This window comes from Mustela nivalis (genome assembly GCF_964662115.1).
Source record: "Mustela nivalis genome assembly, chromosome: 9".
NCBI lineage: Eukaryota > Metazoa > Chordata > Mammalia > Carnivora > Mustelidae > Mustela > Mustela nivalis.
In genome coordinates this window covers 22030220-22162581 of record NC_139028.1, presented here as the reverse complement: position 1 = coordinate 22162581, position 132362 = coordinate 22030220, and the positions used below count along the sequence as shown (strand labels likewise).

The 132362-nt window shown below is 44.2% G+C and overlaps 5 protein-coding genes, 1 long non-coding RNA gene and 1 pseudogene across 20 annotated transcripts; 2 read left to right on the top strand and 5 right to left on the bottom strand.

The window, feature by feature from the left end:
- Positions 1-617: 617 nt before the first annotated feature.
- Positions 618-14727, bottom strand: ARCN1 (archain 1; the record flags this gene model as incomplete). The annotated part of the gene is given in 7 exon segments (XM_082684201.1): positions 618-1607; positions 2464-2669; positions 2800-2979; positions 3483-3746; positions 13981-14038; positions 14040-14248; positions 14719-14727. Coding segments are annotated over 7 exon segments (1095 nt in total). The 3' UTR covers positions 618-1438.
- LOC309840971 lies at positions 8978-10880 on the bottom strand. Its single transcript, XR_014298876.1, has 2 exons — positions 10138-10880; positions 8978-9919 (listed from the first exon to the last, which is right to left on the bottom strand). It is a non-coding gene; the product is annotated as an uncharacterized lncRNA (long non-coding RNA).
- A 2296-nt stretch (positions 14728-17023) lies between the features above and the next one.
- Positions 17024-17729, top strand: LOC309841323 (large ribosomal subunit protein eL8 pseudogene; annotated as a pseudogene). The gene has a single exon. The product of its transcript is annotated as a large ribosomal subunit protein eL8 pseudogene (transcript).
- Positions 17730-19806: 2077 nt separating this feature from the next.
- Positions 19807-36853, top strand: IFT46 (intraflagellar transport 46). Of its 2 annotated transcripts, none has more exons than XM_082683650.1 (12): positions 19807-20099; positions 20778-20874; positions 24109-24188; positions 27270-27397; positions 30135-30209; positions 30355-30448; positions 31324-31452; positions 33237-33358; positions 33692-33758; positions 35505-35565; positions 35828-35913; positions 36386-36853. In XM_082683650.1, the coding sequence occupies exons 3-12, from the start codon at positions 24144-24146 to the stop codon at positions 36479-36481; spliced, it is 903 nt and encodes a 300-aa protein (XP_082539776.1). In that variant the 5' UTR covers positions 19807-20099; positions 20778-20874; positions 24109-24143; the 3' UTR covers positions 36482-36853. The 2 variants fall into 2 exon arrangements, with proteins under 2 accessions (XP_082539776.1, XP_082539777.1); XM_082683651.1 differs by having other exon boundaries at positions 19868-20099; positions 30116-30209.
- An 8838-nt stretch (positions 36854-45691) lies between these two features.
- Positions 45692-50318, bottom strand: TMEM25 (transmembrane protein 25). Of its 4 annotated transcripts, none has more exons than XM_082683646.1 (9): positions 50220-50318; positions 49618-49711; positions 49038-49349; positions 48297-48587; positions 47963-48094; positions 47623-47653; positions 47369-47469; positions 47148-47237; positions 45692-47020 (listed from the first exon to the last, which is right to left on the bottom strand). In XM_082683646.1, the coding sequence occupies exons 2-9, from the start codon at positions 49685-49687 to the stop codon at positions 46947-46949; spliced, it is 1101 nt and encodes a 366-aa protein (XP_082539772.1). In that variant the 5' UTR covers positions 49688-49711; positions 50220-50318; the 3' UTR covers positions 45692-46946. The 4 variants fall into 4 exon arrangements, with proteins under 4 accessions (XP_082539772.1, XP_082539773.1, XP_082539771.1 ...); XM_082683647.1 differs by having other exon boundaries at positions 50082-50226; XM_082683645.1 differs by lacking the exon at positions 50220-50318 and adding an exon at positions 49838-50075.
- Positions 50319-50458: 140 nt separating this feature from the next.
- Positions 50459-53598, bottom strand: TTC36 (tetratricopeptide repeat domain 36). Its single transcript, XM_082683658.1, has 3 exons — positions 53391-53598; positions 52075-52263; positions 50459-50753 (listed from the first exon to the last, which is right to left on the bottom strand). Exons 1-3 carry the CDS (start codon positions 53503-53505, stop codon positions 50491-50493), a joined length of 567 nt encoding a protein of 188 aa, XP_082539784.1. The 5' UTR covers positions 53506-53598; the 3' UTR covers positions 50459-50490.
- A 620-nt stretch (positions 53599-54218) lies between these two features.
- KMT2A (lysine methyltransferase 2A) lies at positions 54219-131844 on the bottom strand. 10 transcript variants are annotated; one of them, XM_082683495.1, is made up of 38 exons: positions 131252-131844; positions 129041-129139; positions 104666-104735; positions 99422-102075; positions 97029-97206; positions 95902-96136; positions 94289-94353; positions 93500-93877; positions 93074-93147; positions 91772-91903; positions 91096-91209; positions 86741-86887; positions 86023-86118; positions 85669-85789; positions 84459-84581; positions 83654-83838; positions 82222-82395; positions 81191-81301; positions 80814-80887; positions 80009-80202; positions 79576-79682; positions 78345-78482; positions 77165-77323; positions 76799-76916; positions 76599-76677; positions 75414-75574; positions 75032-75214; positions 72222-74821; positions 70579-71423; positions 69408-69488; positions 68517-68575; positions 67097-67267; positions 65218-65292; positions 61089-61263; positions 60815-60922; positions 60295-60378; positions 59752-59881; positions 54219-59243 (listed from the first exon to the last, which is right to left on the bottom strand). In XM_082683495.1, the coding sequence occupies exons 1-38, from the start codon at positions 131681-131683 to the stop codon at positions 58968-58970; spliced, it is 11205 nt and encodes a 3734-aa protein (XP_082539621.1). In that variant the 5' UTR covers positions 131684-131844; the 3' UTR covers positions 54219-58967. The 10 variants fall into 10 exon arrangements, with proteins under 10 accessions (XP_082539621.1, XP_082539629.1, XP_082539620.1 ...); XM_082683503.1 differs by having other exon boundaries at positions 60815-60918; positions 61085-61263; positions 131252-131843; XM_082683494.1 differs by having other exon boundaries at positions 60815-60918; positions 61085-61263; positions 70579-74821; positions 131252-131843.
- Between the last annotated feature and the right edge of the window lie 518 nt (positions 131845-132362).

Here is a 132362-nt window from a genome sequence, read left to right as displayed (position 1 = left end):
CACATAGGGCTCTCTGCTCAGTGAGGAGCCCGCTTCCCCCACACCTCCCTACTTGTGATCTCTCTGTCCAATAAATAAATCTTTTTAAAAAAAATATTTTATTTGGGGCACCTGGGTGGCTCAGTGGGTTAAGCTGCTGCCTTTGGCTCAGGTCATGATCTCAGGGTCCTGGGATCAAGTCCTGCATCGGGCTCTCTGCTCGGCAGGGAGCCTGCTTCCCTCTCTCTCTCTATCTCTGCCTGCCTATCCATCTACTTGTGATTTCTCTCTGTCAAATAAATAAATAAAATCTTTAAAAAATATATATATTTTATTTATTTATTTGACAGACAGAGATCACAAATAGGGAGAGAGGCAGGCAGAGAGAGAGGAGGAAGCAAGCTCCCCACCAAGCAGAAAGCCTGACGCAGGGCTCGTTCCCAGGACCCTGGGATCATGACCTAAGCCGAAGGCAGAGGCTTCAACCCACTGAGCCACCCAGGCGCCCCCCAATAAATAAATCTTAAAAAAAAAAAAATTCTTTACTGCATTTAAGTACTGAAAAGGCAAAAGATAATGTTAATTTGCTGTTAGAGATATTTATAAATTTTGTATTAAAGACTTGGTCCCCTTAAAGTTTAATTAAAAGAAGACTTGGCAAAATGCAGCACAGAGGACACCACAGCTCTAGCGCTCTAATTCAAGTACACTTTAAGAGAACAGGCATACACCTGGCATAAAGACAAATTACTTTTTTTTTTTTAAGTTTTATTTTATTTTTTTTTAACTCAAGTTTTTATTTAAATAAAGTTTTATTTATTTAAGTAATGTCTACACCTAACACGGGGCTCAAACTTACAACCCCGAGATTAAGAGTTGCGTGCTCCACCAACTAAGCTAGCCAGGCACCCCACAACAAGTTACTATTAAATTTACCCAGCACACTTGGGGGCCTGGGGTGCTCAGTTGGCTAAGGGTCTGACTCATGATGTCAACTCAGGTCATGATATTAGGGTCCTGAGATCGAGCCCCCCGTGGCCCCCCATGGGGCTCTGCACTAAGCGCTAAGCCTGCCTGAGAGTCTCTCCTTCTTCCTCTGCCCTTCCCCATGCTTGTGCCCATGAACTCTCTCACCCATAAAATCTTAAAAAACAATTTCCCTTTCCCTTTGCATTCCTCCATACACATGCCAAAAAAACAAAAACAAAAACTTAGCCAGCAGAGACTTAATGAAAGGTAAATTCTAAATTCCACAGAAAATAAATAGCTGAGAGCCCCCCAGTCATGGTAATGGGAGTAAAAAAAAAAAAAAAAAAAAAAAAGACGCCATGTTAAATCTACGATATATTCTAAGTCTTTTAAAACAGTAAAAACTAAAAGATACACAAAAAATTTATAATGCACTGAAATAAATATTTTTATACATTATGTGATATGTTCTTATTGATAAAGTTCCTGCTTACCTTTCCATATTAATGGGTGGAGCATGCACTTTGGTGGCTTCAGAAGTACGCTTGCCCATATTGGAGGACATGATAGTTTCACCTTCAGATTTCAATTTGTCCACAAAATTATCTACTTCCTTCCCTTTGGCTCCAAGTTTCAAAGCCTTGCTGGGGCCTGAGGGCCTGGGTGAAATAAGAAGAAATAACAAAATAAGAAAAACATCCAACTAACAAACATTAATTAATAACCCCATAGCATTCAAGGTTTCCCTGACACTGTTCTTTAAGACAAAAGTGAAGATATCAAAGGAAAAACTCAAGCATCCTAGAGTTTAGTGGAACTTTAGACTATTCCCTGCCCAAACTGGCAGCTGAGTCACTATTAATACGTGATTAATTCAGGTGCCTCAGTGGCTCAGTCAGTTAAGCGTCTGCTTTCAGCTCAGGTCATGATCCCAGGGGCCTGGAACTGAGTCCCACACTGGGCTCCCTGCTCAGTGGGAAGACTGCATCTCCCTCTCCCCTCTGCTCATTCTCCCTCTTTTTCTCTCTCTCCTTCTCTAATAAATAAAATAATACATAAGCTTCAAAGACCTAAAGAACAAAGGTACATTTATAAAAAGCATGCATGATTGGATGAAAACTTTGTACCTTCCATCCTGATAAATATACCCGTGCATTAAAAAACTCTTGCATATACTTCCAGGTAGTTGACAGATTCTCCCAGAAATCTATTCATATTCACACCAAGATTAAAAAATCCATTTTCTATAAACAGTTAAATATCCCCTCTTCTCCCAAAATACATAAGCCAACTCTCATGGTATAATCTATAAAAGAAACCTCTTTTACACAAAAAATCCATCACCACATTCAGATTTCTCCCTTATCCTGTTATTATGTAGCCAAATTTAATATTACATCTTACATTAAGTCACTCATTATTTTCAACTTGCCCAGAAATCAGATATCACTCCAAAATAGACACATACAGCCTTCATCTGCCTGTCTAGGTTGTCAGTGATACACTGAATTCTACCTGGCTGGTGCAGGTGCCACTTTTGGTTTATCGGTTTCAATGATGGTCTCTGTGATCATGGCAGCTGTGCTGCCTCCAGATACTGCAGAGCTTCCAAATCCTCCAAATCCTGGTGCTTTTTTGCCCTGTCTCTCTGCATCTCTTCGGGCCTGTTGTAATTCTTTTGCTTTACGCCGCATCTCAGCCTTGGCTTCACGTTCTTGGGTCTACAAAAAGAGACATCCGTGGATGTGGCTTTGAGTACAGTCTAGACCAGCAAATGAGAACAGGAAAACAGTAAAGCCTAAAAGAAAGACACACAAACAAGAAGTCCCAAAGAAGACTCTATGTATTTACCTCTCTAACCGCTCTGAACACCTTTTCCTCATGAGAATCCATTTCCGTGAAGGTTCTGATCTGTGCCAGGTTAACATTCTCCCGGTATCCCAGGGCAACAATTTCATCAAAAGCAAAAATTAAATCAAAACAGTGCTCTGATATCTCATTCTCTTCTAAGGCTCGGCAGTACTCCGGGATCTAATCGTGGGCAGTGATGGAAAAGAAACATTTAAGACTTAGTAGTCTTTATGTTTCCTAAGTCTTATCCTTTAAAATTCAGAAATTTCGAATAAAATAAAATACACAAATTTCAAAGAATCCAAATAGCAAGTTAGCATGACTTTGGCATAAAGAGAGAGAGAGAGAGAGAGAGAGAGAGAGTGTTGTGTCTGTATCAATAAGGCTTACCTAATGAATATTATCTAAAAATACAGACAAACAGGTGTCAGAACCACAAAAACAGACTGAAGCAACAGCTTAAGAAATGAAAGGTCAGTTCACACATTCTCTTTTGGGGTACCCTAGCCTAGGAGAACACACAGTGTCTGCTGAATGAATAAACAGCTGTAATAATAAACTGCTGGGATGGGAAGCATACAGCACGCAAACTGGTACGCATCAGCTGCTTGGGGAAAAAAAGAGTTTCACAGTGAAAATTTAAAGCAGAAAACTAAGACCCACGATTACAGAAAGACTCTTACCACTCTTGAGAAAAGCCTTAGGGTCTCCAGATCTTCCAAGATGTTACTGTTTTTGGTAGTGATCAGCACCATGTACAGCTTTTCCATAGGCTGGTAGACGTATCTTACACTCTCTGTTTCAACAAATGTATGTTGTTTTCCAGTGTTCATGAGCTTTGGAAAAGCTGCTAACAAGCCCTCAATCCGAGTTCGGGTCATCTCCACAAACTGTCGAGAAACAATAGCCTTTCCTGCTTTCGTGCAGACCGCAGCTGCCAACAGCACCTGCCAGGAACATACGTCTAAGTAAGTACTAATTATTTCTTCACATCTGTTCTCTTTTAGCACCCTCAGATCTTCCAAAGAATGACACACGCAGTTACTTAGTGATATGACTACTAGAATGCTGATTTTCAAACTCTCCTTCATTGCTCTTTTAATTCTAGTACATAATTCAAAAAATAAAACTACAGTGAAGCAAAATGGAACTATCAGTCCTATTTTTCAATAACTTACTTTAAGGAAAACTTAGTTTAAAAACAAAAAAAACTTTTGCCAAGTCTACAAATACATTTGTTAACAGATTTCCTATGACTCAGAAATGGGTTGCTTTCTGCTTTGGCAGACCCATGAAGAATAGTTCAAACTTTTTCTTAGAACAGAAATGTCCACAGCAAAAAAAGATGTCTGACCAGACAGATTAAAAGTTCATATATAAGCCTCTGATCTTTCCTTTTTTTTCCCCCTAGAACATGGAACTAATCTAGCATGTCCAAATTTATCTTTTGTTCTTTAATAAACCCCATCCCACTATCTTACTTCTACATATGTAAACAATCTATAAAATGAAAAACTAAGTGACTCAATGTTTCACACAGGTTTTGACACCGGTCAAGGATAAAGACGAACTGCCTTTTTTCTGGCATTCATTAAACAAAACCAAGCACCAGGGGAGCCTGGGCAGCCCAGTCAGTTAAGTGTCTGTCATTGGCTCAGATCATGATCCCAGGGTTCTGCAACTGAGCCCTGCATCAGGATCCCTGCTCGACAGGAAGCCTGCCTCTCCCTCTGCCACTCACTCCCCCTGCTTGTGGGCTCCTGCTCTCTCCTCTCAAATAAAGAAATAAAATCTTTTTCAAAAAGAAAAAAAAAAGAAGCACCAAAGGAAGAACAAGAGACCTCAAATGTCATTAGCAAGTGAGTAAGGAAATTAAGTACAGTGTTATCGTCTCTGCAGTATAGGATCCCAAGAATTCACAAATATAAGTAATATTTTGGAAGTCTCAATGCTACAATACAACCTCTGACATATCAATATCCCACTGGTCAGGCTTCTCAGCTATACAGAAACCTGTCCTCTACAGGTAAACTGGAAGAAAAAACAAGTTAGTTAATTCAAATATTCTTATAGTCTAAGTACATCAAAATAGTTCTGTAATAATAATAGGAGAACACAATGTCCTTATCCATCAAGAATAGGTAACTAGGTATTTGGGAGATAACTACCATCATGTTTCTTTCCAAGCAGCTATGTAAAAACAATTTATACCAGGGCGCCTGGGTGGCTCAATGGGTTAAGCCTCTACCTTCAGCTCGGGTTATGACCCCCAGGGTCCTGGGATGGAGCTCCACATCTGGCTCTCTGCTCAGCAGGGAGTCTGCTCCCCCTCTACCGCCCCACCTCTCTCTCTGCCTGCCTCTCTGCCTACTTGTGATCTCTGTCAAATAAATCTTTTTTTTTAAAAGATTTTATTTATTTATTTGACAGAGATCACAAGTAGGCAGAGAGGCAGGCAGAGGAGGAAGCAGGCTCCCCGCTGAGCAGAGAGCCTGATGCGGGGCTTGATCCCAGGACCCTGGGACCACGACCTGAGCTGAAGGCAGAGGCTTTAACCCACTGAGCCACACAGGCGCCCCTGTCAAATAAATCTTTAAAAAAAAAAAATTTATACTGGAAAAGTGATCTGTATCTTGTACAAATAATTTCCCTCTATCAAATGGATTTTTATTGTTGCTACTATCAACTCTACACAGAAATTTAATTATCCCAGCTTAAAGTTACTTCTATGCTGCATAGAATTAAAAAGTTTTTAGCTATTCCCATAAGCAGCCTGAGGTGATCTCTGAAAATGGTTCACTACTCACTTGACCCAGACAACCCTACAAAATCATGGAAATCAAGAGGTTCATATCTTTGTGTACACTTTAAGAACACATGTGAAACCTTCCAAGCCATCAAGGGTATGTGTATCTGAAAGCCACCAAGTACCTGAAGGAAGTCACTTTACAGAAGCAATGTGTGCCATCCCGTCACTATATTGGAGGAATTGGTAGATGTGCCCAAGCCAAACAGTGGGGCTGAACTCAAGGTTGGTGGCCCAAAGAGTTCTGAATTTTTAGTGCAAATGCTAAAAATTGCAGAGTAATACTGAACTTAAGGGTTTAGACACAGATTTTCTGGTCACTGAGCACATCCAATGGAACAAAGCCTCCAAGATACTGCAAGAACTTAGAGCCCATGGTCGGATTTACCCAGACATGAACTCACTCTGCCCCACTGAGATGATCCTTACTGAAAAACAGGAGGCTGGGGTGCCTGGGTGGCTCAGTGGGTTAAAGCCTCTGCCTTTGGCTCGGGTCATGATCCTGGGATCCTGGGATGGAGCCCCGTATCGGGCTCCCAGCTCAGAGGGGAACCTGCTTCCCCCTCTCTCTCTGCCTGCTGCTCTGCCTACTTGTGCTCTCTCTGTCAAATTTTAACTAAAATTAAAATAAAATAAATTAAAAGAGCAGAAAATGTTTTAGACCTTTAGAGAGGTACAGAGTATAAAAATTACCAGTTGATTACTTTAAGAATGTCAAATAAGCTAGTTTAAAAGTCCAAAACCAATCACTTTCCCCCAGATATTTATATTTATTTAAAATAAATAGTTTTGTACTCAAGAAATGTAGTTTTCCCATCACTAACCAGTTGGGGGGTTTTTGCCATCACCTTTGTATGAGGAAAGAGGATATACTGAGTATAGTAAAGGATACCAGAGAAAGAATAAAAATGCAAAATGGTTATAACACATATTTCTCAAAAGAAACCCTCCATTCTATGTCTTTAACTTTATTTTTATTTGGGGTATAGATTTTTATTTTTTAATTTGGTTTTATTAAGATATAAATGACATATGAAATCATAAGATATCTAAAGTTTACATTGTGGCAATTCCCTGTCTTTAACTTTATATATACATATTTTTTAGAAGATTTTATTTATTTATTTGACAGACAGAGGTCACAAGTAGGCAGAGAGGCAGGCAGAGAGAGAGAGAGGGGAAGCAGGCTCCCAGCCGAGCGGAGAGCCCGACACGGGGCTTGATCCCAGGACCCTGGGATCATGACCTGAGCCAAAGGCAGAGGCTTTAACCCACTGAGCCACCCAGGCGCCCCAAACTTTGTATTTTTTTTTAAAGATTTTATTTATTTGTTTGACAGACACAACAAGAGAGGGAAAGCAAGCAGAGGGAGTGGGAAAGGGAGAAGCAGGCTTCCCGATGACCAGGGACCCCAACCCCCCCGAAATGTGGGGCTTGATCCCAGGACCCTGGGATCATAATCTGAGCCAAAGGCAGACGCTCAATTGAATCAACCAGGCACCCCGTCTTTAACTTTAAATTAGCAATACAAAATAAATATTTCTTCAGATAAGGGGAGGGGTAATTTTTGGTACACAAATAATGGTAATATTTTAATCACTAAGGAGACGAAACTGACCTAAAATTATTACCAAGCCAAGTTATTTGTTCAGAAGGCTAAAACCAAATGTACTCAAGAAATTCAATTTCACATTAATTTTTATAGGAGGTTCATGTTTCTACATATTTCTGGCAAAACAAAAAATTCTTTTAAATAAAAAACTGTTTCATGTTTACACATGACAAGCAGGTAAGTCTCTGTGCTGGTCAATGAAGGCTTACATGCCACATATGTCCAAAGAAGGAGGACTTTTGCTCCAAAATTATCCCTGAGAAAACAGCTGTACTGCATAAAGACTTGTTCATAGCAGCATTATTCATAATAATGAAAATAAGCTAAAAATAAGCTAAAAAGTGAAAACCCAAGTCTACCGAACGATGAATGAATAAGCAAAATGTGGTTTATCCATACAATGGCATATTATTCAATCATAAAAATAAATGAACATGGATGAACTTTGAAAATACTGTGCTAAATGAAAGAAAGTAGACCACATCTTACATGGTTCCATTTATATGAAATATCCAGAATAGCAAATCCGGAGAAGAAAGGAGATTGATTAGTGGTTGCCAGAGGCTGGGAAAGGGAAATGAGTGGCTGCTAATAAGTATGGAGTTTCTCTTTGGGGTTATGAAAATGTTCTAAGCTTAGATAGTGGTGATGGTCGTACAACTTTGTGAATATACTAACACATCTATTGAATCATAGAATTTAAAAGGCTAAATTTTATGGTATGTAAATTATAGCCAATTAAAAACAAAAAGGAGGGCAGGGGCACCTGGCTGGCTCAGTCAGTACAGCTTGTGACTCCTGGTCACAAGACGGGCGCGCAGGTGGCTCAAGTAGTAAAGTGTCGGTCTTTGGCTCAGGTAATGATCTCAGGGATCCTGGGATCCAGTCCCATGTTGGGCTTCCCGCCCAGTGGGGAGTCTACTTCTCCCTTTCCCTCTGCCCCTCCCATAATAAAAGAATTATACTTTGATTAACTGGGGGATCTGAGTGTGTAAAGATGAAGAAACACCGGGGTTTTAGTAGGACCTAAGCTGGAAAACTCTGAGACTTTGAGTCATTCCATTACACAGGTACAAGCAAAACAAGGCTCCCAAAGTAGGATCAAAGTGCCCACTTTAAGTATGGCTCTAAGCCTCCAAATACCCAAGATACCACAATCAGAGAGACCACAAAGCTGATACAGGTTTCTATTCACTATGTTATTCATGTCACCTCTGGAACATAAGGTCACCTCTAAACAAGATAAATTTAACCTATTCTAAGTTAATATTCATTTCCTTAAATGCCTTGATATAATAAAGCTTCCCTTCATATCAGGGTTTACCAATGTTTAACAATTATTAAAATCCAGTATACACTAAAAGGTAAGTTAATTTTTCCAACTGTAATTTGATCTGATTTTCTCTGGGGAAGAGTAAGTATGATTCTCTATAAAATTGTTTTAATTTATTTTCATTTTTGGAACAGAACATTTAGACCTAACAGGACCCTTCAAGAGCCCTTGATTGTTTTTATAGATCTAAATACTGAAGGCCCAAAAGTTAGATGATCTCTCCAGGACTGTTTAATTAACACACACACACACACACACACACACACACACACACACACATTAAGTTGAGCTTTGTCAGACAAATTTTCTTTTAATAATACTTAAACAGCTTGAATATATCATAATTTATGTTTGGATTAAATAACAACTCTCTTCTACCCAGATTTAACTACACAAATCATAAAGTTCTTTGAGTAAAGAAACCTAAGGGGCGACTGGGTGGCTCAGTGGGTTAAAGCCTCTGCGTTCCACTCAAGTCATGATCCCAGGGTTCTCGGATCAAGCCCCGTGTCAGGCTCTATGCTCCGCTAGGAGCCTGCTTCCCCCCCCCCCCTGCCTGCCTCTCTGCCTACTTGTGATCTCTGTCTGTCAAATAAATAAATATAAAAGCTTTAAAAAAAAAAGAAAGAAAAGAAAAGAAACCTAAAGCATTAGGTTTCTGTTCTGCCTCTATCACTGTGTATTGCATAAGTCACTTAACTGCTTCCCCAAAATAGAGATTAGTTCATATGAAATCTAAAGTGATTTCCCATCTTTATGATTTTACAAGTTAAGCATCTGAAAACTTTACAGCAACTAAAAATGTACAATACCTCCACTTTACACCCACTGCTCCAGTGGCAACTACTTCGGAACAGTATTTTACATGAACACTAAGCTGCTAAAAAGGCAAGTACCTCATCCAAACAAATCATGAGTGTGCACAGTAGGTATGTGAGACAAGCTGCTGTACCATTCCTTCATCCTCACTAGTGACAGATATCCGAAAATAAAAGGTAGTAATTCAGCATAAACATGCATAATTCTCTGAAGAAAAAAAGCCAAAGAGTTCCTCAAAGCTCTAAATACTTTCATATTTCTCACTTTCAGATTTAAGCACTTTCTCCTTTGTAATTCACTGTAATGAGGATATATATATAAATATTGTCATATATATGTATATTCATATATATATGATTCATAATCATATTAAGGGTAGTTTCTACAAGTGTCATAAAGGACCATTTTGTCTTTCCTGTTTGCATGAGAGAAGCAGAGGGAAAATTACAATAAAATCTAGATCACATACAAAACCTAAAACTTGGAAAGTTACTCAGTGAGAGTTTTAAGCTCATCACAAGTTTCTTGTAAAGAATAAAAATAGGGGCGCCTGGGTGGCTCAGTGGGTTAAGCCGCTGCCTTCGGCTCAGGTCATGATCTCAGGGTCCTGGGATCGGGTCCCGCATCAGGCTCTCTGCTCAGCAGGGAGCCTGCTTCCCTATCTCTCTCTCTCTCTCTCTGGCTGCCTCTCCATCTACTTGTGATTTCTCTCTGTCAAATTAATAAATAAAAGCTTTAAAAAAAAAAAAAGAATAAAAATAAAAGGACACTGTTCTCGGTTTTTGCAGTAAACTTTCTATTTGGAGAATAAGTAGATGGCAAATCAACGGAAACTCAAGAAAATCATGTTCATTCTTTTCCTGTTCTCAGAAACAACAATCAAAAAGATACATAAAGAAGGGCGCCTGGGTGGCTCAGTGGATTAAGCCGCTGCCTTTGGCTCAGGTCATGATCTCAGGGTCCTGGGATCGAGTCCCGCATCGGGCTCTCTGCTCAGCAGGGAGCCTGCTTCCCTCTCTCTCTCTGCCCGCCTCTCCGTCTACTTGTGATTTCTCTCTATCAAATAAATAAATAAAATCTTTAAAAAAAAAAAAGATACATAAAGAAAACAAAAAGCTGTGCAGCTGCTGTATTATATAAAAAGAAAATAAAAGCATAATAACCCCCAATTGGGGACTGATATTACCATGTGGGATTTCAGTTTCTCCCTCAGTATGTACAGATCACCCACACAAACCCAAATCTAGCTTTCTAATAACTAATGACTTTTGGGACTGAATACTATTATTTATATTGAATGTGTCCACTCTAGTTCATTCACTGCTCTACTGAGTGAATAAGAACAGCATTCTGTAGGTAAGCAAAGATCTTACAGACTGTTGCTACCATGAGACTTCATGTCATTTATTCAAATTTAAATTTATTGGGGCGCCTGGGTGGCTCAGTCGGGTAAGCATCCAACTCTTAATTTCAGCTAAGGTAAGATCTTAGGCTAAAGCCAAAGCTAAATTTTTTTTTTTAAAGATTTATGTATTTGAGGGACACCTGGGTGGCTCTGTGGGTTAAAGCCTCCACCTTAAGCTCAGATCGTGATCCCAGGGTCCTGATCCCAGGGTCCTAGGATGGAGCCCTACATCCGGCTCTCTGCTCCATGGGGAGCCTGCTTCCTCCTCTCTCTCTGCCTACTTGTGATCTCTGTCTGTCAGATAAATAAATAAAATCTTAAAAAAAAAAAAAAAGATTTATGTATTTGCGAAAGAGAGAGCACAAGCAGTAGGGAGCAAGAGGAAGAGGGAGAGAGAGTCCCAAGCTGACTCCACAATGAGCACAGAGCCTGAACAGGGCTCAATCTCAGGACACCAAGATCATGACCCAAGCAGAAACCAAGGGCTGGACACAACCAACCGCACCACCTAGGCTCCTCCACTTAAAACGTATGCTACCACTGTGTATCAACTTTACAAATCTGAAATAAGGACATGATATAGCTACAAAACAAAAACCCACACACAACATTTATGTACTGATATGTGCAATTTACTCTGAAATGCATTTTAAAAAAAAAGAGAGAGAGGCTTGGCTGGCTAGATGATTAAATGAGTGATGGAACAATCATAGTGAAATGTTACAGAATCTAACTACTCCTCATACAGGTGTTCACTGTGAAGCTGTTTCAGCTTTTCTGGATGTTTGAAAAATTTGGGGTGCCTGGGTAGCTCAGTCTAAGCGTCTGCCTTCAGTTCAGATCATGATCCTAGGGTCCTGGGATCAAGCCCCACATCGGGCTCCCTGCTCAGCAGGAAGCCCGCTTTTCTCTCTCCCACTCCCCCAGCTTGTGTTCCTGCACTTGCTATCTCTCTGTCAAATAAATTTTAAAAATATTTTTTTAAAAAAATTAAAATTTATAATACAATGTTGAGGAAAAATCAACTTTCAGAAGTTTTATTTTATTATTATTTTTCTTTTTCTAGGTAGGTTCCACATCCCAATGTGGGGCTTGAATTCACCACGCAAGACTGAGTCGTATGCTCTACCGACTGAGTCAGCCAGGTATCCCAACTTTCAGAAGTTTTCACGCAACTTTCAGATCCAAGAAATCTTACAAAATGTCACCCTATTTGGACAATTCCACTGTCCAGGGATCTCTCTGTAAAGGAATAAGACCCAAAAACATTACACAGAAATAATACTTAGTAACTTTTAAGACTCAACAGAGCAGAATGTACCTAGTTTTTCTCCAGAATACACCAATCTGGGTATCTGGGTCAAGTCCCATATAATCTTTCAAAAATGCATATTTATACATGACACAACTGTATGTATATGCACAGATATCCAAATGACATGCAAAACATATTTTATGTTTATCACTTAACACCTAGGGCTTTACCATCTCTCAGTTATCAATGAACTAAAAATATTAAGTTTAAGAACTTTTCAACAAACAAGATTTTTGTAAAGATTATATCCACTTTATATAATACAAGGGTTTAATTTTGCTATTAAAATTATAATATCCTCCAAAATTTACTACAAATACAACCAGGATGTAAACAGAAAAGGAATTAAAAAATCACCATCCAAATACTGAGACTCCTAGTGGAAATGAACAAAGGAGTTTTTGGAAAGTTTATGTCCAACAGTAAAGTTTTATGAGACAAACAGTCTAGATGCAATTTGCCTGAAGCTGAAAACAAAAACCTTTCAGTGGTTGAAAGACCACCATTACATCTAGAAAGGTTGTCAGCTGGGGCGCTTGGGTGGCTCAGTGGGTTAAAGCCTCTGCCTTCGGCTCAGGTCATGATCTCAGGGTCCTGGGATTGAGCCCTGCACCGGGCTCTCTGCTTGGTGGGGAGCCTGCTTCCACCTCTCTCTGCCTGCCTCTTTGCCTACTTGTGATCTCTGTCAAATAAATAAAATCTTTAAAAAGAAAAAAAAAGGGGGGGGGTGTCAGCAGAACTTAGTAAGACCGGCACCAAATTACACGTCATCTCAAGTATGTAGGAAGATGCTTTAAATCAACTATTAATCTATTAACTAGAAAATAAGAAAATCCTTCAAAAGATTGAAAGGCATAAAGTACACTAAAAAAATAAATTACTGGCTCATTTGAAACCAAAGGATTTCTCCTACTTCGTAGATACCCGCAAATTGTGATGAAGCAAGATTTCGTGGAGTCACCACTGTGTTTTGTCGGCCCCATCCTCACACACATTAATTTTTCCCCCTCTACCACAGATGAGAACACAAAGATCCCGAATGTGAAGGCAAGTAACAGGTCCCCCGGTATAATCCCTTCTTACTACTCCTCCTCCTCCTCTCTGAGACTTCTGAGAACGATATGCCAACAACACATCTGACTTCACCAGAACCCTAAGTTCCCTGAAAACAGAAAGCCCATGTTCTCTAGGACTCGCTCACCTTTTCCCAACGCTCCATACACCGCAGATACTAACACTGACAAACGGACACACCTAAATTCTGTAGTAGTGGAAGGTTTCAGGGACACCTGGGTCCTACAGATTCGTGTCAGAAGTTACTCCTTCCTGTTCTACGCCTCCTTTCGAACTTTCCTCTATTTCCCCCTTCCGAGCAAACAAAAGAAGCCCCGAACACCAATGGATCTGGATTTCGAGTATCCCGGGCCTACCAAACACCGGGGATGAGCGGAGAGCTGATTCCCTAAGACAGGGAGCCCCCCCACCCCCACAAGAGAAGCCCAATCGGCCGAGCCCGGCGCCCATAAAACCCGCTGGACACTAGCGCCGAGGTGCGAGGTCTGCAGCGCGAGGGTCCAAGCCACACCACCAAGAGGTTCTCGAACAGCAAACACCCCGGGCCCAGCAGAGGAGGGTGCCCAGTTGGGTGGGGGGGTGGGGGGTGGGGAAGGGGTGTGGGAGCAACGGGAGAGGGACTGCAGACAGGTCCCTCGGATCTCCCGGGAGGTCGGACACAGGGCGGGGAAGGCCAAACTGCTTGCCGATCCCTGAGGGAAGCGCCCGGCTCCAGGCCCTCGGGGCGGGACTCCTCGTCTCCAGCACCAGGCCGTCCGGCAGGCAGAGCGGACGACCGAAGCCAGATCCTCGGAATTCAGCCTGGCTCGGGTCTTACCATGGTGAGGACGGTGGGGGGTTCACCCGCGCTTCCCGCTCCACTGGGGCTGGAGTCAGGGGAAGGGGAGCACCGGCCGCTCCAGACCTGCTGCCCCCCTGTCAAGAGCCGCTACCGCTTTGCCTTTTGCCAAGATGGCGGCCTCGAGCCACGTCTCCAACCGGAAATGACGCGGGTCAAAGGGCGGAAGGCGGGACTCCGTGGGGTGGGGAATGTGTCGGTACCCGGCTGCTGGGCAGGTTTTGCCGACGAGGTACGGGGGCTCGCCCTATAGCGGTGGGACCACATGTTGCTGTCCTTTCACCGTCTGTAATCACCTTCGTTTAATTAGTGACGGTTTACAGTTTATAAAGCTCTCATAGCCACTATATTACTTAATCTACAAACAAACTGCTGTGCCTAAGGGACTAGTATCCAGAATATATAAAGAACTCTTAGAACTCAACAATAAAAAGGTAATTTTAGGATGACTGGGTGGCTCAGTGGGTTAAGCGGTTAAGCCTCTGACTCTGGCTAAGGCCATAATGAAAGCCCACTGTGGGGCTTCCCACTGAGCAGGGTGTCTGCTTGTCTCTCTCTGCCCTTTCCCTACTCTTTCTCTCTCTCAAATAAATAAGTAAAATCTTAAAAAAAAAAAAAAAAAAAAAAAGCTAATTTGAAATTGGGCAAAATAGGAATGTCTGGCTGGCTGGCTGAGTCTGTAGAGTATGTGACTCTTGATTTTATGGTCCTAAGTACAAGCCCCATGCTGGTTGTAGACATTGCATACATACATACACACATATTAAATAAATAAATGAATAAATGGGCAAAATAACGTGTCTCCAAAGAAAGTATATAAATAACCAAAAAGCACATGAAAAGATAGATGCTCAACATCCTTAGTTCTTTGGGAAATGCAAATCAAAACCACAATGAGATACCACTTCAAACCCAATAGGATGGCTATAATAATAAGTGTTGGTGAGAATTTGGAGAAATTAAAACCCTCTCACAATGCTGGTGGAAATGTAAAATAGTGCAGATGTTTGGAAAAACAGTGGGCAGTTTTTCAAAAATTAAACATAGTTTCCATATGACCTATCAATTTCACTCCTTGGTATATATCCAAGAGAATTAAAAACATATGTTTATACAGGGGCACCTGGCTGACTCAGTCAGAAGAGTATGTGACTCAGGTGGTGAGTTTGAGCCCATGCTGCATGTAGAGATGACTTATAAATAATCTTTTAAAAAACATATGTTCATACAAAATTTTTACAATGATGTTCCTAGAAACATTATTCATAATAGCCAAAAAAGTGAAAACAATGCAAATGTCCATCAATAGATGAATGGAAGACAAAATGTGGTATATCTGTACAGTGGAGTATCAGTCATAAAAAGATACTGATACATGATAAACATGGATTGTCCTTGAAAATATTATGTTAAGTGAAGGAAGGCAGTCATGAAAGACCATATCTTATATGGGAGGACTTGCTCTGAAACTGTTCATTTCATTTATGTGAACTGTCCACAGTAGGCAAATCCATAAAATAGGAAATAAAGCTTCAAGTCACTAGGAGAGGGAAGGAATGGGGAGTAAGATTTGTTTTTTGAAGTGAAGAAAATGTTCTGCAATTAGAGGTGAGGGTTGCACAACTTTGTTACTATACTAAAAAACCACAGATTATACACTTTAAAAGAGTGAATTTTTATGGTTTATATCTTTTTTTTTTTTTTTAAGATTTTTAGGGTGTCTGGGTGGCTCAGTCGTTAAGTGTCTGCCTTCGACTCGGGTCATGATCCCAGAGTCCCAGAATTGAGCCCCACATTGGGCTCCCTGCTCTGTGGGAAGCCTGCTGCTCTTTCTCCCACTCCCCCTGCTTGTGTTCCCTCTCTTGCTGTGTCTCTCTCTATCAAATAAATAAAATCTTTAAAATAAAATTAAATTAAAAATAAAGATTTTATTTTTAAATAAACGTAGGGTTTGAACTCACAACCTGGAGATCAAAAGTCATATGCTCTACCAACAGAGCCAGGTAGGTGCTCCTAGACTGAGCCAGGAAGGTGCTCCTAAATTCTATACCTTTAAAAAAAAAATGGATATTTTATAGATGAAGAAGATGATGACAAGTTTAAGAAATTTACACAGGGTGCCTGAGTGGCTCAGTCAGTTAAGTGTCCACCTTCAGCTCAGGTCATGATCCCAGGGTCCTGGATTTGACCCTGCATTGGGCTCCCTGATCACTGGGGAATCTGCTTCTCCCTCTCCCTCTGTCCAGCTCACACACCCTCTTTCTTGCTCTCTCTCAAATAAATAAATAAAATCTTTATTTTTTTTAAGTTGTTATTTATTTTTTTGACAGAGATCACAAGTAGGCAGAGAGGCAATTGGTGGGGGGAAGCAGGCTCCCTGCCCAGCATAGAGTGGGGATGGGGGCTCGAGCCCAGGACCCTGGGATCATGACCTGAGCCAAAGGCAGAGGCTTTAACCCACTGAGCCACCCAGGCTCCCCATTAATAAAATCTTTAAAGAAAAGAAATTTACTCAAAGTTCTAAGCCAGTTTATAATAGAAATAAAACTCAGATCCAGTTTTCTGATTCTGTTGGCAATTCTCCAAAGCCAAAAGTCAGACTTTGAATAGACCTGATTAAGCAGTTCTTTCTGACATCCTATATCATTTCATCCCTCACCATTGGCTCAACTCTATAGCACTCACCCACTGCTGAAATGGATAAACAGCATTCTTTTACTGAGTGTTTATTTTGTGTCAGGTACTTTATACGTTATCTCTAACCCTTTACAACAATCCAGATAAGGACACTGAGGATCAAAGAAGTTAAACACCTCTCCAAACTCAAACAGTCTGTGAATGGTAGGGCCAGGATTCAAAGCCAGCTTTTCTCCTGATGACACTGTCTCTTTTTATCTTTTGTATATTCCTTAACGCTTACTGAACACTTAAAATGAGCCAGGCATTACTCTAAAGTAATGCATTATCTCATTCATGGATTATCTCATTAGTTCCCCTACAAAACTCGCTCCTGCCATTCACGATGACAAAAGAAAGGGTGGTTAAGGGGAACAAGGTGGTCCCAGCCCCTGCTGTAGTGAAGAAGCAGGAGGCCAAGAAGGTGATCAATCCCGTTTGAGAAAAGGCCCAATAATTTTGGCATTGGACAGGACATCCCATCCAAAAGGGACCTCACCTGCTTTGTCAAATGGGACCCCTACCTCCGGCTGCAGCAGCAAAGGGTTGCTCTGTAAAGGTCTACAAGCGCCTCCTGTGATTAACAGGTTCACCCAGGTGTTAGGCCACCAAACAGCCACTCAATTGCTTAAGCGGGCCCACAAATACAGATTGTGCTTTGAGCTGGGGTTAACACTGTCACCACCTTGGTGGAAAACAGGAAGTCTCAGCTGTTAGTGATTGCATATGGTGTGGATCCCGTTGAGCTGGCTGTCTTCCTGCCTGCCCTGTGTCATAGGATGGGGGTTCCCGGCTAGCATTATCAAGGGGAAGGCCAGGCTGGGGCGTCTGGTGCACAGGAAGACCTGCACCACTATTGCCTTCACACAGGTTAACTCAGAAGACAAAGGATTCTGGCTAAGCTGGTGGAAGCCGTCAGGACAAATGACATTGACAGATACGAGGAGATCTGCCGACACTTGGGAGGCACCGTCCAGGGTGCAAAGTCGGTGGCTTACATTGCCAACTTAGAAAAGGCAAAGGCTAAAGAACTAGCCACCAAACTAGGCTAAGTGGATGCTTTTGAATTTTCTGTACATAAAAGTAACAAAAAGTTGTCTTTCAGTGAGCATCCAAAAAAAAAAAAAAATCGTCACTAGAATTCTCGGAAATAGGTACCACCAATATCTCTATTTTACAGGTGGGGAAACCAAGACATAAAGAGGAAACCTAGGGGCATCTGGCTGCCTCAGCTGGGTAAGCATCCGACTCTTGATCTCAGCTCAGGGCTTGACCCAGGGTGGTGAGTGCAAGCCCCAGTTGGGCTCCACAGTAGGCACAGAGTCTACTTAAAACAAAATGAAAACAAAAACAGAAAGAGGAAAACTTCTATCACCGATGTCAGGGGTTACAGAGTAGCAAAGCCAGGATTCAAACAAAGGCTATTCAACTTCAGAACCGGTGCTCTTAAGCACTGCATTATAGAAAGCTCATATATTTTATTTTATTTTTTATTTTTTTTTTTTTAAGATTTTATTTATTTATCAGAGAGAGAGAGAGGGCGAGAGAGCAAGCACAGGCAGACAGAATGGCAGGCAGAGGCAGAGGGAGAAGCAGGCTCCCTGCCAAGCAAGGAGCCTGATGCGGGACTCGATCCCAGGACGCTGGGATCATGACCCGAGCCGAAGGCAGCTGCTTAACCAACTGAGCCACCCAGGCGTCCCTAAAGCTCATATATTTTAAAACTTGGCATGTCTGGGAGGACATATGTCAAACTGTGTTTTATATTTTTGTTATAAAAACATCTTCTAGGGCGTCTGGGTGGCTCAGTCTGTTAAGTGTCTGCCTTCAGCTCTGGTCATGATCCTAGGGTCCTGAGATGGGAGTCCCACATTCTGCCCCCTGATCAGTAGGGTGTCTGCTTCTTCCTCTACGCCTCCTCCCTGCTCTTATGCTGATCTGTCATGCTCCCTCTCTCTAATAAATAAATTTTTAAAAATAAAAATATTGTAAATAAAATACTGTAAAAAAGACAAATTCTTAATTTAAAAAAGTAAAAATCTTGCCTGGAATTACCGTTTTATTGTGGCAGCTTCCAGGGGCCTTCGATATGGACCACCGAAGCTCAGCTGAGACCAACTGATGCTGATTCTTTGGAAATAAGACATTAGCTAAATTACACTGCATAAGAATAGCATCCCGTAAGTGCTTCCTGACGAGAGCCTTAGAGGTGATATGTCATAATGGTTAGAAGCCAAGACTTGGGAATTAGACCTGTGTTGGACTTCCATTTTGCCCACTTACTAGCTGAGTGACTCCAGGCAGGTAACTCTTATCTAATCTCTCAATTGTCAGGAACATCTATCCCATAAGGATGTAAAGTTAGATAATATATTAATAAATAAGATTACATCATCTAAGTCCTCCTGCATAGTAAGTGCTCAACAAGACGTATGCATTATTATTAGCAATAACAGGTGACACAAAAATTTGAAAGTTTTACAGTTCCATTTTTAACAGAAAATATCTCAGAAGAGGTGTCTCTCATTTTCCTTTTTAAAGCGACATCCCATTTTCCTCTGGCAGGTTTTCAGGGTCAAATTTCAATACTTTCTTTGTTTTTGTTTCTCTCTCTCTCTCTCTCTGACTCCCCAAATTAACTATGCCTCTAGTTTTGAAATATTTGTTCCTTACATCTTCATTCACTTATTCCCTCATTCCCCCATCCAACAAACATGAAGTGCCTAACGTATGCAAGGCACTGCTGCTACAAAGAACTTAAAAATTAGACACAGACCCTGTCTAAAGAAGCTCTGTCTTCCTCAGCAAATAAAAATATAGGAAACTAAAATTTAAATCTCAAATAACGAATAATTTCTTGGTATAACATGTATGACATGTCCCAGACAATGAGACAGCGTGAAAGGGGCGTACTGTAATGTAATAGAAATGCTGTAAAGGGACATACGAAGGGCTGTGGGACTGCTCCCTCGAGAGTCGAGTCGACCTAAATTCTGATTGAGGAAAAACTCCCTTATCCTGGGGGAGAAACGTGCACCGCATTTCCCGATCCGAGGGCTTCATCAGCCGGCTTCGCCAAGACGTGGTCGCTAGATGCCGCCGCAATCGCATTTCCTGAAACCATAGAAAAACAGGGGACTAGACTGCCCAGAGAGGCTTTATGCAAACGCCGCCAGATCCTCCTCGGATCCCTTTGCCGCTGGAAGAGACGCAAAGCGCGAGTGGAGAAGTCTCACGAGACTGAAAGCAAGTCTCGCGATTTTTTCTTTCTTGCTTGCTTGCTTTTTGTTTTGCCTAGCGACTGACAACAAGGCGGGTAGCTCCACGTCGAAGCCCCTCAAGTGGCTTAACACTGGAGTGAGACCCCGGCCCTAGGCTGGGGTTCTTCCCATATAGAGGAGACGGATTCAGAGGGGCTACAGGTAATTCGTACTCTCCCTAGCAGAAACAGCACTGCCTTTCTCCCTCCCAAGAGGAATCTTAAGGGACTCCCCTTCCCTCCAGCACTCCCCATCTCTTCCCATCTCCTTGACAACCGTTCCTTCTCCTCGTCCCTCACGCCACCAGCAACCATTCTGCTTCCTTCGCTCCCCAAGAAACTTAAGTGGGATCCGACCCCCAAGACAGAGGGTGGAGATGGGGGTGATGCTCTTGGAGTTAATGGATGGGACCGAGAGACTGTGGAGTTCACCCTCTCCTCTGGTAAACAAGGTGACTCCGGAGACAAACTCTTTCTAGAGCCTCTGCAGCCCCCTGTCACCCCACTGCCAATCCCGAGAAACCCCAGCATCCTTGGGAAAACTGACAGAACCTAAGGAGAGAGCTGCCCTCTGAGACGAATACTGTACCGCCCTTGCGCGTGTATCTACAGCTTTGGGGAGCTGCTGCCTAAGTTAGCTGTCGTTTCCCTCCACGATTCCCTCCTTCCTCAGCCAGCCTGCGGGCAGTTGCTAAATAAGAGTGTCAGCAGAATAGTTTGAATGGGGGTGAAGGTTACATGTAAAACCAGTGACTTGAGTAAGGAGGAGGAACCAAGGCTGGTCAGGAATCAGCTCATATCCTGTGATACGATCTATGCAGTCATGTCTCCTTTCATTTAGACCAAGATTGTTGAAAACCAGACGTATGATGAGCGTCTAGAGATTAACGACTCTGAAGAGGTTGCAAGTATTCATACTCCAACCCCAAGACACACAGGTAAGAGAGGAATAAAGAGGAAAGAAGAGAAATCGTTCTCAGAACAAGGAACAGGATGGATAGTGATAGTTTCAAAGAAGTCCCCATTTTTTAATAGCAAATGTTGGCTTTCAGAGTCCAGTTTGGCAAACGCTTGCCATTATTTGTGTTTTCTAACTAGTTAAGGGGGGAGAAAACACAGCCCCCCAGATTCAGGATTTTCCTCCAACCTGACCAGTGTTCCCTGTTACCATTTGCTTCATGATATGCTCTGCTCACAATCTGCCACGGATTCATGGTTGGTTGGCTGGTTGATTGGTTAGTTTGAACGTATCAAAACTGTCTTGCTCGGTTTTGAAGATGCTTCAGTAACCTGCCTTTGCAATCCCAATGCAAATCTCAGTAGAATCTTTTAACAGGACTTGACATGGTCATTTATTCAGCAGACATTTCTTGAATACCTACCATGTGTCAGCTTTATGTGTGGCACTAGGTATACAGTATTAAAAGAGACTTTGACCTTGCCTTCCTGATATTTGTAAGAGACAAGCATCGATGACAAAGGAGTAAACAGACATAATTACAAATGTGGTAAGTGCACTGATGGAGGCAAAGGGTTTGATATGATGAATAATGGTGAGGCGGGGGATCTATTTTTAATGGGATGGTCAGGGAAGATCTGAGGAGGTGACACTTGAGACCGAAAGATAGGAAGGATCCAGACGGACTTTGAGGAGAAGTAGGCCAGGAAAAGGGAGCAGCAGTGAAATGTGAAAAGGACCTCAGGCCAGAAAGAACTTGGGTTCGTTTGAGGACTTTAAAGAGATCAGCGTATGGTAGGAAGGAGTGGTATCAAAGGCAGGCAGACAAGAGGTAGGCAGAGGTAGGCAGGAGGCCTAACAAGAAGAGCTTTTGAGGTCATGTTCCTGGTATGTGCGTCTTGGATTGAAAGGCGCAATGATGAAAGTCAGGAGGCAGTTGGAAGCATTGTTGCAATGGCTGGGCTGAGGTGACAGTGACTTGGATATGGTGAGGAAGGTAAGAATAGAGAGTGGAGGCAAATACAAGAAATGTATTTGGGTTGTAAATGGCTGATGGGTTGGGTTTGGCTCTTGAGTTAGGAATCAAGGATGACACGTGGGGTTGCTTGTTTATTGCAGCAAGTATACCCAGCATAAAACTTGCCATTTTAATTATTTCTCAGTGTACAATGCAGTGGCATTAGATGCGTTCATATTGTTGTGTAACTATCTCTACTGTCTATTTCCAGAGCTTTTTCATCATCTTGAACAGAGTACTCGTTCAACAATAACTCCCCATTCCCCAGTCCCTGGCAGGCCCTGATAGCCTCTGTTCTCCTTGGTGTCTATGACTTCATCCACTCTGTGCTCCACAAAAGTGGAATCATACAACATTTGTCCTTTTGCCTGGCTTATTTTGCCTGGCTTCTCTCACTTAGCATAATGTTTTCATGGTTCATCTATGCTGTAGCCTGTGTTTGTTTCCTTCCTTTTTGTGGCTGAATAATACTCCATTGTACGTATAACCACATTTTATTTATCTCTTTGTCTGTTGATGGATACTTGGGTTTTTCCACCTTCTGGCTACTGTGACTCTGCTGCTACGAACATGGGCATACAGTCTATTTGAGTTCCTGCTTTCAGTCTTTTGGGGGAGATACACACACACACACACACACACACAGACAAGGTTTTTGATTTGAGCATGCATATAATCTTGCCAGCCATGGACATTATCATTTGTTTTCGGTTTGGGTAATGTAGTAGGCTGAAAAGTGGTGTTTAATTTGCATTAATTTGATTTAGAATTCATTGGACATGCGGCGCCTGGGTGGCACAGTTGGTTGAGTGTCTGACTCTTGGTTTTGGCTCAGGTCATGATCTCGGGGTCATGAGATCAAGCCCCAGGTTGGGCTCCACGCTCAGCTTGGAGTCTACTTGGGACTGTCTCTTCCTCTCCCTCTGCCCACACCTAAAATAAATAAATAAGTCTTTTTAAAAAAGTGATCATTGAACATGGTTTTCTTGCAGGTTACTATCTTACATCTGATTATACTTTTTTTTTTTAATTTTTATTTATTTATTTGACAGACAGAGATTACAAGTAGGCAGAGAAGCAGGCAGAGAGAGGAAGAAGCAGGCTCCCTGCTGAGCAGAGAGCCCGATGCGGGGCTCGATCCCAGGACCCTGGGATCATGACCTGAGCCGAAGGCAGAGGCTTTAACCCACTGAGCCACCCAGGCGCCCCCATCTGATTATACTTTTAATTGTTCAGAATATTTTTATTCCTCTTATCATATGGATTCAGATTTATACCTGTGACTATTATTTGCCATTTGTTGGGTCAGTTCTTTTCACTTGAGTTTTGTCGTTTGATCCTCATAGCAGTTCTGAGTGATAAATATTACTGCCTCTCTTCAGATGTGGGAACACTGAGACTCAGGTTAAGTCATTTTGTACATGTCAGAGAATTGTTCTTTTTTTTAAGAATTTATTTATTTATTTGACAGACAGGGAGAGTGCAAGCAGGCAGAGTGGAAGAGGGAGAAGCAGGCTCCCCGCTGAGCAGGGAGCGCGATGTGGGGCTTGATCCTAGGACCCTGAGATCACGACCCGAGCTGAAGGCAATCGCCTCACCTACTTGAGCCACGTAGGCACCCCTAGAGTTATTCTTTAATCCCAGTCTTCTGACCATCAGTCTAGCCCTCTTGTCATTTTATTAATTACTAACCTCATTTTACCAATGTGTAAACTAAGGGAAGATTTTATATGATTTATGTAATGGCAGATAATCGACTAGTATAATGTCTAATCTAATGCCTTATGCACAGTAATACTTAGTAAATGTATCCTGAATTGAGTTGACAGAACCATGGCTAGAATTCAGTCTCCTTTCCTTTAACTAGATGTTCTTAATAGACACTGTTCCATAAAAAGAACATAAAATATTATAAACTTAAAAATATTTATCTTTTAGGGACGCCTGGGTGGCTCAGTTGGTTAAGCAGCTGCCTTCGGCTCAGGTCATGATCCCAGCGTCCTGGGATTGAGTCCCACATCGGGCTCCTTGCTCAGCAGGGAGCCTGCTTCTCCCTCTGCCTCTGCCTGCCATTCTGTCTGCCTGTGCTCACTCTCTCCCCCTCTCTCTCTCTGATAAAAAAAAAAAAAAAAAAATTAAAATATTTATCTTTTAAAAATCATCTTAATAATCTAATGGGAAAACTTGTCTTCTTAGGACTTCTTCATCCCACCGATCTTCCTAACAAGACTATGGCTGACAACAGCAGTGATGAGTATGAAGAGGAAAACAACAAGGTATAGTACAAGCCACAGCTTCTCACACTTTCTTGCTTTGAGCTGTTGGTAGTGAGTTTGAGATGACAGTCGTTCAGTAGTAAACATTTCTTGGATCCTCATGTCCAGGGGCAGGGTTGGGTACCTTTGAGCTCGCGTAGGAAAATCAGGAGCAAAGAGTCTTAAGATTGTGATTCCTTCAGGAGTAAAGCCTACTCTTACAGCTGAGTTTTCGGTGAGGAATTTCATATAATACAGGCCAGTGTTTTGCAAACTTTACTGGGCATAAGAATCAAGTAGGATACTTATCTTTAACAATACATTCTCCAGTAGTTCCCACTTGGAACTACTGAATCAGAATCTTGAAGGTAAAAGCCTGAGAATTTGTATTTTTAGCAAGCACTCCAAGTAAGTCTTATGGCAAAGCAAGTTTGGAATTATTGGTCTAGCATCTGGTCATTGTCAGCATTTGGGATACTGCCAATATTTTGTGAAAGAGACTTTAATTTTGAAGTTGTTGCTTCATTGTTGTTCTGTGAACCTGGAGGATTACTGAATGAAAGATGGAAAGATGTCTACAGCTCTAGGCAGGCCCTTGAAGCTGTGCACATGCTCTGCTTAACTGCCACTGAGTTCGGTCTTAGCACATAACCTGGGAATTACTTTTTTTTTTTTAATTTATTTATTTGAGGGGGAACTTGGGTGGCTCAGTCTGCCTTTGGCCCAGGTCATCGTCCCAGGGTCCTGGGATCAAGCTCCCCATCGGGCTCCTTTTTCTCCCTCTGCCTGCTGCTCCCCCTGCTTGTGCTCTCTCTCTCTCTCTCTGTCAAATCAATAAATAGCATCTTTGGGGCACCTGGGTGGCTCAGTGGGTTAAAGCCTCTGCCTTCGGCTCAGGTCATGATCCCAGGGTCCTGGGATCAAGCCCGGCATAGGGCTCTCTGCTCAGCAGGGAGCCGGCTTCCTCCTCTCTCTCTGCCTGCTTGTGATCTCTGTCAAATAAATAAATAAAATCTTTTTAAAAAGATATAAATGAATAAGTAAATAGCATCTTCAAAAAAAAAAGATTTATTTATTTGAGAGAGGGGGGTCAGAGGGAAAGGGAGAAGGAGAGAAGCAGACTCCCTGCTCAGCAGGGAGCCCTACACAGGGCTGTATCTCATGACCTTGAGATCATAAACCTGAGATCATGACCTGAGCCGAAGTCAAGAGTCAGAGGCTTAACTGAGACACCCAGGCGCCCCCAATGGTTACATTTTAATTGTCCTTCAACAACAGGAGCTTTGCAAACAAGTGAAGAAGGATATTTGAAGTAGTGCAAAAAGCTGTAGTAATGTAGACTGATAGCATAAAAAGCCTAAAGGGTCATATTTTAAAGTAGTCCCACTTTGGAGTGCCTGCCTGGCTCAGTGGGAAAAGCATGTGACTCCTGATCTCAATGTCCTGAGTTCGAGCCTCACGTTAGGTGTGTAGAGATTACTAAAAAATATAATAAATAAAGTATTTTTAAAAATAGTAGAGACAGGGGTGCCTGGGTGGCTCATTGGGTTAAGCCTCTGCCTTCGGCTCAGGTCATGATCCTCGGGGTCCTGGGATTGAGCCCCACATCGGACTCTCTGCTCAGCAGGGAGCCTGTTTTCCCATCTCTCTGTGCCAGCTGCTCTGCCTACTTGTGATCTCTGTCAAATAAATAAATAAAATCTTAAAAAAAGAATAGTAGAGACACCTGGGTGGTTCAGTCATTTGCGTGTCGGACTCTTGATTTTGGCTCAGGTCATGATCTCTGGTTTGTGAGTTAGAGGCCGGCCTCCAGCTCCTTGATCAGCAGAATCTGCTTCTCTCCAACTCTCTGCCCACCCCCCACTCATGCATATGCATGTATACTCTCTCTCAAATAAATAAATAAATCTTTTTTAAGAAGTAAGTAGGGGCACCTGGGTGGCTCATTCAGTTAACCATCTGCCTTTAGCTCTGGTCATGATCCCGGGTCCTAGTTTTGAGCCCCACATTGGGCTCCCTGCTCAATGGGGAGCCTGCTTCTCCCTCTCCTCCCCGCTCGTGCTCTCTTGTTCTCTCTGTCTCTCAAATAAATAAATAAAATCTTTTTCTTTTAGTAAATAAAGTATTCCCACTTTGTAACTAGTGAGCTGTTTTAACACCTTACCCACAAAGTAATTTTTTAGGCATTAGTCTATGGCATATAAAGCCTTTAGATCAGAGGTTTTGCAAAGCACAGTTTTGAAGAAGCAGACAAAAAAAAAAATGAGTTTTCCTAAATTGACCTAATTTTGCATATTCACTCTAAATTTATCTAGTCTGCATCGTGCTGTGGCCAATATTCAAGACTCATTTATCTTTCTAATTCAGTCTGCAACCAGAATCAACAGAAAGGATATATTTTTGAATGACCTTTAAATTGACCATGGTATTCTTTTTTTTTTTTTTTTAAGATTTTACTTATTTATTAGAGAGAGAGAGCATGAAAGGGGAGGTCAGAGGGAGAAGCAGACTCCCCATGGAGCTGGGAGCCCCATATGGGACGACCATCAGTATTCTTTAAAGATTTTTTTTTTAAGATTTTATTTATTTATTTGACAGAGAGAAATTACAAGTACACTGAGAGGCAGGCAGAGAGAGAGAGAGAGAAAAATAGAATATGGTTATAGAAAGTGAGGACCGGAATGCCGGGGTGGGAGGGTGCTCAATTGGTTAAGCTACCCAAGCCTTCGCCTGAGGTCATGATCCCAGAGTCCTGGGATCAAGTCCCACATCGGGCTCCCTGCTCAGTGGAGGAATCTGCTTCTCCCTCTCCCTCTGCCTGTCTCCCTGCTTGTGCTCTTTCTCTGACAAGTAAATAAATTAAATCTTAAAAAAGAAAGAAAGAAAGAAAAAAATAAAGTGAGGACCCAGTTTGTAGCTAAGCAGGAGTAGATGAAAGTGCTTGCAGCCTTTCTGGGGAGTACGTTTCTCTTTCACCAGAAAGTGGTGCCAGATGGGAGGGTAGCTGTGGGAGTAGCGGCGGGGAGGGTGGGGGGGACGGGCATAGGTACACTAAGCTTCTCTTCATGTGGCACCTTCCATGCCTGCCCTGCCCCATCTCAGGAGAAGAAGACCTCGCAGCTGACACCTCAGCGGGCCTTCAGTGAAAATGATGATGATGATGATGACTCATCTGAGACGGATTCTGATGAAGATGACGATGACGAAGAGCACGGGGCCCCTCTGGAAGGGTGAGGAAAGCCCCCTGGCTGAGGACCCCCAAGCCAGGGAGGAAGACACTGGCCTGGGAGGAGATGAGTTGGGAGTGAAATTCTAACATCTCTTTTGATCTCCCTTACTTAGGATTTTCACATGTCTCAGAAACCAACAGAATGAATTTTCCTTCTTTCCTGGCTACACTGCCTCACTGAGTTCTGTGATGTCACTTGCATTATCTGAAATATTTGTGGGACTGAGAGCCTTCCCACCCCCACTCACGTTCTCTCTTTCTCTCAAATAAATAAAATAAAATCTTAAAAAAAAAATCTCCGGGATGCCTGGGTGGCTCAGTCAGTTAAGCATCAGCCTTTGGCCTAGGTCATGATCCCAGGACCCTGGGACTGAGCCCCGAGTCAGGCTCCCTGCTTCTCCCTCTCCTCCCTGCTCATGCTCTCTCTCACTATCTCTCTAACAAATAAATAAATAAATAAATATTTAAAAAATATCTCCTTAGGGCGCTCAGTCATTGGGCATCTGCCTTCAGCTCAGTTCATGATCCCAGGGTCCTGAGATCGAGTCCCACATCGGGCTCCCTGCTCAGCAGGAGGCCTGCTTTTCTGTTGCCCACTCCCCCTGCTTGTGTTCCCTCTCTCATTGTCACTCTGTCAAATAAATAAATAAAATCTTTGAAAAAATCTCCTTACCCTGTCCAGCCCTTGTGCTAGATGAATCATGACCCACCCCTAGTTGTTTTTTATTTTTTATTTTTAAGATTTTTATTTATTTATTTGACAGAGAGTGGTACAGAGAGGCAGAGAGGCAGGCAGAGAGAGAGGAGGAAGCAGGCTCCCTGCCGGGCAGAGAGCCTGATGCGGGACTCGATCCTAGGACCCTGGGATCATGACCTGAGCCCAAAGCAGAGGCTTAACCCACTGAGCCACCCAGGCACCCCACCCCTAGAAGTTTTAATCAGATTGGATTCTAAAGCCCATTCATTTCAAATACCATTACTGGTTAAACAAAGTGACGTTGGTGTAGCCATTGAGTAGGATTCCATTTAAAAATGGCCATTAAAAAATAAAAGACAGCACTCTCTGCACTGTAAAGCACAATATCCAAGAGAGAGTGTTAAATTGTAAAAGGGTATAAAGAGGGGCACCCGAATGGCTCAGATGGTTGAGCATCTTCAGCTCAGGTCGTGATCCCAGGGTCCTGGGCTCTCTGCTGAGCGGGAGGCCTGCTTCCTCCTCTGTCTCTGCCTGCCTCTCTGCCTACTTGTGATCTCTGCCTGTCGAATAAATAAATAATAATAATAATAAAAGAATACATAAAATAAAAACAAAAATAGAAAGATATAAAGAATGTTTATGCTGTGCTACCATGTGTATAAGACAGATATTACAGAGACTATCTTTAGGAAACATTAGAGACTAATAATAGTGATTACTTTGGGGGAGGAACTTGGTGACAAGGGGACAAGTGTGGAAGTGAGCCATGATTTTTCACTATATACATTTGTTCCTTTTACTTTATATCTGTACATATCACTTATGACATAGTTTAATAAAGATAAGTTCCCTGTGGATTGGATTATTCACCTGCAGGTAGACACTAGTTAATGAGACAAAGGTTTAATTCCAGACTGACTTTTCATGCTTCCCAATTTACTTCATGATCATATCCTGCTTTCATAAATTATAATCTGGGGAAATGGAAACTTCATATCAATAATATATTTAATTTTTTAAGCTACTCTCCCCAGAAGGACTTTTTAAATAACTTTCAAGTCACTTATGTACTTAGCCAATGTTCATTACACTTCACTTAATTATAATTAGGGCGCTTGGGTGGCCCAGTCAAGCGTCTGCTTTCGGCTCAGGTCATGATCCCAGCGTCCTGGGATGGAGTCCGCATTGAGCTCTCTGCTCAATGGGAGGCCTGCTTCTCCTTCTCCCACTCCCCCTGCTTATATTCCCTCTCTTCCTCTGTCAAATAAATAAATTCTTAAAAAATAATAATTGTTATAATTAATGTGTTCTACTATTTTTTTTTACTGCATACATTTCCTGTATCAATACAAGTACTCTTTAATAAGCATACAGTAACTGGGACTCCTGGCTGGCTCATCAGTAGTGTGTGACTCTTAACCTCTGGGTTGTGAGTTCAAGCCTCATGTTGGGTGTAGAGCTTACTTAAAAATTAAAAATAATAATAACTATACAGTATTCAACTTAATATACCTAACCATCTTTTAAGTATTGGATATGTTGTTTCTAATTTTTTACTTTTATAAATACCGCTGTTAAAAAATCTTTGTAAAAATTCTTATTTCTCTTGAGGCAAACTATTTTCATGTCAGAAATTAAAATCTTGGGGTACCTAAGGGCACCTGGGTGGCTCAGTGGGTTGAGCCTCTGTCTTCAGCTCAGGTCATGATCTCAGGGCCCTGGGATGGAGCCCCGCATTGGGCTCCCTGCTCCCTGGAACCCTGTTTCTCCCTCTCCCACTCCCCCTGCTTGTATTCCTTCTCTCGTGCACCTCTCTCTCTCTCTGTCAAATTAAAAAAAAAAAAAAAAATCTTTAAAGTGCCTTACCAACCACACAGGAAAGGCAGATGTTGGTGGGCCCCAAAGCAGGTTCAGAGTCACAGGGTCTGTGGTCAAAGTTCGGCAGCGGGGGCCGCACTGACTGATCCTGAACCTGGGCTCGGCCACATCTGCTCCATCTGCCCTTCTCTGGCCTCCTTGCAGCGCACTTTCCTTTCTCCAGGGCCTATGATCCTGCAGATTATGAGCATTTGCCAGTCTCCGCGGAGATTAAGGAACTCTTCCAGTATATCAGCAGGTGAGCACGAGGCCTTCCTCCCGTGACCCCCACCCCTTTCCTACCACTGGTCTGTAACAAGCCCATTCTTCCTAGATTTTTTCAGCCTGAGCAGTAAAGTCCACTTCTCTGACTTTCTCTACCTTCCCTTGGCGATGTCTCCTAGGTACACACCTCAGTTGATTGACCTGGACCACAAACTGAAACCTTTCATTCCTGATTTTATCCCTGCTGTTGGGGATATTGACGCATTCTTAAAGGTACAGTTGGCACATCCTAAAAATGACCTCTTAGGTGTTTCTTCTGGCCTATTACTGTTAACAGTCCAACTAATTCCCTTGGCTAGCATTGGTTACCTTTATATGTGTTCTTCATTTCATTGGAGTTCTCAATCTGGTTCTCCTAATTCTACTCATTGCTATTTAGGTAATACTTGATTGAATCATTATATATTAAAAACTTGTCATTCATTTACCTCCTAATTAGTAGCTTTACATTTAAGGCACTGTAGATCATGTGTTTTTTTGTTTTGTTTTGTTTTGTTTAAGATTTTATTTATTTATTTGACAGAGATCACAAGCAGGCAGAGAAGCAGGCAGAGGGAGAGGAGGAAGCAGACTCCCTTCTGAGCAGAGAGCCCAATGTGGGGCTCAATCCCAGGACCCTGGGATCACGACCTGAGCCGAAGGCAGAGGCTTTAACCCACTGAGCCACCCAGGAGCCCCAGATCATGTGTTTTTTTTGTAGATAGTGCTTTAGTACTGCCTGACAGACAAGCATGCCTTTTTTTTTTAACTGCTTTTTTTTTTTTTTTTAAGATTTTATTTATTTATTTGACAGAGAGAAATCACAAGTAGATGGAGAGGCAGGCAGAGAGAGAGAGAGGGAAGCAGGCTCCCTGCTGAGCAGAGAGCCCGATGCGGGACTCGATCCCAGGACCCTGAGATCATGACCTGAGCCGAAGGCAGCGGCTTAACCCACTGAGCCACCCAGGCGCCCCAAGCATGCCTTTTAATACCAGTAATTAACGATGAGTGGGAAGAGGTCTTCCTCTTTGACTTATTGGAAACAACAGGTCTGACCTTTTTATGTGCCCCCTCCCATTTTTTTCTGTCTCTTCCTTTCTCTTAACTAGGTCCCACGTCCTGATGGAAAGCCTGACAACCTTGGCCTGTTGGTATTGGACGAGCCTTCTACAAAGCAGTCAGACCCCACAGTGCTCTCGCTCTGGTTAACTGAGAATTCCAAACAGCACAACGTCACAGTAAGATAATGGCCCAGGCTGGTATCTGTGCACTTGACTTACTGCCCATCAAAAGGGATGGCTGTGGTTTCAGGCCAACCCTATATATATATATATATATTTTAAGATTTTATTTATTTGTCAGAGACAGAGGGAGAGAGAGCAAGCAAGCATAGGCAGACAAAGAGGCAGGCAGAGGCAGAGGGAGAAGCAGGCTCCCTGCTGAGCAAGGAGCCCGATGGGGGACTCGATCCCAGGACCCTGGGATCATGACCTGAGCTGTAGGCAGCTGCTTAACCAACTGAGCCACCCAGGCGTCCCGTGGCCAACCCTATTTTTTTAAAAAACTGTTCACTGAGATATAATTTACTTATAATGAAGTTTGCCCTTCTAGATTGTACAATTCAGTGATTTTTAGTGTGTTCACAGAGCTGTACAAATTATCACTGCTGTCTGGGACGCCTGGGTGGCTCAGTTGGTTAAGCAGCTGCCTTCGGCTCAGGTCATGATCCCAGCGTCCTGGGATCGAGTCCCAAATCGGGCTCCTTGCTCCGCAGGGAGCCTGCTTCTCCCTCTGACTCTGCCTGCCACTCTGCCTGTGCTCGCTCTTGCTCTCTCTCTCTCTGACAAATAAATAAATAAAATCTTAAAAAAAAAATTATCACTGCTGTCTAACTTAAGAACATTTTCATTATTCCAGAAAGAAATCTCATTAGTAGTCACTCCTCATTCCCCACTCCTCCTAGACCCTGCTAAGTACTTCAGTTCCTTTTTCTTTTTGAGTACAGCTGACATACAGTGTTACGGTGGTTCCAGGTGTACAACACAGTGACTGGACAAGTTTGTACCCTGCGCTGTGCTCACCACAAGCGTAGCTACCGGCTGCCACCACACAGCGCTATTACAGTACTACCGGCTGTAGCCCTTAGGCCGTGCCTTCTACTCCTGTGACTCACTCCATAACTGGAAGCCTGTATCTCTCATTCCCCTTCACCCATTTTGCCTATCCCTTCTACTCCCTACCCTCTGGCAAACACCAGTTCGTTCCCTGTATTTGTAGATCTGATTCTGCTTTTTGTTTATTCAATTTTTTTTAAGATTTCCCCATATAAGTAAAATCATATTTCACTCCTTACTTTATGGCTCACTCATATTCCATTGTGTGGACATATCACAATGTGGCTATCCGTTCTCTAATTGTTACCACTTTTACTAACACGCTGCTGTGAGCTTGTGTGTACATACAAGTTTTTGCTTGGGCATATATTGTTATTTCTCTTGGGTATGTGTGTAGGAGAGGGATTGCTGGGCTGCCTGCTAACTGCTTAACACTTTGAGGAACCGCCACACTGTTTTCCAAAGCAGCTGAACCATTTTACAATCCCACCAGCAACGAACGAGAGTGGCAGTTTCACCAACATTTGTCACTGCCTGTCTTGTTTATTCCAGCCATCCTAGTGGTGTGAAATACCATCTCAGTGTGGTCAGTCCTATCCTGTTGAGCTGCCCCCTTTGCATGGCTCCAGAAAATTCAGCAGAGTTTCCTCTCATCTCCATTGGCTGCCGTCCCGCTTCCCCGTTCATCAGCTACCTGCTGTATATGACACAGCAGCAATGATGAGCCATCCCGTTAAATTAAGAGAGCTACTGGAATGCCTGGGGAGCCTGCTTCTTCCTCTGCCTCTGCCTGCCGCTTCCCTGGTTGTGTGCGCTCTCTCTCTCTCTCTCTGACAAATAAGATCTAAAAAAAAAAATAAGAGAGTTACTTTAATCCCATCAGCCAGGGTTTCCCCTTATTTTTATAGCAACATATGAAAGTAAAGAGCCTAGAAGATGCAGAGAAGAATCCCAAAGCCATTGACACATGGATTGAGAGCATCTCGGAGTTACACCGTTCTAAGCCCCCTGCGACCGTGCACTATACCAGGTAAGAAGTACTACCCTCCCCACAGTAACCCCTGGAAACCTTCACCACCCGCAGACACATTGCTTCTGAGACGAAGGCCCACAGGCAGAGCACATACTGGGTTAACCTGAGGTCCTGTCAATCTTGACAGCTACTGGCTGAAATTGCAGACATTAAGATTGTGATTTATCTGGTATTCCTTAGCCGTTTTTCCAGACCCTCAGACCCTGGATATGTCGGCCCAGTCTGTGTTCTCAGACTGACCACCTCCCTTCATCCCACAATCTCCTGACCCAGAGGTTGCTGATGTCATTGGTCCACATTTCTTGCTCATACTTACCTCTGTCCATGTAGGCCCATGCCTGATATTGACACGCTGATGCAGGAATGGTCCCCAGAGTTTGAAGAGCTTTTGGGCAAGGTAAGTGGAGGGAGCAGGAGCTAAAAAAAAGTGTGTCATTTACTTGAAGGCCCTGTATTATTTTTAAATTTTTTTAATTGACCAACTTTAAGTATTTATTTACTTATTTATTTATATTTATTTGAGAGAGTGTGTGTGAACATCAGCACAAAAGCGTGAGAAGGGGCAGAGGGAGAGGGAGAGAAGCAGATTCCCCACTGAGTGCGAAGCCTGATGCGGGGCTCGATCCCATGACCCTGAGACCATGACCTGAGCTAAAATGAAGAGTCCAACACTTAACCAACTGAGCCACCCAGGTGCCCTTTAAGTTTTTCTTTTTTTTAGATTTTATTTTTAAATAATCTCTATACCCAACGTGAGGCTCAAACTTACAACCCTGAGATCAAGAGTTGCATACTCTACTGACTAAGCCAGTCAGGTGCCCCTTTTCCTGTATTTTTATTATCATTTGCTTTTTAATTGTAATATAATTCACACTCAGAGACACACACACATTAATTTTCAGCAGCCGAACACCTTTGTGTAACGAACTCATCAGATCAAAACACAGAACATGACTACCATCTTGGAGGCTCATTCATGCTTCCACCTCCCAACGTAATCACTGTCCTGATTTCTAACAGCCCAGACCAACCTGCCTATTTTGTGTGCTGTCTAAATCTAATCATCCTATTTTGTGTCATATTTCTCTTGCTTTTAAGAATATTAAAAGTCAGAGTGGCTGGGTGGCTCAGTCAGTTAAGCATCTACCTTCAGCTCAGGTCATGATCCCAGGGTCCTGGGATTGAGTCCTGCATTAGGCTCCCTGCTTAGCGGGAAACCTGCTTCTCCCTTTTCCTCTGCCCGTCTCCCTTCTCATTTGCTCACTCTCTCTCTTCCTTTCTCTCTTGCTTGCTCTCTCAAGTAAATAAAGAAAAAAAATTTTTTTTAGAAAGAAAGTTAAAAGTCATAGTGGGAAAAATGTGACAATTTAGATTCAAAAATAGAGTTCTAAGTACCAGTAGTTACTGTTAAGCAAACAAAAGAGTGATAGACTAAAAAAAATTATTTAAATATATATATACATATGAAGTGATTACCGTCCAAGCAAAGAGTTCTTCAATATCAAGCAAAGGAAACTGATGGGACGCCTGGGTGGCTCAGTGGTTTAAGCATTTGCCTTCGGCTAAGGTAATGATCCTGGGAACCTGGGATCGAGTCCCTCATCCGACTCCCTGCTCACCAGGGAGCCTGCTTCTCCCTCTGCCTGCTGCTCCCCCTACTTGTGCTCGCTCACTCTCTCTAACAAATAGGTAAATAAATAAAATCTTCTAAAAAAAACTATCTCTTCTAAGACTGTATGTCTCTAATATAGTCATATTCTGAGGTACTAGGCACTCAAACTTCAATATATGAATTTGGGGGAAACCCAATTCAGCCCATGACACACCTTATGCTAGGAACTCTCTTCCTTCAGAGAGAAAGAGAAAGGGACCCTTGGGTTGCTCATCGGTTAAGTATCTGCCTTGTGCTCAGGTCATGATCCCAGGATCCTGGGATGGAGCCCCTCATTGGGCTTCCTACTCAGCAGGAAGTCTGCTTCTCCCTCTGCCTGCTGCTCCCCCTGCTTGTGTGTGAGCTCTCTCTCTCTCACAAATAAATAAAATCTTTGAAAAAAAAAAAAAAGAGAGAGAGAGAACGACAGAGATGCTGGCCCCACTGAAACTTCAGCCTTCGGACTCTGGTCCACCCCGTGTTGACTTCTAGGTGAGCCTGCCCACGGCAGAGATTGACTGCAGCCTGGCAGAGTACATCGACATGATCTGTGGTAAGCTCTTCCGTCCCTTCTTGTCCGCGTCTCTGGACTAATACATCGTGGGTTTTTGAAAAAGCTCATTTGCTCTGGGAAGATAGTATCTTGAGTTACACCCCACACTCCAAGCCAGTTTGCTGTTTGGCAGCCCTGAAGGTGTATTTGGGCTTATGCCCCCAGAGTCACAGCGACGCATCCCATCTGGGAGGGGCATGGCTTTCCTAAACATTAATGCCCAGTTGTGTTTGGTTCTGCTCACGCAAGCTCTTGATTTCAGCCATCCTAGACATTCCTGTCTACAAGAGTCGGATTCAGTCCCTGCACTTGCTCTTCTCCCTCTACTCAGAATTCAAGAACTCACAGGTAAGATGAACATAGAGTGTTTTCTGCTGTAATGAGGAGCACTCCAGTCTCCACTCTTCCCAGCCCGCTGGGATTTGTCCTTGGACAAGGAAGGACGTTTCTGGTAACTCACCCTTCCCCGTCATTCAAAGAACAGCAAGCAGGAAGGGTGGGACTTGCACAGGCAGGGAAGCATAAGAGCTGTGGGCCTTTGGAGTGACCAGGCCTGTGAGGGTCCCGCAGGGACACTCCCTCCTGTGGGAGAACCACAGGGCTTAATGAATGGATGCAGGGCAGAAGGAAAAAAGGGGTTCATCTCTGAAGGAGATGGGCAAACTCCTAGCTGTTTTTCAAAGACAACACCAAGGAATTGTTCTCAAAGTTGAACTGGGAAAATACTGGAGCTGAACGGGTTGTCGAGAGGTTAGTTATTGCTCAAATATAGCCGCTAGCATGCCAAATACTCCAGGTATCCTCTCCTGTCTCCTCACAGCATTTTAAAGCTCTCGCTGAAGGCAAGAAAGCGTACACCCCTCCATCCAACTCCGCTTCCCAAGCTGGAGATGCAGAGACATTAACCTTCAGCTGAGACACGCTGGGTCTCTGCTCCAAGGCTGAGCTGGCACCGCTGCCCTGGCTGAGGAGGGACAGTCATCAGCCTCGTGGCAACCGTGCCTGCACCACAGCCTGATACTGAAGTCTGCTGCCCCCTCTGCCAGAACGTACTGTGCGGCTTCTTTAAATGGCTTCTGCCTGTTTCCGGCTTTCTTCCCATGGGAATACGCATCTACACCACTGTGGGGACTTGAGTTAGAAGAATAGGACTGGAATGTCTGGGATTCTGGGTGCTCAGGTTGGGAGGAAAGCTTCAAAGATGTTCTTTTTGAGACAGCGACAGAATTATTTTCTTCCATTCTTAATGTTATTGACAAATATTTCACAAATAAAATGCTATCTTTCAGGTTGTTGTGCTGTTCTATAGTATGAAAGAGACAAGACAAACTGATTCTTATGCAAGCCGAGATAAGGATCGGGCCCAATAATGGCATTAAGTGAATCAAGTTCTCCCGGAACTGATTTTCCTGGGGTCTCTCACCAGTTACTGCTGCCGCCTTACAGGTTTCCCTGACTGTCGAGCTCCAGACCTGTGTGACTGTGGTCTCCAGACAGCTGAGCTGGTGCACCATCCGGGTGATTGTGCCCCGGATGAGGGAGGAAGTAGTGGTGGAAGTAGAGACGGGGCGATTCAGGAAATAATTTGGAGGCTACACCAGCCATGCTCCAGTCAGGAAGTCAGAAATCATGCTAGTTCATCCTTCCTTCCTTCTTCACTCCCTGCCTCCCTCCCTTCCCCTCTCCCTTCCATTCCCTTCTCTTCCCTTCCCTTCCTTCTCCCTTCCCTTCCTTTTCTTTTCTCTTTTAGAGGGTGGGGAGGGGCAGAGAGAGAGAGAGATAATCTGATGCACGCCCCACACCTAGCATGGAGCCCAGTCTCCTGACCCTGAGATCATGACCTGAGCTGAAATCAAGAATCGGACACTTAACCGACTGTGCCACACAGGCACCCCCATGCTAGTTATTCTTTTTTTTTTTTTTTTAAGATTTTATTTATTTATTTATTTGACAGGGAGAGAGAGCACAAGTAGGCAGAGAGGCAGGCGGACAGAGGTGGAAGCAGGCTCCCTGCTGAGCAGAGAGCCCTATGCAGGGCTTGATCCCTGGACCCTGAGATCATGACGCAGGCTGAAGGCAGAGGCTTAACCCACTGAGCCACCCAGGTGCCCCCATGCTAGTTATTCGACCATGGGGTGTTAAATGTGGGAAACTGTTCACAAAGCGTTGGAAGGGCTAACAGAGCAAAAGGGAGACGGGAAGGTGGACTGCAGGAAGGAGAGGCGCAAGGGGAGGTATCTGCAGAAGGGGTGCTGCAGTGGTCTTGAGTGGCTGAGGGGGTGCCACAGCGAGGCACTAAAGTCCTCACACCTTCGCCCCACTACCATGGCAACTGTGAGTAACGGCTGCTGCTTCCTGTCTCCCACCTTCTCATAGCCTGCTGGCGCCTCCCACTGGCAGAAATCAACAGGTGGCAAGGGGATCTGGAAAACCCAGCAGCAGAAAACAGAACGGAAGGGAGGGCATGGGGCTGAGTGGCAACAGGTTTGACTGTTGCAGCCAAAGGGGTAAAGGAACCAAGGATGAATGTGGGGGCAAGAAGTGATTGGAAGGGAGAATTACATTACAGTGCTACCCTGTCAGCCTAATCTATGCACAGTAAACACAGAGATGGGAGGAGACTGTTTCCCATAGACTCTTCCACCAGGCGTGAGGGTCCTATCATGCTTCGGTCTGAGGAGCCGGAACATCTGGGCTCAGGCCTCACTGTGACACACCCTGAGACATTTAACTCCTAGGGGAGAAGTCCAGCAATGCACGACAGGAGCTCAAATTCTCTATTCCTTTCTCAGCAAACACTCAGGCCGCTTTCTTTGCTAGAGCCGAGAGTTAGCACTAATAAATACCATTGATTCTCATTATCCACAGTAGTTGTGTTTTGTTTTGTTTTAACCAGGCTCCACGCCCAATGTGGGGCTTGAACTCACAACCCCGAGATGAGGGGTCACAGGCTCTACGGACCGAGGCCACCAGGAGCCCCATTATGCACAGTGGTTCTGTTCTTCCCAGTCACAGCAAATACCCAACCAGCAAACACTGAACCGTTGCTCCTTGGGGAAATGCAAGGTTAGGTTTCTATGAGCCCCTGGTCACATCATGTTCATCAAGCAACCACGGATTCACTGAACTCAGAACCACCAGCCCTCTGAATCGTGCTGTACTGAAGTTTACCTGACACACAACACGTAGGAGTGCTGGCCACCACATCAGCACTTAGGGGTCATTCTAGTGCACTGAATCACCAGCGATCAGAAAATGTAGCAAATACATAGAACGTGTTTACAGTAGGAGAGCTGAAACCAGGAGCCAGAATGTCCCCCTTTTTAGCCTCAGCAGAGAAGCTAGGTGTCGGGTGACAAATTTTTCACTGCTCTGAGCATGTCTGCAAATAACTGAAAACACTGCCAGTACTGATTTGGGATAGTAAACACATTCAGTGAGAAAGTGGATTCACAAAGGCAGAATCTGCAAGTCACACAGATCAAGGGTACTTCCTGCCAAAGGCACTATTATGCCGCAGCCTTAGCTTACCTCCCTGTTCCAGCACCACCGTCCAGCGACCGACCCAGACACGGCTTGCCTGCGCACCTCTCTCCGCCTCAACGCCTGTCCTTCCTCCCCATTGGCTCCTTGCTCTGTGGCCCTAGAAAAAAGCCAGTAACTTCCATAGCTCAGTTAACCTAGCTATGAAACAGTTACAATAAACACTAATTAACTGTGAGGCTCGTCCCGTGGGTAAAATTATGTGAAAGATTAAGTGCCCCAAAATGTCATATGTAGTAATTATATTACTAAGTATAAATTTTCAACTGGGCCTCTGAAGACCGCATTTGGCCACTTTCTCCCTACCTGTAGATCCTCATTTTCCATAATCCCTCAAGGCAAACTGAAAAACCAATCTGTTTGCCAGGCTCTACCGGGGATTCAGGAAGTCCCCCTTCTAACCAAACTTCTATGCTGGCTATTTCCCCAGCCGGAAGTGTCCTCCTCCTTCTCTGCTGATGGTAGGCTCTCAACACTTCAAAATAAACAAACATTGAACATCATATTTATATCTTCACTCCTTCCTTTAACCCTATACAATGACGATGTAAGGATAATTTTTTTAAAAGATTTTATTTACTGTTTTATTTGACAGAGATCACAAGTAGGCAGAGAGAGAGAGAAAGGGAAGCAGGCTCCCTGCCAAGCAGGGAGCCCAATGCGGGGCTCAATCCCAGGACCCTGGGATCATGACCAGAGCTGAAGACAGAGGCTTTAACCCACTGAGCCACCCAGGTGCCCCAAGAATAATAATTTTGAAAAAGATACAGACCAGCAAGGATAGATAATAGGAAAGGAAATGACAGGAGACTATGCAGCAACAATTTTGGAAGGATAAGTGGTAACTAATTTAAGGGGGTGGGGGGGTCTGAAATTTACCTACAGAGGAGAGAGACAGAGAAACTGGTAAGAAGTGAGCCATGTCACACTGCAGAACCCTATCTCTTCTGTCCCAACAGAAGATAGTCACCTTTGAACCAGGGAGGCTCTGGACATGAGAACACCAAGACACTATGAGGACAGCCGTAAGGGGCCATATTTAAAAGAAATGGATAAAACAGAGTGAGCAATGAGACAGTTACCCTTTCCCATGCTTATTTATACCTCCAAAGCAGATTATTGGAAAAGTCCTCTCGGCAAACAGACCAGCCAAAAAGACCTTTAGATACTGACATGGAGTCTATAAGCACATGTTCAGGTCCCAACCTCCCCATCAGTTTCCAATCGCTTTTCTGGTTATGTCATTCTTGTGTTTGTACACCTGTTTGCAACTCTCATTTTAAACATGGATGTACAATCGGGGATCTCTGGACTTTGAAGAAAGCCAGAAAAATTTTAAAGACTAAAACTGGCAGAACAAAGTAAATCAGAGAAACAAAGCAGCTAAGCTAAGGGGGAAAAAAATTAATAATACTCATAGACCAGGGGCGCCTGGGTGGCTCAGTGGGTTAAGCCTCTGCTTTTGGCTCAGGTCATGATCTCAGGGTCCTGGGATAGAGCCTTGAATTGGGCTCTTCTCTCAGCAATGAGTCTGCTTCTCCCCCCTCTCTCTGTGATCTCTTTCTTTTTCACTCTCTCTCAAATAAACAAATAAAATCTAAAAAAAAAAAAAAAAAAAAAAAAAGCAGAACATGATCTCAGAGTCCTGAGATCGAGTCCCTTATCAGGCTCCCTGCTCAGCAGGGAGCCTACTTCTCCCTCTCCCTCCTGCTCCCCCTGCTTGTGCTTGTTCTGTGTGCATGTCAAATAAATAAATAAAATCTTTAAAAAAGAAAGGTTTCCTTTCTCAGACGACACACCAGACCCAGACTAATTTAAATCACAATCTCGCAGGTAGGATACAGGAATCCTTTTTTTTTTTTTTTAAAGATTTTATTTATTTGTCAGAGAGAAAGAGAGTGCACAGGCAGACAAAGTGGCAGGCAGAGGCAGAGGGAGAAACAGGCTCCCTGCGGAGCAAGGAGCCCGATGTGGGACTCAATCCCAGGAGGCTGGGATCATGACCTGAGCCGAAGGCAGCTGCTTAGCCAACTGAGCCACCCAGGCGTCCCAGGAATCCATATTTTTCCTCAGCTCTTCAGATTATTTCCATATACAGACAAATTCGAGAACTGCTGTTACAGATTTCCATGAAATCAGGAGACCTACAAGAGGAACAATGAACACAGCAAGAAGCTATACAAAGTATAAACATTTACACACCTAATAACAGACCCTCAGAATATATAAAGCAAAAGTTGACAGAATGGAAGGAAGAAATAGTTTTATGATAATAGCTCGGAACTTCAATACCACACTATCCGGACGCCTGGGTGGTTCAGCGGGTTAAGCCTCTGCCTTCAGCTCAGGTCATGATCCCAGGGTTCTGGGATTGAGTCCTACATCAGGCTCCTTACTTGGCAGGGAGCCTGCTTCTCTCTCTCCCTCTGCCTGCCACTCTGCTTGCTTGTGCTCTCTCTCTGTCAAATAAATAAATAAAATCCTTTAAAAAAATACCACACTGTTGGGGTGCCTGGGTAGCTCAGTGGGTTAAGCTGCTGCCTTCGGCTCAGGTCATGATCCCAGGGTCCTGGGATCAAGTCCCGCATTGGGCTCTCTGCTCAGCAGGGAGCCTGCTTCCCTCTCTCTCTCTCTGCCTGCCTCTCTGTCTACTTGTGATCTCTGTCAAATAAACAAATAAAAAAATCTTAAAAAAAAAATACCACACTGTCAATAATGGATAGAACAATGAGACAAAAGGTAAATAAGGAAACAAAGGGCTTAAACAGCAAAGTGAACCAACCAGCTCTGATGGACATGGGCAGGACAACCTGCCCAATAGCAACAGCATACTTCTCTGGTGTCCACGGGACATTTTTCAGGACAGGTGATATTTTAGGCCACAAGTTAAAGTTGCAATAGATTTTAAAAGGTAAATATCATACAAAATATCTTCCCTGACCACAATGAGATGAAGTCAGAATACCAGAAGCAAAATTGAAAAACCCACAAATCTGGGGAAATCAAAGAATACAGTATTAACCAACGAGTCAAATAGGAAATCACAAGGGAAATTAGTAAATACTTAGACACAAATGAAAATTAAAACAAAACATACCAAAACTTACAGGATATATAGCAAAAGCAGTGCATGGAGGGGGAATTTGCATTTAAAGAAAAAGAACTCAAATAGGGGTGCCTGGGTGGCTCAGCTGGTTGTGCATCTGACTCTTGGTTTCAGCTCAGGTCATGATCTCGGGGTCCTGGGATTGAGCCCTATGTTGGGCTCCCTGCCCAGCAGCGAGTCTGCTTCTCCCTCTCCCTCTGTGATCTCTCTTACTTTCACTCTCTCAAATAAATGAAATCTTTTTTAAAAATTAAAGAAAAAGAGACAAAAATAAATAACGTTTAAAAAAATTGAAAAGCCTTAGCCAAATTGTCTAAAAAAAAAAAAGATTCAAATAACTAAAATCAGAAATGAATGTGGGGATAGTACTATCAATTCTGCAGGAATAAAAAACAGAGGAGAACCTGGGGGGTGACTGGGGGCTCAGTCACAGTCTGCATTTGGCTCTGGTCACGATCCCAGGGTCCTGAGATCAAGCCCCACATCGGGGGGAGTCTGCTTCTCCCTCTCCCACTCCTCCCATTTGTGTTCCCTCACTCACTCTCTCTCTGTCAAATAAATAAATAAAATCTTAAAAAATAAATAAAAAGTAGAGTACTATAAACAACTGTATGCCAATGAATTGGATAACCATTGAGTAATGTATAGAATTGTTAAATCAGTATGTTGTATGCCAGAAACTAATATACCACTCTGTGTTAATTATACTTCAATTTTTTAAAAAAAGTACCTAAGGGGGGTGCCTAGGAGGGCTCAGTCAGTTAGGCATCATCTCTTTGATTTCAGCTCAGGTCATGATCTCAAGGTGTGAGGTCAAGCCCTGGTTCAGGCTCCGTGCTTAGCAGTCAGTTCTCTCCCTCTGCCCCTCCCTTCATACTTTCTCTCTCCCTCTCTCTCAAATAAACAATTAAAAAAATTTTTTAAGTACCTAAGGGGGGGTACCTGGGTGGCTCAAGTCAGTAATTATGAGACTTTGGATCTCGGGGTTGTTAGTTTGAACCCCACAATGGAGTAAAGTTTATTTTTATTTTTAACTTTTTAAAAAATGTTTATTTGAGAGAGACAGAGAGATAGAGAACACAAGCAGGGGGAGGCACAGAGGGAGAAAGAGAAGCAGGCTCCCCCCTGAGCAGGGAGCCTGATGCAGGGTTTGATCCCAGGACCCTAAGATCATGACCTGAGCTGAAGGCAGAAGCTTAAGGAACTGAGCCACCCAGGTGTCCCTATGTATCTTTTTTTTTGGATACATCCCAAAGGAAGATGCAGACATCAATGTACTTTACCCCTAAACACTTTGGCATGCATATAATTACCTGGAATTCAATATTTATGTTTTTGTCAGGTGAAATTTATAGTGAAATGTACAAATCAAGTTACCAATGATGACTTTTAAAAAAGTATTTTATTTATGGGGTGTCTGGGTGGCTCAGATGGTTGGGTGTCTGCCTTCAGCTCAGGTCATGGTCTCCAGGTCCTGGGATTGAGCCCCAGGCTCCCTGCTCCCTTTGTCTCCCCCTCTGCTTGTACTCTCTCTCAAATGAATAAATAAAATCTTTAAAAAATATGTTTTATTTATTTGAGAAAGAGCAAGAGAGCACTAGCGGGGATGGTGCCGTGTTGAGGCAGAGGGAGAAACAGACTCCCCACTGACCAGGGAATCCAATGTCGAACTCAATCCCAGGACCCTGGGTCAGGACCTGAACCAAAGGCAGATGTTTAACCAACTGAGCCACCCAGGTGCAACAACCATTTGATGGTTTTTAAAACTACAGCTTTATTGGGGTGCCTAGCTAGCTCAGTTGGTAGAACATGCAATTCCTGACCTCAGGGTCATGAGTTTCGAACCCCATGTTGGGGAGTGAGTACACTTAAAAAAAAAGTACAGGGGCACCTGGTGGCTCAGATGGTTGAGCCTCTGCCTTTGGCTCAGGTCATGATCTCAGGGTCCTGGGATCAAGCCCCCCATCGGGCTCCCTGCTTGGTGGGGAGGCTGCTTCTCCCTCTCCCTCTCTCAAATGGGATTAAAAAAAAAATCCTACGGGCGCCTGGGTGGCCCAGTGGTTAAGCCTCTGACTTCGGCTCAGGTCATGATCCCAGAGTCCTGGGATCAAGCCCCACATCGGACTCTCTGCTCAGCAGGGAGCCTGCTTCCCCCCCCACCCCCCGCCCCTGCTTGCCTCTCTGTCTACTTGTGACCTCTGTCTGTCAAATAAATTAAAAAAATATCTTTTTTAAATCCTAAAAAAATTAAAAGATAAAATTTTAAAACAAAGTACAGCTTTATTGAGACACAATTTGTACTTCATAAAGTTCACCCTTATAGAGTGTATAGTTGGGTGATTTCTGATCTGTTGATAAACAAGTTATCAACATTGTGCATCAATCACCACTAATTCTAGAACATTTTCATCACCCCCAAAAGAACCCCATATTCACTGGCAGCCATTCCCCATTCTTCCTTCCCTCTAGTCCCAGACAACACGAACCTATTCTGTCTCTGCAGATTTGCCCATTTTGGGCATTTCACAAAAATGGAGTCACAAATGGTCTCTTGGATTTGGCTGCTTTCATTCAGCATGTTCTCAAGGTTCGCCCAAGCTGTAATTTGATGGGCTTTGACCTGCAGAGTGAGCAGACCTTCTCCATCTGCATTTCTCAGAAAGGAGTCTTTACCTTTCATCAAACTCTCCAAGGTGTCTGGGACTCGACAAAGGGACAAGGATTCTGATCTGAGGGAGAACTGGAACACTAGTTTCAAAGTCCACCCCTTTGCAAACAAATACTTGCAAGGATGGATTTGCCCAAAGAACCCACCTTTTTGCTGAAAGGTGGGAGCAGCTGAGAGGAGCACAGGGCTTGTAGCCTTGCCAAAGAACCATCAAGGAAGGGGCTCCAGGACCTCTCAAAGGAAACAGTGGACGCCCATCACGAGAGACACACCCTGGCTTCTAAACGTTCTGGGGCCACAAAGCCACTTACAGGCAAAACCAGTAGAGACTGGGGCAGTGGCCTAGGCCACTTCCATGGAGCAGACACCCTACTGAACAAGAGAGAAGCCAGAGAGCGGGGAAGAAAACCCAGAGCTATGCAAGCCAAGTCAACCTGTTGCTCAGAAAAGCATATAAATTTGTCCTCAAAAATCTCCTCTCATTTCTAGTCTTTTTTTCCCCCGTACGATTCTCCAGAATTTATTATTTATTTATTTATTTATTTATTTTTAAAATCACAGCCTAGAATGAGCCTTGTCCCTCTAATCCTGCTCTGGCACTCCCGAAAGCAAAAAAGCCAGCCCTGCCACTGAGAACAGTGTAATTAAAGAAACAGCATTATTCATTTTTAAAAATAAAAGTTCTGGAGCAAAGTAAAATGAGACGATTCAACAGAATTGAGTAGTGGGTACACAGGTGTTTCCCCTATTTTCTGTAGGATATAAAGATTTCGTTTTAGAACCATCTATGAAGAAATGAAACAGACATGTAACATTCACTCAGCCAAGTTTATTAAATTTATTGTGTGCTCAGCACTGTCCTAGGCAGTAACATGAAAAAAACTATAAAACAAGTTATCAACAAGGGAAAAATATACTCTGCACTATAATAATTTGCTATTTCCATGTTGCTTTCCAAAGAATTCTTACATTGTTTTGGGGTACATGGTTCCCCCCTTTTTCCATGTTGCCCTAAAAGCTTCTAGCTCTGTCAAATAATGTGCCACTATCAACAGCCCCTGAAGAACCAACGGTGGCACAGGAAAGTGGGCCTTCCTGCTGATGAGGCGGTTAGGGGCTGGTCAATGGGGTCCCATGGTGGGGGTTTGTGAAAATAGGTTGAGGGCTCAGGGCACTCACAGTGAATCAGAGGAAGGCCAGACTTGGGGAAGCCACAGAGAAGGCCCTGCGGTGCTCCCTAACCCCCTACCGAGGGGATGTGCTTAAAGTGCCAACACCATAAGAAAAAGATGCATAGCTACGTGCTGCTGGGGGTGCCACTGGACTTCCTGCCTCCCTCTTTTCCTCCTCACTTGTGCTAACACCGGGCCCTGGCACCGCCAGGCTTAGGTCAATGGAGAAGTCCAGTGCCCAGTGGAGAAATGCAGAAGGTCCAAAGTATAATATACAATGCCCAAGAGGAGACGGAGACAAGAGAAGGGCAAAGAGGTATGCAGCAAAATTTGTGCTTGGCCCCTGCCCCTGGGCCAGGGGTTGGTTTCCGTGCAAAGGGCAGTTTGGTTTGATACAGCTATCAGGGTCCTAAATTTTCCCTGAGGGAACAAAGCTGCACAGCATGGGGAGGAAACTGAAGACATGCAGGGCCCTCCCTGCCCCCCCACCGGGTATGTCCTGTGCCTGCTGTACAAAGTGCTACGACTACTGGTGTGTGGCCCAAAGCAGGCCCAGGCCGGCAGGGCCAGACCACACTCAGAGGCCAGACAACTGCACACACACCTGCACAAAGAGCTCCAGCTGCCGGGGTGCATGAGCCTGAAGGCCCCCCCTACCTGAGGTAGAACAAGGGGCTGAGGTCCAGATGGTGGCTCTGCCAAGACACCTGTGCCCCTGAGGGTCAGATCCCAGTGACAAACGTCATGTGGATGACACAGAGGGTGCCTCAACCAGGAGGGCAAGCCAAAGCAGCAGCGGCATGACCTCTTCCCAGTGGCAATAGGGCCAGGCAGAGGTGGCCGTGGGGGGGGGTGCCCAGGAGCCAAGAAGGTACCCCCCATTTCGCCCTGCTCAGAGCCATATCTCATCACTGCTCACACTGGACACTCGATAGATATAGCCCAGCATGGGGAGCCGGATGAAACCTGCAGGGGCAAAGATGCCCGTGAGACGCAGTGAGCCTCACCGCCTGGAAGCTGCCCACGGAGACTCAAGAGGCCTCCGGCAGAAGCATCAGGGCTTGGGGGTGGGGGCGCGCCCATGTCCCAGTACCTCGGCTGGTGAGGAGGCCGCCAGGCTCTGGGTCCAGCAGCTCCGGCCGGCTGTTATTCGGAGCCATCTGCCGTTCGACTGGCTTCCCTGCTGGCTTCCCTGCTGGGTGGATGCCCAGGATGAGTAGTGTGCCTGATAGGGCCTAATCCCTCAAGTACCAAGATCTCTCTTTGCCTCAGAAGCACCTCTGAAGGTGAAGTTAGGGCAGACAGAGGGTGTACCTCTGGAATCCGGAGTGAGGTCATTGAGCTGAAGGTTGGACGGGAGGGACATGTTCTCCCGTGGCAGCCGCACGTTGTTGAGTTTCAGGTTGTTGGAATCACTACAGGGCAGACAGAGCCTGGGATGTGCCCTGGCTCCAACAGGCCCAGATTCCTGCTTTGGGGCCCCTTCCAGAACTAGGGAGACCCGCGGTTTCCAGCTGTCCCCATGCTGTATCTCAGGTCAGCCCAGCCAGCCAGCCCCAGGAAGTTACCTAGAGATCAGGGATGGGCGCCGGGAGGGGCCTAGGGAGAAAGAAATCACACACTTCTTAGGAAGCCCACCCACTCGGGGCTCTGCCCCTATGCCCTTTCAGACCTAGAACCCTCAGGCAAGGGATCTCTCCTAGCTCCGGGACAGAATGGGTCCCCAGTGCCCAGGCCTGCTGAGTTGCATCGGGTTTTCCCCATGGACATGCCCAGGAAGACCCGTTCTGCCACTCATCAGAGATGACCTATCCTGCCCAGCCCCACGTACTGCCCTTGCTGCTTCTCCCTCTCCTTCTCCCTGCTCCTCAGCCACCCTCGCCCCCCACCCCACTGCTTTGGCCCTACCTTTGGTCTTCTTCTCTTTCCTGCAGACCAGGCAGGCCACCAAGGTGCTGAACCCCACCAGGGTGCCCAGTGCAAGCCCTCCAGCCACAACGATGCCTAGCAGTGGCACTTCCACTCGGGTGGCCAGAAGCCCTGCAAGGTGTTCTCTGGTTAGGTTCCAAGTGGGCAGGGGCCCCCACCTCGGAGATGCCACAGGTACCATTCTGTCCTTGCCCAAGGTGGTCAGCATAGCCCATTCACAAGACTCACCCAGAGGGCAACAGTCTTCTCATTTTTGTACTGTGATCCTGCCCCCACCTGAGGCTGTGTTGGGCCAGTTGCTGGCAATGCTCACCCGGGGCCGGAAGCGAGGCGCTGGTGACACCCACGTCATTGGTGGCCACCACAGAGAGGTTGTGGGCCAGGCTTCGGAGCTGCAGCTGCACAGTGTGGTTGGTCAGCCAAGGGTAGTTCTGGGCATCCAGCACCAGGAAGTCGGAGGCGTTGACAGTCACCGGCCCATCCTGGTCGATCCAGGTCACATTGGCAGGGGGGTTGGCACGCACCAGAGCAAAAAGGACAACCAGGAGGCCTGGACCCTGAGCTTCCTGGTACTTGGCCCCGACCTGGGCAATCTCTGGTTTAACTGGTGTAAAGCAGAAGCCAATATACTCTCACCACAGCCCTCAGACTCCTTGCCCTTTCTTCCCAAACCCAGAAGGGAGCCAGGAGCTTGGACCTCTTCTCAAGGGGGCACTGGGAAACAGGATGGCTGGGTCTCCCTGAGAGGCAGCATTTCACAGTGATTAACAGTAAAATCACTAAAACCAAAATATCTGGATTTGAATCCTGGCTCTGCTTACTAGCTATAGGACTGCAGACATAATACTTAACCAATCTGTGGCTCAGTTTTCTCACTTGTAAAATGGGGTTAACCAGAATAACTACCTCACAGGAATACCCTGAGGATAACGTGAGTTAATATTTACAAAGTGCTTAAGTGTTTGTTAAGGGGTCTATCAGACCACCTGCCTGGTGGCTACTGGGGGTCTTTAGGCAGGGAACCTCTGTCCCTGCCCACCTCAGGGGCACTCACATTGCACATTGAGGATGACAGAGGCATTAGCTGGCCGGCCACTGCCGGGGTCCTGCAAGGAGCAATTAAGCTCATGCTGGGCCCTCTGGGCAGTAACAGTGAAGGTGCTGGTGCCTCCGGAGAAGGCCTCCCCGCCCACGCTCAGCAGTCTCGAGGTGCTGGCCTCCTGCAGCTGTCCATCCAGGTACCAGGCCAATCTGGGGGTTCCAGGCCCCCCTGCCACCCGGCAGGTGAAGGCGTGCCGCTCGTTCTCCCGAAGTGCCAGCTCCGCCCGGGTCTGACCATCAATTTCTGGTGCCAATTCCCCCCAACCTGGAACACAGCAGGGGATTCTGGGGAGAGCTGGGGGAGGGGTGGAACTGGTCTGTGACCAGCAAGACATCCTGTTACGGAGGGGCAACTGACCAAGAGCCGGAGCACCTAGGGTCGCTCACGAGAAACTGGCTGGGCCGTGGGTGGGTGGGTGAAGGGAACCCAGCTCTGGTGCTCTGGGGCCTGAAGTAGGTATCCAAACCCAAGGTGAGGGGAGAGAGGGGCTTGCCCCCAGAAGGGCTTCGCCAAGGGGTGAAGGGGGGTGTACCTGAGCTCAGAAGGGCTGGCAGGAGCAGCAGCGAGTGCGGGAGGGCAGCTGGGCCCAGAGGTAGTGCCATGGTCCCTCAGGCCTAGGCCCCAGGCTGCCGAGACAAGGGGGTGGGCCTCGATGTGAGCCGGTGACCGCAGGCAGGCTCGGGGATTCCTCTAGGAATTTTCTCTCCAGAAACAAAAATAAACCGTGCACCAACACACAGATGGAGACTGACCCGCAGTGACGAAGCCAAGGACGCCCAGGCGAAGGCCGGAGCCCAGCCAGCACACACCGACGGGCGCAGAACCCGGCGCCGTCTCCCGGGGGCAAACAGGCTCCGGCCCGCAGGCGCAGAGACCGCGCGCCGCCGCGCAGCCCGCACCGGGCCGGACACTCGCACGCACACACGCGGACTCGCGGGGCGGCGCCCCTCCCCCAAAGGGGCCGTCTTCCCGGTCCGTCCCTCCCTTGCCCCTTACCCCTGCCATCCAGCAGCCCCACGCCCGCTTCCCGCCCTCCCGGGACCAGGCGGAGGCGAGCCGGAGCAGCGGGGGTCCGGGCGGGGGTGGGTGGTGGGGGGGGAAACGTGCGGCAGCCCCGCCCCCAGCGCGCCTCACCTGAAGCCCGCCCCGCGCTCCGCACGAGCGACTGCTCAGGTCTGCTGGGCGCCGCGGTCCGCGGCGGGACCGGGCGGTGCCAGGCGGAGCCAATCAACGTCCGAGCCCGGCAGGCCAGCCCCGCCCCCACAGGCACCGTCCCACATCCGCCCCGCCCTCGCCCCGTGTCCGGACCGCGGCTGACCACGGAGTGCCCTGCGGCTGGGGGGCCGGCGGCTGGACGCAGACACCAGCGAGAGTCGGGGAGAGCAAGTAGCTTTATTGGTGCGGCTCAGCGGCCGTTGCAGGGCCCGCGCAGCTGCCTCATCATGTCGGCCAGCATGCGGTTGCACAGCGCGGCGTAGGGGTTGAGCAGCACCAGCTGGCGCCGCGCGAACTTGCTGCCCAGCCGCGCCGCCCGCTCGAAGTCCCTGCGGGCGTCGTTGTCCCGGCCCTGCAGCCGCGCCAGGAGCCCGCGCTGCACGAAGCCCTGGCGTGCGGCGCGGCCCCGGCCGCCGCTCAGCGTCACGGCGCGTTCCAGGTCTTCCAGGGCGCCTGGGGGCCAGACGGGCGGGAGAGTCAGAACGGCGGCCCCGGGGCTCGGCCACCTCCAGCCCGCCGGCTCTTGCTTCTCAGTATCCTTGCTCCCATCGCACCGATGCAGATTGCAGAAGGTGGCAAGACTCGCCCTGGGCTGGACAGTCTGTCTATAGTGGCAGAGCTGGGACTAAAGTCCCTACTGCCTTTCACCACCCAATACACCAAAACACGACGGGTGCTGGGACGGTTCTGAGTGGTCACTAGTTCATGAATCTGGCCCATGGTCCCACAGTAGCAGGCAGTGTATTCCACTAGTACGCTATTGAGCATCTACCCTGTGCTTTAAAAATGTTCAAGCTGGAGGGCGCCTGGGTGGCTCAGTGGGTTAAAGCCTCTGCCTTGGGCTCAGGTCATGATCTCAGGGTCCTGGGGTTGAGCCCCACATCGGGCTCTCTGCTCAGCGGGGAGTCTGCCCCCCCCCCCCGCCTGGCTCTCTGCCTACTTATGATCTCTGTCAAAAAAATAAATAAAATCTTTTAAAAAATGAAAAATATGGGGCGCCTGGATGTCTCAGTCAGTCGTTAAGCATCTGCCTTCGGCTCAGGTCATGATCTCAGAGTCCTGGGATTGAGTCTGACAATAGGCTCCCTGCTCCGTGGGAGGATTGCTTCTCCCTCTCCCTCTCCCCCTGCTTGTGTTCCCTCTCTCGCTGTGTCTCTCTCTGTCAAATAAATAAATCTTTAAAAAATTAAAAATACAATAAAACGCACCCCTCAGGGGTAGATACCATGCTGAACCCTCTCAACTTATTAGACACATAATTAGAGTTATGTATCTGTCCCACGGCCCTGGATTGTGAGTTTCTTGAGAAGTGGTATCACTGGGCAGTCAGAGCACAGACTCGAGCCCTGCCCTCCGGAGTACAAATCCCAGCTCTGCTCCAGTTTCTTTGTAAAATGGAGGTTACAACAGGACACACCTTTTGGGGTTGAAGTGATAATCAACTGAGTTACTATAGCTCATGTGGAAAGTGCTGGATGCCTTGCACGTTGTGCTTGGTCTAAGAAGTCTGTCTTGTATCCTTGTTCTCAAGTGTCTTGTCCACTGCTTACAATAGTAAACTCTCATTAAATGTTTGTTAAATAAACAAATGGAATTCAATCTCTTCTGACTTTCACAATTGCCCCAAGAGATTAGCAGGGCCCATAAGGTGTGTCTTATAAGTAAGAATATAGGTTCCAGAACAGTTTAGGGATTTCCCAGCCCCACAGGGACTTCTGCTCTGGTCTGTGGACTGCAGGGACCCCTGCAGAAACCCCGGGCCATCTCCTCTCACCTGCCACATCTCCTTGGAGGCGGCGGGCCTGGGCCCGGTTGTTGTAGGCAGAAGCCCTCTCTGGCAGCAGGCTGATGGCTTGGCCAAACCTCTCCAGGGCTGTGCTAAGGTCGCCAGCCTCCGCAGCCATCACCCCCTGCAGCTCCAGGGCCTTGGACTGCTCCAACTGTGCTCGCGGGAAAACTCCATCTGGGTGGGGGAGGGAGGCAGGAAGGACAGATAGGCGGTGGAGAGCAAGAAGCCAAAACTCTCTGGGCTTTAGAAAGCTGAGGCCCGAGCTGGAGCCAACAGGGCTGGGATATCCATCCCAGCAGGAGTCGGACGCAGTGTTGTGAGCAGAGGGAGCTGAGGTCACCAAGGCTGAGAGGCAGCACTAAGTTTTAAAGGAACCTGGGAAAGGGACTTTGGTCGGCTCCTTGCCAAGAGAATGAAGCCCAAACTCAGCCCATGGTTAAATGACTTACTCAAGATCACACAGCTCCTAAATGCACAGCTTGGATTTGAACCCAGGTCTCCCTGACTCCTTAACCTGGCCCCATTTTGTTCTACTATACTGCCTCCAACAGGAAGACCACCAAGACATACTTGGGTCAGGAAAATCATGTCCGACATATCCCTCAGCTTTTCAGACTGAAGTTTCTGTAAGACCTAGGCTTCCCTCCTTTAGAAACAAGGGTCATTCCTGATGGGGATGGGGGGAGGGCACCTGGCTGGCTCAGGCGGTAGAGCATGTAACTCTTGATCTCAGGGTCATGAGTTCAAGCCCCATGTTGGGTATGGAGCCTACTTAAAACAAAAACAAAAACAGAAATTCTTGGTGGGGATATAAGGTCCCATTAGAGACTGAAGGAAGGGCCGGGGAGTGGGGGAGTGGATTCACTCTGTGGAGGGATTAGATCTGGGCTGGGTTTGCTTAGGCTCTTTATACTTAGGTCGGAACTATTCAACCGAGCCACCCCTGCCCTTCCATCCTGTGTGGGAGTGAAATGCCCTGTTAAGACAAAGATGTGAGTTGAGCATCCCTCCACCCTCTCCCCCAGCACAGTTGAGCTTGGATTATGGGGGTAGTTAAATGGTGAGGTTAAGCTCAGAGATATGAGGGCTGAAGGACAAGACAAACCACGACTTGCTTCTTTTGGTAGAGGAACTCTTGCCAAGCCTCCACCAGTGCACTACGGGTCAGCAGCCCTTTCGCACTCCAGCCTCAATCACCGTCCAGGGGTTATGGAACAAGGGGGGCCTTGTGGGACCACCATCCTCTGCCACCCCCCTGAGGCCAGCCAGTGTGGAGTGCTGTAGTCCAAGGTCTAACTCACCTTCATCTACTTCCTCCTCCACCTCCTCTCCCACGTCCAACCCAGTAAGGTCTCCAAATGGGGTGTCCGGGTTGAAGATGGCCTGCAACACTGCCTGGTCATTTGGAGTCCCCATGGTGCTCAACTCCCAAATCCCAGAAGGTGAATCAGGATAGAGGAGGGAGGAAGAAGGGGTTGAGGCTGAGCCTGGTGGCCAGTTATCTGGAGGGCAGAGGTTCTGTTTGAGGTCCATCCCCTGTGAGGAGTGTCTTCCATTCCTTGGCTATAGTGCAAACCCAACCTCATTTGGCTCAGGGTTAGCAACCCTCGCTTGGCAGAATATTTACGAATAGTCCTCAACTGCCTTCCCACCCCCACCCTACTGTTAGATGGAACAGAGTAAATGAATCCAATTTCTGCCTCAAGGTGGAGTGAAGCAGAGAGGGTGGTGTTCAGGTTCTCCCTTTAACATATTCCTAGACGAAATCAGTCAAGGAGGCCTCTTGATGGCCCACAGGATAATAAAAGGGGGAATATGTGGGAGGTGAAGCTGCTTGTCCTCCTGACCCCTTCCTCATATTCAGGATTAATTAGGTCTTGAACACAAACCAGTGATAAGCAGGGGAAGAAGACCCTGGTAGGAGAGTCCTTGTGGGGTGGGCCCGGCAGGTGAGGCAAAGTCATTGTGGGGTGGGCCGGGGAGGCGAGGCAGAGTGGTTTAATGATTCCACCTTCAAAGAGAGGGCGGTGGCTAGTGCTGGGCAATCAGGCCACAGGCCACTGGCTGCTGCTCCCCCCGCCCTACCCCTTTCTCCACCCCACCCAAAGCCAAAAGAAAGCTTGATGGTGTGCAGCAATAAACTTGACATGTTTATTAATTAAACTATCACTTAAATAAAAAAAAGTGCATAGAAAATAAACATGTTTAAAAACTCCTTTTTTTTTTTTACAACTATGTACACTTTTTACTTTTACATTCAGTCTTTCGTAGAGAGCTTTCAGCATTATTATTTTTTGAACTATTAAAGTATTTTCCTTCATCCCTGTCACAGGGAGTTAACACTGATGGACTTTAGACACATTTTTTTCCTTTTTTTTTTCTCTTTTTCTCTAACCAGAAGCTTGGAAGAACACAAGGAAAAAAACCAAAAGATCTGTTATACATGATAAAGTTGTCAAGAAATGTCTTATTTCTAGAAAAGAAGCTTGTCATCTGTTGAGCTTTTGAAACAATTATTCAACTACCTGTATTTACTAAAGAGACTGTTAAAAGTTCAATAAAAGAAACACCACAAGTCTATTTTCTTGGTTGAAAGACAGAACTAGAGTACCTCAGAACAAGATACCAGGAAAGCACAGAACACAATTTTCCCCTAAATGCAGGTGGTAACCCCAACATTCATAACCAAAAATAGAGAAACAAGGAGTACAGGTACTGACTGGCAACATTCATGGGCAGAAAAAATCCGGGTGACACCACTTCCGCGTTCCTCTCTGACCCTGGGAACGGACCGCGTTACTGTCCCTTGCGGTTTGGGTCCCCCCCCAACTTGGGAGGATCCGAGGAGCGCCAGACTGATGTTTTCCTGCCACGACTAGCAACTGTAACACAATCCTTATCTATAGTGTTAAGAGAATTAAAAGCCATGGACTGAACTAGGCTTTGTTACATGGTGCATTACTATATTAGTTCCTATATATATCATATTTATATTTATTTGAAAACCAAAACAAAAAAGTTGCAAGTTTTCAGAGTGTGAGACTTGACTGGTATTCACGATTCGGCACAAAACCATCTGCTCAATAACCTTGTATTGCTTTAAAATGAAGGAAATGAAACATAAAATTACACCCAGCCCTTTGCAATGACCCGCTTTTCCTTTAAAAAGAAGAAAAAAAAAACAACAACAAAAAAGAAACACCCAAACTTGATTTCTAGTTAAAAAAAAAAAAAAAAAAAAAAAAATCCCAAATCAAACTTAAGAGTTAACATCTGATAAGGTTTTGACCTTTAGTATTTTCAGATATTTGATTGAATGTCAGTCCTTTAGAAAGATACATTCATTAAAAGATATTTTTTTGTTTTTTTGGCTTTTTTTTGTTTTTTATTTTTTTTTTGTTTTTTTGTTTTTTTTTCCTTAATGTTGTATGTTTTAAATCAAGGGAACTGCATGGTGCTCACTGCATTGGCCGGGGGTGCTGACAGAGGCAAGCGGGGTGGCGGACTGTATCCCGGCAAAGGAGTCTGGTTGAAAACTTCTAGAGTATAGCTGCCAGGGCTTCCCCCTTAATTCTGGTGATTGGTCTAAAAACCGGAGGGGCTGTGCTGGAGGTGGTGGACGGTAACAGAGGGAGCCAAGGGACCAAGTTCCGGCCGTAGGGTCAGCGCCATGCAGCTATTCTGGCTACACAGTTGTCACTGGCCACCAGGAAATGCGGCCACAACAGGTTCTAGCAGCAAAGCTCTCCAGGAGCTGGCTCGCTCACGGAGAACTGACCAGGCTTGCAGCTGGGACTCCTTAGGGATTCGGGATGCCCCTTGGGGGATTCCTGGGAATGACCCACCACAGTTCCTCGGTCTGCACTTATGTGCGGAGATTCCCTTGGTCACTTTCAAAACAAACTCAGGTGTTTTGGAGACAGATATGCCGGTTTGTTTTTGTTTTTGTTTTGCCTTCTTTCCCTCTGGTAGGGAAACCTTAGTTTATTTCCCAAGTTGCTGGCAGGTATGCTGAATTTTGGCAATGGACTCAAGGCTGAGCTAGAAGAGGAATTATTCATTTCTATGGTTGACAGGGAGTGAAAAGGCAAGGCAAACCATCTGCAGCTGGCAAGAGAAGGAGAGATGTGGGTCCCTCCCCTGGCCTCAGGGTTCGGGATTGGTAGAAAGAGAATGAGGAGGGGGCTCACAGTACAGCATGGCCTAGCAGGGCAGTAACTAGGTCTATTTAGCTGAGTTTCCCCCACCCCGACTGGCCTTTGGGTCTTTCTCAAGGTGAATTCATGACCCATCAGTGCATTAATCATTTCAGTAACAAATGCAGCTTAAGGTTTTTTTCTTAAAAAAAAAAAAAAAAAAAAAAAAGGAATAAAAGGATTTACAAAAAAACCTCACACAGTGCAATAATAAAGGAAACGAGATACTAGTGGAACCCCTAGGGCCACTGTATCTTGTTCACGGGCAAAGGAGGAAGGGAGTCGAGGTCTGGGTAGAGTGTTTTTCCCCAGTCCCCTGCTGGCACTTCTCCATGATGACAAGGAAGTCTCTGCCATCCTGGCCACAGTGCTGGGCTCCCTGCATGACAGCAAAAACAGTGACAATGTTCCAGCAAAGCCACCAGACACAGTTCTTAAGGTCACGGAAGAACAGGAAGCCCAGGGTGGAAGGCACAGCAGAGCCATGAGTCCTGGGGCAGAGAGCGCAGGGCTGAGTCGTATTGCTTTGCTAGACTTCCATAGGAATGGGCTTCTTGTGGGAGAAAAGGGCGCCCTGCCCTCTACTGGACTGCACTGCTCTGAAACCCAGTGGCCGACAGAGGCAGAGAAGAATCTGCGTTATCGTGAGTGGTCAGACTGTGCTTCAGTTTCAACGGGCTGCCCCACAAGAGGGCACGGGGGGATCCGTAGGTTCTTTGCAGATATGAGGATTTGGTGGGTAGAGGGCAAGGGGATGAGGTGACCAATGAGGCAGATGGTGAGGAAAATGTTAGGGTGCCATTCAACTTGGTTGCTATCTCGGAAGTAGGGCAAGATGAGGGAAATGGAGTATACAGCTCTCGCCGCTCCGAGCTAGTCCCAGAAGGGAGGGAAAGAGGGCAGGGACGGAGAGGGGACACTGCTGTGCCAGGATACGACCACAGCCTTCTGAGGAGCTTCAACACGGGAAGGAGGGGAGTGGCCCAGCGGAGTAGGGTGACCTTCCTTGTCCATTTATTGTCAAAGAGCAAACCCAGGACACGTTTATGTCAACAGGGCACAAACAAGCTACACATTAAACAACAAAAAGTACACCTTCCAGGGGGAAGTTGGGCAGGAAAAACCAGACTTTGTGTGTACAGCTGAATATTTTTCTCTAACTTCATCCTATGAAAATAAAAAATTATTAAAAACCGATCTTCTTTTAAATTAGGATAATACCGCGGTTTAAAAAATAGCCTCGTCGTAAGTGCTTCTCCCTATGAAGTGCTTCTCATAGAAAAATATACAAAATATATTTACATTTATAAAACCTTAAATAGTAAACTGTAAACAGAACAGAGTAAAATCCAATGACTTAATTTAACAGGTTCAGGACACCGTCTTGGGGAAAGGAAGAGAAAAAACATTTGATGCTGTTTTGACCACATCCTAAGGAGTAATCAGGGCAGTAGTGTCATTTAATTTACTTAACCTATGGATTTTGCGCAGGTGGCAGAGGTCCCTCGATACAAGGTGGTCTAGTCCCCAAGTTTTGGGCCTTGAAATCTGATTAGTGTTCTGCCGTCAACTGGACACCGACCATTTAAAAATGAAGTCTTCTTATGTCTTAACAAGGGGAAAATAAAGTTACCATGTCCTGGGATTGGGACCCAGGGGTCATCCTGGTTGTGATATTCTGGTTGTTGCATGATTCAGATCCTATTTAAATAATCTTTTTCCTCCTCTAAAAAAATCATGCTACATATATTTCTTTAAAAAACTCTCTGTGGAGCTTTAATGAAAACTCCATATTCTGTCTGGTTATGGCCAATGGCTCCTGTCCACTTCCCCCCTGGGCGTGCTTACAGGCTCAGGGGTTGTTCCGCAGGCATAGACGATGCCTGACAGGGAGTGTCCTTGAGCAGGCAGTCACTCCCCTCTACCACCCAGAAAGAACGGGAAAGCAGTGGGATGAAACGGGGAACGAAGAAAGTGGAGGGGGGGCGGGGGAGGAATGAGAGGGACACCGCTCCTATTGTCAAGAAAGGTAATTGGCTGAGATAAGGCTCATGGGGGCAACACTCCCACTTAAAGCCCACAGGCTCCATGTTTGGTGATTCATTGGCACAACCCCAAGACTGCCTTTTGACACCAAAGGTGCTAAGAATCCTGTCTCCCAACCAGAAGTGAACTCTCAAGTGGGAGGATAGTAGGGAGAATCACCAGACCTTCTCTGTTCAACAGACGGCTACAGCCTGGGCCCGGCTGGCAAACTATCAGGTGTCCAACCAACTCTGAATCAATGGCCCCAGCTGACCCCTTGCCTATAGTGCTTGGGGAAAGGCCAAGGCGCCGATGGCAACTTCTCCTGGACGAGACACTCAGGCCCCTTCTCCCCGCATGACTAACCCTCTCTAGGCTCCTTCCAGGCAAGTCTGCTGGCAACCCCATTTACCACTCTGCAACAGCACACAATCAGAGGGGCCCCGGTACAAAGCCGGGTGCGGATCTTGTCTTCGAGACCCCATCTCTCTCTCCAGGACTAGGATCACATGTGTAATGCGAATACGGGAGGTAAGGGAGCACAGCCGTCACGGAGGCCCCTCAGCGGCACCCGCTCCATCCTGGATCTCCTAGCTGTGGGCACAGGCTCTGGGCGCCCCATCCCCCAGCGCTACGACCCGGGGGAGGGAAGCGGCTCTAGTTGAGGAACTTCCGGCACTTCTTGGCGCCGCAGTTGCAGGGCAGCTTGTTGCTGGCGTCCTCGATGGGGAACTTGTAGTCGTAGGTGAGCTCCTCCCCCCGGTAGATCTTTCGCATGGCGAAGATGACGATGTGCTTCTGCCCGTCGATGTTGATGACCCGCGAGTAGCAGTTGGGCTCGCAGGAGTGGTTGATGAAGCGCGCGGCGTTTCCGTGCATCGTGGCGTCCACCACCTCGGAGTCGTCGATGCGGAACATGTAGCAGCCGATGCCCTGCGCGGGGAGGAGAGGGAGACCTCGTCACTCGGCACAACTCAGGCCGGGCGACAGCTCCTACCCTTTCTCTGAGGGTGCCTACAGCTGCTGACGAAAACAGTTTCTTCCAGTAAAACGTCCAGACTTCTCTCAGTTTCCAAGATGCTTCCCTAGGAAATTCCTACATTACAGCGACTAGAGGTTTCTTAATGTCTCCACAGGAAAGAGAAACCTAAGACACTGCGTCATTAGGTGCTTCTGATCCTGGGATGCACTCAGACAAATCTTTCAAAGAGCAGTATCCTTACATACTAATCCTTAGGGTGGATACTGAGCTGCTCATGGGCCCAACAATTTTAAAAATGTCGAAACATTATAAAAAAATTTTAAAAAAGGGAAAAGGAAAAAAAGTATGCTTGAATTCATAAAATATACTATTTCTTTTGGGATGTGGGGATCATACTTTTAATTCCTGGCCCCTGTGTACAAATACTGTCAGAACCAGGAAAATGAAAGCGAGACTCACCTTGCTGTCATAATACTTCTCTCGCTTGTCAGTCTGGATGGAGCGGATGACATTGCCAGCATACTCAATCACCATCTCACCTGCATCGATGTTTCTCTTACAAAAAAGACCCCGGCCGTGGATAGGAGACCTAGAACATAAAGATGGAAAAGAGATCAGCCATCGATTTTGCAAATCAGGTTAAACTGTGTGAATAAACCTCCTGCCCTATCAGTTCCCCAGGAAGGACAGACTCTTGGAAAGCAAAGGAAAAAAAAAATCTGGACCCACTTGATTTGAGTATATTACTTATTCTAACAAATGGCTAAGAATGAAAGATTTCTCCAATCAGGAGCCCACCAGAAGTGGCAACATTTTAATGTTTACCATGTTAAATTCCTTGTTCAATGCAAGGAGGGGCAGGATCCCAGGACATCAGGTTCCATTAATAGCAGCTAGAAAAACCTCACTTACTGAATGAAGGAGGTTACTCCATGATTTGGTCCACTTTAATTTTGGAAAACGATTAGATTTCCGTAATTCTTTCTGAAATTTTAGCCATACCTGTAGACACCAACTGCCTCCTTGGAAGTCTTTTTTAAGTGCCGGAAACGCATGGGCATTGGCAGGTCCATACTAGTTGCCCTCCTAAAGAGACAAGGTGTATTACTCATGAATTCTCTTCAGGAAATAATCAGTTTTGAGTCGTAGATCAAAGGTTTCTAGAGAATATGACCACAGTATTCCCTTTGTTCGATGCCAAGTATAATAATAAATGTCTTGTAAAATGAGGCCTATAATATACACAGTCCTTTCTGACCGTGGTAACTACGGTGGTAGGGATACGTCCAAAGCTGACAGAGTTTAGTTTCGTTAAAGAAAATAAAATCTGCATGTTATAGTTATCTGAATTTCTCCTCTCCTCTGCCAGCCAGCTATTGCTACTTTAATACAAACCACAGTTCAGTGTTCTTAAATGTGACCCGGGAAATTGTGATCCAAGTGAAACCGCATGGGGGCCTGAACAGCCAGAGCAGAGGGAAGCAAAGAGGGTTCCTAACGACCCCCTCCACTCAAGACTTACCGAGCGGACTTCAGCTGTACCTCCTCCTCTTCCTCATCATTGGGGTTGTATTCAGGAGGCTGCCGGTGTTTGGAAGCCAAGAAGTTAAACATGTCAAATGCTGACTTCCTGGAGCCAAAAGATTGAAGCACGCTTTAATAGAAAGGCTTTGAACAGAAGCAGCGAAGGACAGCTTTGACCCTGGAAATCTCAAAGGTGACGTGGGGAAAATGATTGTGTCATCAGATAATACAATCGGGACCCAAAGCTGCTTAGGAAAGAGAACGGAACTTGCCTCAGGTGAACTTCAGCCCTGGCTGAGCCATGAGGGTTCAGGGGGGGTTCGTTGGCCTCCTCTGGTTTGTGGAAACGGAATTTGTAATTCCTACAGTGCTTGGCACCAGAGAGCTGCTCAATCAGGAACACAACTGCATCATGAAGAATCCCCAGCATCCTCAAACCATTAACACCTGTGGGACAGAAGGCACCAGGGTAGCCATCGTGCAGCCAACAGGAAACGGCTTGGTACAAAGAAACGCCTGGGCGAGAGAAGAACTCTGCCAGAGGCTGCCCACGGGGAACCCCATTACTGTGTGGCCAAGAATCAGCGGCAGTGAACCATTAAGGTGACATGGACACAGGGCTATCAATATGGAAAATGTTCATGGTAGACTAAAAAACAGCCACATCACCGAACTATTTTCTATGTTCCGTATGTACACAGACAGGCTATACGTATTATTTAATTTCATGGTCACAATGCCCACGTGAGTCAAGAATTACCAGCTTCGTTTTCAGGTCAGTCAACTGAGGCTCAGAGAATTTAAATACCACACCCAAGGTCGCACAGCTGGTGTGACAAGGTTTGAACCTTGGGATCTGGAGCTCCAGTCATGATCCCATTTTCATTTATAGGTTAATGGGGTATCTGGGTTCTGTAACTTCATACTCACATAGGTACCTCACTAAAATTGAAAAGAATGGTTAGTAATAACCCCCAGCAAAGAACTCTCTTTTGTGCTGTTACAGTGAATGTGTGGAAAATTCACTCGATAGATGCTGTGTTTTACTCAGTCTCATGCTATTAACGATCATTTCCAATTCTTTTTTATTTTCTATTTATTTATTTATTTTTAAAGATTTCATTTATTTATTTGTCAGAGAGAGAGAGAGTGAGCACAGGCAGACAGAGTGGCAGGCAGAGGCAGGGGGAGAAGCAGGCTTCTTGCTAAGCAAGGAGCCTGATGTGGGACTCGATCCCAGGACACTGGGATCATGACCTGAGCCGAAGGCAGCCGCTTAACCAACTGAGCCACCCAGGCGTCCCTCTTTTTTATTTTCTAAAAATACATTTATGTAAGTTGCTGGCAGAGATGATGACAGGCTTTCTGAAATGACTGGCTTATTTCATTAAAGGGATGGGGCATCCCAACAATTGCCAGCCCACTTTGACACTAGAAATAGCAATGTTCGGGGTGCCTGGCTGGCTCAGTGAGTATGGCAAGACTTTACTTATTTGAAAGAGAGCACACGAGCAAGGGGGAAGGGAAGAAGGAGAAGCAGACTCTCTGCTGAGCAGGGAGCCCGATGCAGGGGTTGATCCCAGGACCCTGGGACCATGACCTGAGCCGAAGGCAGAGGCTTTAACCCACTGAGCCACCCAGGTGCCCCTGAAGGCAGACGTTTAACTGACTGAGCCACCTAGGCACCCATCAGGTTCATTTAAAAAAATTTTTTTTGATTTGCCTATAGGGTGACACAACAGGTTTATTATTTAATTAATCCTCAGCACAAATTCTGGAGGTCACATTTATATATTTATATTTATTTTTATTTATTTAAAAAATTTTTTTACTTATTTATTTAACAAACAGACACAGCGAGAGAGGGAAAGCAAGCAGGAGGAGTGGGAGAGCGTGAAGCAGGCTTCCCACCAAGCAGGGAGCCCAATGCAAGGCTCGATCCCTGGACCCTGGGATCCAGGGAGCTTAAGGCAGACGCTTGATGACTGAGCCACCCAGGTGCCCCTATATATTTCTTTTTAGATAAGGAGACTGAGACTCAGAGAAGTCAATTAGCTTGCAGTCAATGTAATATTGATCACAAAGGGCAGAAATGTAGCTTGTACTGTTTTTTCTAACTCCAGAGCTCATGGTTTCTTACCACTATTCCATGGGGCAGTAAAGGACATGGATAAATCAAAGAAATTTCTGTCCTGTTGGCAAAAACAAAGGGCTGGCTCCTCAGGGTGAGGCTGAGAACACGGAGTTCAGGACACTGGCTTACTCTAGTGGCTGGACTTTACACCAATTATCAGTAATCAGTTCAAAGTGACGACTGGGAAAGGCCATGTATGACTATCCTTTCTCAGGGTGCCTGGGTGGCTCAGTCGGTTAAGCATCTGCCTTTGGCTCAGGTCATGATCCCAGGGTCCTGGGATCGAGCCCTGCATTGGGATCTCCGCTTAATAGGGAGTCTGCTTCTCCTCCTGCTTGCACTCTCTCTGTCAAATAAATAAAATCTAAAAAACAAAACAAAACCCAAAAACCAAAAAAAAAACCCAGATTATACTTTCTTGTCCCCTAAATATCTCCCTTACCAATCTTTAAAAAAACAAAAAACAAACAAAAAAACTATCCAAAGTTAAAAGGCAGTCCTTTTCATCTCTCTGATTAATATCCAGAATATATATAGAGAACTTCTGAAACTCACCCATAACAACAAAAACAACAAAGCCTGATTAAGAAACAGGCAAAGGCCCTGAACAGGTATTTTTCCAAAAATGATCTATGAATGATGAGTAAGCACATGGAAAGACACTCAACATCATAAATCATTAGGGAAATGTAAATTAAAATTATAATGAGATACCATCTCACACCCATTTGGAGAGCTTCTATCAAAAAGGCAGGGGATGTGGAGAAATTGGAACCCTTAGCACTGCTGGGATGCACTGCATCATGTGACATGGTGCAACCACCATGGGAAACGGTATGGCAGTTCTCAAAAATCTAAAAATGGAATTACTGGGGCGCCTGGGTGGCTCAGTGGGTTAAGCCGCTGCCTTCGGCTTGGGTCATGATCTCAGGGTCCTGGGATCGAGTCCCGCATCGGGCTCTCTGCTAAGCAGGGAGCCTGCTTCCTTCTCTCTCTCTCTCTCTCTCTGCCTGCCTCCCAGTGTACTTGTAATTTCTCTCTGTCAAATAAATAAAAATAAAATCTTTAAAAAAAAAATAAAAATAAAAAAAATAAAAATGGAATTACTATTTACAAAAAAAAAAGGAATTATTGCATGATTGAGAAATTCTACTTCTGGGTATCTGCTCCCCCAGAAATGGAAAGCAGGGTCTTGAAGAGATATCCACACTCACATTCACACAGGAGAATTATTCACAATAGCTAAAATGTGGAAGCAACCCTGGTACCTACTGCTGGACCAATCAATAAACAAACTGTGGCCTATAATACAATGGGACATTATTCAGCCTTAAAAAGGAAGGAAATTTTGCAAAATGCTACAACATGAATGAACCTGGAGGAAATTATGCTAAGTGGGATGAGCCAGTCCACTTACATAATTCCACTTGCATGAGGTACTGAAAGTAATCAAAATCATAGAGACAGAAAGAATAAAGGTGGTTGCCAGGGGCTGGAGAAAATGGGGAATATTGAGTTTCAGTTTTACAAGAGAAAAAAAAGAGTTATGGGATGGATGGATGGTTGGTTGCTCAGCAACGTAAATGCATTTAACACCACTGAACTGTACAGTTAAAAATGGTTAGGATGGGGCGCCTGGGTGGCTCAGTGGGTTAAAGTCTCTGCCTTCTGCTCAAGTCTTGATCCCCAGATCCTGGGATCGAGCCCCGCATCAGGTTCTCTGCTCAGTGGGGAGCCTGCTTTCCCCTCTCTCTCTGTCTGCCTGTCTGCCTACTTGTGATCTCTGTCAAATAAATAAACAAAATCTTTTAAAAAAAAATCAATCTGTTTAGGAAAAAATAAATAAATAAAGTCCCGATGCAATATTATAGCAGATAGGAAACCTGAAAGCATTACACTAAAGAATCCAGATACAAAAAGCCCTATGTTGTGTGATTCTGTATAAATCCCTAGAGATACAAAGTAGTTTAATGGTGGCCAGGCACTGGGGTTGAGGCACGACTGCTAATGAGTGGGGTTTCTTGCAGGTATGATGAAAATGTTCTGGATTATACAATAGTGATGGTTGTACAACTGTCAATAGACTAAAAGCCACTGAACTGCATGTTTGAAATGGGTTAACTGTATAAGAATTATAACTCAATAAAGCTGTGAAAAACTATTTCTAAAAAAGGTTGATGCTTTTGTAGAATCAACTCTATAGCTTTAGACCAACAAGCTATCAGACTACTCGGAGACAGGGGTAAAATGACCTCTGTGGCCGTTACCTGCAAATGAGAGCTGCTTTAGGCGGGCATTTGACCGAGCTTCCTGGACTTTATCTGTCAAGGACTTCCAGGCATCTGTGAGGAAATAAAATAGTCCATGAAATATCTCTAACACCAGTGACAAGCAAAAGCACTGAGCTCAGAATCGCTCCAGGGTGAAAACACCCTGCTAAAATGGCTTTGACTTGTGTTCTTAGTTTCAATGAGTTCCATGCATAAGAAAGCAGCTGAGAAGGTGCCTTATCCAACAGTTTTAGACAGGAGGGTCCCACCTTCTGAAAATGAGCCCTGGATCCCCCAAGTATTCACATCCCTCGATGGAAGTCTGGGTCCCAAACCTGAATGTTGGGTATCACTTCTATTTCACCTGCCCCTAAACAAGACAACACTAACGTGAACGATTTAACCCGGACTGTGGGGAGTCCTAACCTCTATGCCATAAAACTAAGGGGGTGTGACTAGAAAACATCCACTTCTAGCTCCAAATTAAGACTCTAGGATCTCCTACTGTCTGGTGGGCTCGTGACGACCACTTCACACTCAGTGTGTGGTATTTGCAACTCATACAGTCAACATAGTCTTTTCTTCCCTTACATATCTTTTTTTTTTTTTTTTTTTTTTTAAAGTGAACCAGGCCTGAATCTGCTGTCACTGTGGACTCCTCTCTCCACTCTCCATATTCACACAGTCCTGAAGAGTAGTCGTTCCTCCCTTTTCCTGCTGGGAATGGGCTTTATTACCGACCTCTCTACTGTAGCTATGCTCTCATTAGTGACCTCTTGCCACCTCATGTCTCCAATTCAGTCCACCTTAAAAGGAGCTACCACATTAAGGTTCTTGAAATTCTGCCTTTATTCCACTTCCCCAGATTTTCAAAGGCCTCATGGTTCGGCACTGAAGGCCCTTTCAAAGCCAGTGCCCAATCCACCTTCGCCATTTTCTCTCTCACTACTGCCTGACTAGGATTTCGATGTCCTCTCCCACCTGAGGACACTCCTAAACCCACCACATGCAATTCTGTCTAACTTTGCTGACGTCCCTTCTTAGAAAGTCTTTCTCATTCCTCTTTTCCTAGCACAAATTCTATCAACTCCTTTAACAGAATCGTCTATTCTATCATTCTTTCTGGGTTTGATAACCCTAACTGACCCCTAGGAATCTTTCCTTCAAATTCAACAGCTAATGAACACCTGAATGCTTGGGATACAAAGAGGAACAAGAATATAAAATGCCAACCTTACTAGGACGTTCTCTAGTAAGACGTAAGAATAAACATTTATAAAAACAAATTTTTAAGCTCTAAGAAAAGCATTTAAGATTCTAAAACAAACAGAAAAGAGGGAATGGGAGTGCCTATCTGCCTCAGAAGGTCAGGGAAGACTTTCCAAGCTGAACCCTGAGGGACAAGGTAGAGTTCACCAGATAAGGGAGGGTAAAAGAACATTCTGGGCAGAGGGAAGAAACAGGTGAAGGCACAGGAGTGAAAGAGAATGGCATTTGAGGTCCACAAAGAGGGGGAAGAAAACAAGGCCAGAGAGAGAAGATACCCCACGTGCTCTGCTAAGTTATGGACTATTTCTCCAGGAACTCCAACTTCTTAAGGACAAGTTAGATTATACGTCGAACTGGATGTGTGATGTCATCGAGTATCTTCTGTAACACCAAGTGCACAACCGCCCACATCAACGGTACTAATGTAAATAAGTGTGGCTCTGGCTGAGACAGAGCCTGCACTGGCAAGACAGCCCCATTTTTTTTTTAAAACTTAAATAATCTCTACATCAAATGTGAGGCTCGAGCTCATGACCTTGAGATCCAGAGTCAGAAGCTCCACCAACTGAGCCAGCGGGGTGCTGCCAACCTCATTTAATCCACTCACCTTCGATACTTTCTGCACAGATCTGAAAGCCATCGTCACTTGAAATTTCAAAAACAAGTCCTTTCTTGGGCTTTTTCTCAGCAATGCTTTCCTTCCTCTTCTGTTCTTGCTGGAGCCAAAGCATCAGTGGAGAGCTGAAGTTACTTTCTTCTTCTTCCACTGTTTTAGGTTCTGCAAGGAAGAAGACAGATAGGGCCCAAACTGACTGCATTAGCAAACACTTACTGAGCACTGATACATTCTCTCCAAGCCTACCAACATTCTACAGTTGGTATGATTATTTCCATTTACAGATAACAAAACTGAGGCTCAGGGCGCCTGGATGGCTGTGGGTTGAGCCTCTGCCTTCGGCTCATGTGATCTCAGAGTCCTGGGATCAAGCCTTCTATTGGGCTCTCTGCTCAGCAGGGAACCTGCTTCCCCACCTCTCTCTTGGCCTGCCTGTCTGCTTACTTGTGATCTCTCTGTCAAATAAATAAAATTTTTAAGAAAAAGAAACAAAAAACAAAACAAAACCGAGGCTCAAAGCTGTGGAACAATTTGCCCTGGGTCACAGCTAGAAAGTGACTAAAACTAGATTTTTTTTTTTTTTTTTTAAATCTAAAGTCATGCTGTTTCTGTGGAAGTTTCTAGTATGACAATTTGATAGTTTTTCAATAAGCAATCCCCTCAATAAGGTCAAAGGTAAAAAATAATGATTAATCGAATGAAGCACTATACATGAGGCACTTTTCTAGGAACTTCCTGTAAATTAATTCAGATAGACCTCACAAGGACCAGTGAGGTGTTACTATCGTGTACACTTCAAAGTGTACATGAAGGTGTGAAACCTGAGGCAGAGAGATGGTAAATTAATTAGCCCAAGTTCATATAACCGTATGTTCTGACAGAAAGAGGCACCTCAGTCCTCCTGAGGAATCAGCCAATCAGCAGGTGATTATATCCCAAATGTTACTCCTGAGCATTTTCTCCACTTGCTTCTCTTCTGGGAAGTTACCTTGATGGAAAGAGGCGAAACCTATATCCAGAGCTCTCTAATCTTGAAGTGGCCAGTTCTTTACTGATCATATTCAGGAGTCAGATAGAAAGTGCTATGGAGCTGTACCTGGGGTTGTGACCAGATACGTGGTTTCCTTCAGCGACAACTAAGGGATGAGATCAGGTAACCACTAGCTATGAAGATCACACTGATGTTAAAGCAAGCAGAGCAGAACGATCGACAGATGTCACAGACTATACAGCGGAAGGGTGCAAGACCAGGGAATAGATGCCCTGAGGGTTAGTCTACACCTCTGGCCAATCACTTAACTTACCTGGAGCTTAAATTTTTTAATTTAGAAAATTTGTAGATGATGTAGGCCATTTTTATAGTACTTTTGACTTTAAAATTCTAATGCTAACCTGTTACCCACCCACATACCTGTACTTTCTTGCTCATTTGCTGGATTTTGTGTTGCCTGAATCTCAGGAAGAACTTGCCTAAATGAGAAGAAAACCCAATGTAAGATGTAACATCAGCTGCTATCAATTCAAACATGCAAACTGTCCACAATCGGCCATACGCCGTCGGTTACACAGAACAACTACCAGAAACGGACCATAGGACGTCTTGCGTATAACGTGTTGGATAAACACCACCCTACTGTATGATATGTAACATAAAATGCTCTTCTATGAGATTCTTTCCTAAATATTGGCATTAAGTTTGGGCTTTTGGAGTTTGTAAATTATGTCCTTGAAATTTTTCTCATACCCTCAGTGTTAGAAAAAATTAAAAGAACATTTGTTAGAAGCAGTTCTGGAGTTACTTAAGTAAATTAACTGATTTAACCAAAAGCAAAAGCAAGCTTAAGGAGCCAGTAAACCACCACCAATTTTCATTTTTGAAAATTAAATCTTGGAAACAACCCAAATGCATATCAATAAGGGGCTATTTAAATTAAAAAAAAAAAAAAAAGTACAGAACAGTATGTATAGCATTACTCATTTTATATAAAAAAGGAATATAAATATATATTCATATATACACCATGTGTATCTGTATTTGTATAAAAATGTGTGAATGGATGGAAACAAATTATTAGCAGCCGTCATTACTAGGGAACAGAAGGGGAGAAGGGTAGGCAGGATGAACACAGAACCATTTATTATTTAAGTAATTATGCATTAAAAAAGTTACAAGTATGTATTACTTCCATTAAAAAAAAAACCCCTCTGGCAACAAGAACAATTCAAATGAGGAAGAATTATGTTTTAAATGAGGTGGACAGAACTGAGGACTTAACCTTAGAGAAACGATCTTTGTATTTACCCTGTGGGCTGCCCGCACTCCTTTTGTGATGACTGTTCCACGTTAGCTGTGTCCTGCGGCTCAGCCTCTGCTCCCTGAGACCTGGAAGAAAATCATTGCATCTTTTCAAGAAAAACCACCAGTGACTACGTACTAAAGGGTGGAGGTCAGAAAACAAACAAACAAACAAACAAACAAAAACACTCTAGACTCTATCAGGATCTGATAAATTTACAAGTTGGGAAAACTAATCTGTGCTGAACAGGTTAGCCGGTGGTTATGAGGGCACTCTGTCGAAGAGAAGGCACAAGGAGCCTTCTGGAACACTAGGGATGTTTTATCTCCTGATCTCGATGGGGCTACATGGGTGCATATGTATGTAAAACTTCACTTGTATATTCCAGGCATGTTACACCCCGACACTAATTAAAAAGAACTTCATCAGGATCTATGACAGCTGGCTTTGCCCTCCAGACAGGAATAATCATTGTCCCTCAGTATCCTAAGATTCAGCAAAACAAAAAACAAAAAACAAAAAAAAACCCCAAAGCTACATCAAAACCCCCAAAGCGAAAAAGCCAAGCCATTGTTTTACATCAGAGCAAAGGGGGCCTGAGCTTCTTCTTACTCTTCATTTCTGCTCAGGTCATGATCTCAGGGTCGTGAGATGGAGCCCCATGCTAGGCTCCGCTCTGAGCATGGAGCCTACTTGGGATTCTCTCTCCCTCGGCCCTCCCCACCCTCCACTTAAAAAAAAAAAAAAAAAAAAAAAATCAGGGACGCCTGGGTGGCTCAGTTGGTTAAGCGTCCTGGGATCGAGTTCCACATTGGACTCCTTGCTCAGCAGGGAGCCTGCTTCTCCCTCTGCCTGCCGCTCTGTCTGCCTGTGCTTACTCTCTCTCTCTGACAAATAAATAAATAAAATCTTAAAAAAAAAAAATCAGAGCAAAGAGTAATTAGAGATGTGGTTCTCTCCAAGAGACAAACTGCCCACGGAGGGAACTAAATTTTGCTCTATAAATCACCACTGTGAGGAGGGAAAAAAAAAGCAAAGTCAATACCCGGAACACCCCCGAGTAATGCAACGTGGATGGAAGAGTGTCCTTCCCAGGAAACTGCCAGGCCAGCAGCCTCTCGTTCAGAGCAAAAACAACCCCACCTACCCAGGGTAGCTAGTATTTCAATCTCTCACCCTGTGACTGAGGTCAGGGACGTCGTGTTGGCTTCTTGGTCTGGAATGTGTGCTTCAGAAGAACTGGTCCGCAAATGGGTAACTTTGTGCTTCTTGCCATTCCCTTTGTCCAAAGGCAGCGGAAACCGTTTGATTTTTTGTTTGGTTTTAGTGGGAGCTGGCACTGAGGGGCTGGCTGACGGCTGTCCAGGGGACGGAGAGCCCCCGGGAGAGGCAGAGCTGGCTTGCAGAGCTGAGGATAGGGCCTTGTTCTGCTCCAGCCCCATGCTGTTGGGGGCATCTACTGTCTGGTTGAAGTTAGATCCCTGGGTCCCTGGTGCGGAATCAAGTTCACGCTGGGAAGGGAGAATCCCAGTCTTGCTGGCAAGGAGCTGGTTCACGTGCTGAAGCTGATAGTGTTCTTCCGCTTCCCCAGAAGGCGAAGCAGCTGTCATGCCCGCAGTCTGAGCAGAGGGGAGCACGCAGATGCCAGACGCCGCTGTCATTGTAGCAGCCGGAGCCTGTGAGGTGCCCAGTTGTGGAAACATTCCTGAACTTGGCGGCAAGGCCACAGGCTGCTCCTGCATCCCCAGGCTCTGCTGGCTAGCTTTGATCAAAAGGTTGCTTATTGAGCCGATATCCGGGGTACTGAGCAACCTGGGGTTGGCTAACGCGACATGTCCTGGAACGGACGCGCTACTTGTAGGGGTTGCTGTGGTTTGCATGGATACAACATTCAAGACGGAGGAACCGGCTGCTAGGCCAGACACAGGCCCCGCGGTGAGGTGGCCAGTATCCTGGCTTATGGTAGACGCGCCCGCCGCCGCGGCCGCTGTGCCGCCCACACTCTGTGGTAACAGGGGTGCCTGTTCAAAATACATGATGCCAGATTTAGACCTTTTTATGATGTTGGGGACAGTTCGGTGAGATGAAGTATTAAGTGACCCCAGCTCTAACAGGTTGGGGTGGTTTGGCAGCTGAGAGGGTGTGAAGTTAATCAGGGTCATGTTAGAGACCACATCGGAAGGGGCAATGGTTGAAGGGGTGCTAGAGGGAGCGAGTTTTTTATTCTTTCGGGTGTGTAGACGAGATATGGGTCTTTTCTTGAGTCCAGAGGATGGAGTGGCTACTGTGGTACTGAGGTCTGTCCTCTGGCTGGCTTCTGAAACCAAAAGTTGGGGATCTGGAGGAGGCTGAACCCCAATAAGTAGGCCTGAAGGAGGACTGCTGATGTTAGGTGGGAAACTACTTTGAGCAGCTGCAGGGAAGGAATGTAAGTGCTGGTGATGAGGCATGGGGAGCAATCCTTTGCTAGCAGGAGGGAACAGAGATGGAGAAGTTGGCAAGCTTGGATTTAGTCCCGTGGCTAGGGTGAGACCACTTCCCATGGGCCCCAAGACTGAAGTATTTGTCTCCATCACATTGGGTGTAGAGCTAACAGAAGAGGTCAACTGGATTTTTTGGGTCACTCCATTTGGAAGAGTTTGGAGAACATAAAGTGGCTGCATGTTCTGGTTAACCACAATGAGTTTCTCAGTGGCTGGTTTCAGGTGGGGTGGAGTGGTCTGGACAGCTGCATTAGAAATCTGAGATGGGCCAGGACTCTCGGTAGAATTGGGCACATATTTCTGGTTCTGGATAGGAACAGTAGGGGAAACAGGTACCTGAAGGCCGGGGGTGCTACTGTTTCTAGTTAAATCCTGATTGTTGCCATGACCTTGCTCCACTGAACCACAGGGAGGGCTGGAAATGTGGTCTGCGTCCATGTGTCCTTGGATAAAATGATCGGGAGTCATGTGGCCTTCGGGCGTGGGATCCACTCCTGGACTCAGCAATGCCGAGTCGCCTTCGGAGGAAGCCACAGACTTCTCTGTGATGGTTACTCTCTTCTCTCCTGAGTCGGAGATCACAGCCAGTCTACTGGGATTCTGGCTGGGGACAGTGGGACTTCGGGTGGTCAGGACAGACAGGTCGGACGGCAGCTCCAGAGGCAGCTCAAACTGTTCCTCTGCCGAGATGGAGGAAGAGACACTGCTGTCCACAGGCTCTGTTGTCGGCAACTGCTGGGAAAAGACCTCGAAAAGACCCATGTCCTTTTCTCGATTACTGTCAAGACCCAAACCTTCACCCAGATTCAGGAGTTCCGACGAAGAGGACTCTGGGCTCTCGCCCAAAGCCTGCATGGAGGGAGTGTTCTTCAGTACAAAGTCCATAATGTCCGAGGGCAGGATGTTCCCACAGTCGTCACTGTTGTTGTTATCCGAGTCTGACTTCAGGAGCTCAGTATTGTAGGTGTCCAGGAGGTTCTTGTCTGATGGGGTGCTTGTGTGGACCCGGCGGCTTGACTCCAGTGAGCTGAGCTGAGCCTCCAAGGAATCCTGTCCCTGGGTTTTAACTCTGCTTACGGAGTGGCAGTTATCCATCTTTGGCTCGTTTTTGTGGCCAACGGAACTCTTAATGACGTGTTCTTTCTCACTGGGATCTTCAGGTTGCTCGATCTTTAAGTTCTCTGTTCCGTTTTCTTTCCCATTTCTTTTCGGAATCTGGCTGCTTTTCCTCGTGGTGGCCGTGACGCTAGTATCGCTCTCTGTGCCGTCATCGACGCCATCCAACTGGGAGATTTTGGGAAGGTCACACTGCTCCTCCTCCCGAAATAAATTATGGGATGCCAGCCGCTCATCTCCACCTGAGGAAATCACTGTTCTGGTGAAATTATAGTAGTACAGGTCATCTTCGTCGGAGGTGCTTAGGTCGTCAGCCCCATCCACCTGTCCTTCAGCTGATCTCTTGCCCCGCTTCTTCCCAGTGGAGCTGCTGTAGAATGGAATGTCTTCTTCACCGTAGGATCTCACTCCATACAGCGGGGTGAGCCCAAAGAACATGTTGGAGCGCGCCCGGGCACTGCGACGGGGGTATCTCCTCTTGAAAGCGCCATCCTCCTGAGGTTTGGGACCGTCTGGAAGCATCAGGTTTCTGTCCTGTACCGGCAGATTCTGGTAGTTGTTACTCTGAGGATCCTGGGATGAGGTGTTATTGGGGCTTGGCTGGGCCACTGGACCATCTCCTGGACTTTCAGAGGCTGCAACTGGTTCTGTGGGAGAGGCGGACTCTACTTGCAAAGGGGACACAGGGCTCCCTTCCTTCAGTGTATTCTTGGACTGGCCCTCACTTTCCATTTTGAGAGGTGTCAGTGTCACTTTGACTGTGCGCTTCCGAGGGGTCTGTAATTCCTTGGCAGATCCCTCTGCTTGCATGGATGGAGCTTTGGGGACTCCCGGAATGGAGAGGCCTTTGTCTCCAATCTTATCAGAAGAAACATTATTACATGGCCGTTGCCCCATAAACTCAGGAGTCAAAACCTCATCCACGAACTCCGGCTTTAGGGTTCCCTCTTCGCCAGTTGTCACCTGACCCGGTTCCAAAAAAGACTTACTGGAATGTTTTTCTTTGAAAGTTTCTTTACAAGACTTTTTCCCTTTCTGTCTCCGGTCTCTGGAACTAGATCCCATGTGTTCGTTGATGATGGACGATCTGCTGCTCACTCCAGAGAGCTTCAAGGTTTTAACTCCTGCATCTTCATCGGGAGGGGGGTTTACCGATTGGTTAGAATCTATGTGTTGGTCCCGATCGTTCCTCTGCCCTCTCAGATGGAGTGGGGGGAAGGAGAGGGCCTCTTTAGAAGAATACGGCCCTGAAGAGAGTTCAGCAAAAGTGCCGATCTGGCTAGCGTTTAGTTCCCCAGGTGCTGTATTATGAACCTGTGGGGCCAGTTTGGGAATGCCGGGATAAGCCCCAGTATGGGCAGACCCCTCTGAGCTCTTGGAACTTGGCACTTTGGTCTTCTCTCCTTTCAAAGAGCAGCTCTTGGATCCTAGGTCTGAAGCGCTGGAATGCTTCACTTCAGAAGAGGAAGACCCATCCAAGTGGCTGGTTTTACTGCCCACTGTAACTACTGTCCTTTGCAAATTTGAAGAGGTGGGAGTGTTTTGCCCTAAATTAGTATTTGAATTCAGTGGTCCTAAGACATGATCAACTGCTTTGGCACTTGACTCAAGATCTGTGGCAGTCCCGATGGTGGAGACTGAGGAAACACTATTCCTGGAGTAAGTACCCCCAGTTCTCATTGGAGACATTATTCGGAGTTTAGACCGCTGGGGTGACAAGGAAGAAGTGCTGTGACGCCTGGAGCCAATGCTTCGGAGTCCAGAGGAGAGTAAAGGGTCACCCACTGTGACTATTTCATGAGTGGTTGGGGTAGGACTTCCTGAACAAGAGAGAAAAAAGTAATAAAGTCTATTACAGAGAGAACGAATGTGTGGTGGCCATTGTTTTCAATGACTTGGCAGTGGCTTATAACTGAAAGCTGCAAATTAAGATTTTCAATGAGCAAAGCCATTAAGGCCTGGAAGAATGACAAGCTCATCTCTGAGCTGATCTTTTTGGGGCAAGTTAGTCAATGAGGTAAGTCCTTTACCTGCAGAAGGCAACGGCCGACAGCCAGGGGATCTCTGTGTTGGAGAATAACTAGGTGTTCGAATCCTAGGGACCTTTGAGATGACGTGATAAAAACAGGAGCCAGAGGTTTGAGAGTGAGGTCGGTCTGGTGAGGAAGGACTTAGAATTTCAGCCGTGTTTTGACTTTCTTTAGATGAAATTTCTGTGGTAGGAAAGAAAAACTCTTACTTTAAAAAATAAAAAGGTCCAATTAAAGTATCAAATGAACCAATACAAAGCAAGCTGTTAGGTAAAGATCGAAATACAAACAAATGAGATCTCCCAGAGAGACGACTTTCCCCACCTTCAGTCACAGTATTCCCCCAAATCTAATTCGAGTCCCACCTTGATTAAAGACCCACCTGCAAAAGACGTGGGACTGTGAGCGATGGTCCTGTTTTCATCATGCTCCACGGTGCTGTTGATATCCGGCTCCACCACCGGGGGGCGGCACTCCACGATCTTGCACGTATACACACAGCGCTTGCGAGCATCAGTGGTGCTCCAGTAAACCCTGGAACACCTGGCAAACAGACCCACACAAATCCCCGTGAGTGACAGGAAAGAAACAGAGACGAACATCTGCCAAAGCCTCTACTCCTCCTGGCTCCCCGATTTACAGAATTTAGCTTTACATCACTGATTCTTATTATAAGACCCTTGGCTCGGGTGTTCCAGGGTTTCTGAAGTTGTTGGTTTTTCCTAGCCTCTCAAAAACAGCTCCAAATCTTTTTTTATTGTAGCGTAAGCAGGAGACAAAAATAGTAAAATATCCTAAAAATGCAGAGAAAGGAAAATACTAACATCTACTGCCAGATATAGTTATTGGCCTTCAGGAAGGAACTACCATCGCTCTCAAGGTGTACACAGAGGGGGAAAAAGCAAACCTGAAGTGTCCCCTTTGGGAGAAAAGCCCCACAAGACAAGGGAAGTGTAATTGCTTCTGATCTGCTGGATGCTGACGGAGCCTGGTTTATACAAAGAGCTGCCAGCTCAACATACAGACTGTGTTGCCAGAATTGGAATGCAAAATAAACTGGTGTATAGATAGCAAAATGAGACTCCAAAATGGGAGAGACAGAAAGGGAGTTTTAAATTTACACTGTCAGCCCGCTAAAAGTTTAAGCCATTTGCTTCACGTAGGAGAGAGGATAAATGTTCACTGGACAATATGATCATTATTGTGGGGGCTTATATTTTTAGCTTGAGGACCGAGGCCTGAGGTGTTTGATCCACTACAACAATCGGGACCTTTAAATCCAGATAGATGGAACTCAAGTGGAATCTTAAAAAAGACTGACCTTGTTTTTTTTTTTTAATTTAGGTTTTATTTGGAAATGATTCTGAAAGTATGCCAATAATACATTCCTTTTATAACTGGATTTAGTGCACATAAAAGGATACTTTTGTCCCAATCTACAAAAAGTAGCAAAAAAGTAGTGAATTTTAGGTGGCGATTAAAAGCAGCTCTCCATTCAACGAGCTGTTCATTGTTCAGGATGCCCCAGCTGTGGGGGCTGGTGTCTTGGCTCCATGCTGTTACTTACTGATATCCAATAGGAAAAAGCTTATCTTCACAGTCAGAGAGATCATTCAGGATTCCCAAGCAGTCAATTGTCATGGAGCCTGATCAAGGAAAGAAGAACGGGTGAGAGGAGGTAATGAGAAGGCTCACTTTATACCCAAAGACTAGGAAGTGCTCCAGCGACAGAGCGAGCCTTCGCCCGGCCAGGGCCCTGCGTCATACCAATCATCATGTGGATGTTCTCCGGCTCCAAGCCATTGAGAAACTTTCTTCTCAAGCTGATTCCTTCAAAGTCCACAAACACTCTTCTAAAAACTTCAAATCCATTCTCAGGAACCACCTAAAACAAAACCCAGCTGTTAACGACAGCCTATTCCTTGACACATTCCATGTGATACTGACTGTCTCTAAGGGCAAGTGCAAAGCCTCTCAAAATCATGGTGCTGTTTCACGGGAGGACTGCCATATTTCTCAGAAGGTGATTCCAGGAACACAGAGTAGTAAGGTGAAGCAAAGCTTACCATCTTGCTGTTTCCAGCCTATTTTCCCTGAACTCCTATAGAATTCGAAAAGCAACGAAGCTCTCACCTCGCCTTTGATCAGATCCCGATGTCGCTGGCAATACACTTTCTTATCATCCAGGAAGACACAGTTCTTGGCGCGAGAACACATGAAGTGATAGTTGCTGGTGCAGGATGTAAGGCAGCAGCCCACGGTGGCTCCTGGCTTTTGGCAGAACTCACATCTCTAACCATCCAGAGAAAACAGAGGCCTAAGTCAGACTTTCAGATGTTTTAAGCCATTTTCCTTCTCTGTAGAACTACCCCATTCTGGGTTTCCTACAAGTCATTTTTTTTTATTGGTAATCAGCTGAATTACAGAGAACTAATACGAACCCTGAAGCCTTGTCTACAAATCCTCTATCTCCCATTGTCCCTGGGGCCCTGAAACTATTAAATGTAAAGACTACACTTTGATTTAGAACTTAAACAGAAAGTTTTGTTTTTAGGATGCACGAATGATTTATAGAAAATAGAACTTTGAGGACTGATTCTAAAAACATCATCTTACAAGAAGGCTACTATATCCAAAAGAATTCAATTCTAGAAAGATTATACCAGGCAGAAACACAAGGGTTCTCTAGTTACTAGACTTAACAGATTACAATTTATTTCACAATTCAAAGATCACCTTCAGCAAGCCTGAATGTCACCACCTTATTCTGTCACAGTCACAGTCTGGGCTCCCCTCTCCACAGAAGACTTTTTGTTTGTGCTCGCCATACAATCTACATGGGCTTTTTGTTTGTTTCTCTCTCTTTCTTTCTGATAATTCTTCATCTCCCCTCTTTCAAAGTATAGCTTTTAAAATTTTACTCCTTCATGGCCTTTTCTGACGATTCTCAGCATCTACTGATCATTTCCTTCATCCTTTTCCTGTGAGTGTATTTATGTGGGTTTTTCCTATGGAACCATAGAGTGATTCAACTGGGACCTCCAAGATCATTTTGTCTAAATCACTTAATAAAGTAACACCTTTCTTGCACATTTAAATTGTCTCCCAAACTAGGTAACACTCTGTCTTCTATTTCTTATGCACCAACCCCCAAAGGTCAGAGTAGCAATTTGCCTACAGTATACACCAGCATTCGTCACTGGCTAACCATTCTGAAGGCAATGTAAAACCTCAGTGAAGTATCATGAAGCCACAGAGAGAACATCTGGAAACTGAGGGGAATCTTTTCCATAACATTTACACCAGGTCTTACCAGCTGCTTGCCCCTGATCACAGCCATGTGCACATTCTTTAGTGATCCATCATCGTCTTCAAACACTTCTGCTGACCACAAAGCGCAATTTACATGTGTCCACTCATTTTGGCCAATGTAAAGCAAACGGCCAGCATCCTATGAAATCAAGAGATTTCTTTTTTCTTTAAAGAATATAATGTCAAAGTAGGTATCCTTGGTATTAGCTTTACCTCAGTCAAGATAACATCAATAATAATTAAACTTGGGGATGCACACAAAAATCAAAACTCATTTCTCAATGTTTTTCTGTTTCCACCTCTCACCTTTCTAGAATCCATAGGCGGGAAATATTTTATAAACATAGCGAATCAAAACACAAGCAGTATGTGGTAAATTTATGAAAGTGTGCACTAATTTCTTCAAAACCGTATTTCAAAGCCAGTCCTCTCAACTTGCATTAAAAAACCTTTTTTGGGCACCTGGGTGGCTCAGTGGGTTAAACCTCTGCCTTCAGCTCGGGTCATGATCTCAGGGTCCTGGGATAAACGCCCACTTCGGGCTCTCTTTGCTCGGCGGGGAGCCTGCTTCCCTCTCTTTCTCTGCCTACCTGTGATATCTCTCTCTCTCTCTCTCTCTCTCTGTCAAATAAATAAATAAATAAATAACCTTTTTATTATGCGCTTACTATGTGTCCAGTACTAAATAAAGCTTCATAAGCATTATTTCCTTTAATCCTCAGAGAGCACAGAAATTAATGCAGGCAGCCGCCAGAACTGGGGATCTTAACCATTCTGCCTGCCTACCTTAAACACAAGCCTTTCATACGCAAACTTACATACTTTACTGACTTTCACAAAATCTTTTTGAGAAGTCTCCTGTAGAAACTACCAGACATCAATAGGTTAATTTAAGGCAACTCATCTTTTTTTTTTTTTTCTTTTTTTAAATTTTAAGTGGTCTTCACGCCCAGTGTGGAGCCCAATGTGGGCTTAAACTCACCACCCAGAGATTAAGACCAGAGCTGGTATCAAGAGTTGGATGTTTAACCAACTGAGCCACCCAGGTGCCCCAATGCAAATCATCTTTTAAATCAACTTAATCAGTTATAGAAAAAAGACCACAAGTGCTATAAGCTAGGTGACAAACATTCATTAAATAAATGGCACCCAGTCATCGAATTAAGACACAAAGGACCAAACAGTTCACAGGAACATCTGCTACGTAGGACCCCGTTCGCCAAGGTACTTACATTAGCACTGTCATCACCATATGTCAAACACAATGCACATTGTCTATTATCTTCTATGCCTGGGGGTGGGTTCAGTTCTGGACTATCTTCTCGACTCCTATCAGTACCTTGGAATCCAAAATACATCCAGTTAAAAGCGGCAATACTAGGTCTGATTTCCAGGAAGAAAAAACCAATTTGGCTTAAATAGGCTGTGGCTTATAAAATAAACACCTTCAAAAACTGTTCAAAGTTATGCTATTTCACCATCTGTTAAGAGTATTTATGTCGATTTCTTGTTACCAGGCCAAGCTAGGCAAAAATAATGATTTTATTACATTTAAGGATGGACCTGAAAATGTCTTTCCAACATGCAAGTACATTAAATTTACGTTTACAGAGTTAATCAGCTGCATCTAGAGAGAAGTGGATAATGACTCATTTGGTGCCTTACTCAGAATTGGTGGTGTAGGAGGATGGAGAGGAGTTGGAGAGTCTGGTTCCCCAGGCCCTTTAGGTTTGGGAGCTGGAATGATTTTCTTCATTAGAGGAGGCTGCTCAGTGTGGCTGTTTTCCTCTCGCTCCTGCCACTGAGCATAATTATGGTCAAGTGAAGGTGGAAGCACTGCGTTTGGTAACATCCCACTGCTGAAAATAATTGATTCAACAAGCATTTATTGAACTCCTATGATATACCTGGAACTATACAAAATAATCAAATTCTTGAATATCATCAGGTCACAGCCCCATGCATAAGCCATTCACAGAATATAAGGACAAGCCACAGAATCTGAAAACTCTTAAATATACAGGGCTTTATTTAAAAAAAAAAACATATTCTTGATATATGACTCTTGGTTAAACTTCCAGAAGCAAGTGATAACTTTCCCAAAGAATCAAAAAGATTTATTGGAATAAAAATTTAAGGTTAAATATGGAGAATCAAGAGCAATAGTAAGCACAATTTGAACTGAGTAATACAGAGCCCAACTATTACAAGTCTGAATACCGAGCTACACATAGAAGCACGTGTATTGTACCTATGCCCCAAGTTAAGCCAAGCTGCAAAAAATATAATAAAGAAAAAAGAGGGGTGATAGATTATAATAACCATTAAGTATTAGCTCTAAATCAGCACTGAAAAGGCATTTCAACAGACTAATTTTTAATCTTAAAACCTAGTCTAAAGAAACCTTAATCTAGAACTCTGATTTCTAGCTGATGAGGTGGAAAAAAAAAGTAATCCTGAATTTACTTACTTGCTTGATACTTTATTTGGCTCCCAAAACCTAGACTTTTTGACACTGAACCATGGAAAAACACGCTCCATTTGCTAACAAAAAAGCAAACAAACAAAATGTAAGCATGTGAACATTCATTAGGAAACCACAGAAAACCAACGACTTCAAACCAGCTTCTAAGTCAATACGAGGATGATTTCAGGCTACCAAGGGAAAGATCCACCCACTCTGGTGACCTCACCAACTTCCTCCCAAAGAATCAGAGGAATGAGTTAAACCAAAAGATGTTTTACACATAGAGCAAAACAAAACGGAGAAGAGAACAAATCCGTTCTGTTCGTGGAGTAATTACCCATAGATAAGCATTAAAAACATGAACTATTAATATCATTCACCCGAATAAAGAAGGACTTGACCATGCTGTTGGCTTTTTTAATCTCTGGCTGCCCTCCATCTGAATTAATGGCTGCTTGAATGATCTTCACGATATCATCACTGAACTCCAACTGTATACGAAAACAAAGTATTAATTATTCATAAAACAGTGTGTTCTCAAAACCACTTCCTCTTCCCTCCTAAATCACCCAGCCCAGAGAGCCAACAGAAAATGGACACCCTATTTTAATGCAGTATAATGTCTCTTTAGCAGAGGTCTCTATAAGTCAGTTCACAATTAACTTGGGGCAGTCAAGAGAAGCCAGGCTAATAAGGCAAGCATGCAAATAAACTGGTTCTATCACAGTAAGTAACCCAAAGAGGGCCATAACTTTTTATTTATTTATTTGGGTTAAAATAAACAACTGAACAGCAAATATGGATCATGAGATAACAGATAATCATTCCCATACATTCTTAAAACCATAACTTTAAAACATACCTTTTATAAATGAGTATCTTATATAGAAAAATACAATATTTAGACATGATTTTGAGAGAGGCAAACCAAGTAACTTCACATTAGCATCTTTCCATGAACAGTTTTTTTTTTTTTTAAAGATTTTTATTTATTTACTTATTTGATATAAGAGAGTAGGAGCAGGGGTGCAGAGGGAGAGGGAGAAGCAGGCTCCCTGCTGAGCAGGGAGCCCAATGTGGGGCTCAATCCTTGGACCCTGGGATCATGACCCAAGCCAAAGGCAGACGCTTAATCGAATGAGCCACCCAGGCACCCCTCCATAAACAGTTTTAATAAAAAATGATATTCAGAGAACTCAGATGACAGCCAAATTAAAAAATAATCTTTTGAGACACTACCTTCCCATCTTCTGAAACACAGAGCTGAAAGAACTCATATATTTTTAGGTATTTAAATCCACACGACATTTCTAAATATAATACACACCATCTCTTGGTGCTTACTCCCAGCCTCGTCCCCCAAAGACCCAAAGGAGTTAAACCGGCATTTGAAATGTTGGTAGAGACATACCACAGCTGTGTAGTTCCCTTGGTCCATTTTCCTCTTGACTCCTTCCAGATCTAAGGGCTGCTGATCTTCCTGTTTGCTGACCTCAGTAAGCACTGGTGGGTCCGGTCCTTCTGGGGAGCTGCGGGAAGGTATACTCTCCTCCGTCTCAGGATTTAAGTCTGGAGGCTTGGCAGCCTGTTGCCAGGAAAGACAGGTTTCTTTTATGTAACACTGAAAATGAGGCATCGGTGAAAATTCTATTCAAATTAATAAAGATGGTACTGAATGATACATATTATAAAACTTGAAGAACATGAAAATAAGCACAGATTTCTTAAATAACAGAAAAAGGGCGTTAGAATGAGCCGGTTCTGTAATCATTTGACCATATAAACTTAGAACTTCCAAATGGAGTATGAAGACATAGAAACTGTCCAGTTCCTTCTGAGGGAGACAGAGATGGCAAACTTTCCTATTCAAACAATGGAGCTCTATGAGGAGATAAAGCAGCAGCCTAGCTCTGAGTTCGAGTTATCCGTGCATTTTTTCCAACATTTTACCTTGTATTTCCAATGACTACTCCATAGACGTACAGTTCACAACTTCAATGGATGAAAACTAGTGGTTTACAAATTCTGCCCTGAGGAGCCCTCAGGATTTCCCAGAGTGATAGTCCATGACTGTCAGAGTAGGCTGCCACTCTCCCTCTCATCCAGATTACTCTAACTGCTTTCTGACCACCGTTCCTGCCTCTAGCCTCCGTCCTCGCCAATCCTTCCTCCCTCTCCAGTCAGAATCTTTTTTTTTTTTTTCTAAAAAGCAACTCTGATCAGTTTATTCTTCACTGAAGCCTTTCATTGCTGTCCCCCCAGAGCCCTCAGAGTATAAAATACACATTTCTTATTAGTAATAGCAAAGAAAATCCCCCAGAGAACGTCCTACTCAGTACTAAAGGTTTTCTTTCTTTCTTTTTTTTTTTTAAAGATTTTATTTATTTATTTGACAGACATGGATCACAAGTAGGCAGTGAGGCAGGCAGAAAGAGAGGAGGAAGCAGGTTCCCTGCTGAAGGGAGCCCAATGTGGGGCCTGATCCCAAGACCCTGAGATCATGACCCAAGCCGAAGGCAGAGGCTTTAACCCACTGAGCCCCGTGCCCCAGATTTTTAAATTTATTTGACAGAGATCACAAGTAGGCAGAGAGAGAGGGGGGGAAGCAGGCTCCCTACCGAGCAGAGAGCCCAATGCGGGGCTTGATCCCAGGACTTCAAGATCATGACCTGAGCCAAAGGCAGAGGCTTAACCCACTGAGCCACCCAGGTGCCCTCCCCCTAAAGATTTTCTTAATGGCTGAAAGCCAAAGCAAGTAAGTTTATAAAACTAAATGAAGAATGGAGCAAACGAACGCCCCCTCGCTGGCTGAACCCGCCCAAGAATGAACTCCCAGGGCCGACCTGTCGGTAGCGAAGCAAGTGGCTGGTGGTCCGAGAGTTGAGCAGAGCTGTCAGAACCTGCTTCAGAGAGATCTGCAGCTCCTTCTCCAGGGCCAGCCGCCACTCTGCAGGGTGCCGCTCGGTGCAGTTCACACAGGTATAGGCCACACTTTCTGGCAGGTTAGACAAAATCTCATACATCTCATCTAGAAAAACAAAAACCCGCAATGCTGAGGTGCTCTGAAGAGTGGCAGAGAGGGAGAAGAGGACACTACTCCCCTGAACTTAATACAAAGCTGTACCCTGGGGACGGCAGCAGGACTCTTTTTTTTTTTTTTTTAAAGATTTTATTTATTTATTTGACAGACAGAGATCACAAGTAGGCAGAGAGGCAGGCAGAGATTGAGAGAGGAGGAAGCAGGCTTTCCGTGGAGCAGACAACCCGATGCGGGGCTCGATCCCAGGACCCTGGGATCATGACCTGAGCCGAAGGCAGAGGCCTTAACCCACTGAGCCACCCAGGCGCCCCCGGCAGCAGGACTCTTAACGTCCCCTAGGAACCCAGCATATATTGATCTCTGAAGGGACACTATTAACGCTAGCCCAGGATAACCAACAGGTTAAGGTACCCACAAAACACAGCAAATACATACTTTAAAGGGATACGTTCATGATAAATGAGCACAGCTTGACAAGAAAGTGCTTATAGGGGTGGAAATTTCAGAAGACTTCAAGAAACAACACGGCCATAACTTTATGTTTACAAATTACTTTGGGGGCTATAAATGTACCAAGCAAGAAGAAACTGTAATAAAAAGACTCCAACCTTCTGTACCTGAAAGATTCTCACATTTGGAATGGACCCAGCGATCACACTTTCCACACTGCATCATCTTACTCTCGTAGTCATCGTCATCATAACACTTATCACAGAGAGGGCAGAAGTTCCCTGAAAGCAAAGCACACTTGTCAGCAGCGCTCTGGCTTACACACCAGTGCCTCCCAGGCCCTAGCTTCGTGTGCCAGCTCTCCTCTGCAGCTGCTCACAGGTGCCAGCGGGGACCTACTATGCAACGCTCACACATCTGTCAAGTGTCCAGGTTTTCCTGAGCCACTGATTTTATTGAGACTCATTTTTGAAGGTCACGAGGTAGAGTTTACAAAGAACACAGGAGAAAAAGAATGAGAGAATGTTCTCTCTGACACATTCCAAAGAAAGGTTTGTATTTTCAAAAAGAGGTGAAGAGGTGGGATTAAAAAAGCAGTTAATTTACACTCTCTCCTTATTCTTAGTGGTTTAAGTTAGAGCTCAGAGCAGCAGTTCCTAAAATTCAACACAAATGACAGCTTTCATCAATTTGCTTTATCCATGCACTCCCACTACTCTTTTTTTTTTAAGCTTTATTTATTTATTTATTTATTTGACAGAGAAAATGAGCACAAGCAGGGGAGCAGCAGGAGGCAGAAGCAGGCTTTCCACTGGATGGGGAGCCTAACATGGGACTCTATCCCAGTACCCTGAGATCATGACCTCAGCCATAGGCAGATGCTTACCCAACAAACAGAGTCACCCAGGTGCTCCCCCTCTGTTATTCTTTACTTAATAGATTACTTTAAAATACATTCAATAGTAAACTCTGTATCATTATTATCATAAGTCAGTAAAATGAGTTATTAGGTTAAATTTTTCTAGCGTAACTACTAAAATGTTTGACTCAGTAACACCTAAAATCATTTCTGGAACAATCAAATGTCTATACCTCACACTGGGAAATACTAGCTTAGAGCATTTCTTCTGTGGTTAGTTATTACAAAAAGTCCCCTTAATTCTTCCCATATAAGTTAACAAAGCATTTCTAGTTGCTGTAATACTCCGCTGTAAAGAGCAAGATCAGGAACTTAGTAAATGGGTCTAGATGGTGTCCCTGACAAGACAGATAAAACTTTTTACTTCCTTGCACTGGGGTGTCCAGTTCTCCTTCAAAACACCAAATAACAACTTCTACAAGTTGACAAAACTGGCTTTTTTAAAGTACCTTTAGCAAAGAGTTTGGCACAGTCGTGGCACAGTGAGAAATCGTGAGACCACTGTGCATCCCACCCTTTGCCTGGAGTTGTGGATCCACAGCTCTTGCAGCGCACACACTTGGTGCAGATCTGGAAAAGGAAAAAAAATTCAAAGGGAATTCCCTATTTTTAAGAGCTCATCTCATTTAAAGAGACCTCATACGCAATCCGTTTCTCAAGTTGACCTCTTTCCTGGGTTGGCTCTTCCTAATAATGAGACCGAAAAACGGTCACAGGGACATACTCCAGCAAGGGGATCCCCGTTACAAGCCCAAGAGCCCCAACGTCAGTTCTCTCTCCAACAGCGTCATATGGGTACTCACCCAAACTTTCTTTTTCTTGGTGGGCTTGGTGGGGTAGTTTGGTCCCAGGCACTCAGGGTGATAGCTGTTTCGGCACTTATTACACTCCAGCAGCTGCTGTAGGGAACACAAAGGCAAGGGATGAAGAGGTACACCCTTCCAGTTATGAAGTAACTAAGTCGCGGAGATGAGAAGTACAGACGAGGGAATACAGTCCACGAAACTGTCATAATGTGTGACAGTTGTGCATCTCATGGTGAGCACTGAGTCGCACACCTAAAACTCACATATTGTACGTCTGCTATATGCCAATAAAAAAAAAAAAGGAAGGAAATATGAAGGCAAGAAAGTGGTTATCACACACACACACAGATGAGCATTTAGTGCCCATTTCATATTCACCTTCAAGTAAGTATCGCACGTCACTAGAACAATTTACATTGTCTCCTAAATTATTTTACTCTCAAAGAAAGCAGTGGGACTTGTGTCCTGCCAAAGGCACCCAGATGAATATTCTTATCAGGCAGACTGCAGTTTTGGGGGGGATTTTAATCTAATGCCACATTTTCTCCTATATTCCCTAAATTAAAACATAAAAATAGGCAATGAACTATACCCAATTAAATAGTCAGAACAGACTGTCAGTGGAGGAAAAATATAGATACAAAACCCTAAACCAAAAGGCAGAAACAGAGATAGAGAGTAATGCTCTAAACAGTTCTGTTACTTAGTTTTATACCTTGGTAGCCTGATGCTGCCTTCCACAAACATGACAGAACTTGCAGCGGCGACAACACCAGTTCTCCAGCTGGTCCTCCAGGGGGCGCTCGTTCTCCTCTAAACAAAACTTGTGGAAGGGCTCACAACAGACTTGGCAATACACAAACTAGGATAAGACCGGAATATAGAAGTTGTCAAATAACATGTAGAGACATCAACCAAATGCTATTTACAGACTTCAGGCTTTAGGAGTCCAATGGGGGCGGTGTGTGTGTGTGTGTGTGTGTTTTTAATTTAACACATAATCATTTAGCAATGACTATGAAAAAAAAGCACAAGATTAGGCACTGCAGGAGATGCAGGGGCCTAAAGTAATAATGGTAGAATTTTAAAAGTAACAAAATAAATGTAATCCCAGATTTACCAGAATGCACCAAGTGCCGAAGGTGAGGTACAAGCAAGAGCTATCGGAAGGGGGAAAGAGGGAGGGTTAAAAGCTTCCTACAAGATACTAAAGACAGTTGCAAGCTCTCGTTTGTCCTTTCCATCTCTAATTGTAGAAATGTTATTTTCATGTTAAGGAGTTTTTAAAAATTTAAATGAGGATGACCCAGACTTTTCTTTTGCCATAGCAGAATTATTGGGACAACAGGTCAAAGCTAAATAAGGTTTATATATTAGATAACAGTAACTGTTAATTTCCACACTTTGACAGCTATACCGTGATGATATGAGAGAATGCCCATGGTTTTACAAAATACATAGTAAAATATTTAGATGTAAAAGGACAGGTCTACAACTTCCCAATTTTTAGAAAAAAAATGTGTTATATATATAAAATGTATGTACATATTTTATTTCTCACTTTGTAAAATACAGACACACAAAAGAATAAAGCAAATAAACATATGAACATTTGGGAAATGTGGGTGAAGGGTATATGGGAATTCTTTGTACTACTCTTGTAACTTTTCTGCCAATCTGAAATAATGTCAGCATAGAAAGTTTTTTAAAATTCTAATGTCTAGGGATCTGTAGGTGGCGCAGTTGGATTAGCACCTAACTCAGTTTGGGCTCAGGCTGTGATCTCATGGTCCTGGGCCGGAGCTGGAGCCGGCATCAGGCTCTGCACTCCGCAACTCCGCTTCAGAGTCTCCCTCTCCCTCTGCCTGTCCCCACTGTGTGCCCCACACCCCCACAAAATCAATCAATCAATCAATCAATCAATCAATCTTAAAACCAACAAACCAACCTCAAATATCAGAATTCATCAAACACTGGTTACACTTTAGCAGGAGTATGCTGCAGGCAGTGAGCTAGTCAATCTCTAGCTCAGTTTTTAGGAATCCCATGGGGTTGCTGTGCACAACTACACAATTTAAATTAAAGCAATTATACTGAAAGAAGAAAACCCGTTTTATCACAGAAGTTGAAGGACTGGAGCTACAAGTTATTCCTGTGGGCAGCATATGTGTGGAGGGAAAGCATTAAGATTATGAGCAAAAGAGATACCGTAAAGCCCTGACATTTGTGAACTGAATATTCTTAATGTCAATATTATCTAAAGCAGCCCCACCACCTGGAACAATGTTATTGTTCATAATAGGCACTAAAATATTTGCTTAATGATTGAATACCATAATTTATAATGGTATTATATTATACTATATATATAAAATATAATAAATATACTATATGTTATATTTTACTAGCATACAATTTAACATAGCAAGTGGGCAGGACTGAATCTCTTAGCTAGTGAGTCTGCCTGATTGCTCAATACGTACATGATAATCTCATCTTGGGATTTCTTCATGACCTTAAAACACATGTGATAAAGTAACAAGCTAGGGAGGTATTCCGGAAGTGAGGACTGTATGAGTGACAAGCTACTACTTCCGATTTAAAATCGTGCTTTTACTTCTTCATTGCAGAGGTTGCAAATACTCACTGCAAAAGACTCGAAAGGATAAAGAAAAATAAAGAGAGGGGCGCCTGGGTGGCTCAGTGGGTTAAGCCGCTGCCTTCGGCTCAGGACATGATCCCAGCGTCCTGGGATCGAGTCCCACATCCGGCTCTCTGCTCAGCGGGGAGCCTGCTTCCTCCTCTCTCTCTGCCTGCCTCTCCGTCTACTTGTGATTTCTGTCTGTCAAATAAATAAATAAAATCTTTAAAAAAAAAAAAAAAAAGAAAGAGAAAACAAGGAACTCCTAATCCAATCACATTTTCAAGATTTTGGTGTAAATCCTTCCATTCTTTCTGCATATACACTTTTAAAAAAATGTCCAAAATCCAAAATGGGATCACGCTTTACATATACTACTTTGTAACCTGCTCTTTTAACTCAGTGATGTGTCATGGACATGTCACTATCCATCTATATTATTATTATTATTATTATTATTATCTTTACTCTTACATGCATATCCTATGATTAAAGACTCCCACCCCTTACTGACAAACTTTAGGTTGTCTCCTATTTATTATCATCATGAACAGTACTGAAATAAAAACCCTTGTATGTACCATATATACAGACAGAAGGGTTTATCACATATATATATGTATGTATTGTACACACACATATAATCACACATACCTACGCATGCATATACCTATCTATTGATTTCTCTAATTATATCCTTAGGATAAATGCCTTGAGTGCCACTGCTGGGTTAGACAGTATGTTCATTTTAAGGATAAATATGTATTTCTGAACAGTTTCCTCAGAAAGAAAGACTGCAACTAACTTAGATTCCACCAATAGGAAGTCCCTATTTCCACATGATCGTTTTCCCCCCACATTATTTTTTTAAAAAGATTTTATTAATTTATTTACTGAGGAGGGGGGGGACAGGAGAGGGAAAGAGAGAATCTCCAGCAGACTCGGGCTGATGGGAGCTCGATCTCACAACCCTGAGATCATGACCTGAGTTGAAACCAAGAGTCAGACTCTTAGGGATGCCTGGGTGGCTCAGTTGGTTGGACGACTGCCTTTGGCTCAGGTCATGATCCCGGAGTCCCAGGATCGAGTCCCATATCAGGCTCCCAGCTCCATGGGGAGTCTGCTTCGCTCTCTGACCTTCTCCTCGCTCATGCTCTCTCTCACTGTCTCTCTCTCAAATAAATAAATAAAATCTTAAAAAAAAAAAAAAGAGTCAGACTCTTAATCAACTGTGCCAACCCAATGTCTCTAAAGATTTTACTTTTTTAAGCAATCTCTATGGCCAATGTGGGACTCAAACTCACAACCTCCACCAAATGAGCCAGCCGGCACCTCTTCTCACATTATCTTTTTAATCATGCTTTAATGTCCAATTTTCGGTCATCAGAAGGCTTAATGACCCCTGCTCACCATGTTTTTATTTCTCATTTTGTGAATTACATATTCCTGTCCACAGCCTATTTATTTTTACTGGGCGTTGCTCCTTTTTCTTATTAATTGCTTAAGAGCTCTTTATAGACAAGGGGATTTTGACAGTTAATGTAAGATAGCTATTTCTTTTTCCAGAAGTGCACTGTATAATTTCTGCCATGTTTGGACATTTAGCAGAACTATCAGAACTCTAATAAAAAGAGTGCATTTAAGAGATGAGACCATTGGGGCACCTGGGTGGCTCAGTGGGTTAAGCCGCTGCCTTCGGCTCGGGTCATGATCCCAGGGTCCTGGGATCGAGCCCCACATCGGGCTCTCTGCTCAGCAGGGAGCCTGCTTCCCTCTCTCTCTCTGCCTGCCTCTCCATCTACTTGTGATTTCTCTCTGTCAAATAAATAAATAAAATCTTTAAAAAAAAAAAAAAAGAGATGAGACCATTAAAACGTTTACACTCAGTAATTCTGCTCCTCTACTAAGAAGCAGATTCCTTCATGAAATCTATAAAAAAACTTCTGAAGCATTTCATTAGCTGGATTAAAGTGAGGCCAGTAGGGGTGCCCGGCTGGCTCAGTCGGCGGAGAGTGCGACTCTTGCTCTCTGGGTTCTAAGTTCAAGCCCCACACTGGGCATAACGATTAGTTAAAAAAAAATTTTTTTTTAAAGATGTTATTTATTGATGACAAAGGGAGACATAGCGAGAGAGGGGAACACAAGCAGGGGGAACTGGAAATGGACAGGCAGGTTCCCCACTGAGCAGGGAGCCTGATATGGGGTTTGATCCCAGGACCTGGGGATCATGACCTCAGTCTAGAGCAGACGCCCGAGCACTGAGCCACACAAGCACCCCAAAGATTACTTAAAAAAAAAAAAAAAGATCAAAAATAAAGAGAGGATAGTACCTGCTACATACCAACAAGACAGAAGAAATGATTTCTTTCATCACAGCAAAATCATCTACCATTCAACTGTCTGGGGTACTGAGAAGCAGCTCCTCTTACCTCTACGTGCCCACTGCTGGCACAGAGAAAGCAAACCACTCTGGGTGTTATAGGGACAGAGGTCAAGATTCCTAAGCCTCCCATCTCCCACACATTTTCTGCTTCACAATCCTCCTGTGGAGAGAGAGACAGATAGTTTATGCAAGTGTTCTGGAGACACAGCTTTGGATCGAGAACAAGGCCAGCAAACATCAATTCCGAGTGACACCAGAGTGGCAAGAAGACTTCATTTCAGTGGGTTCAAGAGTTAACTGCTGCTTTAAAAACTGCTCGTTTCAGACACAAACTGTTAAAATGCTCACCTATTGGTTTAATTCATGTTAACGAGAATGCAAAGATACCCCAGGAGTGACTTTTCCTTAGAGCTTTGCTGATTCAAGCAATCATCATGGTTGGAGAATTCTCACATGAAAGAATTATTTCCTCAGACGCTGTTCTCATCCAAATGCACTTTTTCGCTTAGGCTGGTGCCAGCGTTCATTTGTCTGCTCGTAAATGGTGACCTCACAACACGGACCAGAGCTCTCTCACACCTGAACCCACCTGCCAACGGGGAGCTCTCACCCCTGACGGGGTGCTGAACTCCCCCTCTTTCATCAATACCCTGGATAACACCATTTTTCTGATTTGAAGCCCATCACACTTGACATGCTACATGGTCACGAAACACTTTTACCTTAAAGTCCACTCTGATCCTGTGGACTCCATCGGCTGGGATCTTTTGCTTCGAACTATTGCCATTAGAGAGAGTGCTGAGGATGTTCAAAGTGCCTGTGTTCTCCTGCTTACTGACTGGAGGTGGCTTTTCCTATAGAGACAAAAGATGGATAAAGAACAAAACCACATCCCACTTGCCCACACTTTTGCAACAGGTAATAATGCAAACAACCAATCTAATTAAGAGCTCTGGAAACCACGCTTCCAACACAAGTATTCCACAGACACAGAGAGTTAATCTTCAGATTCCTTTTTCCATGGGGGCATTTTATGTATGCATTATAGCCCTAGAAGAATTCCGGGACTTTCTCCCTCTTATGGGTTCTTGTCTTGCTTTTTCGTGGTCCATGATGCCAGCTGAGGTTGTTGGCACAATAAAACCAAAGAGACAGCATGGGAGCAGTTTATTCTGCCATTTTCTCGATCATTTTTCTAGATCTTTGGGCTGCACATCGAACCTGGGGCTGATCATTCCACTCTTGCTAAAACGGATGGTCATAGCAGTGTTCGCAGCTCTGTGACCATCAGTGATTTCAACTCGTCAGGGTAACCATGCTTTATCAGTTAGAAGCCAGACAATGACCTCGGAGCAAGGCTTCTTAAGACCCTGGTATCTGCCTCTCTTTCGCATTGCTGGTGCACTAGCAAGGATGCTCACCACACCATTACGGGGGCATAGAGAGACGGCAGAATGAGCCAGAAGAATCTTTCTTTTTTAACTTTTTTTTTTTTTTTAATTTGTTTATTTGAGAAAGAGAGAAAAAAGCACATGTTCTCATAGGGAGAGGGGCAGAGGGAAATGTGGAGGGAAACTCTATGCTGTTTGATCCCGATACCCTGAGATCATGACCGGAACAGAAATCAAGAGTCAGACAATCAACGGGCTGAGACACCCAGGCACCCCTAGCCAGAAGATTCTTCAAGACCTCTCTCTCTTCATAATAAACATAGTGGACATAGGGAAGGGTGACTGCTGTAGACCAGTATCACTAAAGCATGCTCAGGGCAAAGAACAATCACAGTAAGTGCCCTGTGGTGTTAGCCTAAGCACGGAAAGCCACAAAGAAGGGGAAAGACAAAAAACAAAATGAGCTAAAGCCTAACTGGAAGTTCTTTCACTTTAAGGAAGTCCACTACCATCTATAGAGAAGCAGATCCGCGGGTTCACTCACTCAGTCACATAAATGTCAAGGATAATACTATGTCCCTGCAGAATGGAACACATCCCTGAGCAATGGCTGAGAAACAAATCTCTCCTCACCTTTTCTTTTGGTTTTTGTTTTACAGGAATACTTGGGCGAGGAGCCACTTTTTTCTGCTTGCTTTGCTCTGGACCTAAAGAATTCAAAATAAATTGCAGTCAGATGCCACTAAACTCAGAGTTCGTGCTAAACAGCAATGACCACCTCAGGACTTACTGGCCTGTGAAGAAAGGGGCATTAGAAAACACAAAAACTGACTTAAACTCTAGGCTTTACAGAGGAAATTAAGATAATACCTCCAACTTAACTGCTTTTTTGCTTCTATTTCTTTATTATTATATAAATAGCTTAAAAGAGAGCTAATTTTCCTTAACTAAAGGCTCAAAAATATACATTTTGGGTTTCCAAATGCTGTTTAAGAAAGACACTGGTGTTCTTTGCTGATATTTCTGGCTCAGCAACTTCTTCTTGCTTTCCTCACTCACCTGATTCTGGTGGTGGAGGCTGCTTTTTCTTGGGCTCACTAGGAGTGGTCTTGGGAACTTCTTTTCTCGGTGGTGCTGTGTTGGATGGCTGTGGAGGGGTGACTGGCACTGGCTGGGAGGCCTGCTTGCTGGATTTCCTGGAAGCTGGCGTGGTAACTTGTTTGGATTCAGGAACTGGGGCAGGGACGTTCCCTTCCTCGCTCTTCTCCTCGACGGGCTTTCGAGGCGGAGGTTCACTATTGCTTTTCTTGGGGGCGGGGTCCTCTCTTGCTGATGGGGCAGGCTTCTGCCCAGAGTCCACCACGCTCTTCCCAACGCTGCTCTCCTTGCTCTCTTTCTTTTCGCTGGTTTTAGACTTTTTCTCTTTCTTTTTCACAGCTGGGGGGAAAAAACCAAGATGATTTATCTGTAGTAAGTGAAAAAAACTCTTTTTAAGACAGAAGCAGAGGGATGTAGTACAATCATGTTCATAGTGCCCTACAGCTGAGTCGACACTGGAAGGAGAGAACTGATCAGGTGAGACCGAGGTATTTGTGTCACTCTCAGAACCGGAATGGACTGGAATTGTTCCAGGAATTTAAAAATTTTTTTGATTATGGAACATTTCAAAGTAAAGGGACTAGTAAAATGAACCCTCACGTAACTGCCACCCAGCTTCGACCACCACCAACTTGCTGGGAAGAGCAGTCAAACGAACGAACGAGAAACTGGCATTCTATTTACACCAGATGTACATGACTCTGGCATTAGAGCAGGAAGCATTTGGGGAAGATCTTCAGATAACGCTACCTTTTGCTTGCTTCTGAAGGTAGGCTTTGGAAGGCATCCATTGTAGATTCTGACATTTTCTCATCCTAGGATGACAAGGGACAACATAAAAAGTAAACAACATTTAGAAGGAAAGCCATTGAAACAAGTGTTATGTTAATGTGCTTGCAAAAATCAGTGAACCTCATTAGGGTTTATTTTGAGAGCTGAAAAAAGTACTCAGATTCAATCTGAGCCTCTGAATGCTTCGATCAGCAATTTTACCTACCTTTAGGGTCTAAAAGGAATAAATATCAAATTATTTTTGAAATGGGACTCAAATTTCTTATAACCCAGTACTAACTTAGCACCACACACACAAAATCATCAGCTGGTGTTTCTTAAAGTCAAACTGGTTCTGCTCCCTTATGAGATTAATATTCATACAGTAATCTGAATAAAAGTGGATGAAAATTAACCAACAAGTCTTTTGACACTATGATGCAACAGATCTATCTCAGGGGGCTTTGATACACATTTCACTTCTCAATTTAACTAAGAAACTAAGACTTACTCTGAAGTCTGAAACTGAGCTGAATACATTTCAACCCCCAAATTACAGTGCAGGTTTATCCTGCAATCATGTACCTTTCTGCTGATCTGTGATTTGTTTCCACCAGTGGGACTGAGACAAGATTCTTGCTTAAGGCCAGACTAAAGCAGAGCCCAGAACTCCTTCTGTCTCCTAGAAACTGTCTCCCCTGAACTAACTTCGCCCAACCATATTTTCTATAAATCACTTTCATATTACCATTCATTCAGCAAATACCTATTGCTAATATGTCCTCCCTGTGGCAGGCACTTTATGAGATGCTCTGTCACTAAAATTTGTTTGTGCAACTTTCTTGACCCAAAGAGCAGAGAATGAATCCACAAACTGACTTAAAAAAGGGAGAAGAGATCTAGTAATCAAAACTTTCAGATCAAAAATTCCATGTACATGAAAATACTCTGGGAGTTAAAAAGCCAAGGGCCTTAGACTAAGATATCACTTTTTTTCCTCAATACCATAAAGATTAATTTCAATTAACCTGAAAAATTAGAATACAAATAGATATTATAATATATACATTAAATATAAATTACAGCTCAGTTATATGTAAATATTTCATATACATGTGACTTCTATATAACTGATATAACGTATAAAATACTAATATATAAATTCGTCAGTGTTTACATGGAAGCCCTCCAGAGCTGCACTGATATGGTAGCCACTAGGCACATGTGGCCATTTAAATTTAAATTAATTGAAATGCAATGCAATTAAACAGCAGTTTCTTGGTCACACTAACCACACCTCCAGTGTTCTACAGCCGCGTCCGGCTAATGGCTACCACGCGGCCTATACAGACAGAGACTACTTCCACCACTGCAGGACTTTCTACTAAACAGTGCTGCCCAAGTATTTCTTATTTAAGGACAGCCCAAACCTGGCCACATCACAAAATCCAACTCTGCAACTAGCCTTGCACATCAAGGAGACACGACACAACCACACTCAGCCTTCGGCTGCATCCCTGCAACAGTCCAGGCATGAACACACAACCACCATGGCTGAGAGGTCCACACCTCAGAGGAAGACACCCACTCACTTGCAGCACTGCTTCTTTATATTTCGGCCACCAAACTTGGGTTTGTCTAAGCAGTTAGTACAAACACCACAGTCCTCAGGCACCTGGCAGCCGGGACACTGCCCACACCGCCTGGATCGTCGCCCTTTCTTTACTGGAGGTTCCTGAGGCGCCTTGTTTCTGGTAACGGGTTTAATTGGTTTGATGGGCGGAGCAAGAGGTTCAGCATCTTCTGAGCCAGCAATTGATGACTTGTCTGTTAAAGAAACGTGTCATTAGTTCTAAGGGAGTGTCTAAATTCTTTCTTGGGAGCAGAGGCGGAATTCCTCAAAATCCATTCATATCATGATATACATCCAAGCCTCATTTTAACTGGGACTCCAAAAATGAAATACATCATAATAAAAATATTAGGCAGAAATCAGAGCCTGTTTTAAATAATTCTTTAAAATTTTTTAAAAAACGCCTATAACTTGCAGCTTGATGGAAGCAGAAATCTGAACACTGAGAACAAAACACAGTCTAACCTAAAACCAAGAATGTGAACTGAATGCTTCTTAAGATTCTCTGAACCTCTCCATTTCATATGAGCAGTCACCTAGCATTTAAGCCATCCAGCGTCAAAATGCAACCATGAGAATGTGCCTCCCAGACCTCCAAGCACGGGGGACGGAGCTCACTGACCAAGGGCCAACGGCTGTGCTCTGAAATCCAGCGGTACGCCGAGGCCACACTTACCACAGGGCTGCTCCCGGGTAGGGACTGAGCACGGCAGGGATACTAAGGCAGGCCCGTTCCTGGGAGACAACCGTCAGCTTTTGTTCAAGGACTCCCTGACAGCCTTGCCAAACTCTCTGGGAAAACAGTCTGGGAAGATTCTGCCCAACCCTCCCTCCCTCTCTCTTTCCTTGGGGTCACACTTGCACAGCAGCCTGACTGTTACCCCAGCCTTCCCTAGCTCCCTCCCATCTTCTCTCTTGGGCACTTTCTCTAGTGTAACCCTTGCATACTTAATACACCCTTGCCATTTGCTTTTTGGAGGACCCAGACTAACACAAAGTGCTATGAAGAGCCTACTAGGTATCCCCAGAATGACCAGCAAACTAATCAAATCTGCTCAGACTCCAAGGCTGACACCCCTGACCTACCATCATTCCCCATGGAAGACAAAATCTTCTCTCGTTCTTCCCATGGTAAGGCACTCAGGGTGGGCATGTCATCAGGAAACACAGCTCGTTTTCGGCCAAGGGCAACGGCAGCTCTTCTGCAGACATGTTTAATGCGGGGTCCTCGCACAGAGGTCTCTGATGAATCACTTTCTTGACCCTGAATAAGAGGCAAGTCAAAACGAACAAGAGCAAGCACACTTGTTGAGAATGTAAATAAATGAAGCCAAGGTGTAGCTGGTAGGTTATTACAATCTAGAAGCAACATATACAGTTCTAGCTATTCCCAGATGATAGGCCATGACAAGCTACAGAAATGGATTAGCTCTGTATTCTAAAATTGGCAGCCAAAAAAAAACAGAAATCAACTAAGTTTTTTATTTGCCATTATACCACTGCTTTAAAACTCCCCTCAAAACTCAAGCTGCATTATGCAAAAGTTTGGCCTGGAGTGAACAGGGCTTATCTAATCACAGACTATTTCTTCTATTTCCCCGATCAACAGAGAAGTAGGGGAGACGACTTATAACTGTACGCGTGAAAGGCTACAGCTCGGCACACAAACGTCTCGCATTTTAAAGAGCCGCTGCTCCTATCACTAGGAAGCTAACCAAAAAACATCCAAAATGGTATCAGAAATAAATCCCATCATACTCCTGCCAGAACTCTCAAATGGCAAAATTACTAAATGTAAATATGGCCCTAGGCTGAACAACATGAAAAACCTAAATGTGTCGTCATCCTAACCTAACCTGGTATGCAAACATAAATACGTTATCTACTACGGCAATTTTTAAAAAGAACCTAGGGGCGCCTGGGTGGCTCAGTGGGTTAAAGCCTCTGACTTTGGCTCAGGTCGTGATCCCAGGGTCCTGGGATCAAGCCCCATGTTGGGCGCTCTGCTCCACAGGGAGCCTGCTTCCTCCCATCTCTCTCTGCCTGTCTCTCTGCCTACTTGTGATTTCTCTCTCTCCGTCAAATAAAATCTTTAAAAATAATAATAATAATAATAATAATAAAATAAAAAGAACCTAAAGATCAGCAGGTTTTCTCAGAAGAGGCCAGTGTCCAGCTACCTTGTTAAAAAAATTAAATAAATAAAAATAAATAAATAAAATAAATAAACCTGTTCTTTGTAAAATTTGTCATCATCTTAACGAACTGAATCCTACAGCTTTTCTGCCTTCAACTTAAGGCTAAGTGCTTCTCATCTGTGTTCTGCCAATGTAAAAATGCTTATTACCTACTGCTCTAATCACTTGCTACTCAGAGGAAGCCCCTCCACAACCCCGATTTTTGTTTTGTTTTGTTTTGTTTTAAAGACTTTATTCATTTACTTGACACAGGGAGATAGACACAGCGAGAGAGGGAACACAAACAGGGGGAGTGGGAAACGGAGAAGAAGGTTTCTCGCTGAACAGGGAGCCTGATCCAGGGCTCCAACCCAGAATCCCGGGATCATGACCCGAGTCAAAGGCAGACACTTAACATCTGAGCCACCCAGGCGCCCCCTCCACCCCATTTTCTATAGTAAACGACAGTAAACCAATTGACTACAAAAATGCATCTTCAACATCAGGTCACAGATTCCACTATACCAAACCCATAAGGTACAGACTATCTTTCAGCCTTAAGTCACCACCTTCCTGTGCAGCCCAGTCCAACCATCAGCCATTCCTCTCAAATGTGTCTCATACTTTTTCCTCCACCCACACTGTGCCCTCTGTTTAGAATGTTTTCCCTATGGCACCTGGGTGGCTCAGTCGGTTAAGTGTCCTACTCTTGATTTCAGCTCAGGTCATGATCTCAGGGTCGTGAGATCAAGCCCCGAGTTGGGTTCTGCGCTGGTCATGGACCTTAAGAATCTGTCTCTTTGGGCGCCTGGGTGGCTCAGTGGGTTAAGCCGCTGCCTTGGCTCAGGTCATGATCTCAGGGTCCTGGGATCGAGTCCCGCATCGGGCTCTCTGCTCAGCGGGGAGCCTGTTTCCTCCTCTCTCTCTCTCTGCCTGCCTCTCTGCCTACTTGTGATCTCTGTCAAATAAATAAATAAAATCTTTAAAAAAAAAAAAAAAGAAGAATCTGTCTCTTTCCAGGGTCATCTACCCCCACCTGCTTGCCTTCACATGCAGGTGCGTACTCTCTCTTAAAAAAAAGAAAGAAAGAAAGAAAAAGAAAAAGGAAAAAAAAAAAAAAGAATGTTCTCCCCTGTCAAAATCCTACCAGTCCTTGAAGGACCGCTGTAAATGCCACCACGTCCTCTGCCCTTCTCCTGATTCCTGGAAGTAAGGTATCACTGAAACACTTCGGCTAAAACTCACTCACAGAAGGGTCTCGATAAACTGCTGAGTTCTAACAGGCAAGATGGAAAAGAGTACCTGTGCTTTGGGCTGGTCGGTTTGTTTAAGACTCTTACTCTTCTCAATCTTGCAGAGCTGGGCTTTGGCCTTTTTTAGGAGGCTGGCAACCCTCTTGTCCGTCATAGGAAGCTTGTCTGCCTGAGCCAACATGGAGCCTATGGAGGAAGTGGAATGTTTAACAGTGCTAGATGAAGGAGTGGAAAGGCAGAGGGTTTTCTCCTTCTCCAGGGATGGGGCAGTTGGGCCGAGGTCCAAGTTGTTTTTTTCCAGATTTCCTCTCCCTTTCTTTATAAGTATTTTGGTTTTGACAGCTGTTGTATCCCCAAGAGTCACAGAAGCAATATCAGTCCCAGAATCAAGTGATGAAGACTTCTTCCGCCCTGTTGCTTTTTTGGCAGAAGATGAAGCGGCAACATCTTCACCGACAACCTTGTCTTTGGAAACCCTACCCACAGGATACAAAGCAGAACTACTCTGAATTTCTGATCCCTTTTTCCTTTTCTCTTTCCTTGACTCCCGCTTATTCTCTTTTTCTCTCTCCCGGTCTCTCTCTCTACTCTTGTCCTTCTCCACGCTCTTGTCAGCATCTCGATCTTTGGACAGCTCCTCGGGGGCCTTGTCTTTATTTCTCCCTCTCTCAGTCTGAGAGCCTGGGGTAAACCAAGGGAAGAGAGGAGTGGGGCTGCCGGATGAAAATGGCTCTGCCGGAGCACTAGCCTGCTTCCTTGGTCTCTGGCTTTTCTCTGCAGATTCCCCAGACTGAGTCAGGGAATGAGAAGGAAAAGTAAAAGTCGGGTTTAAGGCACTAGTGGCAAGAGGACTAACAGATATGCTTAACGAGGAAGAGACAGAAGACGGCGGGGTGAGCGGTGACAGCTCGGCAGTACTAAGCCTTCCACTTCGTGTCCTCATGGAGTGGGAAGGAGATCTTGGTTCAGACCGAATAGGGCTAAAGACTTTTCTTTTCCTTTTTCTGTTGGATACTCCTGAAGAAGATGTTCCAGCAGAAGTTCGATTACTAGGCAAGGTGACAGACTCAAAGATTCTAGAATGAGCCTCACTTGGAGTAAATCTTGGAGCTCTCAGAAGAGGGCTCCTTTTGTGCATATCGAACCTTGTTCCAGAGTGGAGTGGTGAGAACAATCGGGCTGAAGCAGCAGGACCGGATGGAGAAAAACCGGACGCGAAGCCGACATCCTCAGGAGTTAGTGGAGGGGGTCGGAAATTATCAAATATTGGTTTGCGAATAAGACCTTCTTTGGCATACTTTGCTGAGGAAAAGTACTGTGGCTCTGACCTAGAATGCTTTAAAGAAGTCCACCTAAACGTCGGTTCTCGCAAAATAGACTTGCGCTTCCCTTGCATGGGAGCAGTGGAAGCAGGCAAAAATGGTGATGCTAAGGGGATCGTTGGAGGCATGAGCCACGGTGTGTGGTCAGCGATGCTGGAGGCTGGCTGCAGCGGTGGGGGGGGCGTAAGCAGAGGTGGGGGCGGAGAGGACGAGGGCTGCTGCTGGGGGGCACTTTGCAGCGTCGACAGCTTCTTAGTCGTTCTAGATCCAAAACTTCTCTCGGACACGGAATACCTCCTGCTTCTCCTTTCAGTACTATCATTCTCTGGGGACTGGGCAATAGGCAGTGGAGTATGAACTTCGGGGGTCTCGCTCCGCTCTTCAGGAAGTACCTGGATCTCCTCAGAGGCCTGAGAATCTGTGGAGGTATCAACGCTGGGGCTGCTAGACCGGGAGGAGTCTGAAGACATCTGAGAGGAGTGTTGAGAAGCTGCACTGGATTTTTCAGAAGATCCACAGGACGTGGCACTGAATCTACTGTTCGGTGTCGACTCTAGTCGGGCAATTTTAATTGGAGGGTCATAATCCTCATCCTCTATAAACCGCCGGGGGGTTTTAATGATCCGTGAGGAGATGGCACTGACGACAGGCATAATGAACTGTCGGATGTTTTTGACCTGTGTCTTCACCTTTCTTCCCTGCAGCTGAGCTGCTTCTTTCTCAATTTTCTTTTGAGCCCCCTTTTTTGCCCTCTGCAAGAGCTGCTTAGCAATTGTGGCATCTGTCCTTTTAGAAGAAGGAATAATCCTAACCGGCTTAATCCTTCGAGGGCTTTGTCTGACTACTGTCTTATCTTCTTTTGTGAGTGGAGGTGTTCCTTCCTTGTCCTTCCGGACCTTCTGGGGCTTTTCCAGTTCAGAGTTAATGAGGAGGCCTGAAGGGGTCTTTATCCTTTCTGTCGATGGAGGCCTTCCTCGCCGTCGGACAATCTGTACCCCCTTCCTTCCTATTTGAAGCTTCCCTGTCTTAAACTTAGACTTGAGAGGAGAGAGTTTACCTGCTCGTAATTTTTTAATCTTTGTGGCTTGCTGAAATGTAGCAGAAGGTGTCCGTTTAATCTTTTTCAAGCTATCTTCTTTGCTTCCCTTTGGTAGCTCTGAAATGTCCTTTCCATGTGTTATTTTGATTTTTACTCCAGGGAAGGTGGGGGGTCTTCCTCTCTTCTTTTCTATGCTTTTAGAATCTTTCTTCTTGATCTTATCTCCGGATTTGGTCTCTGATTTACTTAGAGGGGAAAACACAGACGGATCTGAGAGGATAGCTGAATTTCGGTCAGAGCCACTTCTAGGTCTCCCACGAGGCTTTCGAGGGCTAGTTTTAACTGTGTATAAAAATTAAACAATGAAGAGCATACATTTAGCTTTGTAGTTCACGTCGTGACTAAGCTGAATATATTCTAGCACAAGCCATTTTGTACTGACCTCTACCTGGGTCTAGGGAGTCAATAAAATATCTTAATTGGGCTTAGTTTCTTTTCACCAAAAACTTGCCTCAAAGAAACTAAGTAACATTCCACCTAGAACATCTAACTTTTGGAACAGAACTAAGATAATAGTAACAGATTTTCAACCAAGTGATTAATATGCAAAACTGATTTTTCTACCATTTCAGGTGAGCGAGGGAGTTTTTTTAATTAAAAAAAAAAAAAATAGGTTTACCAACAAAACCTATGCCCCTTTTTCCATGTCCTAGCCACCAAGATTAATATTTGAGAACATGTTCATAGTTAGTCGTCCCATCTGTTCAGTGCAATTTTGGCTTTCATAAATTTGAACAAGGAGCTCTTCAACTGGGAACATACCAACTTTTGTCAGGAAAGCACCTGGGCAGCTCAGCTTCCTACAGTTTCAGTCTGTTTTGTCAAAGTAAACCAAGGAAGATTTACTGAATAGAAAAATGTCCATTCGCAAGACATCAGAATAAGATCACTAAACTCAGTGGCCTGTAAACTCTTCAGTGAAGGGACATGTAATTAATCTACTCCTCCACTTACAAGTTCTTGAACTAGTTAGTCCCAGGTTACAAAAAAAGATTTAACCCTAATTGATGTCAAGAGTGAATCAACAGTTTATTAAACCAGACTTCTGCTATTCTAAATAAAAGGACTTTGCCAATTTATAAAACAGCTCAATTTGCTACTTTATCAAGAGACTTGAAAAAAACAAGGCTGTTCTCTAAAATTCTTCCTATAAACCTGGATTTTCTAAATGGATTAAGAGCTCCCTGGTCTATCACATCTTCTCTTAGCTCACGACTTTCCAACCTCTGATATGACTCAACGTTCTTCTGAGACTAAAACTTCCCCTAACAGGAATCAAAAGAGATTTATGCCAGTATGATGAACATTTTAGACAATGGAACTAACTTTCCTAACAGAACAGAAATCAACAAAGGTCTTACTCCTTAGCTTCCTAAATGTGTTTTTCTCACCAATAACTTGAAACTTCCTTTAATTCATTAAGGATTCATAAATCCACTCTCAATATATGCTAATTACAACTAAGTAATAGACAGCAGGAAAACTAAGTTTCATTTCCTCATTAGTGAAGCATACCCAGATAGTTTAAAAAACAAACAAAAAAAAGAGACAACAAGACAACATTCAAGGTAGATTAATAACCATCGAGGAAGAGTTGTGAATCACCCCTACCTAGAAGTATATCATAAGAGTCCTGATCATCAAGCTATACTTGAACCTAGCCACTCATAGGAATTTAGGAAAACCTCTTTTATCCAATTTTTAAAAGAATTTTTTGGTGGACAAGGAGAAAAACCAGAACACAACATATTCAGGGAACTCACAAGTCTGTTATGAGTAACCACATCACGTATTTTCCCTGCCTTATTCTGTCATCTAGAAATGAAGGATCAGACCAGATGATCTCTAAAATCATGTTCCAATATGAAGTTTTCAGATTCATCACATCTTCAAGAGAATGTAGCTACTGTCTAAGTGGCACAGACACTGGGGTACTACTGGCTAACTCCTCCCAAGTAGGATGGCAACATTCCCGCCACATGGGAAAAAAGATACTGTCAACTTAGTGTCTGAATTAGATTACTATATAAACATGATGACTCTTAAGAGAACACCATATGCTAATTGACATCAAGAACTAAGTCGCTATCAAAGAACAGAACCATTAATGACATCATATTTAACTAGACTGCCCATCCAAATCAAAGCAAAGCAAACCACAGGAGAAGTCAGAAAGGCAGCACTGATGGGGAATGTCTTTTTCCTCAGAAGATCCCTCTCCTAAACAGACTAGAATTCTGGAAGCCATGGCATGTTATTCCACTGAGGGCTCTCTCAGGAAAACTTCTCCAAGTCTAGAATTTCAAGACATTCGAGATATTTTCTTGGCAAGAACAATGACAAATATTGCTTAAAAATGGAAATACCCCCATATCATTTTTATTTTCTTTATTTTAATACAGCCTTTCAAGGATGAGATAAAATAGTTTCGTACAGTGCCAATGTTTTGTTTTTAGTTCTTTGACAACAGCAGACCAAATTTCATCTGTAAAAAGCAACAGTCAGATTATTTCCAAAGTTGAATATACTACTGTTATCACTCGAAATCTATGAATCTGAGGATGCTCTGAGCGGGTTACCTTCCATTCCAACTACCAGGTCTTTTAGTCATTCCATGAAAATTGACCACACACCCACCATGTCCCAGCTAGCTCCCACAGAGAAGCATTATAAAGAATAAAGCATTAGTGGCCTGACAAAGACCCCTGTAAAGAGGTCCAGTTCATAAGCCATCTCCTACTTAGTGCCAGAGAAAAAGAAGGAGGCAACCCCGCCCCCCAAGAATTTAAGATCATCCTTTATATGCAAAGAAAGCAAGGGGAAGCCATGTCTCTTAACAAACAAAAGGCACCATGCACTTGACTGGCCATACCTGAAGGAGACCTTGTGGGACTTCGTACTCGGACTTCTTCATCTGAGCCAAAACCTAAGAACTGCTCATCCTACAACAAAGGAAAATTATTTTAAAATCAGAAACAAAAACACAAGTGTGAACATATCCCAAAGAAATGCCCAGAGGAGACACAAATGAATTTGGAAAATTAGACTCTATATATTAAATGCTATCATTTATATGGATAATATAAAACAAATAACATTGAAATAAATGATCCAGTCATACAGCTTCATTACAGACAAATAGGAGCTGTGTAGTAATTGAACAATGCACTAAAATGTCATCTTTGGTGCATAATACACAGGGGACAGTCCTAAATTTCAAACTATAGATACAGCCCAAAACAATTAAAGAACGGCTTTAATTCAAGTAAGCAAATCAGTACAATGAAAGAAATATACAGCCCCAAAAAACAAACAAATCTTTTCAACAAGTAGATAAGTTTACACACACATAAGGAATAACATAAACTATATCGTAATCTCTTGTCTACTAAATATTAATAGAGACTGAAATTGCCATAATTGTCAGTTCCTTAACTCAGGAATTGACATTTAGATGTGATTTCTATACATTTGAGATCCAAAGATTCTCAACATACATTTTATGGCATCATTTTAAAATGCCCTGTGATAAGAGACTTAATGGTGGGCAGCAGCATTTGTGAAAGGGATCATGAATGACCGCACACAGGATGAAATAATGCATTCAAGAGACCTCAGGGAAGCATCTTATTCTCTGTTATACTTGGAAAAGCCAAAAGGCAAAAACTTCCCCTTACCTCTAGCTTTTAACTTGCCCTTTCAAAAAATCCTTAAGGATTTAACTTATTTTGACAAGTTCTCAGGTGGTCTATTTAAATAAACTAACAGAAATTCACTGATTCAGAAACTAAGCTCTTTCCAGAAAGAGATGAGAGAGACAGAATTTCAGATTCCTGAAACAAAATCCACATACAACAAGAATAAAATAAGGACTGAAAGACAGATTTCCCTGAACCTCCAATTTGCACTGATAAGCCAAGCCCCAAAGTACATTCCAACAATTAAAACCCCCAAGTTTTCCTCTCAAGAGCAACAACCACATGCATATGGACAACATGTGTGGATTTTCTGAAAAGTGGTTTCCCCAGTTAGTGTCAAGCTATAGTCAGGTGCTAATCTGTTCAACCACTTATTAATCAGGAATATATAAAAAAATACATGCAACCTTTTAGACAAATTAGCAGATTCAGCCCTTAAATTTTAATGCTTTGAGGAGCAAAATGTTTGAGTCTAAGACCTTGCAAACTATGCAACTGAGAGACAGTTCTTAGAATCTAAGGTTTTTGTTCTGAGGTTCTAAACATTATCAAAGCATTTAACTATTTAAGAAAAACCTGAAATTATCCTCCTCAAAGAGATTTGCCTGAAAAGCACTATAATTCCAAGAATGTGTAAAACCTAAATTTAAAGAATACAAGACTAGGATACTTTTTACAATCTCTTCTCTCACTATTAAATTAAATTTAAATTCTTATTATGAATACTATTTATGAATAAGAATAAACCTACCTCTTCATCTTAAAACAAGTTAGGACAACCTCATCAACTTCTGGAATGATTTCAGGGTTTACAATTGCAAACTGCAACATTACAAAAAGAGAAGCCCAAACTTACAAGACCCAATTAATTCAAAAACCTGTCACAATAATGGGAATTCCATACTGTTAATTTTTTTCTTTTAAGTAAGCTCTATGTCCAACATGGGACTTGAACTCATGAACCCCAGATAAAGAGTTGCATGCTCCAGGTGCTCCCATAGTGTTAATTTTTTAAATATACTTTTGGGCAGGAAAAAAGGACATTTCAAATAGTAATCTTACAATATACTTTGAGAAAAAAGGCAGGCCAAGAAAATAGCCCCGTGGTAAGTTGCCTCAACTTATAGGAAAAAAAAAAAATGACAATAACCTTAGAATTTTAGAGGGGCAGAGTTCACCGCTCGCATGTCAACACGTGACAGGACTAAGAAGCACCCAGGACTCACTGAGGACTGAATTCCAGCACTTGCAGGCTATATATTAGACAAGTTACTTATTATTTTTATGTCTCAATGCCTTCGTTTACTGAAGTGTTGTAAGAAGTAAATGAAATAATTTATGTAAATTATGTAATTATGTAAAATTACTCAGAAAAGTATAAGGCAACACTCATCCTGTAGTTTATTTTGATGTGGTTTTAGAAACTGACTCTGGAGGGGCCAAATGACTTGCCCAAGATCATACAGTTAGTTACAAAGACTTTCTACCAAAATAGTTACAATTTAAAACTATAAATATTTGAAGGAATCAAATAATTCATCTCTAGTACAAAATCTGCTATTCTTTCAGGTCCTGTGAAAGTTAACATGATGCCCATTTTCAGATCCTTGAAGTTTGATTTAATTCATCCTTTTTCTCCATTATCCTCATGGAACGACATGCTAATCTAGACACTTCACAAAGACATCTGGAGGCTTCCCAACACTTTACCGAGGGACGAACTACACTACTACATGCATGAATTTTATGCTCCCAATGCTGCAGGGAGAGAGTTCTAGCAACTCTACACATAATAACTGACAAATGAAGTATCCAACAGATGAGGTAAAGAATGATTATTAATCCTTAAAAGAAATGGAAGAAGGGGCTCCTAGGTGGCTCAGTGGGTTAAGCCTCTGCCTTCAACTCAGGTCATGATCTCAGAGTCCTAGGATCGAGCCCCTCATCGGGCTCTCTGCTCAGCGGGGAGCCTGCTTCCTCCTCTCTCTGCCTGCCTCTCTGCCTACTTGTGATCTCTGTCTGTCAAATAAATAAATAAATAAAATCTTTTAAAAAAAGAAAGAAATGGAAGAGATCCACACTGCTATGCTCACCATCAGCCACTTTGGTGAGTCACTTTTCTCCATTTCAAGCTTTCACAAAATATAACTATACAATCCTAATTGCCATGCAATCCAAAACAGAGAACTACTGAGCTGTCAAGCGGTAATTGAACTAACTGCCAATGTTTAAATTTCACAAGTACTTTCCAACATGACAGAAAGCGTTAACTCTTTCCTTATGATCTCAAAGTTGCAATAAGTAAAGAATGAGCAGTCAAAAAAGACTCTACTTCCCCCAAGAACTTTTTCTCTTGAAATACAGGTTGACTTCTTCAAACTTGTTTTAAAAGTAACTACCCATTGTTTAAGTAATCCAGACAGTTAAGCCAAAACAAAAGCCTGCATTGTTATGGTAAAGAGTTCTAGCCTTCTGACTCTGAACTCCCAATTCCAAGTAAGAGCTGAGAGAAGAGAAAAAAAAAAAAAAAAGAAAGAAAGAAAGGAGGAAAGGAAAGGAAGGAAGGAAGGAGAGAGTGAAATCCAAGAGAAGCCTAGTCTAGAAAGTGCTGGGAAAGAGCTACTGCAAGAGGGTGCTTGTTCAGTGCAAGTCCTTCCTGCCTCCCTCTCATCTCGCTCCCATCACCCCCTTTCACACGTGGGGTTCCTGGAAGATGTCACGAACAAGGTAACAGTGCTGACCTCCCAAGGATTTAGACTTGCCTCAAAATCAAAAGGCTAAGGCAACATGTCTACCAAAAAAAGCCAACAAAGGGAGCTGCAATTAAATCCACATTTGGCACTACAGCACCATCAGCCTGGACAGCCCTGAAGAGAGAAAGGACAGGAGACACCATGCTACACATGATCAAGGATTCCTGGGAACTGGGCCCAAACAGCCATTCATCACACATACTTTTGCTTTCAGTATGGCTTTCCCTGATGAGCACTGCATTCCAAGACAGAGTACGGGGAAGAGCCATCAAACCAGTGCCTTCTCAACAGTGATGTCCTTGGAGTCCAGGTTGCCAAGATTTTAACATTTTCTTTCCTCCAAACATAGAAAAATATCCTTGCCAAGTTGAGTACTATAAAATACTGTTATGTCATATTTAGCTTCCAGTGATCAAAAATGCAATGAACCCATCTATGTCACTTCCTAAATCAAATCTAACTGTAAAAATAATAAATGTGTAGAATGTCTGTCGTTATGACCCATACCCCTAACTCTAGGGTAACCAATTATTTGAGAACTTCTGCCATACCTTTACCAGGTATTTGAGGATTTTTATTTTAATGGAAGAATTTAACTCTTTAGTGTCTGGTTCCATTGTAAATGATGGGGCAACAGGAATATTTCTTTTTGCACAAGAAAACCTATGTGAACCCAAAATAAGTATTAGATAATAATGTTTACATATAAAATATAAAGAAAATATTTGAGAAAAATACATGAAATTCCGTGTTTCAAGGAATTATGGACTACAAGCCAACTTTTCAAAGAAAGCACTATTTCTTTTATTTGTTCATTCATTCAAAAACCACTTATATGCTTGCCATTTATATGCTATCTGCTCCAGATGCAAAGATAAGACATGATTCCAGCTCCTAAGAAGTACCTGAAGGCAGACAGGCAGGTACACAATTTCATTCTTCCTTTCAAAAAGTAATGCCAGTGAAGGATGAGATACTATGTAACTCGTATTCTGGAATAAAAAATTGGCTTACATCTCAGAACAGTTCATTCTTCCTCTTATATAAGCATTCGGTTCATAGAGAAAAACATTCAACAAATTTCAAAATCCTTCCAAAGGACGGCAATGTGTATCTCCATCCCTCAGTACTGCAACTAGGCACCACTCCAGCGTTAGAATCAGAGTTTAGGTAATCGAGACCTAAACCATCTGCACTGATTAGATGTGACACAGTTCCTAGTAACACCAGTGATCTGATAAACTTTCAACTGATCGACCTCAACGCCTTTTCTTCCCTACCCCCAACTAAAATACATAGACTTTTAGTTCCTCCCTTAAATTCTTCCCAGTTTACCAGTCAGACCAATAATCACTCACCTGGTGTTCTTCACCTCCCGGGCTAAGGTGGAGGTTCCAAAACTAATTTGAAAACTTTTCTATTAAATAAACAATTTCAGCCACTTCCATCCTCAGGTGCAAAAGGCCCAAGATAAAAGTCTGCTCACATTCTTTCTTTTCTAGCAAGAGACTCCTCCGCACTTTGGAGCACTGAATTAAGCGTTAGGTTTCTCAGACATGCCCCTTAGCAACCGTATCTTTGCATATTCGGTCTCCAAAATGTTTAGTCTTAAGAGTGTGAATAATCAAATTTCTTCAATTGCAAAGGTTTACAGGTGAATCAACTGGAGATTAACATCAACAATCACAGTCTCAAAATCACCCCAATACTCTCTAATTGTTTGAAATTCTTTGAAATTTGAAGCTTCTAAGTTTTGGCTTCATCATATAAGGAGGCCGTGGGAGAACTAAGATCATGAAGAACCAAAGAAGATGAAGAAACATGGCAGACCCATACTGCATACCTCGGTTCTAGTTACAAAGGAGTAACACGACTCCCTGGGGAGCTTAGGCCAGGTAGCTATCACTTCTGCTGGCACATTTCCCTTTGTGTTTCCTGCTTCAAGCTCTAAAACACCAAGGTCTTGATGTTGCATTTTAAAGACATGTACACATAATTACTAGCACTTAATTAGCACAAGGGATTTTTTTAACACATTAAAACACTCCTTCTCTAGAGTGTTCACTCTTTGAGGATAGGGACATTATACTTATTTTTGTATTCCCAGTATCTGGCACAAACTTGGTACTCAATAAATGTTTGTAAAATGAAAACAAAAGAAACACAATTGTTTATAAAACGTTAAGTTGCTACTGTGGTAATAGCACTGTAGCAGAAAATACTGGTGGATGCAAAAGAATTAGACAAAATGATTTTTCTTTTTAAGATTGCTGTGGGAGAGGCACCTGGGTGGCTCAGTTTAAGCCTCTGCCTTCTGCTTGGGTCATGATCCCAGAGTCCTGGGATCGAGCCCCATATCAGGCTCTCTGCACAGCGGGGAGCCTGCTCCCCCACCCCTGCCTACTTGTGATCTCTGCCGAATAAATAAATACAAATATTAAAAAAAAAAAAAGAATGCTCTGGGAGAATGTACTCAGGCTAGCAGGACAGACTAAACCAATTCACTCACTGATTCATTCATTCATTCATTCATTCATTCATTCAAATACATGAGCCCATTTCTGGGTTAAGGGATGAGGACAGCTCATCTAAACATAAAAGACAGCTTCTGCCTTCAAGGACCTGCTAGGCTGTTATGAAGAGATGATGAGGGATCCTGGGTGGTTCAGTCAGTTAAGCGGTTGCCTTCAGCTCAGGTCATGATCTCAGGGTCCTGGGATCAAGCCCCTAATTGGGCTCCCTGCTCCTTGGGGAATCGGCTTCTTCCTCTTTCTCTCAAATAAATAAATAATCTTTCTTTAAAAATAAATGATTAAATTAATGAATACCAGTGTGCTGCCTGCTGTGCTGGAGGAATACATGTGCTAATGGAATGAATATGGCAGCAGCACAGCAGAAACACAAACCCAACCAAGGAAAAAGGGTCAGGAAAGCCATCAGAGAAAAGACAAAAACTTAATCTAACTTTTGAAGGATGAGAAATCAGGGTCAGGGAGAGATGGCAGTACACAGAGAGGAGTCAAACAAAGGCACAGAGAGACAAAAGCACATGGCCTGGAGTGAAACAACAAACAAGCGTAGATGGCTAAGGCCCTAGCTAATGTGGGAAAGGGGTGCAGGATGCGAAAGCGGGATAAAAAAGACAGAGGCAGGTCATGAAAGGTGTTAAATGCCTTCATGAGTTGGAAGCTGATCTTCAGGGATGCGTGGGCCTCATTTTGAAGGCTCTACGGCTCGTCAGCAATGTTTTCAGGCGGGCAGAGAAGCATGATTGGATTCGTATTTTCGAAAGATCTCTATGACAGCAGTGGGTGAGTAGAGATCACCTTTACAACCGCAGGCAGGAACCGCAGGCAGAAAGGCAGTTGTAAAATGACAGCAGTAGCACTGGGGATTGAGGGAAAAGGGCAGATTCCACAGGCAGGAGGCAAATGGACAACATTCTGATATGCAGGGTTAAGGGAATGGAAAGAATCAATAAAAACTCGCAGATTGATTGGCCTAGGTTGGTTGGGTTTGTGGTGATATTTCCCAAGACTGGGAATACAAGAAAGAAGAAAGGTTTATAGAAGTGGGAAAGGAGTTCACTTCAGATATTTGAATTTGAAATGTCTGTCCAAATCTTAAGATAGGATAATGATCTGGAGAGAACACATCTGGTTCCATGAAAAAATACACACACACGAATACTAAAACTGTACATATAAATGCAATCACCCAAGGAGAGAATATGAGAGAAAAGGAGGGTCCATGGCAGATGCCTATACCTCCACCCAACAACATAAAGGTGAAAGCCAAGGATGGAGATGGAGATGGAATGGTCAAGAGAAAGGTCATGCGTGGTAGGCACACAGTAGTCAAGAGAAGAATATATAACAAGGGACGGTCAAGTTGGGTAAGGACCGGAAAGCAAAACTGGGAGGTCACCCCTAACCTTAGCACAGCCAACTTTAATGCAGTGTTAGAAGCAGGAAGAGCCAAACTGCAGTAGGTAGAGACATGACTAGAAAGTGACAAAATGGGGGGCACCTGGGTGGTTTGTCAGTTGAACCTCTGACTCCTGGTTGAGGCTCAGGCCATAATCTCAGGGTCCTGATCTCAGAGTCCTGAGATCAAGCCTAGAATCAGGCTGTTGCTCAGCAGGGGGGGTCTGCTTGAGATTCTTTCCCTTTCCCTCTGCCCACTTCCCCTCTCCTGCCCCCACCCACTCACACACATGCACACACTCTCTCTCTCTCTCTCTCTAAAATAAATAAATAAATAAAATCATTTTAAAAAGTAACAAAATGGAAATGAGTATAGTCTAGTCTTTTGAAAAAACTCAGTTATGTGGGAAACAAAAGATAGGGCATAAGGTAGGGAAAGACCAGCTTGGGAGGATTATTTCTTGAGTAGAATATGTTTATATGCCAAAGGGGAACACAGCAGCAGAAAAGAGACCAAAAATCCTCAAAAGCAAAGCAGACATAAATGGAAAAAGCACTGGGAGGAGGCATCAGCACTGCGAGGGAATGAATACAAAGCACAATGGAGGGAAATTCTCTTCTTTTAGGAAAGGGGTTAAGCAAGGATTTAGTTGCAAAAAAGTTCACAGGCAGGAGCAAGCTGAGGAATTTCTCTGAAAGTACAGGCAAAAGTTTGTTTATACAGGCTCTGTGCTAGGGAGGGGGCGGGGGTGGGGTCTGCTTGAATACTCCCTCCCTCTGCCCCTCCCCCCACTCGCACAAGCACTTGCTCTCAAATAAATCAATCTTTTTTAAAAAGGAAATAAATGGAAGGGCACCACAATGGGGAGAAAGAAAAATCAGATGCAAGGATTAGGAAAAACTGATCTGGTTGGAAAAGGCTAGCCACAACAGGGTCAAGATAAGAGACAAATGAAATATCAGAACCTTGTTAATTCTAGGATGGTACAGTCAAAGCTGATAAAATAATCAGCAGGGAGCAACTACTGGTTCTCAAGTGTAGAAAAAGGCACAACTCTAGAGTTTACACTGGAAAAGGTGTACACACACACACACACACACACACACGGAATTAAAGTAGGAAAGAGACTGAATAGAGGGAGACCAGATAGAGGTGTACAGCCACAGTTTGAATGGGACTGGCATTCGTTCACTCAGCAAGTATTTACTGAGAACTGCTAGGCACTGTTTAGACTCTAAAGATACACTGACAAAACTCCTGACCCATGAGGCTGCACTTTAGTGGAGACAGAAAATAAACATATAACAAATAAAGAGACCAAGGCAATAGGATCAATGGGAGTTAGATGTGGGGGTTATTTCCTATGGTCAGGAAAGGCTTCTTTAAAGTGATGGTTCACCAAGGACTGGCAAACTATGGGTCACTGGCTCAATGTGGTCTGCCACCTGTTTTTGTTCAGTTTTAAAATGGTTGAAAAACAAATGAACAAAGAATACTATTTCGTATACATGAAAACTATATGGAACTCAAATTTCAGTGTACATAAATAAAGTTTTATTGGAAAACTCCATGCTCATCTGTGTCTATACTGTCTACGGCTACTTCTGTGCTCTGACAACAGCAGAAGGGAGGCCATCTGGCCCTTCACAGAAAAAACTTGCTGAACCCTGGCTTAGCCCTAAATGACGAGGAAAAGGCAGACACAGAAAGACCTAGGTGGAGCAGTATTCTTGCTTGATAGAAAGTGCAAAGCCCCAGGGACAGCCATAAGCCTGGGATGCACAGCAGACAAACAGGCCAGCCTGGCTCTGTAGCAGGAGTGAGAATGCCAAGAGACGGAGCCAGAGAAGCAGACATGCCCAGCAGCCAGAGGCTGGATGGCTCTGATGGCCACAGGAAGGAATGTGGATTTACTCTGGCAGTGGGGGGATGGAGGGTAAGGGGAGAGCCACTGGCAGATTTAAAGAGAGGAACAGTAAGATTCGACTTGTTTGCACTTGGAGCACATGGCTGCTGTGCGAAGAACAAACTCTAGCAAGATAAGAACACAAGCAAGGAGACCATGGAGCAGTCCAGCCAAAAGACTGTAATGGAAAAGTCTGGGGTTTGGGTGGTAGAAATGAGGAGAAGTTGGATTTAAGGTATTTTGGTGGTAACGCAGAAAGAATTTGCTGGTGGGTTATTTGGGATATAAATAAAAGAGAGAAATCAAAGGTAACTCTTAAATTTTAGGCCTGAGCAATTGCGTAAATGGCGGAGTCATTCCCAAACACAGAGAAAGGAGAAAATCAAGACTCTTTGGCTATGGTTTAAGTTTAAGACACCCATTAGCTATCCAACTGTTTCAACGCATACCTGTTTTCTTGCCTGGGAATAGTGGCTACCTCAGAGAGGGATCAAAATTAGGTAAAATAATCAATGTAAGGTACTAATATTGCCTGGCCCATTATTGCCCAAATGGAAATTAGAGTTAGAGACAGAGTTAGAGACAAAGACTTAGTAGTCCCTGGGCATGCAGACGAGGCCTGGATGAGAACACCTAGGAAGCGGATGTAGATAGAGAAGGTAGCCAAAGGCAGCCTCCTAGACGACCCCAACATTCAGGAAAGTGAAGCAGAGGAGGAAAGCCAGCCATACAGAATACTAAAAATTAATGACCAATGACTTAAGAAAAGAGCAGGGGAACGTAGTGTTACAGAATCCAAGAAAACAGTATTTCAAAAAGGGAGTGGTCAGCCAATTCAACACTGCCCAGAGGTTTAACAGGATGAGGACCAAGAACAATTTATTCAATCTGGCAAGACTGAGCTCTTTGAGGACTCTGATAGGAGCTATTCCAGTAGAACCAAGGGGAGAAAGCCCAGCTGCAGTGGCCGAGGTCAAGAAAGAGGTGAGGGAGTGGAGACAGGACTCGAGAGAGATAGAGGGAGAGGGAGAGAGGGAGATGAGGGAGTGGAGACAGCAATGACACCCGGCACTTTCAGGTTTTGTTGTGAGAAGAAACCGAGAACTGGGTAGCTGCCAGAGGAGGACATGAGGTTAAGATACTTAGGTGCACTTTGGGGCTCTGTCAGTAGAGCATGGGACTCTGGATCTCGGGGTCGTTAAGTTCGAGCTCCATGCTGGGCACGGAGTTTACTTAAAATTAATTAATTAAAATATTTAAAATTAAAAAAAAAAAAAAAAAGATAGTCAGTTTTATATGTTGGTAAGACCAATCCAGATGTGAAAGAAACACCATGGATGCATGAGAGAGGTGAGATAATTGCAGGAACAACCCTGAAAAGACAAGGGATGGAATCCAGAGTACAGAAAGTGAGTGGTACTTCTTTGATCGTAGAAGTGGCAGAGGAGGTGGTAGTACTTATGTTCCCTTTTAACAGGAAGGGAAAAACTATTAAACACCTTGAAAATATTTAAAATATCTTGATCCAGGGGCACTTGGGTGGCTCAGTGGGTTAAAGCCTCTGCCTTCGGCTCAGGTCATGATCCCAGGGTCCTGGGATGGAGCCCCACATCGGGCTCTCTGCTCAGCGGGGAGCCTGCTTCCTTCTCTCTCTCTGCCTGCTTCTTTGCCTACTTGTGATCTCTGTCAAATAAATAAATAAACAAAATCTTTAAAAAAAAAAAAAATATATATATATATATATCTCGATCTATATATTATACTTGGTTTAGCTCACTCAAGAATCAATCAGTAAATGAAAAACACCTACTGGAACTGCTCCCAAGGACAATTCTGTTAATATTAGTTGTGAGAGCTTCAACCTTCAAACAACCAATTTCCAAAGTATCTTGCAAAGTATTATAATTTTAGTACTTATGTTCATGCTGTATTTTAAGCAGAACTCAGGAAAAAGAAATTACATAGTAAGTTCCATGAGAGAAGGGACTTGTTCAATGCTAGTGCCCCAGCACCTGATCATCTCTCTGGTGCATAAAAGATGTTTTTTGAAAAATGAATTAGAGGGACCTCTTGGGAGGTCAAGCATCTGACTCTCCGTTTTGGCTCAGATCATGAGATCGACTCAGTGAGGAGTCTACTTCAGATTCTCCCTCTCCCTCCCTCCCTCCCTCACACGCGTGCTCTCTCTCTCTCTCTTCCTTTCTGTAAAATAAATAAATGAATAAAAAATTGAATTAGGGGCGCCTGGGTGGCTCAGTGGTTGGGCCGCTGCCTTCGGCTCGGGTCATGATCTCAGGGTCCTGGGATCGAGCCCCGCATCAGGCTCTCTGCTCCGCAGGAAGCCTGCTTCCCTCTCTCTCTCTCTCTGCCTACTTGTGATCTCTGTCTGTCAAATGGATAAATAAAATCTTTAAAAAAAAAAAATTGAATTAGATTTTCCAATCTCTCTCCATTTCTCACATGTACAGTGATCCATTTACGAAGGCCGCTTAGGGGGAAGGTGAACATCCTTGCAAGTACTTTTTATCATTTGTAATAGAAGAAAATAGAGTGACGTCTCTAACTCATTTCCAAAAAGTAGAATACAACAACCATGCTGTTGATTCTATAAGAAGGGAGAAGGATAATATACTCAAGCATGGTCAAATACACAGACATTAAGAGACAAACTTCCTAAGCCAAGATGGTTTGGGAGCAACTGGTCAAGAAATGGATGCAGTTACTAACTAACATCATAGTCTTTTTGTCAACTGATTGTCAGGGCTATGGCCAAGGCCAAATTTTCTCTGGTTACTGCTGCATTAAAGAGAACAGTGGTTATTTGAATATATAAGAGCTAGAAAGAGAGTCAGTTTTAGGGACACCTGAATGGCTCAGATGGTTAAGCAGCTGCCTTCAGCTCAGGGTCATGGTCCCAAGGTCCTGGGATCAAGCCCTGTATTGGGCTCCCTGCTCAGTGGGGAACCTGCTTCTCCCTCTCTCCGTCTGCCTTTCCACTGCTCGTTCCCCACCCCTCAAGCTGTCTCAAATAAAATCTTGAAAAAAACAAAATAAAATAAACTATTTTAAATATATGATCTCTGCCTGATATTGAGAAATGTTAACACCAAAAAAGTCACCTAGGATTAAAGAGTACAAAGCCAATAATATACTCTTCTTCAATAATAATAGCTGGTAAAATTTTCACCCACACAAGAATGAAATTCAGTTTTCAAATATTTAATTCAATTCTACCTAGCAAATGCCACCTGAGAAACAGAAATATCCATTTGTCATTAGAGAAAGAAGCAGTACCCTCCATCCTCATTCCATGTCAACAAGAGCAAGAAGCAAAGATACTCAAAATAGTTAAGCAAATGAGACAGGTGAACCCCCACCCATCCCGCTTCAGAAAGAAGTAGTCATAAAGTAGCTCACTGGTGAAAGAAAAGAAAAGCAAAGAAAGGAAAGGAAAAATGAAAGGAAAAGAAAAGGAAAGGAAAGGAAAAAGAGAAAAATAACAGCAAATAAACACACACATTCAGACAGTAAGGTATACAGATTCTTGGCAATGTCCCAAATTATTTCACAGGATCTTAAAAAGCCAACCTAAAACAAATCAAGAGAGATGTATTTCCAGACTCCTAGGTTTCAAGTCTGAAGCAGAAGAAATAAGCCTGATATACTGCAGAAATCAAGTTACTCCTCATTCACAGGGTTCATTTTTTGTTTAACAGCAAAGTACCACAACATGGCCAGATCCATCTAACAGGCTGGAAAAATTAAGCCAACAAACACCAACACTGTTTTCAGAGATGGTCCTTTTTATTACGAGAAGTGTGAGTTCCCCAGATGCCAACTTTAAGTAGTTAATTTCATTTGGAGTTATATGCTCATTCGATTACAAGCTTCTACTACAAAATTTCAACTTTCTTCTTCTAGCTTGTTGGTCCTATCTTGATACAAAAGGTAGGGTGCATCCTTCCTTCTGGGAGGACAGATGCGCTGCTGAATGACCAAGAGCAACTCCGTAACACGAGGTTTTCACAACGTCCTTCTTTCTGAAGGTAAATAGGGTTATCGTTCGGTAAAGTCGGTTTTCTGCAGGAGCAACATGAAGTTAGATGATGAACTTGAACATTTTCCTTGGCAAAACAAAGCTTCCAAGTCGGCCAACATCATTTTGACCTAGTATTTTTTAGGAATTAATGTTCAATGTAAGAGTTGGGAAGTTTGGGGCGCCTGGGTGGCTCAGTGGGTTAGAACTGTGCCTTCAGCTCAGGTCATGATCTTGGGGTCCTGGGATCAAGCCCCACATCAGGCTCTGCTCAGTGGGGAGCCTGCTTCCCCCTCTCTCTCTGCCTGCCTCTCTGCCTACTTGTGATCTCTGTCAAATAAATAAATAAAATCTTTTTAAAAAAAGAGAGAGAGTTGGGAAGTTTTGTGTTCTTAGTATCTTGAAAAACCAACTCACTCTCCTCTGACTCCCACATCATATTTGAATTTTGCCATCACATTCTGAGAAGACCACATTATGTGGCATTAACCTATTAAAAAAAAAAAAAGTCCCTGGTATTTTTTTTATTACTCCAGCTCTAGTCTCTCAAGTAGAATATGGTATCATGACAATTATTCTTTGCCTTCATAATCACTTGCTTTCCAAAATTAAACCTGAATGACTAGCAATTAAAAGTTCCAGGAAAAGGGGTACCTGGGTGGCTCAGTTGGTTAAGTGTCCAACTCTTGATTTTGGTTAAGGTCATGATCTCAGGGTCCTGGGATCAAGCCCCGTATCAGACTCCCCAGGGATTCTCTCTCCCTGTCTCCCTCTGCCCCTCCCTGACCACCCCCCATCGCGGCTTGTGCTTGCTATCTCTAAAATAAATACATAAATAAAATATATATATTTTTTTAAGTTCCTGGAAAAGCATGAATCTCTTACATTTCCAATTCCTGGGTTTCTTAAGTGATACCCAATTTCCCAATTAAGGAATCCAAACTGCCCTTGGCTTTGCCACCACTTGCAGAATTCCTGCAAGAACCCAGCTACACCTGTGAACTCCAGTCATTTAATGAGATTGTCTGGTTAAGAGTGGACAGCATTCACTATATGAAACTTAGAAAATTCATTATATGTATATAAACTTAAATAAATCTTGTAACACTTCACCTAAAAGAAGGAATTCACAAATAATTCCAGTACTAAAGTGTCAATAACCCAGTAGAGGTTTTGGAACTACAAGTTGGTAGGAAAAAGAGCTGGTGTTAATATCAGCTCTGCCAGACTCTTGGTAATCTGTATAAATAATCCCAATTCACGGTTTTCATTCTGACTGTACAGGAAATGCTTTCTGCAACCCAACATATCTAAAAAGGTTTCATTCTGAGTGATGCAAGCCCTCCACACAGCCTCAAAAGCCAAGGGTCAGAGGCCTTTGTAATCCTCACTCACATGAAGCAAGCTTGTATTAGATGGGAAAGGATTTACAAAGCACTTGTTGCAGTATGTCCACAGGCAGTGATAACCCTACCAAGGGATATTTTGCAGCACATCTCTTCAAACTACAACTGAAAATGGACATGAAGGCTACAAACACTTATTTGTTTCCTACAGTAAGACCACACCTACTGTTTTCCCTGGTTTCTCTTGATGTTAAGATTTCTCTCTCAGCTTCATTTACTACATTTTTATTCTCCTATAAAACTACTATAAGATCGTTTCATAAAGACATTTCTCTGGAGCTTACTACTGAAAGTTAATTACTGCCACAAATTGACAATTCAAGCCAAACACTTAAGGAGCCAGTAGGGCCCCAGGACCCCTGGGGGAATATTAAGAAGGACAAAACATGATCCACACCCTCTAGGATCTGAATGAAAATACACTTTTTGACTCCCAGAATGAGAGGGTAGCTCCCGAGAGGTCATTTTACACATATATAGCTTGGACAGTACTTTAAAAATTCACCTCCAGAGAAGATGATAACACTATTCTGGTAACCTTTTCAACCATCACGATGACAAACATGATTAGTAACGAGTTCTTTATGTAACTACCCTTTGCTTCAGTGTAGACCTATTTTCGCTTACTCTTGGACCCATGGGACTGGGAAACAGCTGGTTACCATTCCTAATAATGGACCCTTTCATGTCTTTGGAAGAGTTATTAAATTGCCTCTTTAACCTTTCATTCTCCCAACCTTTCCTCACAGGACTGACTTCCAATCATATAATCATCTTTTGAGTCGCCTCAGAACCGCCTTCAATGCGTCCTCATCCCTTTTAAGTTGAGCAACCTAGAAATGGAAGCAACACTCAAGTAAGGGGATGGTCAGTGCTGGAGTTATCTACATAAAAGATGATGGTTTCCTGTCAGGACACCTCAACATTACTTGTAAAACCCCACTTGGTACTATTACAGAAACGTCCTTGTCCTCTGATGGCTCTTAGATGTTCCTCTGCAACACCTGAATTAGTTTACTTTTTTTTTTTTTTTTTTAAAAAGAGATGGGGGATACGGGATAGAGGAAGAGGGAGAGAGAAAATCCCAAGCAGGCCCCCATGCCCTGTGGGGAGCTGAGGGGGGACTTGTTCTCACAACCCCAAGATTATGTCCTGAGCCGAAATCAAGAGTCTGATGGATGCTTAAGCCACTGAGCCACCCAGGCACCCCACTTTACTATTTTTTTTAAAAAATCGGGGCACCTGGGTGGCTCAGTGGGTTAAGGCCTCTGCCTTCAGCTCGGGTCGTGATCTCAGAATCCTGGGATCGAGCCCCACATCGGGCTCTCTGCTCCGCAGGGAGCCTGCTTCCCCTCTCTCTCTGCCTGCCTCTCTGCCTACTTGTGATCTCTCTCTGTTCAAATAAATCAATAAGATCTTTAAAAAAAAAAAAATCACTCACAATTATCCTGCTCAGAAGTCTTATACAACATAATAGGTTCTGTAACGCTCTCCTTGCAAGATACTCCTAAAAGTTTAATGTGGATCAAATTTTCAATTCAACAGTCATTCAATGATCACCTTCTATGGAAAGTCACCACTATAAACTATATAAAACATAAACGTAACTTAGAAATGGAAACGATCCAAGTCTTAAAAAAATCACAATCTAATGGGGGAAAGCACACACAATCAAAGGTATTTATACCAGGGGCGCCTGTGTAGCTCAGTCCATTAAGCATCCGACTCTTAAGATTTGGCTCAGGTCACGATCTCAGGGTGGTGAGATCAAGCCTCATCCATGCTGGGGATGAAGCCTGTTTGGGATTCTCTCCCCCTCTGCCCCTTACCCCTTGCATGTGTGCTCTTTCCCTAAAAACTAAACTAAAAAAAAAAAGTACTTATACTATAAGGTAACCCAGAGTAAATTCTTTAAAGGTAGGTATTAAGTACAGTCAGAAAACGGGAAAGGAGAAGTTGAGTTTCCACTAGCAGTGGCATCTGTAAAAGGCTTCTTGGAAGAGGTGGGATCTGGGGATCTGAGCTGAGCCATGAAAGCTATAGGCAGGGCAAAATGGGAAACACTTTAAGGCAAAGGAAGCATTAGCAAAGGCGTAAAGGCAGGTACAAACAGCCTATGGAGAACACCTAAGAGACTAGCAGTCCAACATGGCCGAAGCATGTAAGTGAGAATGTGTATTCAGGAGATAATGTTCAAAATGTAGTAATGTAGGCCAGATAGATTATGAAGGGCTGAGAACTTTAAATCTTATTTTATATTCAGTGAGGAGGCAAAGGGTTTTAGGAATAAAGTGACATAATCAGATCTATATTTAAAACCAATGGCAACACTGTATATAGTGAAAAGGAAGGCAGGGAGACCGGTTAGGAGATTATGGTAATAATCCATGCAAAGGTAATGGAAATTTCGAGTAGGATGGTAAAAACAGAAGAGCAGGGACAGATTAAACACTGCAACAGTATCACAGACAAGCCTCACAGACTGACTGGAGGGGGTGCAAAGAGAAAAGAGGTAAAGAGCGCAACAGAGAGAATGAATGAGCTTTCCAATGGATACGGGTTTAGGTTTGAATTCTAGCTCTGCCGCTTACTCGCCATGACTTCTGGAAAACTAGCTCGCCTGTGCCTCAGTTTTCTTCATCTGTGAACGATGGGGGTATTTCAGCAAACCTTTTTTTTTTTAAGAGAGACAGAGCAGAACTGTATGTTTCCTCCTTAAAGTGTACTACCCTCTACTGGTTATTCTTAAACTTTAATCTGTTTTTGACTATTCTATTTGAGGTTCTTTTTTATTTCTCAAACTAAGTGCCAACCCCCAGGAACTGTAACCTAGCATTTCTTCTATAATTAAATTATTAATTGTGTTGATCTCTGTAGACCAACACTTAATTCTCCCCGCACTGACACTTGAGAGCAAATGTCAACTAGTTACCAAGTATAAATGAATGGAACTGAACCTGGGGGCCGGGGACCATGAAGCGCCTCAGAATCACTGTAAAGGATCCCCGAGTATTTACACTCATACGTAAAAAGGTAAGGAACACTAGTTATCGAGACCAGGAGTGGCAACCCCAACATAGCTGCCTTGGCCTGATAACTACGCAGCTCCTGGAGGCACTGAATTCCTCGGTGTCCTACCTGCCTATCTACTGTCTTGTTCTCTCTCCTCCCTTTTCTGCCTCGCCTCTAATTATGTTCTCACTGGACACCAATGGTATTCCCTGTTGCCAAGATGCGTGGCTGGCCTTCAGTTTGGTTACACCAAGCTTACTAATGAACTTGACACCCAGACCCAAATCAAGAACATTTTAAAGTCAAGATTATAGCTCTCAAATAGGTATGTATGTGTATACATATACATGTACACATCAGAGTAATAAAACCCAGTTATCTTGATGGAAAAAAAGAAGATTATAGCCCTCATGGCCTTTCAAACTTTGAGTCCTAATAATAATTACGGATTCTTATGTACCAGGCAAATTGCTAAGTACTTTGCATGCATAATTTCAATTAAGCCTCACAATAATTTCACAAAGCTTGATTACTGCTAATTTACAAATGAAGAAACTGAAGCATGGAGGGGTTAAGAAACTTTTCCAAGGTCATTCAGCTAATAAACAGGGGAGCCAAGATTTGAACCCAGGCGGTCTAAATCCAGAGCCCATGGTCTTAACAGCTCTTAATTACTGTGCTATACTATCTCACACTATTACAGATTAGATAATGAGATTCTCCCTATCCTTTATAAAGGTATTTATATATGCACAAATAAAAAATCCTAGCCGGAGAGATTACAAAAGGATTTCCTCATTAGCTAAGCTTTAAAGAGATGTTATCCACATGGTTTTACTGCTTATAATTAAAGGCAATAATCTAGGAACAATGTTGTATGTTTGCATTTGATCTAAAAATTAGTCAATACTCATGGATGGACAGAAGATGAATACAGACATGTGTAAATATTTGTTCCTCTGGGTATAGATATTTATTGTAGAGATATTTGTGATCAACTTCTCAGTTTTCAGAACTGAGAGTATAAAGGAGAGATTTCTGAAAAAAGTGCTCTCCAACAACACTCCTCACAAGTACTGTTACTCTCCTAATTCAAGGCAGAAAGCCACAGTTACTTTGATGCAGTAAAAGGAGAAAGAAACAATGATGCTTCAACAAAGCACAGATCCTAAGTGTTGGATCTGGCTAAAACAGTTCCAACGTCAGAAAGGTTCATGGCTCTGGCTGCTGAAAGACATCAGAACATCTACACCCAAGCATTCCAACCAAACACAACAACAAGAATGTAAGAAAAGAAATAAAATATATGAAAGAAACTCCAGCTCTAGAGACAAATGCCAGTGGAAGAGATCCGCCCCACTGGTGGGACTCAAGGCACTACTGCTACAGTGATAATTAAAGGTAAGTTTTCTGGGGAAATCCCTTTAGTCTATTTGTCAAATAGAAAAACAACTACTCATTTCAAAGGAAGGGGAATTTTCATAGCTGGTGCAGAAAACTGTCAACTAACTCTTACATTTGTATCTCTAGTCCTTTAAAACTAAAACTCATTAAAGATGTCCAACTTCTAAAAAGTGAAGCCAAGTTTGGCCCCTAAGAAGCTTCGTACTAATACTACAAGGGGGCTTATATCATCCCAAACAACTACAAATCACACGACAAAATTTGTCTTTCAAATGCCTTAGTCTTTAAAAAGCAAATGTCTGGCAGTGGTTACAGCCTCATGGGTTGGCTTCCCCTGGTGTGTAACCTGACAAGGTACAAAGCTCATTGAAATATTTAACAGTGCTGGTATGGATTTCTTTGGATAGGTCAAGAAAAGCAGCTCATCCTTTTTAAAAACATAAAGAACCATTTTATGGGATGTCGTTCCCTCAGCTCAAGTGTCTGTGCATTTCCTTGGGGCCTTCTCAGAGATCTTATTGAGGGGGAAAATGAAAAGGCCAACAAAAGGACCCCTTTTCTCTCCCTATTCCCAACATAATCCACCTCGGCCACAGGGCCAGTAGCATCCACACTGTCATAAATGCCAGCAATTAGAGAATTAGGCCATAAAACCACCCACTCAGGTATAAGAGTGCGGGCCTCCAGCTTTATTTAATGCATGCCATAAAGATCCTGTACTTCCTTCTTTCAGGCCTTCTTCAACCAATGAAATGACAACAACAACAAAAAAGTAGCCCTTTGTCTGCCTGCCTCATACTGATGTGAGCAATGAAACCATCTGGACCCAGGTGAAGGATTTAAGATTCCTTTTTCCTAATAAAGACTGCATTTCCTCTAGCATGCCATGTTTAGATCCATTAAAGAACAGGCTGCATTTTGGGCACTCGTATACTAGAAACTAAAGTGAAATGACATTTTCCAATTATCTTGCCTTCTTCTGAAACTACTCTAGAAGCCTAGCCAGCTTCGCAAGAAAAGCTGGAACCTACAAGAATATTTCTTTCTTTCTTTTTTTAAAAGATTTTATTTATTTATTTGAGAGAGAGACAGTGAGAAAGAGCATAAGAGGGGAGAAAGTCAGAGGGAGAAGCAGACTCTCCAAGGAGCAGGGAGCCCGATGTGGGACTCGATCCCAGGACTCTAGGATCATGACCTGAGTTGAAGGCAGTCGCTTAACCAACTGAGCCACCCAGGCACCCTACAAGAGTATTTCTAATTAACTCAGTAATTTCTAGAACCTCCCTAAGTCTTCTCTAATGTAAAAAGTTCATTCAAATCTCAAAGTTAATGTTCATTTAGTCTGTGTCTTAAAATTTGATACAATTCAGGAGCAATCAATAATTTCGTTTGATTATCTTCACAATCTACCGGTCCACAAAAATCATGAGTCTGTGATTTACTCCATGATAAAGTTTTAAACCAATCTAGGCAAGACCCAAACAAGTACTTTTTAACCTCGAGCTCTTTCCTACCAGTGCCCACAGGGTTAAAAATCTGATTAAAAAGTACAGGTAGGTTATGTCAGACTCATTAGTAATTTAACCTTCCTTATTCCCCGCAAATAATATATGCAGACAACAGAGGTTCCCATCCCAGTAATCGTGGAATAAATTCCTCCCAAAGTAGTGACAGTCACATAGCTTCCCCCTCTCTCAAAGGTTTACGCCACTGGGCTCTCCACCTTGGCAGAGGAAGAATGGAAAGACAAGATATTCACAAAAGGCCCTACCGAAGGCCTTCAAGTTAAGTGCTAGAAGGAAACTGAAGTCCTGTGCCAACACTAGTGGAATGTGGGCAGGCACAAAGAGATCTTAATTAGGAGACCTACAATTAAAACAGTGAGTCTCCAGAAGAGAGAGGCACTGCAGAGTATTACGCCTCAGAGCAAGCAAAGCACCCTCGCCACCCCCTCTCGCTGCAGGGCAAGCCTATGGAGTCGGCATCCACACACATGCTCTACGCAAGGACAGCTTCAAGGTAAGCACAGATACGGAAATGGAGTCAACATGGGAGTATTTTCTCATCTTAATCAGAAGGCAAATCACTATTTTGTGAATGATGATCTCCTCCTACAGGAGCCCTGTGCCTTAAGATAATCAAATGGAAGGGAGAGATGGGAACATGTCACATGGTTCTCAGCAAGAATGAAGAAAAGTTCTAAAGACTACATTTCTGATGCTCAGGGTAAACCAAAGTCCTACATTTCAGAGCCTATTAACAGCTGCTTCCTGCAACACACATACTGTCACTTCGGATTCATAAATTCATTAATGCACAGAATTTTCTTTTCATTTAAAAGCTCACACACCTAAAGGCATACACCACCTAGACTGAAAAATAACTTCCCTTTAGCAGTTAGGAATCTACGACATGGAAAAATGAAACAAACTTAGTTAAATAGCAGGGCTTCTCAACATAAGATAATGATTTATATTTAAAATCTGATCTTCACTTTTCTTATAAATGAAATTAGTCAACTCCAGAAAAGAACTTTTTCCATACTCTTCAGTCCTTATACTTTGTCCATGCAATGAAAACTTTCCCACTAAGTTGAAATTTCTCTTCCCAACAATTACACCAATTAAATGGGCAAATGTACAAACTAAGATTAAAAATGACCAAATAGAGGGCGCCAGGGTGGCTCAGTTGTTGGGTGTCTGCCTTCGGCTGGGGTCATGATCCCAATCCTGGGATTGGGCCCCATGTCGGGCTCCCTGCTCCACGGGGAGCCTGCTTCTCCCTCTCCCACTCCCCATTTGTATTCCTACTCTCGCTGTGTCTCTCTCTGTCAAATAAATAAATAAAATCTTAAAAAAGAAAAAAAATGACCCAATAGGCTCATGGACTCTGACAGTGTAAATGAACTCAGAAAATAAATAAATAAATAAATAAACTCAGAATAAGAAGTTCTGACCTGAACAAAAAAATTACATAATAGAAAAGAATCAGAATCCTGGAGCAGAAAAGATTCAAGAGCTAATATTTAGCCCAACCTTTTCATTTTACAGCTCAGATATTCAAGGTTAAAAGTGAATTGTCCAAGGTTCTGCAACCGGTCAGAGAGAGATGAGTGCAAGGAGAGCCCTTGTCCTCTGACTTCCACTCTGAGGCTTCTCCTATGCCCCTTGTGTTCTCTGCTTCATTTTCCCTCTGTCAAACTCAGGATTAGCTGTGAAGTCCATGAAGGAACAACTCCCCCTCTTGGTACATATGCCCAGCGAACATTCAAAACAAAACAAAACAGAACAAAACAAAAACAAAAAAATCACAGATACTCTTCAACTGCCTTCTGCCTATAGGAACAACATGTTTTCTAGGCCCAAACAAGAGTGTACCTTAGCCTACCTCACCTAAACTGCCATTTCAAATGAAAACAAATAGAGACCAATGCTGTCATTCAGTTTCGATTTTTATCTAACTAAAATGTGCCACATTATGATCAGGCTGGAAATTCTGCTTTGAACATTTTATGAGGTGGTAAGGAAGGTAAGTGGATTATGAAATTAATAAGGACTAACTGCTGATACATAAACCACTTGTGGAGTTTATATTAAAAACAGCTCAAATTCTAGTCAACAGAGAGGAAGCTGTGCCATGTTTATTTAGATGGCAAAGGATGGTGGCATTAACAGTACCTGAGACAATCCTCAGAAAGTACACAATATGGAAGGGAAGAGGAAGATGAAGAAGCAGACCTCTGTGATTTCCTACTGTGCTCAGTAAAATCAAACTTCAATTCTACTTCCTGACTGTCAGAGAAAAAGCCCCAATAGAGGAGACCAGCAACACCTACATATTTTTTAAAATAATCCTATTCTGACAGAATTTGGTCATGAAGAACTCTTACACGTAGCTGTTACCCAGAGATATTCAGTTCAAGGGAGGTTGGGGACTGGTGGCAGTGAAGGACAAGTCTCCCATGGCTAAAGGAGTTTACAACAGGTAAGTGATCTGTAAGTTCTATCACCTTTTAACCACCTGAACTTACTAGTCCTGTAAGTATTAACTTACATTTTGTTATAAACAAATACGGTCCTTATTCACTTAAAGCAAACCAGAATTTAAAGAGGCTAGACTCATTTTAAGGTCACAAAACTATTTCTTCATGAATCCAGACAAGACCTGATACAGATCTGTGAGTGAATTCTGAGAAATAATCTTTAGAATTCTGTAAGTATGTCAGCCCAAGGGAACCCTGAACTTCCCTTTTGGAACCTTATCATTGATTTGTGAGACTGTAACAAAATGCTTCATTTCTACACTGAAAACTACCAGGTCAGAGGAGCTAATCACTACTAAGTGATTTAGTCCTAAACCATACTACAGGTTAGCATTAATCGATGCATACCATCAGCCCATGCGTACTACACTCCTCCAACTACCACATAAAAAGCTCACCAATGGAACAACAACTCATTCAAACCCAGTCAGAAAAAATACTGAAGTTGAATGTAAGGAGTCAACCGCTCTTCTCAGAGTAAAGTATGTTCAGTCAAAAAGTTTTAAAGAAAAAAACAGCAACGTACTAATATAATCTTATTTGAATTAACTACAGTTCCTTAACAGGCTTGACACACTACAAACCACTGCTCAGCAAAATAATGCCAGTGGATAAGGAAGTGTTAGCACCTGATTAAAACTTTAAAGGTGATTTGTCAAAGACCAACAGATAAAATATTCTGGTGCCCAGACATTAGGTCCCTGAATCCAGGTGGCTCTCTTTCTAACCAGTCTCTTGAAAAGCTACGATTGCAAGCTGTCAGCATAAAACTTTGCTTTTGAATATGTGATAACAGCATTTGGAATGTGAACACTTCGTCCTTCAATACAAAATACATAAGCATGCTAAACAAGAAGAAAATACTTCTCAGGATCCCCTTAAAATAGACTAGCTTCTCCTAATACAGACTTTCTTATTATACTCAAATATACATGGGACTAAAATTCTACATATAACCAGGCAAGTCTCAATTTCGAAAATAAGCAGGTAAATGAAATGTCAGTAAGCCTTTTTTTTTTTTTTTTTTGCTGCTGTATCTTTTAAAAAAGCAAAATCAACTCACATTTAAGCACCAACTCCATGCAAGTAACCTGAACGGTTCAGTCTTTTTGTCATGTATGAGGCCTTTGGTTCTCCAACTACATGGGATCTGTGTTGTTAGCTTAAAAAATACAGAATTGGCCTTTCAAAAAAAAATAATAATCTACAGCAACCAATAAATAGTCTCAATCAACCCTGCTGACCGCAGCTGCCTTCTGAAGGCTGGGAAAAGGAGGTGGAGAGAGAGCAGAGAGAGGCAGGGAAGAGGGACGCTGCAGTTAGCTAGCTACATAGCAAGGAACACGCCCCCATCATGTCCTCCTTGCTCTGTCAGAAGGCGGGTTGTTGTCAGTCTCCTGATCAGGCTGCCTTAGAAACGATTTTAAAAAGGAGGCAGGAAGACTAACAACTAAAAAATGCCAGCTCCTTGAAAGGAGGGGCCAGGGTCTCTGGGACCTCCTCCCTCCCCTTCTTCCCAGGATCTTTCCGTATATCTAGAGGGGTGTAGGGCACAATGGGGGACAAGGGGTTTGCCCGGGACCAACGGCAGAGCACGCAGGAAACGGCTGGTTGTTATCTTTCCCTTTCTGTTTCAATCAAGAGCACTCCAGAGCAGCAACCCCCTACCCGCCCCCCCCCCTCCGCTTCAGCCCCTAGCAGCTGCTCTTCCTCCTCCTAGCATCCCCCATCTCCTTCTCCCCCCTCCCCTACAATTCAAACTCCCCCTTCTGCATCCAATGGAAAACAAATGCGCAACGCCACTGGCTGAACCTGAACTCAACTTCCCTTCCCAGGGCAACTTTCCTTTTTGCTGAAGGGGCCTGAATAAGGCTCATCAAGGCATCCCCATTCCCGCCCCGGTACTAAGCGGGGAAGGAGCAAAGTTCTTGACCCCTTCATCCACCTCGGGTCCCCCTATAAGAATCAGAGAGATAACCCTAACTCCTCTTTCTAAGGCATAACTTTGCTTCATATCCCCCCTTTTTCTCCCAACCAAAAGCAACCACCACCACCAGCATAATAAAGTAAAACTGTCCCTTATCTACTCTCCTCACCCCAACCCTGCTTCCCCCACCCCTTCCAAGCCCCAGGATTGGCCTAGGAAAAGGTGGATCAATAGTGAAATGACGGAGAAGAGAAGGGCGGGAGGGAGCTAAGGCTGGAGACTGCGTGCTCTCAGGCGCAGTGGGTGGGGTAGGAGAGCAGCTGCTTCCCCTGGGAGGATGCTGCCCAAGTCCCCCCACAAACACCTCCCCTCGCAGGGGCCCCCTTCCCCAGAGCTGGAGGGAAAGCCTGCCTCCTCTCCAGGGGGAATGGTGGAAAGCTGCTCCTCTCTGAGCCTAAGGGACAGTGGACTATTTTCCTCTCAAAGATGCCACTAATCCTTCATTCTAAAGGAGGGAACGGGTGAAGCAAAGGTAGAGTAATTCCCTGCCACCAGCAGGCTAGAAATTGTAGCTCTGTAAAATGGGGGAAACAGACTGCTGTACGAGGAGATCACCGTTATCTCCAGAGGGAAAGGAGGGGAAGGGAGGCAAGGTGGAGAGGAAAGTAGATTTTTCCTGGCGGGGTAGGGGAGGAGGAGGGAGGATCTAGCTGCGTGGGGTGGGGGGGGGGGTGGAGGATGGAGGGTGGAGGTGAAGGAAGGGGGAGTGGCTGGTAGTGCAGGGACCTGGCCCGGGGATGGGGCGAGGGTTCATCAGGTTTTCGGAAGCAAGGTGCTGGAAGGGACATCGGTCCCCAAGGGGTAGGAGAAGAACGTGGCCCTGGATGAGGCCATCACCCAAGAGATGCCCAAGAGGAAAACTGCCCCAAGAGTAAAACATCTGCCCAGAGAGGGAGGCGGGGATGTGGCGGGATCAGGTCTCTAGGAGGGAGGGAGGGAGGAATCTTGCTCGGATGAGGTAATCTGTGAAAGGGAGGAGGGGTTCAGTCCCGGGATGGGAAACCCCGGCGAGGGGTCTGTGCCAAGGGATTTGGGGAAGGGTCAGGGGAAAGAAGGGGCGGGGGGGGGGGCAAACGCCCTTAGCCAAATGGGTCCAAACCCTGGGGTGGGGGCGCCTGGGGGTCTGCACCCATGTACGGGGGTCCCAAGATGGGAGGGCCGTTTGCCCCGGGTCAGGGACCCCAGGAGGGTCCCGGAATTGGGATGCTCCTCTATCCCGGATGGGGGAGGGGAGGGGGCTCCGCAGAGGGTCGAGACCCCGGACCTGGGGGTTCCTCGCCCCCTTACCTCTCCGCTGCCGCCTCCCCCGCCGCTCTCCCCAAACACAGCCCGGAACCGGCGCAGGTTGGTGCCGATGGCGGCCGAGACCTGCAGCGCCGCGTCGAAGCCCGGGCCCACCCGGAGCAGGGCCGGCCCAGAGGAGGCTGAGGACGATGACGAAGACGAAGACGAGGCGGACGACGAAGAGGCTGCTGAGGCGGCGGCCGCTCCCCCTGGAACCCCAGCCCCGCTGCTTCCCGCCGCCGCCGCCGCGGCCGCCACAGCCGGGGGGGAGGGGGGCGCCCCGGGGCCGCCGCTGCCGACCGGGGGCCCGGGGGGAAGCAGCAGGGCCGGGACGCGTTGCCGCGGGGCGCCCCCCAGGCCCCGGCGCCCCCCGCCGCCGCCGCCCCCGGTGGTCCCGGGTCGGGCGGGGAAGCGCCACCGACAGCTGTGCGCCATGTTCGCCCCGTGAAGTGAAGCAGCGAGAGGGAGAGGCGACAACACAGGGGGGCGGGGAGGCGGAGGGGGGGGGCCGAGGGCCCCGGAACCTGCCTGAGAAGAAGGCGCCGCCCGGTGGCCTGCGCCCGGCCGGCAGCTATGCAGAGCGCCGGGCCGCGGCCGCCCGCCCCGCAATCTGTATAGCGGGCCCGGGCCTACGCTCGCGACGCCGGGCCGCAGCTCCGCCAGGCCGAGGCCCGGGCCGCCGCCGCCCGCCCGCCCGCCCGCCCCGCAACCTGGATAAGTGCATGCCCCGCCCTCCGGGAGCGGCATTGCTGGGGAAAAGGAGGGGGGAAGGAAGCCCAGGAGCCCGACGCGGAGCGCGGGTTCCGGGGAGAGGGGGAGGGGGCGAGGACTACGGGGAGGATGGAGGCGGAGGGAGCCCGGCCGCCTGCAGCCTCGAGAGCCGAGAGGCAGATTACACACGTTCCCGGGATGCGCTGGGAATCGAACCGCCCGGGAGAGCCGCTTCCAGTATAGCGCGGCTGCCGGGTCGGGGACGAGTGAGCCTTCTCTGCCGCGAGGCACGGATACAAGATGGGTTAGCCCTCATTTAACGCTTCTGGAATAAAAGGGCCCTTATTGTGCCATATGCAAAACGGAAGCGTTGCCCAGTTTACTATATGCAAAATAGAAAGGC

Excerpts from the sequence above, each read along its gene's own strand:
- IFT46 (XM_082683650.1), top strand. The coding sequence starts at position 24,144 with ATGGCTGACAACAGCAGTGATGAGTATGAAGAGGAAAACAACAAG. Across the intron at positions 24,189-27,269 it reads ATGAAGAGGAAAACAACAAG|GAGAAGAAGACCTCGCAGCT; the intron begins GTATAGTACAAG and ends GCCCCATCTCAG. Across the intron at positions 33,759-35,504 it reads TTGAAGAGCTTTTGGGCAAG|GTGAGCCTGCCCACGGCAGA; the intron begins GTAAGTGGAGGG and ends GTTGACTTCTAG.
- TMEM25 (XM_082683646.1), bottom strand. The coding sequence starts at position 49,687 with ATGGCACTACCTCTGGGCCCAGCTGCCCTCCCGCACTCGCTGCTGCTC. Across the intron at positions 47,470-47,622 it reads CGCCCATCCCTGATCTCTAG|TGATTCCAACAACCTGAAAC; the intron begins GTAACTTCCTGG and ends TCTGCCCTGTAG. Across the intron at positions 47,238-47,368 it reads CCTCACTCCGGATTCCAGAG|CAGGGAAGCCAGTCGAACGG; the intron begins GTACACCCTCTG and ends CAGGGAAGCCAG.
- TTC36 (XM_082683658.1), bottom strand. The coding sequence starts at position 53,505 with ATGGGGACTCCAAATGACCAGGCAGTGTTGCAGGCCATCTTCAACCCG. Across the intron at positions 52,264-53,390 it reads GGAGGAGGAAGTAGATGAAG|ATGGAGTTTTCCCGCGAGCA; the intron begins GTGAGTTAGACC and ends TCCCCCACCCAG. Across the intron at positions 50,754-52,074 it reads CCTCCAAGGAGATGTGGCAG|GCGCCCTGGAAGACCTGGAA; the intron begins GTGAGAGGAGAT and ends TCTGGCCCCCAG.
- KMT2A (XM_082683494.1), bottom strand. The coding sequence starts at position 131,683 with ATGGCGCACAGCTGTCGGTGGCGCTTCCCCGCCCGACCCGGGACCACC. Across the intron at positions 97,207-99,421 it reads CCGACCAGCCCAAAGCACAG|GGTCAAGAAAGTGATTCATC; the intron begins GTACTCTTTTCC and ends CCTCTTATTCAG. Across the intron at positions 76,917-77,164 it reads GGGATCTGATCAAAGGCGAG|GTGGTTCCTGAGAATGGATT; the intron begins GTGAGAGCTTCG and ends GTTTTGTTTTAG.